At 41.0% G+C, this 121,896-nt stretch overlaps 5 protein-coding genes and 1 long non-coding RNA gene across 14 annotated transcripts in view; 4 read left to right on the top strand and 2 right to left on the bottom strand.

The window, feature by feature from the left end:
* The first annotated feature begins 3,781 nt into the window (after positions 1-3,781).
* DHX32 (DEAH-box helicase 32 (putative)) lies at positions 3,782-25,547 on the top strand. Its single transcript, XM_051801110.1, has 11 exons — positions 3,782-4,563; positions 7,127-7,320; positions 9,082-9,454; positions 9,670-9,915; positions 12,088-12,187; positions 12,303-12,461; positions 20,687-20,878; positions 21,836-21,985; positions 23,046-23,236; positions 24,079-24,260; positions 25,352-25,547. Exons 1-11 carry the CDS (start codon positions 4,294-4,296, stop codon positions 25,545-25,547), a joined length of 2,253 nt encoding a protein of 750 aa, XP_051657070.1. The 5' UTR covers positions 3,782-4,293.
* Positions 25,548-25,776: 229 nt separating this feature from the next.
* BCCIP (BRCA2 and CDKN1A interacting protein) lies at positions 25,777-34,627 on the bottom strand. Of its 2 annotated transcripts, none has more exons than XM_051801210.1 (7): positions 34,238-34,627; positions 32,275-32,349; positions 31,708-31,788; positions 30,553-30,651; positions 29,857-30,044; positions 28,612-28,789; positions 25,777-26,166 (listed from the first exon to the last, which is right to left on the bottom strand). In XM_051801210.1, the coding sequence occupies exons 1-7, from the start codon at positions 34,364-34,366 to the stop codon at positions 25,996-25,998; spliced, it is 921 nt and encodes a 306-aa protein (XP_051657170.1). In that variant the 5' UTR covers positions 34,367-34,627; the 3' UTR covers positions 25,777-25,995. The 2 variants fall into 2 exon arrangements, with proteins under 2 accessions (XP_051657170.1, XP_051657171.1); XM_051801211.1 differs by lacking the exon at positions 25,777-26,166 and adding an exon at positions 28,274-28,315.
* A 46-nt stretch (positions 34,628-34,673) lies between these two features.
* Positions 34,674-46,838, top strand: UROS (uroporphyrinogen III synthase). Of its 5 annotated transcripts, XM_051801221.1 has the most exons (11): positions 34,687-34,890; positions 35,251-35,364; positions 36,690-36,779; positions 37,565-37,648; positions 38,028-38,124; positions 39,869-39,943; positions 40,362-40,436; positions 42,852-42,935; positions 43,254-43,339; positions 44,514-44,612; positions 45,325-46,838. In XM_051801221.1, exons 3-11 carry the CDS (start codon positions 36,717-36,719, stop codon positions 45,469-45,471), a joined length of 810 nt encoding a protein of 269 aa, XP_051657181.1. In that variant the 5' UTR covers positions 34,687-34,890; positions 35,251-35,364; positions 36,690-36,716; the 3' UTR covers positions 45,472-46,838. The 5 variants fall into 5 exon arrangements, with proteins under 5 accessions (XP_051657182.1, XP_051657181.1, XP_051657179.1 ...); XM_051801219.1 differs by lacking the exon at positions 35,251-35,364; XM_051801220.1 differs by lacking the exon at positions 35,251-35,364 and having other exon boundaries at positions 34,687-34,946.
* On the bottom strand, positions 46,837-69,945 carry EDRF1 (erythroid differentiation regulatory factor 1). Of its 4 annotated transcripts, none has more exons than XM_051801061.1 (25): positions 69,785-69,945; positions 68,250-68,458; positions 66,769-66,835; positions 65,467-65,592; positions 64,864-64,988; positions 64,361-64,520; positions 63,031-63,132; positions 62,627-62,748; positions 61,855-61,966; positions 61,178-61,325; positions 60,995-61,103; positions 60,589-60,700; positions 59,421-59,681; positions 57,974-58,045; positions 57,723-57,873; positions 55,382-55,570; positions 54,173-54,373; positions 53,652-53,874; positions 52,320-52,539; positions 51,764-51,922; positions 51,183-51,332; positions 50,798-50,951; positions 50,417-50,532; positions 49,663-49,826; positions 46,837-47,658 (listed from the first exon to the last, which is right to left on the bottom strand). In XM_051801061.1, the coding sequence occupies exons 1-25, from the start codon at positions 69,848-69,850 to the stop codon at positions 47,487-47,489; spliced, it is 3,690 nt and encodes a 1,229-aa protein (XP_051657021.1). In that variant the 5' UTR covers positions 69,851-69,945; the 3' UTR covers positions 46,837-47,486. The 4 variants fall into 4 exon arrangements, with proteins under 4 accessions (XP_051657021.1, XP_051657024.1, XP_051657023.1 ...); XM_051801064.1 differs by having other exon boundaries at positions 68,250-68,383; XM_051801063.1 differs by lacking the exon at positions 69,785-69,945 and adding an exon at positions 68,583-68,612.
* A 1,442-nt stretch (positions 69,946-71,387) lies between these two features.
* TEX36 (testis expressed 36) lies at positions 71,388-76,414 on the top strand. Its single transcript, XM_051801234.1, has 4 exons — positions 71,388-71,534; positions 72,335-72,466; positions 74,680-74,760; positions 76,050-76,414. Exons 1-4 carry the CDS (start codon positions 71,484-71,486, stop codon positions 76,305-76,307), a joined length of 522 nt encoding a protein of 173 aa, XP_051657194.1. The 5' UTR covers positions 71,388-71,483; the 3' UTR covers positions 76,308-76,414.
* Positions 76,415-120,574: 44,160 nt separating this feature from the next.
* The window catches only part of LOC127477214 (uncharacterized), a 2,885-nt gene continuing 1,563 nt past the window's right edge, over positions 120,575-121,896 (top strand). Inside the window, exon 1 of the long non-coding RNA XR_007906889.1 lies at positions 120,575-120,696. This is a non-coding gene — a long non-coding RNA (uncharacterized LOC127477214). The remainder of the gene's footprint in view (positions 120,697-121,896) is intronic.

The raw sequence follows: 121,896 nt of genomic DNA, 5'->3' as shown, positions 1-121,896 counted from the left end.
TCCAGTCACGTTACATTTTCCATTAGGCCATTAGGCCACACTTCCTTTTCTTTAATAAATCTGTTTGGGATTTTTAAATATTATGTTTTTAAATTTCAATATTAGTGAATATGTTAAAAAACTATACTGTAATTTTAAGTTAATATTAATTTAAATCCACAATTAGCAAACAAGACAAAGAACCATGGAGTGTCTTACATACTTTTCCCTCGCTTTCACATAAATGTGAACATGAAGAATCTCAAACACAAGCAAGTTTGCTTCATATACATGCACAATTTCAGCTCAATTCCTGTAACATTCTCATCCAATGCTGGGCAACCAGTGAGTAAAAATTAGACATTTTTAATGTCCTGATTTGAAACACTTTGTTTTAAATCAATCTGTCATTGGCTGTCAGTACTTTAAAAAGCAGTAATGAAAAACTAGTATTTTATCAGAAAACAGATCCTTAAGTGGAAATTAAAACACAGTAGAAGTGTGAATGGCTTGTGCTGCTGCAGCCTCTTTCATGGAATGGAAATTCTCTGTTCTACCTTTACAGTTTGCTCAATAAACTATAATTAAATTACAGTATAAGTAAGGTTAAATGTTGCTGTCCATAGGCCAAGGGAGAAGTTTAACAGAGTCTTCAAATGAGATGGGTATTTTTCACATTTATTTGCTGACTCCTGGCCAGGCACCAAGCTTTCATATTCACAGCAGCATAAAAAGCAACGAAAACAACAACAAAAAAATCCTGCTGAGACTATGAAAGTGTCATTTTTAGCAGCAGGACTCCATAAATCATGGTGATGTTCTCACCTCCAGGTTCTACTGGCACTGGGCACTGCTCGCCCCTGCAGTGGGCTCCAGCTGGTGTGTGCATACAGCTCACAGGGTCAGCTTTGTTATACACAGTGCCCTGGTCTGCTTTTCCACAGAAAACATCTTCAGTGAGGGTTTAACATGCCAAAATTCAGCTATCCCCCAACCCACCCACTTGCACCCCTCTCCTTGGCTGCCCCTGGGGACCAGTGACTCCGCGGTGGATGGGGACAAGGAGCTGCATGTCCAGGAAAAACCTGGGCTCCTCCTTGTCCTGGACACCTTCAAGGCCCTTGAGTCCACCAGGCTCAGGCCATGGGAAAACAGAGGTGGCTCAGCAAGGTAACCCAGTCCTGAGGAATAAACTAAGTTTTCTAGCAGGTAAAACATGGCCCTTGTTTGGCTCATAAGGACAAACAGAGCTCAAAGTGGTGGCAGCTCCGGGGTTAAAGTGCAGGGCAGCCACCAGGTGTTGTACCAGGCACACAAACAAAAATATGAAAAACAGAAATACCCCAGAACACATATTTTTTACTATTATTATGTTAAAAGGGAAAATTAGCAAAGCCTTCAGGACTAACCTAATTCAAGGTTGGAAACAGCCTCTCCACTTCCAGCTGCAAAGATGCTGTTCCACATCCCAGTGCTGGAGGGATTTGGCATCAAAAGAGTTTGTGCTGGAAAACAGGATGGAAAGAGGAACTGCTCTTGACAGCATCTGCTGGTTCTCATCTAACAACAGTAAACTATAATTCTGCTTTTTAAAATACAATGTTTCACCTTCATATTTCACAAGTTTAATTGGTTTTGTTATAAAGTAAATGAAATCTGAAATCCTCTATTTAAACAACATTCTGGGGGAAAAAAAGAAGTGACACCCTTACATTCCCATTGCTGCTGCAAACTATTGCTGCCAAAACAGGGGAAGCAAAATGGAGCAAAGAAAGAAAGAACTCTGTACTACCACTGATATCACAAATCTAAATTATTTTAAACTACACACAGAACATCCTCATCCTCTGAAAGATTTAACAGCAAAGCTGCAAAGAGTGCCTATATATTAAGAAGTCTTTATTAAAAATCCAGAATATGTTATGTGGTATTTATTGCTTTCCTAGAGCACATTATCATAAGCACTTGCACAACAACATATAATTTAAATCAATAGCAAAGTTCTCATTGATATCTTTGAAAGCAGCTTATACTCTCATTTGCTAAAAGCACTCATCTGCAGCAAGTGTTTCTGTTATTTATTAGGATTAATAAAATCCTGCTGTATTATGTTAAAATTTACATCTTGCAAGTCCTTAAGGGCCTGCTGTAATAATGGCAATCAGAAGAGATGAGCATGGAGCCGCATCAGAAAAGGGTGAACCACCCTAAAAGGAAGAAGAGATCTGGCTAAATAGTAAAGGCAAAGCCAAGAATAACAAGAAGACATTCAATAGGGTGGTCAAAGGCAGGTGGAGTGACAGGACAGGACAGAAGGGACAGGCAGTAAAATTAAGGACTAACAGAGGCAGGAGCAGAAGCCAGTCCTCTGGAAGAGAATTCCAGAGCTGTAGCAATGAGGTTATCAATCATTTAACAACCTGGTCTGTTAAAACATTCAGTATCATAAAAGGAGTATTATTTTCATGATATTTCAAATAATAATAAACATTTTTCTTGATTTGGTAATATTTAAATTTGCTTTTTTTGTATCACAGGTATCAAAAATAAGGAAAAATAAAAAGATTGCTGTGACATGACTATTTAAATTTGTTCAGTGAACCAGAAAATATTCCTGTCCAGTTCTTAGTGTTTTGAAGGTAAACCTGCACTGCAATTGAGGAAATCAGGGAGCACACAGTGCTACTGCTGCTAAACATGTGAAAAAATAAGTAAAATAATAGCAATTCATGTGTTTGCTTCATGTAATTTTAAGCTGAATTTTACAAAAAAAAAATCCTCTGTAGGATTGCACTTCCAATCCTTTCATGACATTTTCCTTATTGAGTAATTTTGGGCACATTTGAGAGGCAGAGATCTCAACGGTAGGGAGCTTGCAGCAACAAACAGGGAAGGATGTAACACAAGATCAGATAACCCACAGGGTAGAGTTATGCATGAAGGTCATAGGAAAAGTGGTTTCCAAGTTCAGCTGAATGACCTAATGCAGTGTCATTTGCTGTAACACCAGAGAGGGGGCAGGTAAATCACCTTTTGCCCCTCAGAGATGTTCCCCCAGGAGATCACACTCGGTTTTGGTCCCCAGACTGGGCAGTCTGTCAGTCCCAGTGCCAATAATCAGCCTGTTCTGTGAGCAGCACAGACATATAATTAGACTTATCTCATTTGTACTGAGATATCCAGGCTGCTGAACAAAAGAGTTTCTCCTCCTTCTCTGGTTTCCTGTACTGTTACCATCAGAAGCTGCATTTAGGGCATCATAGCCAAGATGGTCCAAAGCTATGAAAGAAGAAAAATTCGTAAGAAGAGGCAATAACTTTCATTCTATTACTTAGTGCAGAAAAAGCCTGATATAGAAAAAGCATCCAAGCATTGTGCTCCCAGTCTGTTCATCAAGACATTATCAGCATCATTATTCAGCAGGACACTTGCCTCTGGAGCTAAAATAACAAATGTTATTTAATATTTGTCTTGCAGCACAGATCAGTCAAGATTAGGAAACACTATTTTGTTACTTTTGAGCCCCAAGAGTTGGAGTCACTTTACGTCAGTAAGTTTTTCTTCCACCATCTTTCAAGGCCACTCCTGGTGCCCTTGGAGGGTTAGAACTGGACTTGCTCTGCTTTGTTTTAACATATTAAGCATATTTTAACAGTGGCAAAAGCTGTCAAAGCCTTGCAAGATCTCTGAGCTAATACACAGAGTGTATAAAACGACTCTTTACTGCTCTGACTTGCTAAAACACTGCAGACAACACAAACCCAGAGCGCTGGCTGTTCCAGAGGGACTCTTTCCGTGCTGTTGCAGCACCCAGGGGTGAAGCCCATTGTGCCGGGATTAGCCTCCCACATGACATCCCTGCAATCACAATAAGTGCTCCAGAGCCTCCTATTCACGGCAGCAGGAGCGATAAAGGTCAGGCTCAGAGTGCTCTTTCCCAATTATTCTCCAGCCTGGCCCAGCCGGAGCAGACAAGAGCAAACACACCGGGACTTCACAGGCTACTGGGGTGCAAAAGCTACTCAGCTTCTCATTAACATCTTTGGGTTTCATCATCGTGGCTTTGAAGAGTTTGGATGATTTTTTAAATGTATTTTCTCAAGGTTATTAAACCACCTGGAGTGGGACAAGCAGACCACAAAGGCAGCTGGAACACAAGGCTGAACTTCTAAACCGAAGAGCTGCGAAATACTAATCCTGGGGCAAGGAAAAATGGATTTCCTCAGGTTTAGGGAGCCAGAATGATCCATCAGTACACAAAGGACTCCTTCCACTACTAATGTGTTTTTGCTGGGAATAATTTATGCAAGAAAAATGGAGTTTTTAGCCTTTTCTCCAGAAAATCACTGCTTTTCAGAGTTACTTGACAGCAGTGATGGTGATGAAGAGGAAATACTTGTATGTGGAGAAGATTTAGAGCTTAATCCTTTTGATGGCTTGCCTTACTCCTCCCGTTATTATAAACTTCTGAAAGAGAGAGAAGAGCTTCCAATATGGAAAGAGAAATATACTTTCATGGAAAGTTTGCTTCATAATCAAATTGTGATGGTGGCAGGAGATGCTAAGACTGGCAAGAGTTCCCAGGTCAGTACAACACACTTGGTTGGGGTTTTTAAAATTATTTTTAGAACATTTAATGTTGTCCACTTTTCTTTTGCTATAACTATTTCACTAATACTATATATTCTTAAAAAATAATTTTGCAATAATTCAGTATACACAGCTGTTGCCCTGTATTGGGCACATCAATATCCAAATTTACATTTTCCTTGTATGTGTTATGCTGAGAACTGTCTGGTATTGCAGAATAAAAGCACCCAGTTCTGAAGAGATGCACCACACACAGTTGTACTGAGTTTAGCAGTTCTCAGTGCAGAAACAGATGTGCAGCCAACTATTGTAATCTGAGGTATTAAGGCCAGAGAGGGAAAGTGAAATACAGGAGGTGAATAAACATCAGTGCAGTCAAACATGGATTTAAAATTTATGAAACATTTAAACAACTTTCTTTAAATGTTCACCAAAAATTGGTACTTTATGTTTGTCTGTTACAAGCAAGTTTTACTTGGTTGATGGTGTTTTTAGGGTTCAGGGTAAGATAAGTTCAAGAGTAACACTTCTCAGATTGTCTCAGATGCTCATAAACAACTAATAAAAATCTCAAACTACAACTTTTCTGTATTAAATACTAAATTTAAAAATATCAAGCCCTTTCTGAACACTGCAGACCACATGCATGAACTGCTACAGTATAAAATCCAGAACCAAATATACACACAGCCTTAAAAAATTCTGTATAAATTATTGTACCCACCAGTATGTTCACTGTTCATTTTTGTTTTGTTTTTATATCCCAATGTAACATCTCAACATGAAAACCTACCAAATGTACACTTCTAAATGTATTACAGAATGTATCTGCTGATATCTTTCCTTCCTGAAATTATAGGTGTATTTCCACCGTCTGCACATACACCAAGACTAAGTGTAAAATACTTTAGGACTTATCTCAGGTTTAGTATTTTAGCAGTAAATAATTCCTTCTACGTTTGGCTGGTCATTCTTTTGTTAATTTTGGGAATTTTGTTGCCTTCTCCTTCATCAAGACTAAACTTGCCTTTTTTTGCTTCTTTTTGTCCATCATCACACTGAACCCCAGTGGAAATGGCAAACTCTTCAATGCCTGTTTTGGATTCAATGCATATTCTTACTTGGGAAGCGTGTTCTCGTTCTGATTAGTGTTACATCAGGAAAGACATACAGTGGATTTGCTGTCAGGTCATAAATGAAGGTGATAAAAGTACTCAGGGAATGAAGGATTGAAACCAGTAGGGCTGTTTCTCAGGGAGAATTAATAGTTTCCCTCCCTTCAGCCAGGAGCCAACATTTTTTCCAAGAACACAAAATTACTTTGCAGAACTCATGCGAAGACATCACTGAAGCCAAGATGTCAGTTGATTCTAAGCACACAAGCATCAACCAGGACTATCAAATTCTGCTCTGACAATATATAATGATCTCAGTCTGTTGCCATAGTAAACAGAGAATTTTCAAGCAAGTGTTAGAAGCCACAATATTATTGTTTGTGATTGGGAACAGGAGAAAACTTTCCTGCAGGTAAAGCTGTGGGATAATTGCTGTTGAAGGGCATCTCATACCTGCCAGAGACTTTGATGCTGGACACTGCTGGAGATCACCTATTGAACTAGAGACATCACACTTCCCACTGAAAATTCCTATGTTCCTATAAAAGTGACACACACCCACCTGGTGCCTGGAATGACTTTTGGAGAGCAGTCTTTCTTGTTACTGACTGTAATTTATACACAGCAAACTTTGTATAATAATAAACTACTTGGTAAGAAATGTTAGCTTTTAAATTGTCCTTAAACAAATTGAATAAGATGTAACACGTTGCTGGTTGGTTTTTAAACATTTTTAGAAATACATATATAACTATACCGAATAAATTATTTGTGGCTGATGCACCTGATTTTATATGTTGATTAAGTAAAGGATTTGAAAACTAATACCTTCACTAAAATAATATTTATAATGCAGTTGCACTTTCTCATGACAATAACACATGAATATTTTCCAGCGTTGATTTTATGTAAATCTATAAATTAGAGCACTGCTGTGCAAGCTGCTGGAGCAGTTCAAGTTTCAGTGATCACTGTTTGCAGAGTAATTCATCTGAAATTACATATATTTACTGTGGCATTTGTCAGTTTGAAGTCCTGTTCGTTGTGGGACGTGTTTCTATGGATATGATATGACACGAGCAGGTTTATTCCTGTCAGCAGCCCCTGACAGCAACTGCTCTAACCACTCTGGATCCACCAGCAGGTCCTTATTACGACACTGCTGGTGCCACCTCCTCCCTGGAGGCCAAATCTGTCCCTTCTGCAATATATTCAAACTAATCTGAGTCCAGTTGAGAAATTCCCAGGTAAACCTTCTCATTCCTGTTGAGCACTTACGAGATTCCAAGCGCTGACATCTACCAGGGCAGACGATTTCCGAGCGAGCGCAGCGGGTGCTCACGTTGATTTAGTTGTTCTACGCCGTCAGCTGCTGAATTACAGCCTCTGTTAAACATGTTAAACACTACATCCTGGTGGGTTTTTTCCCTGTTTCCCTGCAGATCCCTCAGTGGTGTGCCGAGCACTGCCTGTCTGCCCGCTACCAGCACGGCGTGGTGGTGTGTGCGCAGGCGCACGGGCAGACGGCGGTGAGGCTGGCCCTGCGTGTGGCTGATGAGATGGATGTCAACCTTGGCCATGAAGTGGGGTATCTCATCCCTTTTGAAAGCTGCTGCACGCCAGAAACTATCCTGAGGTCGGTGCATTTGGGGTTTTAAGGCCTTCAGGCTCGCCTTGAATATTGTGTGCAGTTTTGGGCACCGCAATGTAAGGAAGATATGAAGCCATGAGAGAGAGAGTGTCCAAAGGAGGCAACAAAGATGGGCCTTGATTTGAAGCCATGTGAGGACACTGAGGGCACTTGGTGTGTTCAGCTGGAGAAAAGGAGACTCAGGGCAGACCTCACTGCAGTTACAACTTCCTCAGGAGGGGCAGGCACTGAGCTCTGCTCTGTGGGGACCAGGGACAGGACCCCAGGGAATGACCTGAAGTTGTTTCAGGGGAGATTTAGGTTGGATATCAGGAAAAAGTTCTTCCCCCAGAGGGTGGTTGGGCACTGAACAGGCTCCCCAGGGCGGTGGGCACAGCACCAAGGCTGCCAGAGCTCAAGGAGTGTTTGGATGATGCTCTCAGGCACACGGTGTGACTCCTGGGGATGGTCCTGATGCTAAGGGTTGGACTCGATGATCCTTGTGGGTCCCTTCCAACTCAGCACATTCTGTGATTTTGTGATTAATGTGTAGTTCACAGCTCCTTGCAAGTGCAAAAGTTTGCAGCTGAAGCTCTGCAGTTCTTAGCTCTTGAAAACAAAGAAACCCAACACTGCTTTATACAGCAATGTATAATACTTTAAAATGCAGATTTGTGATCAATCAAGAAGCAGTAATGGGTTTGAAGGTGCTAAAAATCATAGCAGAGATTTAAGTGGGCAAAACTTCATCAAGCACCTCAGTGACTTCCTTTTTTTTTCTCTACTTTTGTCTCCTCTATTTTCCAGGACAGGAATGTTCATTATCATAAGAGAACATGGGATAATCTGTCTCAAAGTAAAGCTGGAATTCAAAAGCCATCCAAAATCATGGCTAGATGAGGGTACATTCAGTAACAAGAGAAAAAAGTATTTGGGAGGATATTTAAGAGATAAAAAATGCACTTAATGTATTAACTATAGGCAGGTGACACCAGCAGCACAGGGATTCAGCTTTTGAGCCTCCCAGAAAGTTAGGAGAGTTATTTTCTCTGGTTCCTTAATATGGCAGGCACAAAACTAGATCACAAGCCTTTTTCCCAGCCAATGATTTCCAGTGGAGAAGAGGATACTCACCCCTTCTGAAAATCAATTTCAGCCACTCTGCCTTTTGCACATCCTTTCTCTTTTCATGGAGAACGCTGGAAACCTCATCCAGCAGCACAACTTCCTGCAGCTGCTCCAGCTGGGAAAGGGAGATGAATCCTGTCCTCTCACACATCGAAACCTGGTTCAAAATTTCCAAGTCCTGCTGAGCAACACAACAAATAAATAACATCCTTTAAAAAGAATTTCAGGAGCAGGAATAACAGGGACAAAAGTGAGGGTATGAATTAATCTCTCGTCTTGGTTCTGGCACTGCCTCACGTGCTCCTTGTTTTCCTCCTCTGAAAGTATTAGTTCCAAGCTCAGGAATTGTTTGTGGTGTGTAATATGCTTAGATAGTTTGGAAGATAAAAGGCAACACAAGTCATGATTTTAGGGCAGAAGTATTTCTTCTTTTACCTGGAGCATCCTTTCAACCACAGTGCCACTGAGTGCCATTGAATCTCACCGAGTGTGTAGCTACTTAAAGAAGGATTTAAGCACGGAGCTGAGACTGTGCCTTATGAAATCTTTCTTGTTAGAACAGAAAGAACCAAGCTGTCCCCAAGCCCCTGACTGAATATTCCAAGCCACTTTGCAGAGTTTTCTGTTTCTGTGTTGCAGGTACTGTACAGATGATATGCTGCAGAGGGAAATGATGTCCACGCCCCTCCTGAGCTATTACGGGGTTATTATCCTGGACGACGTGCATGAAAGGACTGTTGCAACAGATGCATTGCTTGGCCTTCTCAAAGATGTGCTGACAGCAAGGCCAGAGCTGAGGCTGGTGGTCCTCACTGCCCCCCACATGTGCAGCACTCTGCAGGATTACTGTGGCAGCATTCCCGTCATCCGGGTGGAGATGAAGCACCACGCTGAGGTCGTGTATTCCTGCTCCACCCACAGGGACCTCTTTGGGGCTGCCCTGAGGCTGCTCCTCGAGATCCACCACACCAAGGAGAAGGGGAACATTGTGATCTTCCTGGCGTGTGAACAGGTAAGGGATTGACCTACTCTATTATTTCTGGGTTTAGATGGCCTATAAATATCTTACTGCCAGTGCCTAAGACCTGTACAATACTTGTATCTTCTTAAATATAATAATTAAGGTAAAGTAGGGAGGTTTCTAAATACTTTGATCATTTTACATACTGTAATTGGAGTAAGAACACAATAGTTTCATGAGGAAAAATGCATTTCTCTTGATTACAGGAAATTGAAAAAGCTTATCAAATGATCAGACAGGAGCAGCCTAATTTAAACCCTGACCTTGGCGAACTCATCCCCATCCCCTTATACCCCACAAAGCAAGACCCAATTCCCAAACCAACGCCAGACAAACAGAAATGCTGCAAAAAATACAGGAGGAAAGTGCTGCTCACCACAAGCTTTGGACAATCTTTGATTTGGATTAAAAATGTGACCTTCGTCATCGATGTCGGTGTTGAAAGAAGAAAGGTCAGTAAAGCTAATCAGAGTCTGCCACAAAGGAACTGTGCAGAGGGGCCTTTTCAGGGTGGGGGAAAGGGAAATGTGCAGCTCAGATTGATGAAAATGGTTACAAAAGGACCATATATTTTTCTTTTCTGTCATAAATCAGGTTCTGTCGTATTTTTAAGACACAAATTAATAAAATCTACATAACTTTCATGGATAGCTCATGTGAAAACCAAGCAAGAAGTCACAATTACTTCCTAAATTCAGTCAGAAACCAAAAATTTCAAGTTTCTAAAGCCAGATTTACACATCCAGATGAAACTGCCACTCATTTGAGCACCAAACCAATGACAGGTCACGTATCTCACTTTGGTTTTGGTCCTAACTATCTCTTCAGTATCTTATAGTTAAAGCAAAATACAATCAGTTCTTGGGTACCTACTGGCAGATTTCCTGATTTGGTAGATCAACCTCATTCTTTGTTTAATGAGTTAATAATCCATGTAGTGCCATAACCATGTAACACCACGGGATGCTCACACAGGGAAACTCTCCTTTTTAAAGCTGCTTGTGCTCCTTCTGGATGTGTGTTACCATCCAAGTACCTCAAAATGCTGCAATTTATCTAATCAGCCTTTGAACTTTTACAGTTTATTCTAAATATGTCCTCAGTTCTTGTTTTCCACCCTGGGAAGGGCTAGTGCAGCTGCAAAAAAAATCTCATTTCTTTCATTCGTACAAAACTGATGAACTAAAGAATGAGTAACTATGTAGGAACATGTAACTATGTAGGAACATGAGTTCCTACAACAGGCTGCACTACTACAGACTTTGTAACCGTCCCACATGGCCTCCTAGTCAAAATAAATATTGCAGTAATAGGCAAAAGAAACAATATAATACAGTTGCTTTCTATAATACAAGGTGGAATAACCAAAACTGAAGTCAAGCGTTCCTAAAATCTTGGAGCAGGGTCAATAATCCTGATTAGCTCTGAAAACAGTTGAGGGAGAAGCCTGTGAACTACCAGGACCTTTCATTTTCATTGCAAAAACCTGTCATTTTTAAAGGTTCTCATATGGGGGTTATAAACTAAGTCATACTCCAGTCAAGCTAAAAAAAAGTCCTACTTTGGTGTGCAAGAAAGAAGAGCCTTAAAGCAGTTTTCAATTAGACCATGATAAGCCAACTTATTTCTAAAACTCCAGGTTTTTTGAGTGCCAAAAATGAATCTCATTTCCATAGTTAACCTGAAGCCCAAAGTAAAATTCAGTGCTTCCAGAGTTCTGTGAATCTAAAATACGAAGCAATGGGAACAAACCAGTTCCAGCAGTCCTGACAGCCATCAAAACACCTCTATTGGTTATGACATTTTTACCTTTAATTCAATTATTTTGCCCTAACAGCTGAAGTTTAGTCCTGTAACATTTGTCCCTCAGCAATTCAAACACATCCAACCCGTGTGGCTGAAAGCCAGATAAATATTGAGAGAACAGGGAAAGTTCAGTGCAAAACAAAATCCCACCTAAGTCTTACAGCTGGGATATTTACCTGGAGGAAAAAAATTTGTCCCCTGCACTGAAGGATAGTTCTTTTTTTTAAATAAGACTCTGCTTATAGGAGACAAAGATATTTCAGATGTCATGATTAAAAAGTTGCCTTATCCAAACAGCCCTTTTATGTCTTGCTGTACACTGTGGGGGTTATGGACGTCATTGGTGGCCAGAACAGAGAGTGAATCAGCTCCTCAGTTTAATCAAAATAAAGTATAACTAAGAAAAAAAATGAAACAGGGCATTGTACATCTTTAATACAGCTGTTGTCTCCTGTACTGAATTGTCAGATTTCAGTGTTAAGACAAAAATCTGGAGTTATGGAACAAAATGTTATTAGACTGTTATTGGAAGAAATAAATAACTTTTTGATGCTTTTCTAGATGACACCATTTTCTGCTTTAGTAAGGTGCATTTCTTCAGAAAAAAGACATTTATCTTAGAGCACATTTGGAGTTACTGCAAAACTCTCTTTTTGTCAGTGCTGACTACTCTCCTTTCCAAGCTGGTGACATAAAAAGAAATGAAACTGTTACGACACTTTCTGTAAAATGACCTAGAGAAGAATTCAATACAGACCATTAATATCTTTGTAGCCTTCTTGTACTTATCTGATGCTTAATATCTCTTTCATTTAAAGGTGTACAATCCTAGAATCAGAGCAGACTCTGTTCTAACCCAGCCTATCAGCAAAAGTCAAGCAGAGATGCATAAACAAATTCTGGGCATGTCTCCATCAGGTAGAATTATCAGCTCAACATTTACATCCATTAGCTCAAATTATTAATAGAATCAAACTGCAATGTGAGGAAAAAAAAATTAAAAAAAGGTAATTTTTCCTGAAATCTCTTCCAGGTAAACTCTTCTGTTTGTATCCTGAGGAATTTGCAGACAAAGAAATGAAACCACATGTCCCAGCCAAAGTGCAGGAATCCAACCTAACCAGCCTGGTGCTCTTCCTGAAGAGGATGGACATAGCTGGCTTTGCACACTGTGACTTCATAAGCAGCCCAGGTAAGGGAGATGCTCCAATTTTTCATCTTTTTATTATTATTTTTGAAGGTATTTAAACATTAGTTTTGCCCTGTTACTCACAGTATAGTTTTTTATTTAAGTACTTGTAATAATATTACTCTGCTTTTACCACTTACCTGCTACAACAGTTCCCAATTCAATAGCTGCACTTAAAAAAAATACCATAAAGTATCTGAATGGAATTGGAGTGAAAAAAAAAAAATCAATATTCCAAATATCTTCTCATCTAAGTTTCATATTATTTTCCCGGAACCCACAAAGAAAATGTGTGTCCCATTGTACAGATATCAAACAAAATAGATTCCTTTAATCAAAAGTTTACAACCCAAATAAAGCACTGTTGTTACCTGGGGGATATATGTGGAGGAAATGAGCTTCCTTCTTATCCTCCAGCATCTCCCACCTCAAATTTACAATGAGCTGTTACTTAAGGACAATATTCTTTATAAAATAAACCCAAATAAACTTGCAGTGCTAGACAGGGAATACACTGAATTTTGATGTAAGCGTGTGAAGGAAGTTGCTTTTTTTTCTCCTGACTTCATAATTTAGGACTTTTTCTATAGAAGAGTATTCTCTGTTCTGGCCTATCAAAACACCCAGCAAATCCTGTTGTTGATTTGAAACCCATTAAAGTGAAGGAAATAGCACTGGTTTCATTGGTCTGGGGTGGATAATGGCTTCATTCCAGATAATTTTCCAGTCCAAATAGGAATAATTCTTATATTATCCTGCCTTTCCTCTTGGACACACATGAATTTGAAACAGTCACTTTTCTTCTACATGTTGTGCACTGCAATTAATCAATGATAGAGAGTTTAATTCCCACTATTGGGTGTTGCAATAGATTAGAAGTGGAATTTTTAAGAAGAATGTATTTTACTTTTTTGCCTATTTAGCACAAACATGCCTAAAAGACATATGAGAAAACATTGCCAGTCTGTGCAAAAGCTGATGCGAATCAAAGTATTTTGTCCTTGTGAGTGTCACCTCCTGTGTTTAATCTAGGAAACCTGCATGGAAAATGCTTATGGAATACAACTGTCTTCCACCCAACTTTAAAATGTATTTTACTACAAAAAAATATACTAAAACATGTAAGTTTTTTTAGTGGATACGAAGAAAGTTGTTCTCGAACTGTAGAACGAATTAGCAAAATTATACCAGGAAAAGCATTCACATTTTGGGATTTAAAGACACAGTGGAGAAGGCATTCAGAGAAAATGAAATGCTAGAGGCGTTTAAGGATTTCACAGATGTAGGGATTGTAAGTTTTGGCTGTATTTTGGATAATGCAGCTGAAGAAAAGCATTGTGTTGATGAGTACAAATCAGGAAGGCATTTGGTGAATGCATCAGCTTTACTTGGATGGGCGTTAAATATGAAGAAGTTTGTGCTAACTAGTCTAAAAGTGGGAGGTCGAGTATTGAATAGTTTTAGGAATTACTGAAACAGTGTGAGGAATGTCAGACAAACTGTTTGAACAAAGGAAAAATCCCACAAACTCTGCAGGGGTCCCCAGACAGGAGATGAGAAAGTCTGCACCATTTCCTGGTCTCCTTCCCATCTTAGGCCACACACAATTAAACATTTGACACAGAACTTTCTTGGTCTAATACAGCTCTTCATTTATCCTAGGATAGGTCACACATTGGCTTTCTCTCCACTTTCAGAGCAGGCAATGAACTTTTCTCCTACTGGTACTTAAACTGATCCCCCCCCACAATCCCCCCTGTAAACCTGACATGATCAGAACACAGTCTGAAGGACCTGCTGTGAAACACATTTGTCTGAAAGGAACAGGAACACTGAAGGAAGGAATTTGTAAGGGGAGTCAGTTATTGTATTAGACCAACTTACAGAACTCAAAACACACATCAGGCTTTCAAGCACATAAACCCCAGAATGGTTTGAGTTGGAAGGGACCTTAAAGATCATCCAATTCCACCCCCTACCATGGGCAGGGACACCTTTCACTAGCCCAGGTTGCTCCAAGCCCTGTCCAACCTGGCCTTGGACACTTCCAGGGATGGAATTTGGGTCCTTCATCTTCACAAGAGCTTTGGGTCAATGATCCCAGCTTGTGAAAGCCCAAGTTTTCTCATTCTGTGCCAAGGTAGACCCAACCAGCCACAGATACTCAATGCTACACTGATCTCCAGTAGTTAAAATCCAGTACAATTATACAAATAGATATATATAAATATATAAAATAGACTGACTCTAAAATCACACCATGGAGCCCCTGCTGCCCAGCTCCAAATATCACTGGTACCCAGTTACAAGGGAGCTCTGAAGGTTTTTATTGCTACTTATAAGGTCAAATAGATGTTACACCTTCTCTGGGTTATGTGCTGCAGGACAGTGATGCAGAGAAGGCAAAGAGAAGAGCTCTCAGAGATGGGAAGTGTCCTCTCCTGAGCAGGAGATTTTACCTTCCCAAAAAGGCTTCATTATCTATCATAGAATCACAGAATGGTTTTGGGTTGGAAGGGACCTTAAACATCATCTAGTTTCAATTCCCTGGCATGAGTTAGACTATTCCATGTCTCTTCACCTTGGACTTGATTTCCCTTCAAGTAAAGGGACTAAAGGCACTGCAGCATCTCCCACGTGCCACAGGTTTTCCTCTGGACCCTTTCTGCCAAACTCACATTCTCACCTTTCCTTTGCAAAGGAACAGATGGAGGCTTGGGGTTTTTTTTAATCCATGCTGAACTTCTCCTAAACAAAATAATGTTTTCACTGAGATGAGTAAGGTATGGACAGGAACTGGTGAATAAACTAATCAGAAGGACACTGAAATTCATAGCAAGAATTCCAAGTACTTCACAGTCCATTTCCTGCACGTGAAGGAGAGAACATACAGCAGATAAGAAGTAAAAATTACATCAGTAAAACATTTTATTTCTGCTCAGCAACAATGTGCACGAAAGGTTTTTTTCCTCTGCTCTTTGAGGAAAAATAAAAGCTGGGATTAACTCTGACTCATTACTGCATTATGAAAGCAACAAACATGTCAGGCTTACAGCTGCTGCATTTAATTCATGCCATAATCGAGAGCAGCTAATGCAGCTTGTTACCCTTTTTAGGATTCATGAGCCATATGAAAATGTATCTGGCACTGCAGCTCTGAAGTGCATTACTGGAATTCCTGTGCCACTATAACAGGGATGTGTTTACATTTGCATCAGCTAATCAGATAGATTTTACTGTGTTTTATAATGGGACAAAAGAATTCCAGTCCCATGGATTGCAGCAGTGTTATGTGTTTTTGTAAATCACTGGAAAATCCTTGTTTAAACTATGCAAATCAGTATAAAGATGAAGCCGTGTAAAATTTCTGTAAGAAATCAAGGTGGAAGCAGTTTGCAGATTCTGCATTCACTCACAATTACCATAAACAACTTTCAGAATAAAGTATTTGTTGATGGTCATGGAGACCATGAAATATGACAGCTGTGCTATTACAACCCCACCAAGAATATATTTCTAGAAAATCCATCATAACAAAAGTTGCATAAATGTGTATAATTTCAAATTGTTCCAGGAAAGAAAACTGCTTATTTTTTCAGTAGAAACAGACTGTCAAAGACAGAAACTCAATGTACCATGTAAGGTCTGCTCAACAGAGACCACTTCATGGCAGATTTAGTATCTCAAGTTTACTTGTTAATTCTTTGATGGTTTGATTTCTGAATTTCATCAGTTTAGTGTTATTTCTCCTAATGAAAAGCTTTCTGATAGCATAGACATGGCCACATAGGTCATGGTCTGTGCTGTACAGATCAGTGGAAAAGGATAAAAGGAATTGGAGGAGGTAAGGACCAGACAGCAAACAAAGAAAGGAAGGACAACCTCTCCCTTGGCAGCAGGAACAAGGGTCAGGGCAGTAAATACAGTCTAATAACTGAGCCTACACCCCACTGAAAGTAGCCAATTCCTTAGAGCTTGTATCACAAAGGGCATCCCAAAATTGCCCAGAGAAGCTGCGGCTGCCCCTGGATCCCTGGAAGTGTCCAAGGCCAGGTTGGATGGGGCTTGGAGCAACCTGGGACAGTGGAAGGTGTCCCTGCCCATGGCAGGGGGTGGAATAAGATGGGCCTGAATGTCCCTCCCAATCCAAACCAATCTGGGAGTCTACGATGAAAAATGAGAAGAAGGGAGGGCAGTAATGATATATAATATTATTTAAATTATTCTCCTTGTGGATATACATGTTGCACAGTCATGTAGGTGCTCTGAGGGTGACACAGAGCAGACAGAAAACAAATGTTACTAAGCAGTCATTGCCATCCCTGGTGTGCAGATATTATTCAGTGTATGCTGTCAGGAAAGTGCAGGTCAGGCTCTGCCTTGCCTGTCCCTCCTGGCAGAAAACACAGCAGGGACCATGACCAGTCTCGCTGGAGTGATGAAGCAGCATAAGGGGGAATGGAAAGACTGCAAAGTATGAGTTTGGAAAAGCAATGTTTAATGATCAACTATAATTTCAAAATAATAGTTATAGAACTAGTGGCTTCAGAGCAAGACAGACTCATGAAAAATCCTCCCTCAGTTACAGGGGAAAAAAGAGAATCAGGATGGAACCTGCACACAGAAGCCTGTGCTTGGAGAAGAAAAGCCTTTGCATGATTTGAGGAAAACTTGGCACTAGATTTCTCCATATCTTCAGTTTGCTATCCAAGGAGCAATGCTAAAAAACAGTAGCAGCATTCCCCAGAACTGTTCTCCCTGCAGTAATTACTTTGGCAGTTCTTCCTGTTGCTCAGCCCAACAGGAGCTGGAAAACTTGCTGTTTGCCAGGCAGTGAATCAGCTCTTTAAAGACAACATCCCTTCACCTGACATTCATGTCAGCTCTAACTTTATAACAGTTATTTCCATGGAAAGAAAAGCTCTACCAAGAAAAAGGTATTTTACTTACTCAATGTTTGCACAGAGTAGAAGGAACACAGGAGCTGTGGATCCTAAGTGGACTATTAAAAACTATGAAATTTAAGTTTCCTATCTCTAATATTCACTTATTTGTGAACTTTGACCAAATCCCTAAATCACTTGTTCCTTATGCAACAATAATAATACTTTTGTATTTATCTGGTCACACCTTGAGCACTTAATTTCAGCCATGTGGGATGTGACACTGAAAAGACTACAGGTGCAGCTATCTTTAGAGACATAATTTACTGTTCATGTCAAAGTTACAAAAAACTGAAACAAAGAATATAATTTTAATTAGTTTGAGACTCTCAGATAAATGAGTTCAGTGCTAACAATGACAATTAATTATATATTTGCTTTACTAAGCCTAAAAATGATCAAGAGCAGGGTATGCATTTCTATAAAACTGGTCAGATTTCCTGAAACAAGCCCAGAGCAACCCAGTCTTGAGCAGCCAAAGAACACAGACAAGGGAAAGACGATATCAGATTAGGAAATACCTTTTCAAATTCCAGGGATGTGACAGTTTCTTGGTGAAAGCACAGGACACATCTTGAGAGCTTCTTTTTAACTCTGCTCCTGTGAAAGCAGCGGTGGAGCCACAAAGCTTTGTGGTTCAGCAGCGACTGGAGTTGGCATAAACCCCTAAAAATAATGACATTTGCTGGCTAGAAATAATTGTAAGACAATGCACAATTCTTCTTTAAAGAAGGGTTTTCCATATCTAAACATCTCCACTACTTTTGGTTTGTCACAGTTTTTATTTAAATAGGATCACACCATAAAAAACTCTCCAGTGAGCACTTGCTGTTCTTACACTGACTTTTTACTGATTTTGTGTCTCAAAATGCAGCCCCATATCTGAGAGCCCTACTCTGTATTTTTTATTTTTTACTGTTCCTTCACCTGCTCTAATCCTTTACTATCTTGTCCTTTCTAGAGTAATAAAACTCCAGGAGTCTTCTTTTTCTATTTTCAGAACACTCATAGCAAGACAGGGAAGTAATTTGTGCTTATAAATCTCAAGACAACTAACTCTAGGGCATAAAAATGCAAACTACTGATGCCATCAGGAGATCGAAATTGGCTGCCATATAACCATATATTTTGTAAGTTCTAGCACAAACTACTTTGTTGATTTCTGGAAATTAGCTTTCCATGATTCCCTAGTAATTACCATGTATCTGAATGACCATTTTACTCTCCCTGTATTTTCAGCCACTGATATTTATTTCCTGTCACTGACTCTTAGTCATCATCAGCTGTTACTTTTTGTTTCTTTAAAACCCCTAAGTATTTTCTTCTCAGATGCTTCAGCTTTTGTAAGGGCTCATCTTTTATCCCATTAAACCTCATACACCTGGCAATAAAAGTTCTCTCTAGACAGAAAGCCCTCATGTTGTAAAGGCAGAAGCAGGAATTCTGAGTGAAGCAGGTCCACAGTTTTAACAAGAATTTACAGACACCTGAGAGAATTTGTCTGAAAACTGGATGTTTTAAAGTGAAGCCACAACACTGGCAGATTTACACACTGGAGAAGTTGTATAAAAACTCACGTAAGGCGAAATAACAAATCGTTTTTTCCCCTTCAGACATTAGTAACAGAAAAAGGTTAAAAACAACAGGTGCTTGTTTGCCTCCCATCTTACTTTTTTTTCCTTACTTGATTATAAGTAGTTAATTACAGAGAGATGGCAACAAACTAAAAGTTCACTGCCAGTGAAGTAAAAAACTCCTCTTAAGATCTTCTTGCAGCTGTGGTGTTATGGAGAAATGGGACCCACCAGCTAATTACAGCCTTGCTTTGCTTTTAACCTCGGTGATCAGAAGTGGCCTGCCAAGAGACATTCCCATTCCCAACAAATGCAAGAAATTACTTCTAGTCACCTAATGAAGACACAAGTCCAAATAAACCCCCTGCCTGGGTGGGCAGCTGTGGCTGGGGCTTGGTTATTTTATTTTGAGGGTTTTTTCACATTAATATGCAAACTGCCAGCAGCCCATAGAGGGCTGACAAATTGCCAGAGCACTCAATAACTTCCAGGGCTGGGGATGAGGCCAAGTCCTGCTGCAGTGGAATTTTTGCCACCAGCTTCAAGGGGACTAGAATTGAACTTGTTATCCATAAAACTGAGGATACATCAAGCAGTTCCTAAAACTGGCATAAGGAGGGAGTTGCTGCAGTGACCAGAGGGCAGTTATGGATACAGATGAGCTGGCACTCATAAAACACATTGACCATTGCAGTAAGACCTGGGGTAGAAATCTACCTTTGAAAAGAGATGGGAAGAAAGAACCTTCACACTTCAAAAGCTCCCAAATTTCCCCCTATGTCTTTCATGCTCTAGCAACTCCTTTTTGGAGTGTAGGCTTGACAACTTCTACCCAGCCTTCAGGTTCCCTCTCTCCAGCCCCAGGACTGGAGTCAGTATGCACATGAAGCTCTTTGCTCGTTTGGCCACAGGGACCTACTTTCATCACCATCAGGTTCCTACAGACCTGCTCAAGTTCTAATTTTAAGGATTGATTTGCTCAATCCTGTCCTTTCAGGACATCTTCCTATATTTTCATTATGTTTTCACCTCACTGTTCTCACTTCTACCTATGGAGGTTGTAAGGAAGTTATAGCCTCCAATAAGAGAAAATTGAACAGTTAATTTTGTGGAGTGAGAAAGCCCAGCCAGTTGCTAGAGATACATTTTCTTTTATTACATTCCCATTTTTCTTCTGACACCATGAGAAACTACATAAAAAAATTAAAAATTAAACAAAAAGGCAACCAACTCCAAATACCTGTAAGAATGTTAGAATTTCTGTAACTGTCTTCTGTTTAAAAAGCTCTTTCCTAGAGCTGTTCTGTATCCCTCAGCACCCCTCAAATGAGACCACCCCTCTTTAAAAAGAACAAACATGCACCCAAAAAAACACCTGAAGGCTGCCAATAGTGGAAGGAGTTTTGACACAGTCTGGGGGCAATCAACTATTTAGCATTGTGTCTGGGCTTTTGACAAAAACTGTTCCAACATAAAAATTATCAACCAAGTTATCTACAGCTCTCTGAGTGTTACCTCTTATTTTCTTCCTCCAGACTATTCTCAGCCTTCCGTTCATCTATTACTTTTTCTTCTTACTTATTGTCAAATAAAAGAATTTGACTTTTATCATTTTTACACAGGAAATATAAAACTGAAATGCTATAATGAGCGTTCATTCATTTTTAAGTAGCCATTCTCAAGAACTGGAATTCTCTGTCCTCTTTCTCAGCTCCTGAAAGCCTGATGCAGGCTTTGGAAGATCTGGATTACCTGGCAGCCCTGGATAACGATGGAAACCTTTCTGAATTTGGAATTATTATGTCAGAATTTCCCCTGGACCCACAACTGTCCAAGTCACTCCTGGCCTCGTGTGAATTTGAGTGTGTGGATGAAATGCTCACCATCGCAGCCATGGTAACAGGTACCAGAAATCATGTCTTACTGATTGGCTTGTGCCACCTGCCAAATCCATGTACTTTCTTTCCAAAGTACTTCCTATCCACAAAAGCAAATTTTTGTTGTTCTCATCCTGCTTATTACAAATACATTAAAATCTTTGGCTGTTTTAAGTCTTGCCTTGGTGTGCAATGAAATATAAGTAATGACTCCATAAGAAGCATTCCATTTCCATGCTTCAGCTGCCTGACTGGGCTTCCAGTCTCTTGCCAGAAACATCCCTTCAAAATTAACTTTCTTATCCCATATTAATCTACATTTGTTACAGACAAAGGTAGGGGAATTTCTGATTATAAACAATATTGAACTGTTGACCTACAAAGAATTACTTTGTCTCTCTACTTCAAGTATGTTATAAAACCAACATAGCTTCAGACTCTCAGGTAGGAAGGACATAAACCCACAGGATATCAAGCTGCATTAATTGTCCTCCATATATTAATTGTTCTCCAACTTTATGCCCAAGCTGGGTTGATTTTTAACAGTGGCCCTAAACTTGTGATAAAATTTTTAAGTACATGTAAAAAAACGTAGAAGATTGAGCAAAGGCACAACTTAGTTTTTAAAAAGTTCAACCACCTCCAAAGACACAACAGAAGTGAAATGTACTGGAAGGCACAATTTTCAGTATATAGGGGCAAATTAAGGCATTACAGCTGTAAATTTAGTTTCTTTCTATAATAAATAAACCACATGGATTCTGGCTAAATCAGATCATGCCACAATGAGGCATTTTTGGCAGCATTCTGGGAGAAAGCTGCTCACCTTCCTTTCTGTCTACAGCACACATTAACTCAACAAGAGACTGAGAGGAACCCTATTAAATAAATCCTTAGTGGGTTCAGCTCTTCAGCAGCTGGACACCAAAGGAAACTGAGGAAGGAAAAAACCAACATAACCACTGTGTTGATTTTTTTCCAAGCTCCTAATTGCTTCTTACACGCTCCTCCTGGGACAGAGGAGATCGCCCTGACCTGCTGGAGAAGGTTCTCCCACCCTGCAGGAGATCACTTTACTCTTATCAACATCTTCAATGCCTTCAAGGAAGTCAGTGCTAGCTCTACAAACCAAGGTGAGTGTGCCCATACCAAAAAGAAGCACATTGGGACCAGCTTGGAAAAAACAAACCAAAAATCTGATCAGCTGTTGTCATAAACCCTTCCCGAATGATTCCTTCCAGAACTGCTGATTTGCAGGGAGAAACCTATGAGAGTAGCTATTGCTAATGAATATTAGTTTATTAACTAACTGAAAATAACCCAGGACAGCAGCCCCCATCCAACATGGATATGCAAGCACTGTTCCAGTAGTCATTTGAAGTGACACTGATGGTTCCCTCTGTAAAAGCCCAAATCCAGGTTTAAGATGTGAAAGGGCATAAATACAGCTCAGGAGGCCCTCGATTCCCTCAGCAGCCCAACAATTCTGATGGTTTTTTGATGGCTGTCAACTCAAAGGAAAGCTAAGGGAAAAATGGAAAGTAGTAAAGGTCACATTAGGAAACCAACTAAAAGCCAGGGGACTGCACAGCAGCAGCAGCTCTTCACAGCATTTTCCTGTGCTCAAACGTCTTGCTCCGGGTCATTAAACCCAAGTCCAGTGCTTAGACCATGGAGGGATAAATCTGAACATAAATCTAAGTAAAACCCTCAGACAGGAAAGTAGGATTATTTCCCATTCAGTCATGCTGGATGCTGAAGGGAAGTCCAGGAGAACCAGTCCTTTTCCAGAATGCAGGGCCATCCCCAGCACTACAGATGTGATTTCAGCTCCATATCCTGGCCTGAACCCAGGAGGCCTGAAAAACAGAGCTGCTACTCATTCTCTTGAAAGCTGTTACTTTTAACAGACCAAATGAGGGATTTTATTCAGAAAGAAATAGTTAAAGTTCTATAAAACTAAGTGAGGATATCAGGAACTGCCCACTGACTTCACAAGGAACATCAATGAGCCCAGGACATCTGTGTGGCTCATTACCAGAACTGCAGACAGTCCAGACACAGCTACTCCCTCCAAAATGGTTTTAATTTCTCGCTCTACTCAGAGAGCATTTCAGAGCAGGATCTCTGTGGATTGTACCTATCAACAAGACTTTGCTTTGAGCCAAAATACTGGGTTTTTTTCCTCCCCAGAGTCCAGCACTGAGAAGTGGTGTCGGGATTATTTCCTGAGCTGTCCTGCCCTGAGGATGGCAGGAATCATCAGAGCCGAGCTGGTGGAGATTATGAAGCGCATTGAACTCCCCATTTCACAACCAGACTTTGGATCAAAGGAAAATGCACTAAACATTAAGAAAGCTCTCTTATCTGGTTACTTCATGCACGTAAGGAAAAATACCATGGTTTGATCTTGCTGCATTGTTAAATCATATAGAATGCTTTCAGAGAATTTAAGTTAGTGAAACCTCTTGGTCACCAAAAAGAATAAAAGTCATTTTTTCCATGGTGTATCAAACACTTCCACCCATTCCAACCTTTTCTCTGGAGTTCAGCTATCACAGAATAAGAAAAAAGCAATAAGAAAACTGTCAATATGACTTTCACTTAAAGAACTCTTTTACTTCAAAAAACTCTTCTACCTTGTAACATTCTCTTAAACATTATTTCCTTTTTGAAGGTGAAAATACCCTGGAAATAGAGAAATGACTTGAATATATTTAGGTGCACATAATACACAGCTTACTTCATCTCAGCCTAGTAAGATACTCTGATTGTAATTGTAAACATAAACAAGATTAATTTATTCTCACTGGAACACGTTTTCCTTCACATCACTGTGCTTCATCTCAGCACAAGAATGACCCCTCCAAACTACACTGTTTCAAGTGTCCTGCCACACATTGTATTTCAAAGTCCATGAAGAGTATATATCTTAAAGAATATATGTTTGTGTTTTCACACAGACCCTTCAAAGCCAAGTTCAGACACTTATGTACTCACCTGCCCTCATCTGTTGCAGAGTTTCCTTTCAAATATACAGATGAACATTTTCTTTAAGCCTCATTTCATGGTAACCAGTCCCCAGCTTTCCCACACAAATTTGGGAAGAGGTTTAGCCTCTCCAGTTGAAAGTGTCTGAAGGCAAGTTTAATTTCTGATTTTAATATATTAGGCAAACACTGATCAATTGAGCAGTGGATGACTCCCTGCATTCTTTTTTTTTAAGATTGCTCGTGATGTGGATGGCTCAGGGAACTACCTGATGTTGACACACAGACAAGTGGCCCAGCTCCATCCTTTCTCATCCTATTACAACACCAGAAGGATTCCTGAGTGGGTTTTATTCCACGAGTTCAGTCTCTCAGAAGACAATTCCATCCGAGTTGTCTCTGAAATATCACCCGATCTGTAAGTTAACAATGATGAAATTGCTTCTTCCCTCCTGCCTCTACCACAACATCATCACTTTGTGGGGATAAAAACCAATAAATCAGTAAAAGAGGCATAAGAGAAAAGGATAATCTCCATACCTAGTCAAGCAAGAGGAGTTGGCATCACTGTAAGATGAAGAAATTGTTGCTTTTCACACTTTTTATATTCACTGGTGAATATATGTGGGATAAATTTTATTTCTTTGTTGCCAGAATTGTTCTGTCACTGTGTGTAGCTTTGCTTGATGGCTCCATTTTCCTTCAAAACACTCACTGCATTAAGGCTCAGAGCTACTAGAAAAGGGAAGATGTGTGATCTCAGCCCTTACCATTATTTTTGGGCAAAACAAAACACGATTTAAGTCAGCCTTCTGCATTTCCCAGCATGTGCTGATCTGTTCAGGTACTGAACTAAGTCTCAGTAACTGCCACTGTAACTGTCATCAATTGAAAAAAAATACCTTATAAGTTGCAAAAGCTTCTCACAAAGTAAAATATACAGAAATAAAATTCAAAGAGTTAACCAACCAGTGTACTCACAGAGTAATCCAGCTGGAAATGTCTTTGTTCCCTGAAAACCTATTTTCCAGCAAATCTTTTTTTCAACATGTTTTCTGTACCAGCTGAATCATCCTGTATCAACTCTCTACGGATTCAATAGGCTACAGTCTTCCTGCTGCAAAAATCTCTTTACACCAAGAATATACATTTCCCTGTCCCATCTTTTCTATTTCCCATTTTTATAGGAGAGCCTTTTTCATAATGTTATTGAACCAGTACATTCCAAACCAGGAAAATTACTATTTAATGCCATCTGCACCACTGAGAACTGAACAACAATCACCTCAACTGAGGACTGAATATATTAAATGCAAGTCTAATGAAAGCACAAAATACTACTACATCTTTCAGAGAATTTTGGTTTCTTACAGACAGGTTGGATTTGGGGTTGAAATAACAACTTTGCAGCTGTTATGCATCACCTTTTGTGTATGAGTGGAAATAGTTATTCAAATATTTCAGAATTCAATTTAAAAATAACCCTGTTTTGTCTCATTTCCTCCCCAGATTCGCTGAGCTGGTACCTCAGTATTATTTTAGCAATCTTCCTCCTAGTGAAAGCAAGGATATTCTGCAGGAAGTGATCAATCACTTGGCACCTGTTTCAACCACAAAGGAGGAACAGAAAACTACCAATGACAACAAAGAAAACGAGGAATTTCCCACCGAGGCTCCCACCGAACAGAGATGTGCCATTCAGTGATTTCAGACTGAACTATGACAGAGTGGACAACTACAAATAAAAGCAATATATGCAAAGTACATCCCCACCTTAACACATGTAATTATTTCAAACTTTTGACAGAAATGTATTTGACGGAAGAAACACAAAGAAAAAGCACTTTTCTCAACAAAAGGAGTTGCATCCATTATTTCATAACAAAAATACATGACTTAATTTTGGTTAAAAATACACTGAGCAGATCTTCAAGTTTTCTTTTGACACTGGGATTTTATTGACTCTTGATGATGATACCAAAGTAAAATCAGATTAAATATTTAAAAAATATTAATTTGATGGCTGTTTTTAGGAGCACAGAGGAGGCATTTGAGTGGAACAAAACCGTTACCACCAAGTCTTGTGTGAAAATATTGCCAAGTCAGAGTTCTGCAAGGGCTGCCTTACAAAAACCTGGTGCTTGCAGGGGAGTTCAGAGTGAGAGGTAGTCTTTGAGTTTCTCCATAATGGCATTCATTCCATCAGCTGGAACTATCATAACAGTCCTCAAAGGCTTCATTGGTACATCATCAAAGGACCATCTGCCACCCAAGCAGGTGTCGCTTTCCTCTTGCACAGAGTAGTTGAACTTCAGGAGGGCTTTCTGAACGACACAAATAAAAGCATTCAGGTTAAAATTCTTCATTAGCATGAAGACAATACATCCCCTAAACAAAGCAAAAATAATGAACCTATTATGCCATGCTTATTAAGAAGTTTTCTCCCATCTCAAAAGGTCCACCCAAAAAAATTCCGCTATTAAGCGTTTTAAACTATCTGCTTTTCACAGGATTTATATGATTCATATTAAATTCTAAAATGACTGCTATCATTACAGTTTAGGATCAGAAAAATTACCTAAGACAGAGGGGAAAAAAAAAAAATCAATGTCCCCTTTATACTCTTACTGTGCCTTATTTTAGGTCGTTTTAAGGCAGCACCTCACTCCACACAATCACATTAAGAAAGGCCAATCCTTAGAAGCTATTGTGCAACTAACAGGGATCTTGGACAGGAAAATCAGGCTCTTAATAGACCTTCAACCCTGGAACAAGAGCAAACCACTGTGTAATTCTGAGAATTAGCCAAAACCCAGATAAAAGGGACAGCAGGAGAATGCAGGTGGAACTGAGCCTGCACTAAAGATGATGGATTGGTGTGGACAACATCTGGAAGGCCTGAGGCTGTGAGAAGGCTCTGCTCCCTTCATAGCCTACTCTTAAAACTGCTCAGAGTGCTAAAAATTAACATATCTGCAAGGATATGAGGAACAGTAATTCCCCTCTTTCACACTGCCAGTAGAAATCAATATTAAGGGCACGGGCACCAATATGAATCCTGAAGAGAGATTCAAAAAGCTCTTGGAAAGGCTGGAGCCACTGGAAGACATATTTGTGCTTCTCCAAATAGGCAGGTGTTTATAATGTGTATTATTTCTTTTCAGGGATATATATACTGCATACAAAGTCCCTTTTTATTAGCTTTCCTAGACAAAATACCTGATGGATAAGGAATATGTATCTAAGAAATGTTTCTAGTTTTCCCACAAGTCAGATTAAGGAGTATGAGCTGAACCATTTAGTAGAAAAACTTCCCTAACCACTTCCCTTTGCAGAGGAAGTTAAAATCCAGTCTCCTTTTAGGTTTGCTTCCCACTAACAGTATCTCAAGGCTGTAAATTTAATTTTTGAAGAACCACCACGTTAAATGAGGGGCTTTGCTCAAGAACAATATGAGCAATGGAAGCCCTAAATCTTTAATCAATTCCAAGTCTGGTTATAATAGATTTCCTGGTTATAATTTTAAGGAACAGAATAAAGCCCAGGGAACTGACAAGTGGAAAAAGGCTTCTCTCTGTTTTATATGGCTGCAAGTGTCTGCCTCATCACATTTAATACTTTTATGGCAATCTAATTAACCTTCTGTGTGATCAGGGAGGATATATACTCCAACACTAATTTAACATACACACATTCTTAAATGCAGAGACCCTACTTCATCTAACACCCTCCATAATGTTTAAAATGAATTTTTTTTTTTTAAGTCTGTTAAAAAAAGAAAAAGCACTTTCAGTTTGAGTCCACCCACTTGAGCCGAAAATGACTGCAATTTACTTGAAAGCACACAATTAATTAGCCTTTAGAATGCCAGTCAAAATAACAAAGCAGAGAGGAACACAGCCCTTCTGGCAGGTGACACCCAGGGACACACGAGCATCACAGGCTGCTCCCTGTCAGCTTCTCAACAGCACAGAGAGCTCAGGTTCAGCTGCTGTGGCAGGAACACAGAAAGAAAATCCCCAAGTTGTTACTGCACTGAGGCAACAACATTTCCTGTGGCTAAGAATGAATTCCCCCACTTACATGTTCCTTCTTCCCAAGAAATAAAATTACAGCCCTACCTACCGCAGCCTCTCACTGAGAGTCATGAATGATCACACACAGCAACCCTGGCCATTAACTACACAGTGCATGTGCAAGGACTTCATCCTGTAGGTACTGCCAGAAATGAAAAATAATGGTCCCTTGACAAAGCAATAATATTGTAGAATAGGATTTTTTAAGCTTGGGAAAAAGAAACACCACACGACAAAAAATTCCTTGCATTTCAAAGCACGTTTTTAATTTAATTTCCTGCATCTTCCCCTCACCTGATCTGGCTTGGGACCAGAACTGTGTAGACAGATTGCCTTAGGAGATAGGAAGTAATATTTTCATCTCAGTATTTTAGCACTTTTTATTAATATACTTGCCCTGAGTAGAAGAGATAGAAAAGGGAAATGAGAGCTACTTGTTTGGATCTTCAGAAGTTTTTTATTCTGAGCATTTTTTGAAAGTAACAGAAGGTGACCAAAAGGAAACACAAATCAATACACAAAAATAGCTTGACTGCTCATCTCTCAACACTACTCTGAAAAACCCTGGATTTAATTTAAAAGGAGTTGTGATTGTATCTTGTTAAAAGCTGCTCTTAAATTTAAGGTAAAACACCTTTTTCGGTGATACATAAAGAAAAATTAACATCTTAAATTAAAAGTATCACGTGTTACCTCATGAAAGAATTCTTCCTCTGCATTTGCAAACATTAATTCCTCCTTTTGCTGGTTTCTCCCTTCCCTCCTCTTAGAATTACTCTTTGTGGCTTCTGTGAAGGTTTTGCTGATAAGAAGATAATAGTGACACTTCCCACAAGGTTTGTTTGTTCTCTGTGCCTCAGTCAGCTCTTTCCTAAAGATAAATAAATATTTACACATTTAAAAACATGTTTACATACACAATTTAAATCCTAAACAAGTATATAATAAACCTTATACTGCATTAGTATAGAAAGGATATTCATATTGCAGCCTATTATTTTATGAGTGCCTCAGAAAATAAATTTTGCATGTTTATTCCTAGTACATAAACACACTATTTGCACTTTAAAACAATAAAAGTACTGATGTCTTTCCACACCTCACAAGATAACTTTTTCTTCCCGGAATCTTGTTCATGGTAGACAGTCTGTGAAATGATTCTAAGTGCAACTCTCCTTAAAAATACATCACATTATCACTTCCATGAGGAATTATAACTGAAAACACCGAAAATAACTCTTGCCCAACCTTATGTTAAATATGTTGTCACTGAAACACTCCAAAACCTTTAGGAGAAAGAGGCTGAAATCTGAATTTCAGCTGTCACAAGTGCTGTATTTGTGGTGACTTCAAAGTTAAGCCTTCAAGCACCTCATTTTTTTCCTCTAAAAACCTTCCTGACCAATCCTATCTTACACACCCAAAATTCCTTAGAGGTCTCCTTAATTGCTTAAATGAGCCTGTCTCTCAATCCAAATGCTCCATTCCAGAGCCAGGCACTAACACATGAGAAGAAACATCCAAGTTGTTCCTAATCAGCACCCTATAAAAAGTTCTCATTTTTAAATCTTCCCAGATCAATATGAAAATAATCAAACAATACAAACTAAACACAGCTAAATATAAGCTACACACAGCTATTTCTGTAGTAGAAACGCACATATTCTTAAATTATACCCTCCTTTTTGTGTTTTGTTTATATTTTAAAAAATTTTTTATATTTTAAAGTACAAAGAGTTTCCCAAGCCTAAAGATGTAAAGAAAATTTAAAAATTAACTGAAGACCTTATACGAGATTAAAACAACTTTTTCTGTTCCTGCCTTACTTACATCTGTAGTACCACCTGTCTTAACATAGCTCCACATAAGTAAGATTTCTGAAAAAAATATGAAGTACTATTCAACATTGTGTCAGAAAAAAAAAACCAACAAACTTACTGGAGCTGCTGGTGCATGGGCAGAGCAATCTGGGGTGGAACATTGATGAATCTTTCACTGAGTATGAGGCCCACAGGCTTTGTACAGTCACTCAGGAGTTTACTCAGTTGTTCCACTACGTGTTGGTCACAGCTCTTCTCGCAGTGACTCAGAACCAGCTCTTTGATTTGCTCAGCACACTGTGTGCCCTGCAATCAAAAGGTGTATTTTCTTTACCTTGCAGAAGGACTATTTGCACAAGAAAACCTTGGATGTCACCTTCAAGGGGATTTCCTGCAGGCCTGGTGGCAATTTCCTCGAGCAGCCTCCGAAGCACTAAACAATTCCTCTGAAATCGTTCATAAACAATTCCTCTGAAATCCTTCAGCAGCCCTGAAGCTGAGGGCAAACAAAGGTTGGCAGCTGATGGGAACACAGAGCACTCCACAGCAAAACTCCAAACTGAGGAGGATCAAAGTGGAGAAACACAAGTGACTGACAGCTCAGTCACCCTGGAATTACTGGATTTAGTTTTCACTCTTTGACCTTCAGCAAGTTACTACAACCAAAAAAAAAAAAATCTAAGTCATGTGTGACTTTTATGACCCCACGCTGGAATTCAAAATCCTGATCCAGCTGTCCAGGCTTGTCACACAGGCCAGAAAGCAGGATGCAGCCTCATTTATCACTAACTAGATGTTAATGAGGAATACCAACCTTCCTTTCTGTTAAGTTCAGGCAGCTTATAAAACCAAAGACCTCATCATCGTCGTCATCATCATCATCATCACTACTGTCCTCCTGAACTTCTGCTTGCTGTTGAAAGAATGAAAAAGCAACAACTCAGACTGACATTCTATTTCCACTCTGCAGCAAAAGCTGTTTGTCTTCCCAGGAGATGCTCAGCAGATGACAACCATCCAGGTGATCTGTACAAACATAAACTGCAAATTCTGGGGCTGCTTCACTGAACATCTTGCTGTACTCAGAGCCAGCTTTATATAAAGCCAGGTCATGCATCTTCTGCAGCAGGGGCTTTTGAAAGGCACTAAAGTTTGATAGCTCACATTTAATAAGCAGCATCTCGGTCCGAGGCACGGCAATATCTTAAGGAAAAGCAATTTTCTGCAGTTTCTAAAGTAGGGGAAGTAAACCTGCAGTGTCTTAAAAAACACAGAGCAATAAAGCCTTGATAGGGAGTGGGACAAAGAGCTCAACAAAACTCCACAATAAAAAAAATCTGGGGAAAGAATTGGGGATTGTGCAGCTGGAACAGAAGGATCATATTAAACCTGGACAGAAAAACTGCTGGCACGGGACAAAAAGTGGATGTATAGCAATGGTTTAACAGCACAACTGTGCCATGGGGGCAGCTTGTTTGGGTTTGAAAGCAATGTGGTCATGATATCTCGAGCACCACACAATATTAAGCAGCTTCCTGAGCCAGCAGAACTTTTTCAGCAATCATCCCCGGATCCTTTTCTACGCCCAAAGAACTCTGCACAAAAAAAATCTGCACACAGGGTATTTCTGGTCTCTATCTTTGTACCTCCTGAGAATGCAGGAAAGACCCAAGCTCCTATTTCTTATGGAGATGAGAACAAACTTCTCCACAGCATTTTCGGCATTACTTCCCTACTACACCAAAATTCAGAAAGTGAAAAGACTTTCATATATAAAAAGAAACCAATAATAAATCAAATTTATTCTTTGGTTGAAAGCAGGCATAGAAAATTTCAGCTCCCATAAAACAATTACTCTCAAAGCCAAAAAGCAAGATACAAATTAAAGCATCCCCTTCTGAAATACAGAAATTATGTCATTTCAACAACAATTATTGTACTGAACTTACAAACATAAATTCTATCTTACCTTGATAATACTTCCAATATGGTTCTGTTGTATTAATATATCAGTCAGCTCAGCAGTGTTAACAGGAGCTTTTAGAAACAACTGGAAGACAGGAAATAAGTATTAAGTTTTAGGCACTGATAATATATCATGGGCCACTTAGTAGTAAATAGTCAGTAATGTCTCTAAGTTGCCATGGAATACTCTGTTGCATTTTTAATTTCTATTTAGTGAGGTTTTTTATTTAACTTCCTTCAATATAATACTGTAAAGACTAAAAATCAGCTTCTTGAAGTACTTTCTCGTGGACCTTCCACACACAAGGTTTCCTGGGGAGCAATTAACATTATGAAGACAGAAAGATGCAACGTGAAAGAATAATCCTACATTTCATTGGGTCAAGTTATGGAAACCACGGTTTAGGAGACACATGTTCACATGCAGCTGTAACTATTTAATCTCCATGAGCTGAAGAACAGTAAAACTATAAATCAATACAGAGAATGTGAACTGATATCTCTGCTTCACTCTTTAGATATTATTTATCACAGTGGACATACCAACCAAGCTAATAAGTAGCCAAAGTACCTGTTGCAGTAACTTCTTTATCCCGTTGTAGTCATTGTCTGATATGGAATGTGCTTCAAATTCAATATTCACTTCCTGTGAAGAAGTAAAACAGAGAATATCAAACACACTTGGCAAGAACCTGTATCAAACCAAATCTAAATTTGAAGACAAGTAATGGCAGATATCAGAAGTAAAACTTATTTCCATGTTTCAGCAACCCTGGTAATTGTTAGTTATCATTTCTTCCATGAAAGAAGCAGAGCAGCTGTGGCTGCCCCATCCCTGGAAATGTCCAAGGCCAGGTTGGATGGGACTTGGAGCAAGTTGGTCTAGTGGAAGGTGCCCCTGCCCAGGGCAGGGGGAACGAGATGAGCTTTAAGCTTCTAACCCAAACCATTCTGTGATTCTGACATTCTCCTATGGGCTTCATCTCCTCCCTCCATGTTTATGCCAAAGCCAGAGCCTGCAAAGCAAGCTGTTAGGAGTTGAAGGGAAAGGCTAATATGGCAAAAGTAAAAATGCCCTTAAAGTATTACTTTACAAAGTTCTGCATAGTTATAAATGCTCAGTACATTTCTTTAATATTACAGTGCACACCTTGATGTCTTATACGAGAACTGAGGGAAACTCAACATATCTTTATATCAAGACTTCCAAACTAAAATAGATGTAAGAGTGATATATCATCCTCAAAAGCCGGGCTACTAAATTAAAATAAGTGTTATTCTGCAAATTTTATCAGTTGAACTGAAAAGCAGTGCAGGACACAGAGAAACCATCCTCAAAATCCCTGCCACTGAAGACTCAAGAAACTTCATCCACAACTCAATAAAAACCACTGTCCTACCCACATTATGCAGGGGTGTTATGCACTTTTAAGAAAAAGGAGGAAAAAGAAAGGATTATTGTCATTAGCTTTAATTTTTTAGTGTTGAAACAGTAGTGAAGTATCTTTTACCAGTTTACAAACACTGAACAGGACACACAGTACCAGCAGTGCCAGTCCAGAACTTCAACACATGTTAGATTAAACCAGGGCAGTGCCCATTCAACGTGGCACACGTTTCTAGCAAATGGGAAATGTGCTTTTCCATCATGTTACTACAACTGATAACACAATTAAACCTACACTTCTTATCAGGACATGTTTTTTTTAAAAAGACAGGGTTTGTGGTTTTTTTATTTGCTAACTTAAGTAGGGCCTCATCTAAGAAAAAGGAAAATAATTAACTAAAAGTGAAATCCTAGTGAACACAATCACTGCAGTAAAATATTTAATTTAAAATGTACCAACTTAGAATCCACAGATACTTCTGTTCTTGGCCTTTTTAAGCCCTGTGAAAATAACAGGTTGCCTTATCTGAAGGTTTTAGTAAGAGTTCAAAGTCAGTGCACAGAAACACAGAATCATTTAGGTTGGTAAAGCCCTCTAAGACCATCGAGTCCAACCATTCCCCCAGCACTGCCAAGGCCACCCCTAATCCGCGTCCCCAAGTGCCACATCCTCACGGTTTTAAATCCCTCCAGGGATGGGGACTCCACCACTGCCCTGGGCAGCTGTGCCAGGGCTGGACAGCTGTTTTGATGGATAAGTTTTTCCTAATATGCAATCAAAACCTCCCCTGGCACAACTTGAGGCTGTTCCCCCTTGTCCTGTCATTTGTTACCTGGGAGAAGAAACCGAACCCTCCCAAACATCTCCGGAACATTTTCCCGAACATCCTCCTACACACCTTACCGAGCATCTTCCTAAACAAATACTCTCCCAAACAAACTCCCTCCCAAACAACCTCCAGAACACATCCCCAAACAAAAACCCTCCCGAACACCCTTAAGAACATCCCCCCAGATATCGCCCCAAACATCCCCCAAGTCCCCTCCCGACCCCGCTCCGGGCGCTCTCTCCCATCTCCCGCAGCTCCTCTGGACGCCGGGAGCGGCGGGGCCGGGCCGGCTCGGCGCGGGGCCCGCTCCCTCTCACCTCATCGATCGGCTCCTCCGAGTCCGAGCCCTCCGAGCCGTCCGATCCCGCGGATCCCGACTCCGACTCCGAGTCGCTGCCGGGCCGGTCCCGGCCCTGCGGAGCGCGGCGCTTGGCCGGCGTGGCCATGGCCGGCGGGGCGCAGGCGCGGCCGGAAGGGACGTGTGGCTGCGGGGCCGGCACCGCGACGGCGCTCCCGGGGTGCCACCGAGTGTCACCCAATGCCACCCAGTGTCATCCAATGTCACCCAATGTCACCCAATACCACCCAATGCCACCCAATGTCACCCAGTGTCGCCGTATGTCGCGACAGGGAGTCGCGGGGTAGCACGGCGGAGGGGGGGACGCGGCGGGCGGGCGGCTGGGGCGCGGTGCCGGGGGGGCGCTCCCCGGACCGCCCCTCTGCCCAAACCCCCGGATTTCCTCTCCGCGCTGCTGCTGTCACTTCCTCCCGGCAGGAATTCCTGCCTGGAAAGGGTTGTCAAGCGCTGGAAGGGGCTGCCCAGGGAGGCAGTGGAGTGCCCGTCCCTGGAGGTGTCCAAGGAGCCGCTGGACGTGGCACTCGGTGCTCCGGTGACAGCTTGGACCCGGTGATCCCGGAGGGCTTTTCCAGCCTCAGTGATTCCGGCGTTCTGCGCTTCGAAAGGAACAGGGTATCCCGAGCATCTCTGACATGATTAAAAATTAGTACTAGTAAAAATCAGTAAAGGTAGTAAAAATTGCGAATTGAAACAGCTTGCTGCTTGCCTAAAAAAAAAAAAAAAAAAAAGGATAATTCCCAGCTTCCCCAGAACTAGACTCCCTGGTTCCGGATAATTCCAGGCTAACAAACACAAAAGGGAGCGAGGTACAGCACAGTAAGCACAGTGTGAATGTTCTCTGTATGGAAAACACCAGTCAGGAAAATACGTGGAAAACTCCTAAGCACTGAAATTACCGAAGTGGTGACTAATGACTGAGCCTCAGTTATGTCGAACGTGCTCCATTTAAGTCTTTTTGTCTAATTAACGAAGAAAGGTGGATGTTAATGAGGTCACTGAAGAAGGGGACTGAATACTCCTACTGTCAGCCACAAGAGCAAGGCACAGGGCCTGGGATGCAATTCCAGCTTTATAAATACAAACCAAGTAGGTTAAAATTTTTGTTTCCTTTAAAGCATCAATCATGCCTCTGTTTATTTTTTCTTTTTTTTTTTTTTTTTTTTTTGAGAGCCAGATATGCTCTGGGAGTACTTAGTTCATTGCCAAAACGTGAATAATGATGCACAGGGAAAGAATTCAGTGTAGGAATGTGAATTGTCAGATTTTTCCTGCTGCACTAAAACTACCTTTTTGGGGATGCAGTCTGTATGTGTATAGTTTTCCATTTGATTTGTGAATTTGTGTTTGAAATTAATTACTAATGACTAACTGCTTTTGGTAAAAATGCACGATGTAGTAGAAGGGTCGGAGCCTTTTGCTGCTCCTCTGAACCAGTTTTGTTGTTGAGTTTTGGGACTTAGACACCCAGATAGCAGGAATTATTCTTAAATCTTTCACTGTTGTTGTTACTTGGTTATATATGTCTTAGATTATCTGGGAATTTGGTAGGTTTCTGGACCATACTCCATGGCACCCTTACAGGTGGGGTTTTATCTTCCCTGGTTATTAAACCCATCTACTTGTGGTAAAACATTTGGATCTCTATAATAATTTATTTTAAAGAAAATTTGCTAGTGTGTAATCAGGAAATTAGGATAAATGTGGATAATTAGGGTAAATGTGCAGTTAGAGAATGGATTTCTGTTTTTATGATTGGTACATTTGTAGCTGAATTCAACACCAAAGTGCAAGTTTTTGAGGAACTGAGAACTATCATCTTCCATTTTAATGGCAGAATGTGTGTTTTCAGTGTAGCATTGTTGACTAGAGATACATGAGAGAAAGCATGTGAATATTATGATTATATATATTATATTCAAGTAGCCACACATACGTTGTACTTAAAAAAAACATGTTGAAACCCTGTTTTCCCTTTAGAAAAGGGTGAGATCCCAAAATGCATCAAATCAAATCTTTGCCTAAATATTATGATGATCAGAGGGTGAAAACCAGCATGGACATTAATAGAATAAATAACTTTTCCACAGATAGGAGCTGATCACATTGCAGAATGTGATGGCATTGTCGGGGTTGTTACTGCTTTTACAAAATACTCTTTAAAATGTGTTCTCCTTGATGACTTTCATTGGAGCCCGTTCCTTGAGCAGTGTTATCTGAAGGCAGCATGTTATTTTTTGGCCTTATCAGGGTGGATATTCCTGCCCAGAGAATGCCCAGTAACTGCTTACTCATTGTGTAGGGAGCTGTACAACTGGTAGCAACCCAGTTCTTTGGAGCTGAGCTGTTGAAGTCGCTGTTCAAGTAGATCTGATTTAGATCTAATTTAGATAAATTCCATTCTTGCATTCTAGAGTTCTGCTGCACTTCCTTGGTGAACAATGAAGGTTCTGCTGCTGAAGGATCCCAAAGACAGAGATTCGGGACCAGATCCGTATATTAAAGTGAGTAAACTTTAAAAAAAGTAAACAAATGGGTCACTTCACTATTAAATAATAGTGTCAGATGGATGTAACTGTTTCAGGTGGAAAACATGCTTAATCAAAATTAGGAGTGGATGTTTGAAATTGTGATATTTTCCGAGGAAAATAATCAAAAATAGGAGTACATTTCTGAAATTATGCTAAGAGAAGAAGTGTCCTAGAAAATATGCTCTTACTGCAGAAAGTTATGTTAGTTATGGGGCATTTTTACTGAATTCACTTTTAAAGCTCTCAGCAACGTCCTAATATTAAACCAGTTTCATTTTAATTAACATTAATCATGTTCATATGAATAGAACTAAGATTACAAGAATTCTTACTATTCTTACTGGGAATGTAATGTGAAATAGGGGTTAGTTGTTGGTGAGGTCCTTTCTGCTGCTGCCTTTAGTCATGTGAGTGAGTCTTATTGTAAGAGCAGTTCTGTTGAAGAGTTTCTGTTTAACAGGAATTATTCCTTTAGAAGAATGCATTATTTAGAAGAATTTTATTTACAGAATTACAGAGATGTCCAGGACTTGGGATTTCAGAGTTATCCCGTAACTCAGGAGGCCTCTGTTCCACAGTTGTTTGTAATACTAAACAACTAACAAACCAAACTAGATTTACCAGTAAAAGGAAATCAAAGGCCTTTTAATTTTGCCTTAGTAAAAAGAAATACTTGTGCTGACTTAGTCAATTATTTGAAAAAGGGAAAAACTGCTTTTTGGAACCTATTTCAAGAGCTGCAAACTTTTTCTTGATAGGAATTAGGATTGTATGGCCTTGAAGCAACGTTGATCCCAGTTTTGTCATTTGAATTCCTGTCTCTTGAAAGCTTATTTGAAAAGGTAAGTTCTAAATTATTCTGGTTGTCTTATTTTCAACAAAATTTAGGCCATGGCTGCCAAGATCCCGGGTGTTCTCTTGGTTTAATTGTGCCCTTTGTGGTACCTTTTTTAGCTGTGTATAATAAAATTTTGTGTACAGCACAGTCCAGCGGTTGGACAACATCAGGGATCTTGTCCATACTTATTAAAGAATTAAGTTAGTCAGACAAAATTCACATTTCAGTTGATGGACCATAGACAGACGCAAGTATTGGGGCATTTCAGACATCTCTTGAAGCTGTTCTGTTCCTCTCAAGGTTGTAAAGAATTGATCAACTTAATTTTTAAATTAATTTACTAATTGTTTTTGTTCACTTCTTGATTTACTGTTTTTAAATAGCTTTCTCATCCAGAGTGCTATGGAGGCCTAGTTTTTACCAGTCCAAGGGCATTAGAAGCCATCAAAATATGCTTAAAAGAGAACAGTAAAAAAGAAGGTAAGTGTATATTTGTATTCCTTGGTCTTTCTCTTTCAGTATCTTGTGAAATCTGTATTGTACTGCATTTTATTTCACCCACCAGTAGATGTTTGGAGCATGACTTTTTAAAAACAGCTGTATCTCATAGTTCTTGTGACATCCCTAAAGGGCTAGTGGTGGATTGAGCTTTTAAGGGTTGGGTTTTCCACACTTAAAAATTAAAGGAAGGAGCCTTTGGTGCAAATTACTAATTAGTGAGAGCTTTTCCACTTGTGTTTGTCTTGTGCATAGGGAATATTTTACTGCAGTGCCTGGTTTACTCACTAACTACTTTCCTCCTTTAAAGAGAAGAGCATCTTATAAGAATTGGCCACTGCTACTGTGCCTACTGTTACAGAAACAGAGATTTCTCTGTCTTGAATAAAAAAAAACCCTCAAGTGAATTAATTATTAGCTAAAAAGTGGTGAAGAGCTGATGATACCTAAAAGCCAACAGATCAGCTGTGAGAATCCTACTAAATGGAAATTCCTGTCACAATGATCTGTCAAATCATATTGAACTCTTCAAAAACTCTTGTGATAAGTGATAGTTCTGCTATAGAGTTTCTACAAACACTTAAGTAGTTTTATTACTTCATCTGCTCCATATTTGGGCTGTGGACTTACTAATTAATATACTGGGAGTAAGGTTACACCCCTGATTAAGCACTGAAACCCTTGGCTTATTGTACCTTTTCAGCAGCAGAGGACAATATATTAGGATTTGGAGTCAAATGTCATCTCTTATGTCAAGTTCATCCCTAGTCTTGATTAGGACCTGCTGAAATACAAATTTTAATCAATAAAATGAGTCATTGGTTCCTATTTTTTTTAGTTCCTATTTGAGTTCCTTTCAAAGGCAATAAATCCTTATCTTCCTCCTTTTTAATAATAGTTTCCTCTGATTTGTTTTTTTTTTTCTCTGTTGTAGTACATATTTCTTTTTTCCCCCCTAAAAATATCAGAAGAAAACTCCCTGTCCTGTGCTGTGCTGGTTTAAGACAAGACAGTAAAAGACTTGGTGTATCTATTTTTGACCCATTAGGATTTTGGGCACAGGGATCAGGTTGCTGGAACCAAGAGCAGTAATTTATAACCTCCTCACTGCCTGAGGGAGGAAAACTGTCTCACAAAAATTTTACTTTGGTCTTGGGTACCTTTTATTTCAGAGTTGATAACTTAATTTTGGTGCATGTCTAAAATATAATCAGTTCTATATATTTCTTGTATAAGAGTTGCTTTATGCAGTTCTGTAGTGGATGCATACAGATTTTTACCCTTTTGTTTGTTGTCATGGAATATTATATATTTTTGCCTAAGTACTCAATTTAAATCACCAGTTTCTGTGTCTAAATCTCCCTTTGCACAATGTGCCTTTTTTCCCCTACGAGTTCTGGTAAGTTTTTAATGCCAAAAATGAACATTGCAAGTTCCATGGGATCTGGCACAGGGCAAAGTGTACATTAAAAGTGCTACTTAACCAAAGCAGCCAAGAACTAGTTACTTAAATTGACCTTTTAAAAACATGTTGAAGACTGCTGTTTACACAGTGAAAAAACACATTTAAAATTCATTTTGTACATCCAGTTCTGCAATATGTAGTGGGAATATTAGTTATTATTATTTTGCTGTATTTGTAGATTAAAAAGAAGTCCAAATAATCGTTTAGCATTCATATTTTGTTGCCATGTGCTTTAATGTAACTTAATTCAATGTTTTTCAGCCTGGTTGAAATCTCTTAAGCAAATGTGGAATATCAAACCAACGTATGTGGTAGGAAAAGCTACAGCTTCTTTAGGTAAGCTGGTTTTAAAAAAGAAATCTTAAGTAAATCTGGCTTCTAGTACAATTTTTGGAATATTATCTGTTGTTCAAGGGTGCTCAGAAAAAAAAAAGAGTAAGTTTTCTAACTGAATAATTTGAAAAACATATCCCAACTTTCTATGCTTCAGTCAGGATCTGCCTTCTGGATTCTGCTCCTTTTATTGCAAAGTGATGGTCACTAATTGAAAAAATTTGGTCAAAGCAGGAAAAACACCCCTTTGTTCTTAATTTGCATGTGGCTTTTTCATTCTGTTTGGAAATTAATTTGGATGAGAGGGATTATAACCTGATTGAGACTGTACACATAGTTTCCCTTTCAACCCATATTTCTGTGACAGTAAATCCGAATTGTTTTCTTTGTTTTCAATGCTTTTCTCTACTTTTGGTTATAGTGGAAGAAATTGGCCTCACCCCACAAGGAGAAAAGTGTGGAAATGCTGAAAAATTGGCTGAGTATATTTGCTCAAGTAAGTAGCTAAAATTTTCTAGTCAAATTAAGGTATCTTCCATTGTTTCAGAATTTCCTGAAGATAAAATTAAGTGCACAGTGAGACAGAGAAATACCTGCTGCAAATATCTCTTGTTTGTAGGACCTGTGAATTCAGCCTCTGGGAGATAACTCTGACAGACAATAAAAAATACTTCAAAATGTATATACAAGGTATTAATTTACATGAAATCTTAGACTCTCTAATTGTTTAATAATATTATATGTAATGCTGATCTTTGCTGCATTGAATTATCAGATTATTGGGTAATTTTTAAAGTCTTGTTAGTCCACTTCCTCTTTTGTTTTTATTGTAATTTGTTAAAATTTCCAATAGTAACAAGAAACATTTCTAGGCTTAGGGGCTGATTATTTTTTGAGTGGATGGGTCAGTACAACCTGTGAAAAAAGAGGCTGTGTTTTTGTACAGATGCCAGTGAATTGATCAGCAAAGTCTTCACAGTAGCAGAGATTTATAGGTAAAAGGAAAATACAATTGGAGCTGGCAAATATTGCTTTTCCTGGGCACAGTGTTCTCTAATTCACTGGAAAATAAAACATTTTAACTATGTGGAGTATGTAATGATAAAAGGCATAGTTGCCAACACAAGATTGAATAATAAATTGTGAAAATTAGAAATGATACTTGCAATACAAAAAAGGCCATAAGGGGAGAACAACCCATCTCTGCTCTTCAGCAGATACATTAAAGCAAAGAGAGGTTTTAGCTGATTTTTTTTAGTGCTAGAAAATCTACTTCTGGCAATGAATTCAATGTTTGCCAGTTGGCAGGTGCAGGGATTTTTTTTTTGAGAAGGAAGACAAGAGAAATACCTTTTTGTTCTGTTGTAGGAATGTGAAAAAACTCAACCAAACAGTGAATTTCAATCGTTGGAGTCTGCTTGTTGTTGATATATATAATTATCCTCAAGGTTTTATTGGATTGTGCATATTTGTGTGCTCTCAATTGGTTTATAACAACCTCAGAAGTACAGATTCAGTTATATCATGTTCCCTAGTATGTATATACTCATTTTTTAGGCATAAAAGAAGTAGATGAAAAGAACAGCTCTGAATTTTTTATATCACTAGAATTTATTGTCAGAATAAAAGGAAAATCTGAAATAGTGAGTTTTTTTTGTTGTTTACCTTTTGTGCTTTAAAAAAATATTTCAACCTAAAGGATTGAGAAATAAAGGAATTAACTCTGTAACTGGCCAGTTGGCTTTACTCTTTTTCAAGGCAAATATTTGGTTACAGAGGTAGGGGATACCAATACTTGTGTTGTTCGGGCTTAGTAAGGAATTTTTCTGTCCTTTGTAAACACAAGTCCAAAAGGATCTGTTTCTTTATAGGTGTCATATTGATATTTCAATTAACTGACAGGAGTTGCAGGAGAATTGATGCTGAAATATCTTATTTTAAAACCTTTTTTGCATTCTGACCCGAGTTTATTCTTCCTTCCTATAATTTATGATAAAGATATCTGTGTTTTCTAATAAAACTTCAGTGTGCAGGCAGGACAGGTGTATCTGTGGTGACTCCTATCAGGGTCTTTCCATGTGATGTTTCCTATGCTGCCCTTTATTTTTTATCCCTGAGAAATCTCTGCTGCTACATAAACCAAGAATCTCCTTCCAGCACTTAAAAGCATTTCTCTTACTAGTAATGGTGTCTTAAACATGTATTAACAAATCTAAATAAGTACTAAAATAATTTATTGAGGGACTCCCATTTCTTTTGAAAGCTGAGTGCAAAGCTGGAGCAGCTGTGCAGAATTTCAGCTTGAAATTTTCTCTGATTTTGTTATTTATAGAAAAGGCAAACTGGGCAAAAGTCTGCTGTTAAATTGCTAATTTGACAAAAGCCAGTGAGGATATTCCCTTCCATCCCAGCAGTGGAAGCAGAATCCCTTTTTCCTTGCAGAAGTAAGGTAGAATTGCAGATAGACTGAAACTTTTCAGCAGAAAAAAATGTTCTGTCCTCTTCTTTGTCTGCCTGAATATTCTTTTATAGAGAGAGATCTGTCATATATTGAGTGGGACTGAGATTTTAAATATAAAATTGAGGCAGATTGTGTTGAGGAGGAGGAGATAAATTCCTTTGTAGAAGGGCAGGGGGAATAGAAATGCATTTTATCTTTGGGGAGATCTTTTTAGGCAAAGTATTCATATTCCATCTATGGAATATTTTTAATGTACATGCTAAGTAGCCTCTGTCCTCTGAATTGGGGATGCAGCTGCACTGCAGATGTTTTGAGCTACCTTAGGGCTGTGTCTGTGGTGAAGCATTTGATAAATCAGCATTTGATACCTTTAAAATGTATCAAATGTATCATGTTTACTCTTTACTAAAGACCTGAGCTAATTAAAGTTCTTGTTTTGTGTGTTTACAGGAGAGAAACCGAATTCCTCAGCTCTTCTTTTTCCTTGTGGAGCCCTGAAAAGAGAAGTTCTTCCTACAGTGCTTAGAGAGAAAGGTTGAGCTTCCCCTGGGGACTCCTTTTAATTAGTCAGTGATGAGAAAAGTTGCCTCTAAAGCTTGTGTACCAAATTTGAATAAGTAAAAATGGAACTTGCTGTTAAGTTGGCTGCAGGTTGGAGGATGGGAGTAAACACTGGGAGGGTGGATGGCTGCCCACAGCTCTGGGACATACAAATCCTTCACAGAATTTCTATCTTATCTTTTTAGCCTAAAATAATACACTTAAGGGCAATTAGTATGTTGTGAGTGTTTAATTGAGAGAATAGAAATTAAAGACACCCTGTTTAATTATGACTGTGTGTCCTGATTCCAGGCATACCTCTGGAAAGCCTGACTGTTTATCAGACAACCCAGCACCCTGATCTGCAGAAATCCTTGAGCAGTTACTTCTCACAACAGGTACTGGATGCTGATGTAGTTTGAGTTTTTTGGGGGTATGTGACAATACTCTTTATTTAGTATAACTTAAATATCACTGGACACCTTTGCTCTATATCTCAAACCAGAATCCAGCAGTAACCTGCCCTACTTAGTGTTCCCTCTCTGATTATCCAGTCTGTGAATGCTTTACTGATCTCATTATAAGTGTTAGAATTCCATCTGACATGCTGTTGAAAAGTGTATTGAGATATGTTTGCTAGAATTATTAGTGTTTTTCTAAAAGCATCTAGTAAAGGTCATTCAGGAGCAGTGAGTGCATTGTAAAAATAGTAATGGCTTTAAATTGTTTCAGTATTGGATTTCTGAATTTTCCATTTGTAGGAGCCTCATAGAATTATAGAATCATGGAATGGTTTGGGTTGAATGGAGCCTTAGAGACCATCCTGTTCTACCCCCTGCCATGGGCAGGGACACCTTCCACTAGCCCAGGTTGCTCCAGGCCCCATCCAACCTGGCCTTGGACACTCCCAGGGATGGGGCAGCCACAGCTTCTCTGGGCAACCTGTGCCAGGGCCTCACCAGGGGAAGAATTCCTTCCCAATATCCCATCTAACCCTGTCCTCTGGCAGTGGGAAGCCATTCCCCCTTGTCCTGTTCCTCCAGGCCCTTGTCTTAAGTCCCTCTCCAGCTCTCTTGATGCCCTTTTAGGCACTGAAGGCGACTCTAAGGTCTCCCTGGAGCCTTCCAGGCTGAACACCCCCAGCTCTCCCAGCCTGTCAGCTGAGCTTGGGACTCACCTTCACTCCAGGCACAATTTGGCAGTTTTGTTTGGCTACAGCCTATTCCTGCTGCAATCCTAATTCAGTTTATTCTGGGAGTGACAGCCCTTCCATGTGTCTGCAGTTCTAAGGCATCACCTTGTCTTTGCCAGAGGATCTCAGGGCAGGGGGAACATGGGGAACTTGTGACAAAGTATTTGGTTACAGTCACTCCTGAACTTCAGCATTCCATGGCAGGATGGGGTTTGGCAAGGCTGGCTGTGCCCCAGGAATCCCTTTCTGCTGCCTTCACTGCAGTTTCTCATCCATAAAGACCCTTCCCATCCATATGGAGACAGCTGAAGGGATTTCTGTGACAAGGCACTGCTGGAACAGGGAGGGATCTGTGCCAACCTCTGCTTCCTCTCACTCAGGGAATCCCTGCAAGCGTCGTGTTCTTCAGCCCATCTGGTGTCAAATTCTGCCTCCAGCACATTCAGCAGCTTTCAGGGGATGTGATCAACCATGTCAAGGTATCTTCTGTTAAAAACAGTGAAACACAAGAGGGAATAAGTTTGGGGTGGGCAAGTGAGAGATAGGAAAGTTGTTACAGCCATTACAAACCTTGATTTTTCTCTTTTGTTTATTTCTCTGAAAAAACCCCCAGATCATGGCAAATACAAATGTTATTATGTAGAGTCATGGAATCACAGAATGGTTTGGGTTGGAAAGGTCCTTAAACACCATCCAGATCCACCCCCAGCCATGGGCAGGGACACCTTCCACTAGACCAGGTTGCTCCAAACCCTATCCCACCTGGCCTTGGTTGGAGTCAGCTGAAAGCCTGGTTTTGTTTTTTTTTAAAAGGAGTAATTGTTTTCATCTAGAATGTTTTCCCCAACCAGCTTATCCCACCTCCTCTAGGATACACTTAATTTTCTCTTACTGAAGGTGTGAGGAGCTCTTGCTTGAACTGGGCTGAAGCTGATTAAAATTCCTCTCACTTTTGCTGTTCTGAGGGACTAAGAGCTTTAAATGTTTGTAATGATGGGATAAATATTAATCTTTCCTAAATAATTTCTGAGTAGCTCAGTGGATGGGTGCTTTTTAATATTGAAAATCCTCCACCTGAAATGGTCAGTGGTGTTGAGGAAGCTCAGCTGTGTGAGGGGGTAACTGGGAGGGCACACACCTGAAATGTGATGCTTTGCCTGACCATTTCAACTGGAAATTTTGTCATTCCAGTTTGCTGCCATCGGGCCAACAACTGCAGAGGCCCTGGAAGCTGCAGGGATCCCTGTGAGCTGCACTGCAGGGAGCCCCACTCCCCAGGATCTCGCTGCTGGGATCCACAAAGCCCTCCACACCCAGAACTGCTCCTTGCCCAAGTGAGAGCCCAGGGTGCCTGGGAAGGTGAACATGGTGCTCTAGGACGGGTTTCCACTTTCAGGTCTGTTGTCGTGCAAGAAAAGTGTTTTTTGGGAATATACAACACTCTTGTCAGGGACTGGTGTGAGAAGGTTGCACCTAGATGTCTAAGAAATGTGGAATCTCTCCAGCATCTCTTAAAACATCCAACTCTTCCCCTTTCCTCATGTGAATGTGAGTATTTTATCCTTGAAAACTAGCTGTGAACACCTGTACCCTGAAATCAGTTCCTCTCATCACCTCAGGTGTCTCCCAGCACACAAGTCAGGTTTTAATTTCTCTGTATAGTCAGTTTTACAGACACGTCTTTTGTACAAAAAAACCCACGTTTCAATGAAGTTCTTTTGTAAACTTGTTTATTGTTCTGCTTTTCAGATATTTGTGTGAAAATGATGATCGTAGATTCTCAGTGGAATGGGAGAGTTCTTGCAGTGAAGTTGCACTGTGTGGGGCTAATTCAGGTCTGCTCTTGCCCCTCAATGTCCTTACAGTACAGGGTCTGAAAAATTAGGTTTGGGTTTCTGTTCATGTAAAGAAGGAGGGTTTATTAACAGGGAAATAAACTGGCTTATCAGAGTTCATAATGGTGTTAGAGTTGTGTTTTGGATGTAGTTTATGCTTTAATTATTTATCTGTGAAAGGGGAAAAATAATCCGATTTAGCACTAATGCCCAGGGATTCATAGAAGATTTAAATCATAATATACTCAATTATAATCCTCCTGAAAAAAAAATGATCATTTGTGTTGCTAGCAAAGTGCTGAGGTTCCTGGAATAACAGAGAAGCCCTTATTTGCTGTACAGTCCTGTTATCTTAATTCTGAGGATGCAACCAGAATTTCCAGCCAGGTGAGATGCTCTGGACTTGGAACAAGAGTTAATCTGAGCCCAGTTATGCTCCTGCAACCTGAACTCATTTCAGATTGTGGGTGTGGGTTCATCAAACTGAGCCAAGTATTTGGCTGTATAAAGCAGTTCCATTTCTTGAGATGAAATGGAATCTCAGAAGGAGAATCACAGAATAGTTTGGGTTGGAAGGGACCTTAAAGAAAGCTCTTCTAGTTCCATGTGCATACATGTAAAAACTGTTTCTACTTTTAAATAAAGTGTTTTATACTGCTGTTTTTCAATAGTGAACCACATTTATTTGTAGAACATCAGATGCTGTATTTTTAAAAACTTTGTATTTCAGTAATGTGTATTTCAGAAAACCCAAAGTCCTCACATGCTGATATAAGCCCCCCCCCCCCGATTTTTTCTGCCTTTCAGGTAGTTTTCATTCTCTTTTAATTTGCTGCTCTGATGAGGGTCATAACCAAGAAAAGACAGACTTGTGAGTTTATATTTAATAAATAAATTTTTATTGAAAAATATCCTCTCATTTATTCACAGTTTCAAGTCTGAAAAAGATAATACTATTCTTGATCAACTCCAACACAGCTGAAACCATTCACTTTCCAAAACAAAATCCCCGAGATGGCGGATAAATTTGCAAGAGTCACATCAAAGCTTCAAAGGCACAACATTTTTGTGCAGGATCCTCACTGGAATAAAGTAGTGCATCCACATATCCCACAGAAATTTCCCTGGGCTGACATCAGCAGTTAAACTGTTCCAATGCAGCCTTGCTTACAAAATATATTTCATTAAATACCAAACCAGAGCAGCTGTGAGGTTACATTTTTATGCAAAACATGGATATCACTGCAAAGCCCATTCCTGTAAGAGAAAAATCATTAATTTCTCCATGGTGAAGAACAGTTACATTTATATCCACAACTCCAACCTGGCATTTCAAACAAAGAAACGCTGGGAGCTGAACGAGTTTTGTTGGGATAAAAAGGAATCTGTGCTTTCCCAGGTGTCCAATGTAACAACGTGGTGATAACATCACCTCAATAAATACAGATATCCCATGGGAACACAGCCCAGTGATCCCATGCAGCAAGGCACTGGTTCTGCTGCTCTGCAGGGTTGCAGTCACTGGATCCCCCTGTTGCTGCCCTCAGAATTTGGAGCCAGCTGCTCCAGTAAATTCAGGATGAGATCCGTGCGTTCCAGCAGGGTCAGGCCCTTGTTGGCAGTCGCCCGCAGGAGCAGGGAATAAACCTGCTTGTTTGTCTTCAGAACCACTTCTTCTTCATTAATGCCCCTACAAAGAAAAGAAATCATACAAATTATTACCCAGCCACAGTATTTTATTCTGCAAATTATCAAGACTGTTATTAAATAACAACATTGATGAGTATCCCTGTGGAACCACGTGGCTGGGGTTGTGGAATCTCCTATTTCCTCAGCCCTCCTATATCCTGCTGTTTCACAGAACTGCAGTCAGAGCCCGCTCTTTATACTGCAGGAAAGAGCATAAAATATAAATAAATATTATAAATAAAATGTCCAGGCAGCAGTCAGGTTAATTGCAAGAACTTCAGGAATGACCGAGAAACGTTGAAGCAAATTAAATTCCTCACCCACTTGGCAGAAATCAGACAGGTTCATTTATTATACAGAGCAGGTAGTCAATAAAAAGCCACTGAAATGCAAAGTATTTCTGGGATAAGTTACAAGAATTCCCAGAACAAAGTATTACTTTCAATTACTTTTCCCCTCCGATTTGCACAGCCAAGTTCTGTTCTGCTCCTGCATTTCACTTTGAGAGGATAAACTGGTTTCATTCAGTTTTACTGCCAGTCTGCAAGTTTTGCTATCAAATATTAATTTTCCCACATGTTCTCCTGTCCTCTGCACTTGAGACCCTGAAGCAGCATCTGTGAGCTCCAATTTGCTCCCTTTTCAGCCCATTATTAAGGCATAAAACAGACCTTACCTTCTGCAAAGCAGAAGGGAAGGAATGCACACAGGATGTACAGAAGGCACTCGAAAGGTTAAATGAAAGGTAGCTTTAAGCTTGGCCTCAAAGGTTCAAGAAGTTGAACACATTTTAACAGTCCCATTTCACAGCATTCAAACATGTTCCCTGTGTGGAACCTTCACTACAAAACCCCACTCAAGAGACAATGACAACCAAGTCAATATGGGGGGAAAAAACCCCACAAACCAAAGAATGAGGTTTCTGCTTTACCACACTTGCCCATGTTATGAGACCAGAGAACTAAACCACTGTACTCAGTGAGCTGGGACATCTGCTCAGTGACACTCTGTGTTTCACATATTCAGATTGCCACCTTGTGGGAGCTTTTTTAGGAGGTGAAAGCACCTGACACCGCCTAAACCCAGCTAAGAACACACACAGGCTGTGTTCCCCTCATGTTTTCTGTTCACCACTCTCCCACTAGCAAGCAGAATTAATTAATTTCACAGTTTAGTTTTAGCAAAACACCTCTTGCATCAGCAGCACTTCAATTCCAAAAACTACAAACTTCCAAGCCTAAAAGAATCCCCTAAAACTAATGCCCCCTTTTCATAACTTAACTTTTATATAACACTAGAAACAGATCCTGCTCCCTCTCTATTTCCAGCATGACTGATGTGCCCACATTTTTTCTCAAGTATTCTGCTTGCAAAACTACACTGACATTTTATCAAGATATATCCAGAGATCAGCAGCACACAGCAGGTGCTCTGTCCCACATGAAGCCCAGTCTCAGGATGAAGGACACCACATAATGCACCTCATTCTCTGGACAAAGTTTGATTAAAACAAAAGACGAGAAGTGTGCCAGCAAAAACACATCAGTTAAACTGCTTTGTCTGTGAATTTATACCTAGGAGAGGATTTATATCCTCTAAAGGATAAGTTAGATATGAATCACTGATGCTTTACCACATTCTGTGATACCTGTTTTGTGCATTTCAGACCACATTTACAAGTTAGTGTTGTCCTATTTAAATACAGCCATTCAAGTCTGACTTTTTTGTCCTCACTCCTGGACTGATATGAGGAAAGAGGAGAGAAAAAGCTTCCTAGACACACTCAGCAAAGATATTTCTTGGCCATTCCCTCAGTTACACACAAACCCACAGAAAACATTCAATATTTAGATAATCAAGGCATATCTCATCTCCTTCTCCATGCAGAAGGGCCATCTCCATAAAAGAATATATATTACACTTCCTTAAACTTTAAGAGTACACAGTTTGTAGGGATTTGTGGATGACAATCACACTGACACACATGTGCCAAGGTTCAACTTACCCAATCTTCTTTTTGGTTGAAGTTAACAATTTGATGGACTGGAGGAGCAGGAAGGACATTCTGGACTCAAAGATACTGAGCAGTTTCAAGACTTCTTCTTTGTTCAGGCCCACAGAGGAATCACTTGGTGACACACCCTCAGCAGGACTTTTGTCCTTGCTGATCTACAGGGAGAGAAACAACCAAAAACCATTTCACTGAACTCCACCATTTAGACACAGGTAATGAGTCAGAAAACCCCACCTGCAGGTGAGTCAAGTGGTAAAATGTGGAAAATAGGGACTTAAATACTCCATGTTTTGCCCAAAATTGCCAGGAAGGGATAAACACACATCAGCAATTACTGCAAGTAATTATTGATTGAGGCATCAGGAACCTATTCACACTGGCCACAGACAGTCCTCCACATTTTAATAATTAAATATTAAATACACCACAGAGAAAGAACTCCCTTTTTTTTTGGACATACATTCAGAAGTTCTTAGGTAAGGCTTTTAAGGGATAACATGGGCCCTTTAAGGGATAATAAGAGTTGCATGTTTTAATCCATCTCTGGATCATGTTGTAGAAGAATGTTGTTATCCACTTCCAGGCTAGGAGAGAACTGCAATAGATTCTAACTCTGTCCACACTATTTGAGCAACCAGCTCTATGAAAAAGTAACCCAGGAATATTTTAACTGCCAAGTGACCAGTTTTTTGTGAATGCAAGAGCCAGAAGGGAGCAGGTATCACACCACTTGAGGTTCCTTTACCTGTTCACTTTCTGCCACAAGCTCCTTCCTGATGAGCTGGAAAGCACCCTTGGTTTTGGTCATTATATCCAGGGCCCCAAACAAAGTCTTTAATTTCCCAGCACTGCTGTTCTGACCTAAAAAAAGTAAAAATGAAGGACAAATAGCTTATGTTACAGACTGTACTTTTTCTTCCATCTTCAAGAGTTCAGGAGAAAAGCACACACTGTCCTAGTCAGCTGAAAACCAGCAAGATAAAAATGCCTTGTTTCCTCTCTTGAGGAAAATTCTATTCTGAGCAGCAGATTACCCCTGCACTCATACACAATGTAGGTATTTAAAAATGAAACCAAGTAGGCAGTGGGAGTTTGGAAAGCTGTTGTAAGGCAGAGCTACACTTACTGGCCATCTGGAATTCTGCAAAGGCCACTCTTTCCAGCTGCACACGCAGGAACTCACAGGGTGCATCCTTCAGGAGCTGGAAGAGCCGCACTGCTTTGCTGTAGTGAAGATCAGCAAGGACACGGTGCTGCTTCCTCAGGTGTTCATCTCCAACCTGCACTCAGAGCAGGGCACAGAGTGAATCCCAGACAGTGAATGCCAGTGAATGCAGCCACTAAAAAGCTGTATTTGCAAACTGTTGTGAAATACCACACATTTCTTTGGTTAAATAATTCAGATAAATATATCCCAGCTAGAGGTAGAAGGATAAATATCAACCTCCACACACACTGGATGTGTTAAGGATGGAACTGATGCAGAAAACCAACCCAGTGTGTACCAATACCTGGTTCCTCAGGCAGCTGTGGTACATGGAAGCCAGCCTGTGGTGGATGGTGGCAGCCCTGTACTGGCACAGGGGCTGTCGTTCAGACACTGTATCAACATCACAGTACTTCAAGGACTTCATCATGGCTTCACTCACTTCCTTCTCTATCTACAAAGTAAATAAATAGAAAAGCCCAAATTTAAAAACAAACCCGGGAGAGGGACTTTTCATCAGGCCATGTAGTGATAGGACAAGGGGGAAAAGACTTAAGCTGAAAAAGGATAGATTTAGATGAGATATTGGGAAGAAATCCTTCCCTGTGAGGGTGGGGAGGCCCTGACACAGGTTGCCCAGAGAAACTGTGGCTGCCCCATCCCTGGAAGTGTCCAAGGCCAGGTTGGACAGGGCTTGGAGCAACCTGGGATAGTGGAAGGTGTCCCTGCCTATGGCAGGAAACTGGAACAAGATGAGCTTCAAGATCCCTTCCAACCCAAACCATTCTATAATTCCACAATTCCACTACCAATTTTGCTCCCTATACAGTTTTTCAGGAAGACAATTATACATTTTTCCCAGATGTGATGAATGCTCTCTGTTACCTGTTCCTGAGCCTTCCTAGATAATGGAGCATAGTCCTGCTGCAGAGTTGCCATAGTGAAGTAGGTGGTGGAGAGCTCCCAGTTCACAGAATCCCAAACAGCTGGATGCACATCTCTCTTACCCAGCGACCTTAATGCCTTCAGATAGTAGTCAATAGCCTACAGATGACAAAATCATGCACATACAGAGTTACTGCCTGTATTTCTAACAATGAGAAATTAATTTCCCTTTACTCATCATCAAAGGATTCTCAAAATACCTATCTGGGTCTTCTTCAGTATTTTCTTTACACCCATTTGGTAGTAACTTTAATCCTGATCATGCAATTCTCTCTCTCTTGTGTGTGGCACTACAGTACATTAAACATCTGAATGTCACAGCCCCAGAGCAGTGAAATCAAACCTCAGCAACAATATTGAAGCCTGCACAGCAAGGACTGGCATAGTATGAAAGCAGGATAGGTATTTCATCCAAACTTACACATGTTTACCAAGGTATTACAAGTAAAAGGCATATTAGAGAGTCTGGGCCATGCTAAAACCAGGGTGATGTTACCTTATTGTAATAAAGGGCCTCTTCTGGGGAGAACTCCCTTTTGAAGTCCCCTTCAGCTGCACAGTGGGCCTGGGCACAGATCCTCATCAGCCTTCCTGTGTTGCACAGCAGCAGAGCAGCATTGGTGGCATCATCAATGGACTCAAAATTCTGAATTCCTTCTTCAAAGCAAGAGAAGCTTTTCTTCCAGAGCTGCTGCTCCGTCGTCGAGACGTTTTTACTCACTGGGGTGAAGGCACAAGGCTTAGAGACTCGTTCTTGAAAGGTAACTGAACAAACATTTCCATCATGTTCCCTTTCTCATAAATGACCTTTTAGAATTTAAGGGTGGGAAACGATTCTGAAGACCCAATTCATGGAAAATACTCCTAAGATTACCATATGCTTGAGGGTTTAATACCTGAAATGCACTACTACACATACTGTACTTCCAAAAGAATTCCAATAACATTACACACAAAACACCAGGAAATCTACAGATAAAGCAGATTTTGTTTCTGCAGTAACACTCAGGGTATTGGAGTTACTACTAAAAACTTAAAGCATGGAACAAATAAAATGTGACTTCTACACACAAGTAAAATTCAGTATTTTAAGCTTTGACTTTTGCTACATAACAGTTCTGCAAAGACCCAGAGATGATGACAAATTACAAGATTGAAAGTCCAACCCCAAATCCTTCAAATATTACTTGGACAAAGGTCAGAGGAAACAGCTGGTATTTGGGAAACCACCTGTTTACACTGAACCACCAGCACCTAATTTGTTCTAGTTTATACAACTCTGACTTGTGGACAAGATATTGCTGGGTTTGCATTCAAAAACAAAACCCCACTGAACACCTGACCCTACAAAGCAGCTTATGCAACTGCATTTCCTCAAAAAAGCCCACCGAAAAATAAACCAGAAGGAAAGATTCCAAGGATTAACTTACCAAAAAGTTCACAGGCTGACTTTACTAAAGTTATTCTTATGTTTAATTTAAACTTCTGCTTGTTCATGCTGGGCTAAACCAAACATATCAAGAAGGCAACATGCCCTCCCTTCCACAACAGAGTTTAAAGTTTCCCTCATGCATTTTTGAGGGCATTCTAGGAATTTTTTTTTCAAGGAATTTTCTCCAAAGCTGTCTATTCCCTTACTCAGTTTAGGCTCAATTAAGTACAGTGTACAAGTAATCTATTGTAGACAATTAAAATGGATATTAAAGAACTACTAAGTTATTTAAATGTCATCTTTACAATCAGAAATAGATGAGCTTTTTCATATTATTTGTGAACCTGATCACTGCTGTAGCTCCATGAAATAGTCAGAAATGGAAAAAAAGGACACTTGCCCACTCTCTCTGTCTGCACTGCAGCAGCCTGGTTCATGTAGAACACTCCAATCTCATTCCTGATATTGCCCATCCTCTTTAGCACCTGGATGTGCTGCTCTGGGTTTTCCTTTTTTAAATTACTGAACAGTAAGATTTCATAAGCTGCTTCATAGCATTTGCAGCTGACAGAAAGCTGGTATTCCAAGTCTGTGGACAAATCCGTAGCCCAGGCAAACACTGGAAAACAAAATGCAAAGCCTGCATGTCAAACAGTATTTCCCAACATACTGAAATCTGGTAAATTTTACTTATTACTTAAAATAATTACTGTCTCTAGTAATTTTACAGCTTCAGGCTTGTCATCCAATATCTAGACAAGTACGACAGGCTTGAAAAGCTTTCTTTGAAGAAAACAGAAGTGAAGTGCAATAAACCCTCTGCCAGAAATGTTCCTAGTGCATGGTTTTGACAAACACAACAAAATTACTGATGTTTGTCACATATCCAAATTCTGGCACTTGTGTCAGGTTCATACCTTGGCACCTGGATTCTCTGTGAAGACTGTGCAAGATCTCCTGATCTTCTTTAGTCTGGTAATTATATTCTTCAAGATAAGCTGCTCTGTTGTTTGCATTCTGAGCCAGCATTAGCTGGATGTCTCCACAAAGGGTTAAACACTGGCACAGGAACATCAACACCTCTGGAAGCATGCTGCCACAGAGACAGCAGTAGGTATCTGTTGGGAAAAAAATCCAGGGATGAGGAAAAAAATTACATATCCCAAGGCTTGACACAGACTGACAGTATAACTGGGTTTTATGTGACCTGTCTGCACACAGAGACTGTGACAACACAGGCTCTTCTCAGAACTAACTTATTTTAAATTCATAGTTGCTGATGGTTTAACAAGAGCACTCTGGTAATTACAAATGCTAATGTCAGATTTGACTAAAGGAAAACTGACTTTCTACAGATTAACTCAAATGAGATACAGCTTGCAAAGTTACTATCCAAAAGGTAGAGCTAAAAGTTGATTCTCAAGTCTTTAAGAGACTGAAAGCTGGAGAGTGCTCTGAGTTATTGATAAGCATGTTGATGCTTTGTGCTAAGATCAAGTGGCTTTGCTTTATAAGTCTCCTCCTGCCCCAAGCCCTACGAAAATGGAAGCCAAATAGCAGCACTATAGCACTACTGGCATTTCCTAATTGTTACTCTCATTATGGCACTATTAGCCTGAACAGTCTGATTTAACTGCTTTCCTTTTCCTCAAAATTCAAGTAATACTTGAAGATTTATCTCATTTTAGAGGAGCATCCAATTCTGCTGATGAACAAGTCTGGTATTTCTCAGAGTCAAGAATGTATTTAAATGACATGGGAACCACCAGGCATTTCCAGGGAAAACACACCAGCTTGCAGGGATAGCCCTTAGAGCACAGAATACTGTCTTGGCCTTGGCACCAGGGCTGAATTCCCCAAACTCAAACGCTCTGAAGCTCCAAATCCACACTCAAGTTTCCCAGCCTGTCAAAATGGAAGCATCTTTCTATCAATCAGTGACTAAAGTTATCCTCACTACAGACTTCTGTCCTGAATAATGAGCCAGACACTTAGTTTAACTAAACACAAGGTTGTCAGACCTGTCACTGCACACCAGTGGGATAAATCATGCACAGCAATATATGACATTCTGAGAGGTGTCTACAGGCAGTGGCACAGGAGACAAATCCCTTCTAACAACTTACCATGGCACTGCAAAGCCAGCTTGATGTACCGGAGTGCTCTCCCATATTTCTGCAGAATCATGGCAGCATCAGACAGGACATAATAAGCTTTTGATGATTTCAGAATGAGCTGGAGTTTCATTTTGTACTGCCACGATCCAGGAATCATTCCTGACTGACTGGAATGCTTACCCTTCTGAAACGAGCCCACTGCAACAGGAACAGAAGCTGATCAGTAAATCTCTCTGTAACACATGCCAGACACTGGACACAACTTCATCAGCTCAGACAGAATGGAAATTGCCTTATTACAGCCCTGCACGAGCAGAGTTATGGCAGCCTGTCTGCCACTACATTTATCATCTGCAAAATGGACCCAATGCTTGGCACTCTTCCACGTACTCCTCCTGCTATCAGGATGCTGGAACACAGTGAGACAGTGACAGGGCAGCTCACCTCTGCCCTCAAACAGCTTGTGAAACACGGGTTCAGAGGCCAAGACTATTCCCTTAGGTAGCAGAAGAACAGAACAAGAAAGCCACAGGCAGAATTTGTCATGTTATCCAGCAAACCCTTAAGATAAATGTTCTGTTTCAGTTTTGGTGACAAAGCCTCCATTTGTGGGTTTAGCCTCCAGCACAGAAGGAACTGGATAACCTGGTCTTTCCCACAAGGAAAACCAATGACTTTCTCATACTCATTTCAAGATATCCTCTGTGCAAGATTATGATGTATTTCTTTGATGCTGCAGCAGTTATGGAACCAGAAAGAATAGGCCACTGATTTAAGGCCTGTACCTACCAAAGGACAGAATTTTGCCCTGACAATATTTGCACACAGAAATGAGTCTCTTGCTTGCAGGTGGACCTGCAAGGCCTGACTTGTAAGCCCACTATCTTATAAAAATATATAAGAAGTAAATACAGTAAGTAAAATTTTAAGCACTATTAGGACCAAAATAAATTTAACACAGTGACACCTCACACACACACACTGCACATACTCTATATACATACACTATTCTGAAATAGTTCAAATCAGAAATTCCAGAATTGAGAGCCCTTATCCTTTCTGTATGTATGTAAATATATACATGTGGCACAGAAACTGCATAACTGGCCTCACAGAAAACAAACCCATGTACTGGAAAAGCAAAAGTCAACAAGTAGCAGCGCTGCTACTTCAGGGATGAACTCGAGCACAGATCCAGGAATCAAATCAAGTATTTTTTTGTGCAATATTTGCCTCCCACATCCCCCAGGAAGCACTTGTTTCTAAACTGAACAAGTGAATATGTGGGCACTCTCCCTGCCAGCTGGCAGGGAGCTGCAGTGTGTCATCAGTTCCAAGCTGTGAAGGCAGAAGACAGAGCCTGGCTGCAGGAGAGCTGCCATCAGCACACTGCTCTTGCTGAGCTGACCTTGGTAAAGCTTCTTAGGAAATCTTAGTACAAAAACACAACTTTCTGATAGAGGCCTTAAATTCTGTGGTCATGCATCTGATAATAACTAAGAAAAGTGTCTATATCTCCAGGTCATTGTCATCCCAGAGACAATCAAAAAATTGGAAGAGAAACACGAAGACACTGAAAGTCATATCTCAAAACTGAACTGGTTTATTATTTAGAGCTTTTCAAAGGGAGAAAGGGGGGAGAAAGGTAAGAATAAAGAATTGTAAAAATAGGCAAGACAAATTTCTTTCTGAGCTATGCTTACAGGGCTCCTTGGCCTGCAGAGAACTCTGCTACTTTCAGAAGAAAAGTCTTTCCTAGAACCTTTTATGTCACTCCAGAGAAAAATAAAATAGACTGTAGTCTGAAACTTCTGGAGTTTGGGTATTTAAGATAACAAAACATCTTTTATTTGCTGCTTCCTTTCACAACCGTAGAGGTAAAAGAAAGAAAACAAAATCCTACTTAACATTTTATATGCAATTCAGCAGCAAGCATAATGTAGGAGCAAATCCTGCCAGAAGGCAGAAGTTCTTCCAGGAAACATCCAAGTCAGACACACAAAGAAATTAAGACTATTTTAAAAACAACCCACAGAACTTAAGGTTCTCCACATACCAAAGCCCAAAATATCAAGCCCTTATGGAAGTCATCTGAAAGCCACATCTTAATAGGGTCCAGTAAAATTATGTGTTTACTCATAAAAGACTCTTTGATATGCAAAATATCCCAAATGAGCTTCTCTCTTCATATTTAAAAAGGAACAGACTGTTCTCCAATTTTAGGTGTTTGCTTTTCCTTAGGCAGTCGTGTAATTAGTGACTTAAGCACACTGCTTTGACAATCAAAATAAAGCAGCAGCAGTTCGTGTTGGCACTGGAAAGGTCTTATTTGCACAACAATACAACTTACTTTTGTCTAAAAATAAGGCCATCTGCTTTTCCAGACACTCGGGACCACCACTGGTGGATTCATCTTCATATTTCAAGGGGATTGGAGTGCTGGGGTCGGCTGCTGGAAGGTCACCCTCCTTTTTAACACTGCTGTCGACAGACTTCAAGCCCTGCAAAAGGAAGTTTTGAGAGCAATATTTAGCAAACATGGAGTAGATCAAGAGTTGGGTGGTGGGTGAGGGAGCACTGGGAAGCTGACAGTGAACTCACCTCCAGGACGTGGTTGAGCACGAGCCGGCAGCGCTCCTCGGTGCCGTGGCAGACTGGGAATGCACAGCTGGGCTTCATGGGAGCAACAGGGAAGGAAGAGAATGAGTGTTCACCATGGGAAATATGAAAATGACTGGCCAGAAGATGCAAATGAGAGGCAGCAGCAAGGAAAAGCATTAATGGGACACCTGAACTCTGTGCTAAGAGGCGTCACAGTATTTCTCTCCTTTGCTCGGTGAGCAGTTCATGTACCCAGGCCCCTTGGTCCCTCCTGGTAATTCCAAAGACAGTGGAAAGCAGGGATGACTCTATTCCATAACATCATTACAAAAGCATCCAGAGAGGGTCTGCATTGCAGACCCTGGAAGATAAGCAGATTCAATACCACACAGAAATCATTTATTCAGCCTACACGAAGTTGCACTTTTGTCACCTTTGAACAACTCAATGCCCTGGAGTTTTTTGGGGAAGTTTGTATTTTTGTTTTCTTCTGGGGTAAAGTAGAAAGGGAAATTCAAATGTTTCTGCACCTGCACAAATTGTCATGTTTTCAACTGATGGACCTTGGAGTGTTCATAATTAAGACAGCAATAGCAGTTACAAATATTTTTAGGAAATCATCATCTTTGCTCCTCAGTACAGATGTTGGAAAAAAGGTTTCACTTTTGACCATTTAGAGCAATTTCATAATCACATCCCTACCTAGGGAAGGCAAGTAAAATATCAGAAGTAAAATGTTATGAACAGTTTCTTCACTGATCTTCCCAGATCCTTGTGTTCCTCTATTTTGTTACAATAATGTCCAGGAAGTGCAATGAAGGCAGCGCTGTTACAATTCTGATTATTGGTTTATGAAGCACATATACCCCAAGGAACTTTCAGGAATACTTTGGATATGCATCCAGCTGTTTCCTTAGACACCATATGTATACATGTGCAGAGTAAAGTGTCATCTCTATTTTAAAATTAACTATAACCAAAATTTCAAGGAAATCAAAATTGCTGTCTTCTGACCAGTTACTTGGAAAGACAAATAAAAGTGGGAATTCAAGGACTAACTCTTTGAAAATGAAGTAGCTGATGCTCCTGGAGAAAAGATCAAACATTAAATGTGGGTCCAGAAAAAATTACTAAGATACCCAAGGTATCCACACGAACTCATGGTCATCTCAAAATGGCCAAGGGTGACAATTCTTTCTCTACTGCCAAGACAGGAATATGCAAAATTTTGCCCTAAAGAACATATGGAAGATGGTAGGGAAAAATCTGCATTAAACTGTAAAATTCAAACACCTCAAATTTTATGAGCAGCTCATAAAAAGTTTCTTTTCCCCCCTTCAGTTACCCTGAAGACAAAACTAACAGGTAACTGAATTTCACTGCCCAAGTTTGTCACAGGAACTGAATCTTCCCAGAAAACCCCTAAAACCCCCCCAGTGTCACTCACACGTATCCGATGCACAGACTTGTACTTTTCTGGCACTGACAACTCTCCAACAGATTTGATTATTGCCACTGCTTTATTGTCATCTGGGGGGTCAGAACTGTTACTGTAGGAACCATTTTCATCACTGTCTGGCATTTCTTCCTCTTCCTCGCTGTAACTCTCATCAGAATTTCCATTTATAGGGAAGTCTGTACTGTCTTCTTTCTTAGGTTCATCCAACTGAAAAAGCTCTGATAACATGTAGTTTGCTGAAGCAATAATCTTTTTAAAGAAGAAAAAAAAAAAAAAAGTCATTTTCAAGGTATACTTTTCTTCTGAGAGACAAGAAGAATATAAGTTATCTTAGAATAAGGAGGACAGAGCACATGCAAACAGGTGCTTAATAACCTGTAAACAGAGCCTGATCAAGTTCCCTGAGAGGGAGAAAGATCCAAGCCTAATCAAGTTTAGAAGAGAATAAAAAAATCAACTGGTAAAGAATGAGTATTGCCTGTTCTAAGAGCTTGTAGATAACAGGAGACAGCACAAGGATCTGATGCAAGAAAAAAAATTGAAGATTCCACTGGGATTTTGAGGACTTTTCACAGCTTTAGAAGGAATCTACGAAATTCTTAATAGTTTACAAGAGAAGGTGTAGCACATATTAACTAATCAACTTTAAATACAATTCAGGTTTTTCACATCACATTTTTGGGATTAATTTTCAGCTGAAAACAGCTTAAATCTAAATCATTTATAGGCTGTCTAACCAAACCCACTTGCTGCAAGCAGGTTGTCCAGTTGGGATGGAGATTATAACCTCTCTGGTTGACCTGTCTCAATTTTCAGCCACCTTCAGAGCAAAAATGTTCTTATATTCAAATTTTACACTGTCTATCCAAGATCTGCTCCCAAAAGGCTCCTTGGGAACAAGAGTAAAAGAGCAAATGTAATGACAAGTTCCTTTTTAGAGAAGGACAGGAGACTCGTGCAGCAATGAGGGTCACCAAAGGCAACTAATTAAAAAAAATAGCGTGGGAATTCTTTAAACACAAAATCAACTTTTAAGGATTATAAATAAATTTAAATTCTCTCCCTTGAAAGGAGGAAGAAGCACACACCAGGTGCATTACAGTGACAGTATTTCTATTTATTTACACAAAAGTACAAGAAAACACAGAATTCTTACTTGAGGGTGTCTGCCATTGTCCAATAACTTCAGACAATTCAGGAGCAATGTTCTGATAGTGCCATAGTGTTTCTTGTTCTGGTTTTTCTTCAGCATCATATTGCAAGCAACTCTGAAAGAAAGTTGAACAAAACAGTAAAATCCCTGGTTAATTTCTTTGTGCTTAGAAGAAAAAGAAGCTTCAAACAATTCTACTGTCAATGTAGATCTGCCAAACTTTAGGATGGGTCTACAACTTTCTTACATGGAGGAATGGTGAAAAGGAGAAAGTCTGTTTTGATTTAGTAGGACCAAAGTTTACCAGGTTGATGTGTGTGACTGTCATTTGATCATGATTTTTGGTCTGTATTCTTAACACAACTGCACCAAGAACTAAGTATTAGGACAAAAATTATGAAAAACTCACTTGTACAGAAGAATTGCCACTGGCATTGTAAAAGGGTTTTGGTATTTGTCTTCTGTCTCTTCACAAAGTGTGGTGAGGTCATAGAGCTTTACTATATCACTCCCACTTGCTGCAAAATAAAATCTTTCATTAATCAACGTGACTTTACCATAAATCTTTTCAAATTAATCTAAACCCCCTTACCTTTAAACAACCAATAAGTATGTCCTTCTTTGGTGCAATTTGATTTCAGAAAAGACAAGATATTTTGAGCAATATCTTTTATCACTTTGGTTGAAAAATTTGAGTTTTCCAAATTGGGAATATCTTCAGTCTTGATCATTTCATATTTCTGCAAAGAATGTATGTTAAAACTCAAGATTAGGAGGGTTTTCTGCCACCTACGCCCCCAAAATTCATGTATCAGTGTCTCTATCAACAGCTAAAAGAAACAAAGGCTACAATTATGGTAAATTGAGTTAATTTCTATGATTTTAAGCAAAAACATCTTGACTAAACTACTCAATAAAAGCTTTCAGAAGGATCCACTTTGTGACAAACATGGTAAATGGAGAAAAAAAAAGATGTCTTGGCAAGATTTTAAGATGTAAGATGATTTCTGCTGTTGCATTTTTTATTTTTGCCTTCACTCATATATCAGGGGAAGAAGTAATCTTGCATGCATGAAAGGGAGGGGAAAAAAGAACACTATTTTTAGATGACTGCTGCAAGCTGTCTACAGGCCTCTCATTCTGCAGCACAGGATTTTTGTAATCTTTTTTTGTCAGAACAGTAGAGAGAGATCTGCTACAACTGAAGCCATTTCAAAAACTAGAGAACAGATTATTCTATTGTCCCCTAATGCAAAGGGCCAGACTTACCTGAACAATTCCATTCACATGAAAGCACATCACGAGCTCTGGGACGTTGCATATTAAGTTGTCCAACCAATAGTCAATTCCTGTTAGCACATTTATTGGCTTGTTGTTATCCCTGAAACCAAATATTTCTAGTGTTATTTAAGTATTTATTTACTGCTGAGAGTACATTAGGGATGTTTACTAATGGGATTTAGACTTAAGTCACCTGAGAGGGGATGGATACTAAAACAATTATTTGTGAATTGTTATAACAATGAGCTGTATCAAAACAGATTCACTGATCTCTCCAATGGAATATGCTCACATTCCATCAGCAGTTTGCAATTTTTGCCCACACTGAAACTTGAACAAGTTTCAGATGCCACATTATTACCAACATATGTACTTAACAAGGTCTAAAGGAATAGCAGTATTAGCTGCAACTAATCATAGCACAAATCATCTCCCAGACCTTCCTCACAGAGCAAGGTGCTATTAATTCCTAGATGTGTCTTAAAAAGATGACAAATACACCAAGTGAGTTTCAAGTTTTTGCTCATTCTTTGCCTGTGTAGAGGCAGGAACAGAAAGACTAGTAATCAAGTGATCAACATCAAAGTGTGACTGGAATACCTCTGTTTTACTGTTTAATAATATTTTAAGTACTTTTGCCCAACTTGCTTATTAAAATTCAGAGTTCCAGTAGGAGAAATTACTGCAAAAAACACAGATAGATAAATAGGAAGCAAAGCAACAAATCAGTCAAGGCTATTTCCTGAAGTTCCAAGCTCACCTGAGACGCAGGCTCACAGCAGGGTATCTCCCACCTCCAAATATTGGCATGTTTGATCCCACCAACATGTGGATATCTTCAAAGGTCCACAAGATATTACGGACAAAGTCGTTTTTAAGTCCCTTCATTAAGAGAAAAAAGATTGGGTCTATAAATCACTGGCATCAGACTTGGTCTCTGTGACATTCTGTGGAATTATGAGACAGCAAGAAGCCAAAGCAGCAACTAAAAGACAGCACGTGATGAACTAGGCTACGCATTCACGGGAACTGAAAAGACTCGGGGTGCAGATGCCACGAAAGCTACTTCTACAGGGGACTGAGGTTCTCTCTGGGTTCCAATTTAGACCAGATTTGAAGTGTGTGATGTTCAGACTGGGGGTTCAGATCTCACAGATATCATACCTGACTGTTTTCCCCGTCATTGAACAAAGGAGTCAGGTTTTGTTCTTTGGGGGCTGAGGCCACGTGCCCCACTATATATGAGGGTTCAAGAGGCACATTTCCCTGTGGAAAGCACAAGGATAAGGAGTGATTCTGCTGCTGAGGTCAAGTTAGGCCATTCAAAGAACAACAAAAGCACATAAGGGAAAAACCTTTACCTCTAACATCTTTAAATAAGTATGTATTAAACTACCACAAGCCTCTAGTCAGTGACTAGAATGCTTCTTTTCTATAGATAGCACCAAAGTTTTCTGTACTTGATTTATACACTCAGAGGCTCTGGAAAGAAATCAGAAAGTGTTCCTAGGAACTCCTGATTAACTCAGGGGCAGCACCAGATTATCAGTCTCCAGAAGCAAAACCTCTTTCCTGCTGTTTTATTTATAAATTAAAGAAAATCACAGTGTGCTCCTCCACAGCTTCTTTATGATAAACAGTCTGCTGACTGGGCAATAGCTGCTCAAGAGGGTGGGAGAGAGAAGTAGTCCTTTTTCTAGCAGTTTTTAAGTACTGAAATATTTCTCCACTCTGGAATATTGCTACAGCACAGCACATGCAGTTACATTTTTATGGATAATGAAGGTTAGAAATTCCCTAAGCTGGCTGACCAGGACACTGAGTTGGTAATACTGTGCAAGCACAACTAGAGCATCATTATTCTATTAATGCAGAATGAATACAACAGATATTTCAACCTTTCCAAAACTGAATCAATTCCTGGTTTATATTACTCAAAACCCCACAGGAATCAACAGTTTTCATAAATAAGTTTAGCCACAGATGGAAACCCTGACTCAGGGCCTGATAATAATCAGTTTGTTGCATAATTACTATAAACATATCCCTTTTCATTTGTGTAATCTCATAGTAAGTATCTGTAAATGTTGCTTAACTGTTTTGCAAATGCTTTCATAGATGTTCATTTTCCTCTTCCCCTAGTAAATTAAAGGCCACAAAAGACTGATTTTAATGGCAGATTTAAAAAGAAAGGCCAGAACCTTAAGCTTCCACACACAGTTTTTGAACATCATTTTAGATAAGGTCATTGATGACTCCTCCTAGCCAAATGCTTTATTTCTGAGCAATGCTGGAATAAATAACAATTTAACATTACAGCCACAGTACAAAGTAATTTCTGAAATTTGGAGCTCTGAAACACTGGCATAAGCTAAGCTGCACTTCTTGCCAAGTTCTCCTCATGCCTTAGTTCAGCTCTTTCAGTATTTCAACATTTCAACATCTGTGTCTCTACAAACACTGAGGTGCCACATAAGACATTCCACACACCAACCTGGTTGGAGGCACCTGGATCTTCAGATAACGAGGAAGGCATTTCAAAAGGAGCTGGCCAGGAGGCCCTTCCTGCTTCATCACTCTCACCTGCAACAGGACCCTCCTGGTGCTGTTTGGAAGTGGAAGGAACAGGCTGAGCAGCTCCATCACCATTAATGCTGACAAAGAAACATTGGAAAGTTCAGTTGACAATATGCAAACAGATCCATTTTAGAGTTATGTTTGATGCACTGTTCTCAACAAATGACTTGGCTAATATGCAGTTAATTAAGTCAGGTTGTTTATTTTATGCTTTAATACTTCAATTTTAAAGTAAAATACTTCAATTTCTGGTAAAACATTCACATGTTATTTCCTGATCTTGTCCCTCAATTTCTTCTGTGTAAGGCTAAGTCAGTAAATAAGACAGGCCATAATGGAGTTTGAACATTTACTTCAGGACCAGACATGAGGCAAAAGTAAGTGGTGCAGAATTCAAGATTCATGCAGACAGAAGGTTACCTGTAATACAAAAATTTAGAAAGTATAGCCTTCTGGTACCAGTGTTCTTTACTCTTCTTTTTTCTTTGCCACTTCTGATCAATCAGCCTTTGATAAAATTCTTTCAGCCACGTCCAGTCCCCTGTCTAAGCAGTATTAAAGATAAGATCAAAATTAAGATCAAAAAGTAAACAAAGTGTCTTATAAACTTGCAAATATTCATCCAAAACAAGAAAAGAAATCCAGAAAATAACTTCATAGCTGAAGTCCTGAATTGAAAATTTATCTTCTTAAAAAGTTCTTAGTGAAAATTTGACTTCATTAGAAACGTCAGAAACATAAGAGGTGACACAGTAACAAATATTTATTTAAAATGAAATTAATCAAATAGTTTAGCAATAGTGAAGTAATTACAGGAAAGTGGGACGTGGAATTTTAGTCCTACAATACCCTAAATACAGGACATCAGATGTGGTCCATGGCTAAACTGATTGCTGCAGAACAAAGCACCTCTGGCACTCACATATGATCCTCAGGAACTTCCATACATATTTCCTTGCTGGCTACTCTGTTCCTGAACTAATGCATTTTGATGCCACACTTAACAAAAGCCAACTGGTTCACCTGAGAGGATCTCATGAAGAGCTCCTGAATATCCAGCTCATCCAAGAGAAGCGTCCTCCCGATGCGATGCACGGCCATGCTCACGTGGGACTTGCTGTAAGGGATCTTCAGGAGCTTTTTAATGTTCTGGCAGGAGAAAAGTGAAAAGAGACAATATTCAATGTAATTATACTGCACTGTAAGACAATTCTAAGGCTCCATCGATGCTGACTTGGGAAGACAAACACCATCACTCCAAACATCCTCCCTTTATTGTTCTTTCCCCCAGCCCCCTTTGGTCATCTGGGGTCACCTGTCCTGGCCGTGATTCCTCCCAATTTTCTAGGCACCCCCATCCCCTCACTAGTGTGGCAGTAGAAGCAGGAAAGGCCTTGGCTCTGTGTAAGCCCTGCTCAGCAGTAACAAAAATATCTCTGTATTATCAGCCCTGTGTTCAGCACAAATCCAAAGCAATCCCAGACCAGCCACCAGGAAGAAAATTCCCCCAGCCAAAACCAGCACACACGCTCAGGAAAGTAAAACCTTATAGTGCCAGTGATTCTAAACCATTCCTCAAGAAAATACATTTGTTGAGGTCAGAGAACACAAATGACAGTGAGAGAGAGACCAAGCAGTCAGTAAACACTACACACACGATTTAAACGTGTTCTGTCTTTTGATAATCATGACCAGCTATCAACAAAACATTACAAAACAAATGCAAGTGGATGGTTTGGATTTTAAAGCTTTATCTTCACCACAGGAATAGCAACACTTTGTCGGGTGTCCAGAGGAATCTGGAGAGAGATATAAGTCTGAATACAAATCTGCCAAATCTTAACACAGTAAATGAGTGTGTATGTTCCTTCTGAACAGCCTCATCTGAATTCTACAGGTATTTCCACCACCAAAAAGCTGACACAAATCAGAGGAAAGAAGCAGCAAGTTGGAGGGCAGCTCTCTCTTCTAGATATGAATAGAAACAGAAATCATCTTCAGAGTAATAATTTACATCAGAATAACTAATTTCAAACACTCAAGACAACTGCCTTGCAAGAGTGATGTGCTACATTCACTAAACTGCATATTTTAGCTGGAGATTATTTGTAGAAACCCACAGAAAATATGATTTTCTCTCTGCATCTCTTAGTGATCACAACTCCCTTACATGGCAGGGCAGAAGTTTGGGAATCTGTGTTTCACTGGGGGATCTTTGCTTTTCCTCAAAGGACACAAAGATGCCAGAAAGCCCTGACAGTATCTTAAAATAAAGTTTATGCAATACAAGAGTTTGCATGACAGAACTTAAAAAGTTGTACATACCTCTGAATCAGACACCACATCTACATCATTTCCAACTGAGTCAATGAAGTCATAAGCCATCCCAAAGCTATTTAAAAAATTATGACAAGTTAACACAGGTGCAGCATGACATTAGAGACCTGGTTATAAGTCTTATTAAATCTTTGAAAGGTTTTTTCATTAAAAAGAAATAGTCCAGCTAAACACCACCAAGTGTAATGAGACTTAAAATTAATGACCAAAACAATTTGATTTTCATACTCTACAAGTTTTTCAAAGATACCTTTAGATGCTTAGATCTGATTTCAAGACATTCTAAAGTACCTGAAGTTTTGTTGAATTCAAGAAAAAATTGAAGCTATGGGAAATCAGCGAAATTGAGTTATTTCTTCAACACCAAAAACAAGAACAGTTTTTCAAAAAGAGTTTCTCTCTAAGGCATTAAGCCTGTTAAATACTTTAATTTTAGTAACTGTCATCTAATTTCACCTCTTATTTTTCAAAACTGCCCTGCATGTTGTAACAGACACATCCCTGTATATTCCTCCACCCTCATTAAGGCCTCTCTAAATTACAAGCTACTTAAGTTAGAATATTTCAATGTACAGATCATTCTTTAAAATTAAACCAGATATTACTATAACCCCAAAAATACACAATGTGCAAGTGTCCAAAGTTATACTTGTGCTATCAGCTTTTTAATACTGACACTAGAGAGAGATTCAACTGCCAGCCTCTATTTGATAAATAAACATAATATCGAAAATAAACAGCAAAAAATCATAAAGCCCTGAAATACATGTTAACCTGCTCAAAAAAGGACAGCTCCTAAAAGAGATTATGAGGATTTAAACACAGACCTTCCACAAACTGTTTAATTTCACTGACTGGTTGACTTGGTGTGAATTTGCTTGTTCAGCACAGGATTTGAGCCTCCTGTTTATAAACACTCTGAACTCAAGTCATTCAACTGTTTAACAAACATTCACAGTGAAAGGTAACACTGCTTTTTGAGTTTGCCCCTTATTTCACCTCCTGTGTTCACTCCGGATATAACCAGGAAATTCCATTTGCCATTAGTTTGTCAGATCCAGTTTGTAAAGATCCAGAAGAGCTACAAATTGGCTCTTGGCTTCCAAGGGGAAGCATATTTGTTCCATTTTCACCTGTTATCACAGGCAGGCTAGCTGACTGAACCAATGCAGTTTAATTTTGGCCAACCAGTGAAGAATATAAAATCAGCCTGACTGTCTCAGGCAAGGTGTCAACATGCACTTGAACAAAACAATCATCCACAGCATTACCAGCATCATTAATCATTTACAAAGGAGACAAGATTATAGCATAAAGGTAAGAACTCAAGATGAAAAAGTAGAGGGAGAATGGTTAAGACAAAGCCATAGCTTGTTGCTACGGTAAAGTCTGTTCTTTACCCTTTAGATGACACAGATTCCAAGTTCACTATTAGAATTCTTCATAAAGGCCTGGAAGAAAATAATTACCTTGAGAAGGGTTTACTTTTTTTGCTGTTGCCCAGAATGGTTGTCCCTGCTGGCCCCAGCTTGGCACTCTCACGTAACCAGTTGGCCGGGGGGAGCTTCAAGTCTGTTTTCTCCTGGAGCCGAGCAAAGGCTGCCTGTGGTGGGGCAGAGGAGTATTTCACCACTGCACTGCTCTTCACTTCATTGCCTCCAAGGAACAGCACCGACCCCTGCTTTGCAAAGAGAAATTAGCCTTTTATTTTTAAAATGTTGGCAATTAAAACTATCAGGTTTGCTCTCTAATCAGGTATTTTTAATGGTAAGTGACCAAACCCCAGTCCTGTATTCACTTACCTCTTTCTCCTGCATGTGCTCACGAGTATTTCAGTTATCCTGAAATGTGTCAAACACAAGCTCCACTTCATGAGTTATCACAGAATCATTAAGGTTGGAAAAGACTTCCGAGGTCATCAAGTCCAACTTATGCCCAATTCCCACCTTGTTCCCCAGCCCAAAGCACTGAGTGCCATGGCCAGTCCTTCCTTGGACATCTCCAGGGATGGGCACTCCACCACCTCCCTGGGCAGCCCTTTCCAATGCCTGAACACCCTTTCCAGGAAGAAATTCCTCCTGATGTCCAACCTGACCCTCCCCTGGCCCAGCTTGAGGCCATTTCCTCTCCTCTTGTCCCTTGTTCCCTGGGAGCAGAGCCTGAATTCCCCCCTCCTGTCAGGGAGTTGCAGAGCCAGAAGGTCCCCCCTGAGCCTCCTTTTCTCCAGGCTGAGCCCCCCCAGCTCCCTCAGCTGCTCCTGGTGCTCCAGCCCCTTCCCCAGCTCCGTTCCCTTCCCTGCACACACTCCAGCCCCTCAATGTCCTACTTGACATGAGGGGCCCAAAACCTCCCCCAGGATGTGAGGTTTGACCTCAGCAGTGCCCAGCACAGGGGGAATATTCACTGTCCTGGTCCTGCTGGACACACCATGGCTGATCCAAGCCAGGTGCCACTGGCCTTCTGGGCCACCTGGGCACAGTCATGGGGCTGAAGTGCCATTAAGGTCAGTTCCCCATGGAACATGAAATCACTCAGAAAGGCCAAAATTAAAACATTACTCCCACTAAAGTCTGAGAAAGTAAGTGTTGGCTAACACCAAGTGTTTACTAACACCGACATTAGAGCTAAACACTCCAAGTAATAACAAATAAATAACTCTCACGGCTGCCTGTTTCTTGCTAAATACAGCAAGACCCGCGGCTGTCACACGCGTGTGAGAGGCTCTGGAGTGTCACACGTTAAGGGAAAAGCAGCTCCACAGGACACTATTTATGTAAATGCGATGCACCCGGGAACAACAACAGCAACACCGCTCGCAATTAGCGCTTAATCATAATTAGCGAGCTGCCTACCGCACTCCGGCCCTGACAGCGGCATTCCAGACTGGAAAGAGGATCAAAGCCACCACTTAAATTAGAGCACCACTAGGGGATGTGTTCGCAACCACGGCTCGTAACCCCCCCTCAGCGCCGCTCCCTCACGGCCCCCCCTCTACCGCCCGTACCTGCTTGGGCTCCTCGGCGTCCCCCCTAAGCGGGGCAGCGGCGCCCGCGCCGCAGGGCTCCTCCATCGCCCGGGGCTGGAGCGGGAACAGAGCCGGGAACGGGGAACAGGGAGCGGGAGCTGAGGCGCTTCCCGGAGGCGGCCGGCCGGGAACAGCCGCCTCTCGCGAGACTCCGCGAGAAGGCGCGGGGAAGGCGGGCTCGGGGGCGGCGCCGTGAGGGGCGGGGGCGGTGCCGTGAGGGGCGGGGGCGGTGCCGTGAGGGGCGGGGGCGGCGCCGTGAGGGGCGGGGGCGGCACCGTGAGGGGCGGCGGTCACAGCGCGGTTACACAGTCACAGAACCAGTTCGGGTGGAAAAGACCTCCGAGAACATCCAGTCCAACCTGTGACCGATCACCACCTTGTCAACCAGAGCAAAGCCCTGAGTGACACGTCCAGTTGTTCCTTTAACACCACCGTGATCGTGACTGCACCACCTCCCTGGGCAGCCCCTTCCAACGCCTGACAGCCCTTTCCATGAAGAAATTCCTCCTGATATCCAACCTGGACCTCCCCTGGCGCATCTTGAGGCCGCTGTCAAGAGGAAATGGCCTCAAGTTGTGCCTGGGGAAGTTTAGGTTTCATATGAGGAAAAAATTCTTCACAGAAAGGATGATTTGACATTGGAAGGGGCTGCTCAGGGAGGTGGTGGAGTCACCGTCCTTGGAGGTGTTTAAGGATTAAAGGAACGTAATCCTGGACGTGGCAGTCGGTGCTCTGGTCTGGTTGACAAGGTGGTGGTGGGGCATAGGTTGAACTCGATGATCTCCGAGGTCTTTTCCAACTGAATTGATTCTGGGATTCTGTGCTAGGACAGTGTGCTGCCTCTCAGCATCGTCTGCGTGTCCCTAGTGCTCCCAGCTCACCTGGGCTGTCCCAGCCCTGTCCTGGGAAAGGACTGGTATATATATATATGTATATATGTATATATGTGTGTGTGTAAAAAAAAAAATAGAATCCTAGAATGGTTTGGGTTGGAAGAGACCTTAAAGCTCATCTCATTCCACCCCCTGCCACGGGCAGGGACACCTTCCACTAGCCCAGGTTGCTCCAAGCACCGTCCAACCTGGCCTGGGACACTTCCAGGGATGGGGCAGCCACAGCTTCTCTGGGCAACCTGTGCCAGGGCCTCCCCACCCTCACAGGGAAGGATTCCTTCCCAATATCCCATCTAACCCTGCCCTCTGGCAGTTTGGATCCAGAAAGGATGAAGTGTCATATTCTTTACAGTCTGTCAAGACCAAGGAGGCAAAGTCTTAGTTTGTGTTACGTTAGCCAAGTGTGCTGACAGTTAAATAGTCAGGATGTTTCCAAGACAGCACTCAAATTCAAAAACAAAACAAAAAAAAAAAACCCTTAAGGTATTGCCATTCAGGTTGTAAAGTGTCCTGGAAGTGCTTGTGCGAAACTGATTTGTTTTTAAACAGAACTCCACTTCTCTCGCATTTTAAGACAACATTCAATCCTTTTACCAACTTTAATTTCCTCTCCCTGCAGCCGATGGGCAAGAGCAGCGTTGCTTTTGCTTGCCTGGATCTCACTGGAACAGCAGGGAGGGTCTGAGGTCACAAGTGGGAGGTTCCCCCCGTGTCCCCCGCTGTGAGCGGGACCAGGAGCCGCGGTGATCCGGGAAGGATATCCAGGGTGGAGGCGGCGCGGAGCCATGTCCCAGGACAGGTGGACCAATCCCAGGGAGCGGCGCCCTGGCGACTGGGTGAGGGCTGGGCAGGAGCCACCCGTGCCCCCCACGGGGCTTCTTTATCCTTTCGCTGTCAAAACCCCACCACGCTAAGGGTGACTTTATCTTTTAGCCAGACACTAGTTTTCCCATTTCTGATGTTTATGAGGAAAAAGTGCTCTAGGTATTCAGAGGAAGTGTGCTGGAGCAAACTCCGGCTGGATTTCTTTTCCGGTTTTTCAGCAATGCGGGAGGTCGATTAATTGACATTTTTAGCCCTAGCTGATTTTCTTTCACTTGTGGAGAACTCCAGCCAGCGTTTCCCTCGGTTCTCACCCTCAGGAGAACACTGTCTCCCCTTTGGAAGCGCTGGGTTGGGACATCTTGGCACCCCAGGTCACTGTGACACCCACCTGGCACAAGCTGTTCCTCAGGCTCTGAGCCCACTGCTCTGACGATTGGTTGAGCTGTTCCCAAAAGTTTTGTCCTTTCAAACCTGTGGCCGTGCAGCAGCAAGAGCAGCAGTGGGCGGGAGGGGAAAGGTTGTTAAGTGGATTTCCTGCGTGGTTATTGCTGTATAGTCTTCAGAAAGTTTCTGGATATTCTTCTCTTGAAAGTTCCTAATATTCTTGTCTCCATGGGAGGTGTTGTGTTGTATGTGAGGCTCCTGATTTTTCCAGCGGCCACTAGGTGATGCTGCAATCCAAATAATAAAAAATAAATGGCAAAATACTCCTTCGGCCACATTTCTGATCAGATTTATTTTTGGCAGGGTTTTTTGTTGTTGTTTGTTTGTTTGTTTGTTTTAATGGGTCATAATATTCGTTATTTTCTAGTTTGCTCATATTGGAGACTGCCAGGATGAGTTTGAGACAACGACAAGCGCCGCACAAAGACATGTCCTGGACTCCACAGCAGCTCAGGGCATTGATCACAGATTGCCTCTGGAATACAAAGCTCGGGACCCGGTGAGTTCCTGTGGCAATACAGTCGACTTCCAGAGCTCTTTTGCAAGTTGTCACTTGCTAAGTTGTAAGTAAGAACAGCTCTTGGGGTCGTTAGCAGAGCAGTCACAGCGGGCTTGGCAGACTTTGTGCCTCGGGGGATAAAGTGATTGCTGGCTGGGCTGAGGGAGAAACATATTTCCCTGTTACTCACTTGTAATTTTGGATACTCTAAGGCCTGCTGTATTATTGCTGATTTCAAGCATCAGTCACTTTTCCTTTCTATTCTTGAGACACAGAATACATTATGATCAATCTCAGTCCAAAAGCTGTGTGTAAAGCCCTGTAAGAACGTTTAATTGAAATCTGAAGATCTGTTTTGTATTGAATGTCAGCAGTTCTGTATGTTCAGGCAAAGGATTATTCTTTTGATCATTAAAAAGGTAGAAGCTTCCCATTTGAAATGTTTTTAAGGCTTGCTTAAAAATGAGGAGATCTGGGACGATTTTAGGCTCAAACAAAATACAGTATTTTAAAATCACAAGAATTCAAAATGTTGCAGTTTCAAAAGCACGTTTTTATGTCCTTATTCCATTACCACACTGAGCTTTGCTTTACCCACCCACTTTGTGCAGAGAACATTTTCTATTTTCATTTTCTATAAGCATAGCAATTACATTGAGTTCATTTCACAGATTTTGCTATAATGAAGAGCAGAAATGGGCTTGGAAGGAATATTTAAAAGGGAAGCTTGGGGCTAGTGAAAAAGAGATTAGGCTGTAACCTGAGTGTTCACTGTGTTGATATTACACTGGCCTTTCTGTGGAACATCTGGCTTTAGCCACTGTCTGAAAAGGAGAACCAGCTTAGAGGGACCTTTTATCAGCACCAGTGTAACTGTTCACCTGGTGTTTCATGTCTTGTCTTTACCAGCCCTTCACTGTTAAACAGAATTAGGGGAACTCCTGTCTGCCATAAATCAAGAATTAAAATGAGATCAGTGGTGAGAGCACAAAGGGGCACGAAAGGCTAAAATGTGATGTCACAGGGGCAAACTGAGGAAGTTTGTTTATGTGCCATTTAAAAAGTTGGAAGCTCACTGCATGTTTAGCTGGATGGCTCTGATCTCTTTGCATGAGGGAACTCCCTGGCTGTGAGGTTAATGAATTTTCTCAGAAATACTGTTTAAGCCTTGTTTCTTACTTCATGATAGTTCTATAATTATTCTAAAATAGATTTTTTTTAACCTTTAGTTAATATGGGGAATCCTTCCAAGAGATGATATTCAGTATTTACCATCCTGGTTTTCAGTTCTCCTGCAGCACACAGGCATTAGTAATAAACACTATTGCTGAAGTGTTGAGCTTGACAAGTAATTGCAGTAGGATATTTTAGTAAGTCTTACATTTTACTGACTTAGAAGGTGCATATTTTTAAACACATATATTAGAAAATCTACCTAGTAGACCAAATATCCTGGCATATGACCATGCAGGAAGATTTTCTACTTGGGGACCTTTCTTCTAGATCAGGCCTCCAGTTACATTTCTTTTTAGAACTGATTCAGATTCCCCTACTCTCAAAACACCTCTTTTAGACTGTGTTACATTAAAACTTGTTCTTCTGTTTGGAGGGGAATATCATAGCTGGAATATTGCAATGATATATAACAAACATTAAAAAATTTAAATATGTTCAGTTCTTTTTAAAATAGATCTTTTGCAGTTGGCCTTTTTTTCTTCTGAAGAGACTGGATGAACATCATGTTAAAGAATGAGATTATAAATTAGTTAAGCAATTAATACCTCCTCCACTTCCCCTGCAACAAGCAGTGTCGATGACATTCAGTTCATAAATCACAGACTAATTCAGTTTTGAGGTCCCTTTTGTAGTTTATTTTAATTAGCTTTAGGCCTGCTGCTAAATCAAACAAGGCAATCCTGACATATCCAGCATTTTGCTGCCTGCAGACAGAGCGTAGCATTTCTTATTTGAAAAGTCACACTTTTATATTAATCATGTATATAAACATAAGCAAATCCTCCTGATTATTTAAAAAAACAAAAAAAGGTCCACATTGCCCCTATAAAAATCATGTGCAGTTGAATATTGAACATATGAATATGACTTGTGCTAGAACACAGCTGTAATTTCAGAATATAAGGACTAAGATTGGGAGACTGCAAACAGGGTATATGAAAATTCATATTTTTTTGCTATAATTTCTTTTCTTTCAGAAAGCAGGGAACAAGAATTTCCCATTTTCTTCTCATGACAACAAACACAGTCTATGTAATGCAGCAGAGTATTTTGATCTTGTAAGTACCAAGCACTGAGACAAGTCAATCAAACTCATATCTGTCAGTCTGCCAGAGATTGAACACAGTATCTTTTCTATCCCCTGCAAAAAAAAAGTAAGAGATGCTAAAACTTCTGAGAAGAGAAAGATGTTAAAAAAAAAAGAAAAATACATTTTTTATTAGTGTAGGGGTGGGACTTCTCTGGCACTGTCACAGATGTACAGCAGCACACATTGAGAGTGGTAGAATTCAACAGGAACAAAAAAAACATTATTTGGGTGTTTTCTTGTATTCCTCTTTTGGTTTTCTACCCAGTTGTAGACCCTGTTAGTCTGCTAAAGGTGATTGGCCTTGCAATGAATTTTTGTAGGGCTCTCAGGCACTCCTAACCCACAGCCCCAAACATTTGGTTCAGACTCATCTTTATCAGAAGTTGAACCAAAATCCATAGGATACCCACAGTCCATCTGCAGGGTGTAATCTTTTCCAATGCAGATCTCTATAACACACCTGTTTAAATGTATGCTGCAGAAGCCAGAGCTTTGAATAGGATTGAAATTGTTTAGGGCTTCTCTGTATGTACAACAGTTTCATGTTCTTCCACTTTTCTTAGATTGTTGGTATCAGTCCAGGCAGCAAAAGAAATGGTGCAGTTCACAGGATTATAAGTAGAGGAGGAAGCAGAGAATTGTAATATAGAAAGTTTGTCTGATTTTTGTCTCTCTCAGATGTTTTGGAATTCATATTTCACTGAGTAACCTCCATTTCTGTGCACTTTGTGCAGTGTCTCATAGTTTTAGAGATACTGATCAACCATAATTCCAAATAAATTTCCTTCAAGCTACGGAGTGTGGAAATCAGGCTCTGTCTCTCTGTATTTGGACACACAAGGGATGGCTTTGAAGAGTCAGATTTCATGGTCTGTCTCTGTCTCTTCATTGCAGCCTGAACCTAAAATTATTAACCTATTTCTTTGGGTTACTCTGAAGATTAATTTAGCTGAGTGTAGATAAATAGTCTTGAGTACATGGTATGCTACAGAAATGCAAAGTAAAAGTGGTTTATTAGCACTAAGAGGTGGAAGGTCAGCAGATTTCCCATTATATATGCAACCAGAAACGTTCATCCAGGCAAGTCTGACAATATTATTTTTAACTTGCTAAAGATCAGCCCTGAGTTCTTGAAATCACTGTGGTAACAGCTTCGTTCACTTCCCAGTGGGGTAGTGACTGTTACAAGATTCATCTGTGAAGCTGTGACTGGAAGTCATATGTTTGCATGAATTTTTCTCTCCATTTTTTTCCCAGGGCATGGGCCTGAAGAAGTTGGATCCAGACAAACAGCAAGGGAGCTCCACTAACTTCTTTGAGTGGGCTCATGAATCTATCCCTAGCAGTGAGGATGGCTTAACCATTTACCAGACATCCTTTGTGACAGATGAAAACAATGAAAACGCTGAGGGCCCCTGGTTTAGGCGGTTCCCAAAACACCACGGCACAAACTGGTCCATTGAGCAACCTGTTCTTGAGAATGCAAGAAACCTGCAGCCAGACAAGTCATCTTAAGTGTAAAAACACCCCTGGAGCACTGACTTCCCAAATCTGAACTGTTCATTACTCAAATCAATGGTGAAGGAATAAACATTTTGTCAAAGTTCATGTGGCAGTAGAGTTGAGGTCATTGGAGTCAATCTTATGTTACTCTGAAGACATACATTGCTATAAAGATTTTCATGAAGAGGAGCATTATAAAGATTGTACATATTTTTCGAAATACCTCTCTATTAGGAGAACAGAGGTGGGGATTGTGCTTGTGTTATTTGATACTGGTTGACCCTCATCTTGCTACAAAAGCTCCTTCAGGTTCCAGATCAGTGGCATGGCTGTACCTCAGGCATCTGACAGCACCTCTGTTGACACAGGAGCATAATGGAATTGGATCCTCGAGGGTTTACCACGACAGGGAGCCAAAACTCTGTGTGTTCAGTAAGAGAGAAACCTTTCATAAAGGTTTAGTGCCTGTGAAGGCAGGTCACCAGCCACTGGAGAAAGGAGATAAAAAAGAAGCTGTGCATTAAATTGCTGTGCAAAGCAGCTGTCATGTTGGGTTATAGCACAGCACTGTAGAAGTGGAAAAAGAGAGTGTTGTGGACACTGTTTGCACACTGTGAGTGCACATACAAAACCTGATTCCTGGCAGTAAGGGGGAAAAATCTCGAGCTGAAGTGAAAGGCTGCATGAAGATTTGAGTTTGAGGTGACTGGATCTGAAAAGAACTGAGGATTTTATAGTTACATGTCCCTAAGGAAATGAGTTCAGAACCAATCCTCCAAGCACTCTACTCCTAGAATATTCACTGACGTTAGGATGTGGCAGGCTGTAGAGTCAGACCTCCAAATGATGTGTTTTCCTCTTCTGGATCATTTCCATTAATATCAATAAAATAATAAGCCAAACTGCGGGTCTTAAAATATCCTACAAATAAGGTTGTTGCTATGCAAAATAATGTTGACTAAAAAAAAAAATTAAGCACAAGTTTATGGGCCAATTTCCTTGATTTACAGGATAAATGGTAAAATAAACCCTCAACCCTTAGAATTCCCTGCACTGTAAGAGCTGCCTTAAACATGAGCTAAGTTAAGAAATGACATTTCTGCCTTTCAGGGCACAGATATATCTTTTGTTATCAGCATGCAATGGCTGATGGCCTTTTTGTGTGCCATCAAAATAGGTGGGATTAGAGTGTTTCCCCAAACATGATTTTATTATCACATGTTGAAATAATAAACTCATATTTTTTTTACGAGTTCCCCCTACCAGAGATCTTGGGGTGCTGCACAATACATTAAAATCCAAAACATTAATGAACAAAGTAAAACCACATAAAAAGCCAAGTAACATGTGAAAAACAATTATTTTTTTCTCAGAGTAAAGACAGCCTGCCTGACAGCTCTAGAGTCAGAATTTCCAGAGCTTTAGCCAACAATTTCATCTCCAAACTGATTCAGAACTGGAGTGTGTGCCAATCACACGGGTGAATGAGGTGCCCCATGCTGTTTGGCAAACTCCAGAGGGCAATCTTGGACCTCCATCACAAGGAAGCAGCACATTCTTGCTCCATTAGTAATGTTTATCTGTGGTTTAGCATTACAACTGGATGTGGTGAAATAAATTGCTGTGGTTAGTTATGCCTTAAAACACCAATAGAAACATTCCAGATTTCTTTTTTTCCCCTCTTCCTTTTTTCTTCTTCACATTTGATTAAAACATGGATTTTTTTAAACAAAAAGTAACTGTGAATTAATACATTGTTTCAACTATATTGTAATAAATATTTCAGAGGAGAAGCAGAAGAGATCATAAAGTCTCTATAAACTGAAATACACTGTGCTGAGTTGAACAAAACAGGTGATTCCCACACATCTCATGCCCTGGCAGTGTTTGTTGGGTAAATAAAAGGAGACATGATACACTGAATTTGGAAAGGAATGATAAATTCCCCAGATAAATTCCAAAAGTCATAGCTTTGTGTGCTTTGGATAAAAACCATCAATTTGTTTAATCTTGGGATGATAATGTCTCTGAGAAGAGGGTCCTGTTGAGTTAAAACATTTTTGAAAGTGGATTTTTTTTTTTTTTTCTTCTTGGGGGATGGAAGAGAGGGGAGGAGGTTTGGCAACTCCCCTGAAGGTTTCCTAGAAGTGCAGGAAAGGGCTCCTGGCTGGGAGTTAATTGGGATCAGATGGGTGTAGGTAGGCTCAGCAGAATGAGTGTATTGTGGCTTAACCCGGCCAAATATTGTGCTGGAGAGGGAGGGGTTGTGCTCTGGGTGCTGCTGGTAAAGAGGGATGTTTTCGTCACTATTTTATTTTTAAAAAACCCCACCCTCTTTTCAGAAACAACAGACTTCATCCTAGAATCCTTTCCAATGAGTATCATTGCCCTCTGTTTTTAATTCTGAGCCTTCATCAACTTAGGGACTCTCTGCACAGCATTTGTAAGAATTCTCCTCTGGGTTAATTTAAAAGCATTTTCAGTGTATTAGTTATACAGAACTCAAACAAAATTGATTGCAAAATTGATTTAAAAAGTTAAAGCAGGGGATGGGCTGCAAGTTCCTTTGGTTTAATGAGTTGCTGCTCATCAGCTTAACCCCACAACATGTCCTGAAGTTGTGTCAGGGGATGTTTAGGTTGGATCTCAGGAAAAAAGGTTCCTCCCCCAGAGGGTGGTTGGGCACTGCCCAGGCTCCCCAGGGCAGTGGGCACAGCCCCAAGGCTGCCAGAGCTCCAGGAATGTTTGGACAACGCTCTCAGGGACAGGGTGGGATTGTTGGGGTGTCTGTGCAGGGCCAGGAGCTGGACTCGATGATCCCTGTGGGTCCCTTCCAACTCAGGATATCCTGCAATTCCGTGATGAATCCAGCTGAGCTGAAGAGCAGCGACTTTGTCACTGAAGTTTCCACCCCCTGGCTGCAGACACCTCCATTCTCAGGCTGTCATGGCTGCTGCACTGGGCTACAGCCTTGGGCTTGTGTCTGCATGGTTAGCTCTTGTTTATCTCATGGTTATCTCCACTTGTTTACAGTGTGTTGGGTTTCTTTTGCTTTTTCAGCCCTGGTTGCTGGTAACCAGATCTGAGGACATGATGTCCCTCAGAGCTGCTGTGGCTTGGACTGTGGGGCTTCCTGGTGAGCTCAATGTCAGCCTCTGTAGCTGTGTCATTATGGAATGCTGGGACCTATGAAATGTTGTTCATAGTCATTTTGGCCCTGATAGACAAACTGTTGATGTTGTGCCATAGCAGGTGGGGTTTGGTACAACAGGAGGCAAGATGTAAATTTTGTCTTTTGCTTACTTGGTGTCTTAGGAAGCTTAAAGAGATCCTTGGAGCTGGAACTGGCTGGCCTGTGGGGAACATTGGGAAGGGGGAGTGCTGCTGCTCGTGGAGCTGGGAATTCAATGGGGATGCAGCAATTTGACTTCCAAGTCATCTGCTGCTCATCTAATCACAGTGTTCGTGATGGAAGCACTCCATGTGGCTGAAATGTTGTTCCTTAGAATGACCTCTCGAGGTTAGTCAGAGTGAAGGAACATGATGCAAATGTGGCACTGGACATGAGCCCTTTTCTTTCCCTTTCCTTTCCCTTTTCCCACTGTCACAGTCACACAGTGGCAATTCTGTTGGAGCTCTGTCTAAACCCAAAGTTGGTGCTCAGTTATTTACTGTGATATAGTTCATGTGTGGATAATATTAAGCTTCTATAAATGTTCTCATACTGGTTTAGCTTCTCCCTAGATGAACAAAATATTGGTGTAACTGTGATGGTGCTGATGTTGAACCAAAAGTGCAGGCCTGTATCTAATGGAAATGTTTGTGTTGGACCCTGGCCATGCTGGTTGGCAAGAAATAAACTTTCTGAAACTAGGTAGAAACTTTGGATTGGGCATCTCTATCTTTAAACCACAGTTTGCAAACTCTTTTTTTTTTTTAAATTATTATTCCTTAGCACTCCCCTGCTGTTGCTACATTATCCAATGAGCACTAGATGGCAAGGACAGAGGCCCATTCCACTCTGCAGTGGGAAAGGACTGTATAGAGCTGCCTCATCCCAAATTTCTTGTCCCAACAAAGTAATAAAACATAATTTCTGGAATATCTAATTAAAGGGAAGTCTGTTCAACAGGGAAACAATCCTAACTGACCTTAATTTGGATGTTTAGCAACAGTGGGTGTGAGTGAACAAGTAAAGCACTCATTTTATGATTTGGGCAGGCAGCTGCTTTTATGGAAAGCATGTTATCAGCTTGCTCTCTTGTGGAATCATGTTTGTTATCCTTTGGTATATTCACCTGGAAGCGAAATATTTCAAATTATGATTTCTTAAATGTGGTGTACAGAGAAAAATGTAGTTTGACATAGGTAAGTGTCAGTCAAACAGAAGCCAAGAGGTGCTGCTCAGAGGGGACTGGTGGGACATATCTTGCAGCAAGGACTGGGACTCAGGAATGCCTGCTCCCAGGTGAGTGCCCAGCCCACTGAACCAGGGAAAACCCTGGGCTTTCTCCCAGGACCAGTGTTTAACTATTGCTTACAAAATGCAGCAGCTCTGGCAGAGGGGGGAGGGAGTGGTGGTTTCTCCAGGTTACCGGAACCGGTTCAGAAAATCAGAAGAATCTTGAGAATACCCTTCTTTTTTTTTTTTTTTTTTTTTTTTTTTTTTAATTCCTTGCTGTGGGATGCCTGGAAATAGCGATATGATGATCATAAAGCACTACCTAATAGCAATGAATTACTCTTTACAGCAGCCCTGTGAAGTATTTAAGTGGTAGTACTCATTTGGCAGATGAATTAATTGTGGCTTGCTGCACTGAGGGTGATGGCTCTGTTGGCAGCAAAGCCATGACTGTAAGATGGAGAAGTCCTGACTCTTGGACTTCTGCTGTCACCAGCACTCCTTTCCCTGGATATGGATTTGCTATGGAGCACTTAGGAACTTCTTTAGAGACTTAGTTGCCTGCTGGTATATTATTTTAAGAAACTAATTGCTGTATATATATATTTTTTTATGATACTTTACAATACTCCACGGAGAGACAATTTTTGTAATACGAACCATGCTATTTCTGAATTTAAAATGAATTTAAAATGAAGATCTGCTCTCGCTCTCCCACCTTCCCACCCTCAAAAATGTAGATTGTGTTTAGGTTGACCAGTATATTCCAATGCCTACAAATGGCAGTGCCAAGCCAATGATGCAAACAGACCAACACAAGGATCAAGTCCTGTGCTCAGATGTAAATCCTGTGGGCTCAGGCTCTATAATACTAACCTGACACTTCAAATGGCATTTTAGACAAGCATTAATGACCCTAAATGACAGACCTCCTCATCTTATTGCTTAATTAATCAATGGCCCAGTGGCACATGGGCAGTGCTGTTTTTCAAGCTGTGCCTCCCCTCACATGGTAATCAGATGGGATATGGCTCTGTCTACTTATGGGAAAGTCAAACCCCAATAAATAAAGTTTAATTTCCTGATTCCCCTGGGATGTAGTCATTCTTTTTAACAATGCTTCTTCAGTTGAGTTGAAATTAAAAACCAGCATGATCAACATATTGTGTAATATTTCATGGACAGAGTTAAGCACCAGGTTTAAAGACTTTAAAAAAAAAAAAAAGGAGGACTGGAGGGGGAAGATTGTTGATACAGAAGCACAATATTTTCCTTCAAAAATGCCTAATCCTATTTTTGTTACTGGTGTTAAACTCCACACTGTCATTTTTTAAGCATTGCTGGGAAGGTTTTCAGTGCATGTGGGCTGTTCATTTTCATTCTAAATTAAACGTGCTATCATTTGGACTAGAATTAACGTTTAGTCTTCAAAATATTTTGTGACATGCAATACATTTTGGTACCATAGGAGGGCAGATGTGTTGAATGGCTTGATTTGATACATAATGTAAGATCTACAATTGTGAGTTGAATTATCATATTTATACAAGTATCAGTGAGCTCTCAAATTGTGCCAGAGAAATGCAACAACTCGATTCAGACAGTAATGGAAATATGCCACTCTCTTGGGTTTTGATGCTTACAAAATTCACAGGTTTTTCAATCCACACATATTTAATTTTGTCTTTGAGATCCTATAATCTGACTGCAGGTACTTATTTAATCAGTGACAGTATCCAGCAAATTAACAAGTTTAGTTCTTTGGTTTACTACTTGGATTTAAATCAACTTTTTGTTTCTCAAGCATCACCTTTTCAGTATGTGCTAATTTATGCTACAGTTTTCTTTATGCTTCAAGCTGAATTCAGGCTTAACTATGAAAGAGCTTTACCCTCTGGGTTAAATAATTCCTTACAAAATTTGAAATTTCAGTCCATATTTGCCTTTTCAAGTGAGTGAAAAAATGAATGAACTGGTTTTGTTGGAGGCAGAAATGTATGTGTGATTTCATGGCTTAGATGATCCAGTTTTGGAGAGGAATTGGGAGGGACTCCCCTACACTGAGTGCCCCTCTGACAGTGTTGGATTCAGGAATTAGTTGTGATGTCCTCAGTGTGTCTGTTTGGCTCTGTTGTTCCTGACCCCTCAGTGCCACCACAGGGACATCCCTGCGGAGCTGGGAAGCAGAGGCCTCCCTGCAGCCCAGGAGTGCTGCTTTCCTGGGATGGGCTTTCAGTGGGCAGTGGAATTTCTTCTGAAAGTGGAGAAAATTTCCCAGCAGCTTGGGCTGAAAGAGCAAGAGAGCATTTCATCTATTTCATATAACGAAGTCCCTGAAGTAGGAGAGGGCTTATTAAGCAGTGAAAGCATTAAGAGGCCCAATTTCCAAGACAAATCCGGGCCTTCAGCTGCAGGAATGTCTGTGGCAGCCTGACCCTTCCTTGCAGTTCAGCTGACCCCTCCTCTTCCCTCTGAGCCTGGCAGAGTGTCTCTTGGAATACACAGGAGCACCTGGACTAGGAACCAACCAGATTTCCTGCAGCATGAGGCAGCTCTAAACTGCTGTGGAAGCAAATATTCTGAGGTCATGGGAGGACAATGGAAGGAGCAGTGTCCTGTTGGGGTCCTGTTGGAGTCCTGTTGTCTCCAGCCCCAACAGCCACAGAAGGCAAACCCTACTGTCCTTTAAAAAGAAATTGTCACATGGTCTGTTAGCTTTTGCTTGCAGAAGTGGACATTTCTTTTCCATATCCTTCTTCTAGAACACAGCTTTGGACATCCCAAAAAAATGTTTGGGGATTGTAACTTAAGGAGGATCTTCTTCACCTCCACTCCCTCAGTTGTTCTCAGGTTGCTCTCATGTTTAAACTCTAGATTCTGATCTTGCTGCCAAAGTGCATCCGAAGGCAATATGGCAGCTGTCATACAAACAAAGATCCTGCTGAGATCTGGGAGATAATTCATGTGTCAGAGCACAGGCCATCTGATAATTTTATTTCTCTTGATGTGCAGGTGCCTGGTTGGATACATTCAGAATCCTTTCAACCCAATGTGTGGTCTAAATGCTGGTAACTAAGACAGCAACAGAATTTGTCACAACTCTTGATGTCCTTAGGACATTGGAAGTCTGTCCTCACGTTTTCCTGGCACTCTGATAATAAGTATCTAGAGCTGCTCTGTCTGATGAAAACCTCTCTCCCACTTTCCAGAGTGGAACAACTGGAGGCAAACATGCCAGCATCACTGTTACAGAGATGCAAAAACTTTTCTAGGCAGCACTGGTTTGCTTTTTCCTCCTTACTTCTCCCCATTCCCCTTGAACTCCCCCAGTAGGATTTTTGCAATCCATTTCTAGAAGTGCTGTGTTCACCCTGACACACAACAGTATCTTCAGCAGTGATAATAAATTAGGTGCAGTGGGAATTGAGGCTTGTTCTTTTGTCCAAGGTGATATAATGGGAGTCATTCATAATGAAGAAAAAAGTAATTGTTATGCAGCATTTTTGTATTAAACATGCCTCCCCAAATTATCCAGAGCATAAAAGAGAATGTTTTGAGTGCTTTGTTACAACCACGCTTGAGCAAAATGCATGTGAATGTCCCCTTATTTGCATAAATAGGATTTCTTAAAACACAAAGCATTTGTATTGTGCTGAGCTCCCTCAAGCCTCTCTACCTTACAAGATGGATCATAGTTTTATCATTAATCAAAACAAAGCCAAAATCAATAAACATGCATAATCAGGAGTCTCTGATTCCAGTATGCAAATACACTACATATTGATGCAATGTTTCTGAATCTAAAATAGTTTTACTCTTTTTTTTTTCATCTCAGAAGTCCCTGAGCCTTTTAATTTTAATATTTTATGCATCACAGTGCAAACAGTATATGTGTATCAGAGATAACAAGTTAAAAGATAAATGTTGGATGGATCTCCTAATCGTTTTTGTTTGCTCTGCTGACTTTAAAGGCAGTTTATGCTTCCGAAAAGCTGGTAATTACTTGACCTTTAAAGTCCCAGTCCTGCCAAAGCAGTGGCTGTGCCGAGCACTTTCCAGCCGGTACCAGAGCACGGACAGCCGGGGCCTGGGCCCTGTGCCAGGGCTGTTTGTTAATTAGTGAAAATCATTTATTCCTTATGTTTGGGGTGATCCAAGGGTTACGTTGCAGGGGGACAGAAATGATGTGCAGTTGGGATGAGTCCGTGTCCTTGGTGTGTGGCTGAGGTGGGGATCAGCAGCACCTGCAGCTCCAACACTGGATGGTCGGAGCTCAGCTCCTCTCACACCCCACAGGTCATACAAATAATTCCTAAAACATACCTAGTGCTGCCCTCTGTACTTATAAATTCCTTATAAAACATACCTACATGATGATACAAGGCACATTATCATCTGAAAATGCAACCAAAGGTAAACATTCCACCCAGATTCTCAGTCATTTCTTAGGATTTCAGGGGTGTTGCACCACTACAGTTAAGAACCTCTATCACTGCATGGCTGAAATTAATGCTGCAAATTCCTTTAATCTGAATCACAGATTTCTAACAAGTGAGCTGTGATGGACTGAATCTTATCAGCAGCCACGCTTAACTCGTTCTGAAGCCGTGCATATCCATAGCAGGTACAAAATGGGCTCAGGAAATGGGCACATCAGCGACCAAAGGATTAAAATAAAACAAAATTCTACGAAGGCCATAGTTAAAGGAAAAGAAGGATGAAAAAGATCAGTGGTAGAAAAGCCAGGCTGCAATTAAGTTGAAAAAGTTCCTTGTTTGCTACTCAAATAATAAGCCGTGCCAGAGCTCCAGAATTGGCTATTCCTGCATAATTGCATCTCTTGTGTATCTGTGGGACTCTGCAAACCACAGGCATGGTCCTCTCGTGAGAGTCATCCCCTCCGAGCTGATTCATCAGCCCTGTGAGAAGTTTAAAGGTGTGATGTTTATTTTATGTCATCATAAACTAAATGTGGCAGCGATCATAGATTAGGAAGCCCAGTTTCAAACTGTGAGAGTCTTTGAGGCTGATTAATTTGCCATGGGCAGGTTTCACAATGGATATGTCAGTTTGCCAAGTAATGTTTATTTACATTTCCCCAGCGCTTGTCTCCACAACCACAGAGAGTCTAAATAATTAAATAAATTTCCTATGGGTGGGAATAGGTGCTCACCTGAAGAGAAATGGTGGATCCTGCGTGTAACTGCACTGTTTAGTTATGGAGACAGCCCCAGCAAGTCAATAGTGTCATGTATGTGTATATAGCATAGATATAGATAAATATATAAGGTGAGGGGTGCAGTGAACTCCTCAAAGTCACTTACTTCTTGATTTCCATTTGCTACGTGGATGGTTTATGGGAGACTTTGTACTTTTGCTTTTTTCAATTGATTCTTCGGTGAAACTTTTCTTTTAAAAATAAGATAGAGCTTTAATTTTCCTGGCAAATACCTGCACCACAGCGTTTGGCAAAGGAAAGAGGAAAGGCTGCTGCTGCAATGGGTTGATGATAAGAGGAGCTGATATTCCTCAGCATCCTCCTCACTGCTCAGTTTTCCAAACCAGCCAAAGGAGTGAGAACTGTTTATCTTTATTTCAACCTGTGCTTACATAGTCTGAGGCAGAATTTAGCCTTTACCTTCCTTTCCAGATTTTGGTAATTGTAGTGCATTTCTACTGGACTATCACAATGTTACAGTGTCTGGGATTGCTTTGTCCCCTGTTGCTGCGCTGCATCCATGAGTTGTAATGTTGAGTCTTCTACCTATGCTGTTTGTTTATTTTAGCTGTAACTTGTCATTTTGGCAGGTCTAAGGCTAACAATTGTTATGACCTGGTGTATCAATACAAATTCTACATTAAATCTATTTTTACTCAGTTGTTTTCAAAAAGGAGAAAGAGAAAAATCCATCAGCCAAATCAGGAGAAACAAACTCCAAAGTCTGTTTTTGGCAAGAGTGGTAGAGGAAAATACAACTGTGGCCATTTCCTTAGTGCTTGTGGAAGGTATTCAAATAAATGAGAAACTACACAGAATGAGAGTAGTGATGTGAGGGATTAATATTTTTAAAACTCTTGGGTTTCTTTGGCTCAAACTTCCTGCAGAAGGGTGGAGTGTTAAATTAACCACCTTCAGGTTCCAGGGCTGTTAGCCTGGCACCTCCTGCCATTGTTGCATTTAAAAAAGAGGGGGAAAAAAATGACCTGGTGATCCTGCAGGAACACTGCTGGGAGTAAAGGGAAGCCTCATCTTCTCCTCCAGGTTTGAGGGCTGGGAGTTTTAACATCACTGTGTGCTGCAAATCACAGGCATGACTCCCACTGGGTTATTAATCTCTAATTCTGTGCACTACCACTTACACTTAGAGTCATACAACGTTTTGTGTTTTGAAAGTGTTTTTCACTTGAGACTTCTGAAGAAGTCAAATTGAAGAAGACAAATGGACCTCTCTCCACCCACGAAGTATAATTGTCTGCTTGGCACAGATAGGATTGGAACGAAAGAAACCCCCTCGCCTTGATCTCCTTACCCTGCTCTAAACATTTTCATGACCTTTTTTGGAGAAGCCTTGCAAAAGTGATATCAAACAGAGGACTTTTTTCCCGTGTCCTCCTCTGTTTTATTGCACAGTGTGGTCTGTTTTAAATAAGCTCTACAGCGCAGTCATTTAAGGAAATGAAGATATTTCATAGCAAGCTTAACATTTGCATTTGAATGTAGGCCACCCTGCTGTTTGATTAAACTGGAGTTTAAGAAAACTATAAGAATCGAGGTTCATGTGCAGTGCAGTACTTCACACTCAGATTGCAAAGGTTGTTGAAGGAAAAAAAAATGATAATATCCTTGGAAGTACATGACTAATGAGAATATATATAGCACTTCTGAGACAGCTCAAATATATAATTATTGTGAGGATTTCACAGACACATAAATATAATGATCTTCAGCTAAGTAAATTGCTACCTACCAATGAAATAAATATGGTCCCTTCAGAATTTGAAATAATTCAGTACTGTAGGTGGTGGGAAATGATTCACCTTAGCTGTTATCTCTGGAACAGTAATATAGAAATATATCTGCCAGTACTGTTACATTTACATTGTTCTTCATATCCTGTGGAGTTTGTCAGAAGATCTGTGGTCCCCGCTGGTTTCCACCCCCTTATTTTGATAAGGCTCCTCACAGCACGACTCAGCCATGGGCTGGAGCAGCTAATATTGTTTACCACAGTAGGCATCCCAGCCATAATATTTTTCCAAGAAACACTGATGTGTTTAAAGGTCAGGTTGATACTGATTTGACTGCTAAACATGAATTCATTTCTCTGGGAGTAGAAGGGTGTACATGCCTTGGGATAAAGGTTAAACTGTTGTTTATGCACTCGAGAGGTGGAAAACACAAGGCTTTAATACACAAATCATAATGGCCCATTCTGGCCAGTCAGGGAGATGTGGTGCTTTACATGGAAGTGGAAGCTTTGAATCCACAGGCTTTTCTGACTGTTGCTGTAGGAAAAAAAACTCGCTGAAAACTTCAGTGCTTGCCTGGAATTTGCAGCCAATTAAATTTTTTCTGGGCACAGCAGGCCAGAACTCACCTGGGACCTTTGGCAGCACTGATAAAATTGATTTTTTGCTACCCCTGATGAGGTGCCAGGGACCGGCTCCTCCTTCCATGGCAAGGGGAGTGAAAGGAAAGAGGAAGGGAGAGATGGACAGCCCTACACGTTTGGATTTGCTGTTCTTGCCATCTTTGATGGAATGGGAGTGATGTGTGTGCCAAAGGGCAGGTTCATCTTCCTCTTCTCCTGTAGCTGCCCCTCTCCTTCATGTGCCTCTTCCCACTGCAGTGAAATCATGGTTGGGAGGGCTGGCTGAGCCTTGGGCATGTCTAGAAGGCAGCTGATGAAAACATCTGGATTTAAAGGAAGACATGACATGTTCTGAGAGCTTCAGCTGGGCTGGCTGGGCTCCCCAGGAAGGCAAAGCTCAGCCAGGACATGCTCAGTTCCTAATTTCTTAGAGGTGACATCAGATGGAAGTGTGAGCACTCAGCGCTGAGCTGTGCTCTGCCTGCAGCACTCTCTGTGATGTTCTCCAGGCCAGGTCAGGAGGGTGACACATCCTATAGCTCAGAAGGAGCTTGGAGACCGAGGATATCTCAGCATTCTTATGTGATTTCTGTTTTCCAGGTACTTGTTCTCATTTAAGTACCATTCCTTCCAGTCTCTAAAATATTATGCAGCTCTCAAGTGAGATTTTAACCAAACCCTGTGGTCAGTTTTGTGGGAAGTGGTTTTGTTTCCATCAAAGGGTGTTCTTTGACAACACTCTCCCTGCTTCCTTGCATTGTGTCCACGTCAGTCACACCCTCTTTTCCCATTGTCTCTTTTTCTCTTCTTCCAGCCTCTCAAGGCCTGGCTCACCTCATTTCCCAGTCATGGATATACCTTTCCCTCCAGCTTTCTTCTTTCTTTCTTTCTGTGATGAGGAAAGGTTTAATGTCAGGTTACAAAGAGCTGGCTGGAGCCATGTGGGATCACATTATGCATTTCCTTAACCACACATTTTGGTGTTTTGGGGCAGGGCTTTTGGGGTCCTCAAAGCCCATCCAGGATTGTTCCTACTGACTTATCTTACAAGTGTTGTGTAGATTCACAGTGGTATTTGATTTCTACAGATTTTGTCTCTGCAGAGACTCCAGCTCAGGTCATTTCTTTGATGTGGTTTTCAGTGGGATGTTCAGACACCTTGACCATCTTGGCATTTGCTTTGAGAACAGATGGAGGAAGCAGTCCAGAATACGCCTGTTGGCCTAAAGGCATTGCCTCTGGTGGTGCCGTGAGCGGCTGGCTGACATCAATAGCACAAGATGTGTGTTTGATTAGCTTTGCTCTCGCAAGAAAGACCCACTGTATTGTTTTGAAGAATGTGTTCAGTTGTTTTAGCAAACTTAAAAATCCCCCGTGGCTACAGAAATAGAACATTCGAGTGAAATGGCTGCCATGTCGGGGATAAAAAGCCTCGCAAAATGTTTTGTCTACAGATCACCCTTAATCCTGAAGCTGTATCAGCTCAGAAAAACTTCTGGATGTCTTTTTTTTTTTTCCCCACCTCCTGAAGACAGATAACTCTAGAAACCCTGCAGGAGGGTTTTTGACTTAGCAAATGGCGCTTGACTGCATTTTGGGTTGGTATTTTAGTTCCGCGTTACAAATACTTGTGTCAAAGATCTTGGCTGGAATCCTGGAATTATTTCAGATGCAATGGTGTGATAACAAGAAAAAAATCCTCCCTAGGCTTTCATGCCTGCCTCTTATTTCTGCCAGGTTGCTCTCGCTGAAGAGGAGAAGTTGTAAAGATAATGTTGTATTCCTGGGGTTTCTTACAGTAGGATGATTCCTGTGGATGTTGTGTAAAGAAGCTTCTTTACTGTTTTTTAAAAAGAAAACATGGCTCAGAATAAAAAAAAAGGTCCACTTGAGGACAAACAGCGCTGGGCTGGAAAGGAAAACTCTCATTTTCTCTCATGTTTTTCTTTTTCCACCCCTGTTCCTCACGCCCAGAGTCTCATACCCCATTTCTCATCCTCATTATTAATCATTCCCCTGCACTTCTAATTGCTTTTGTAGAAAACCACCTCTGAATTCCTGATATATGGCACCTTATCCCACAAATGTTGAGCAGGAGAGACAGCCACTTGTTAGATTAATTCCAGATACATATTTTTACAGAGGTTAGGCCATATTTCTTAAACATTTTAGTAAGTAATTAAAAATACTATAAAGAAAAGCTATTGTATCTATTATCTACACTTGTTTGTGTAAGGAATTTAAAGGAGTGTTTACATTTGGCTGGTATTTGAGAAATATAAACCTCCAACTTTTTCTAGAAATCAGAAAATTGAAAAATATGGGATAAATATCATTCCATGTTAACAGTTGTTTCAAACCAGAAAGAAGAAGAAAATAAAGCTTCATCTGTTTGAGAGTTTCTTTTCCTGTTCAACAGTAACACATTCACCACAAAGTGTTAGTTTGAAATATTAATCGTACAAGACAGAAGATACAATTTGATTTTTCGTTTAGTGGTGAGTTTTATTTCATCCTCATTACCACAGCGTTGAGCATTTTGAATCACCCTTTAAGTGACAGAACTGACATCTGTCACAGTTTTCATGTCTCTTCTTAGGGAGTTGTGTTTATGCTCTTCATAGATTTGGATTGGTACAATCTTGCTTAGGTATTTCCCCTCCCCAAAATGTGCTGACCAGACAAATAAACCACATGCCCTTTACTGGAAGGAGAACACGAAGTGCCTGATGAATTTTTGGATCCTGAATTGCCCATCAGAATAGTAGGTTGAGTAATACCCCAAGACTGAACACTTCCTAGCTTTGCATCTGCTTTTCACCAGAGCATTTATCTTTGCTTGAGAACCTCTGTTTTTCCTGGAAACATGGAAAGCACACGGGGTAAGGAAGACGTAAAAATACAGTATAATTCCTGGTTGTACAGATTGAGACATAGTATTGCACCACCACATTGGACTGCCTCAAAAGGAGCCAAAAACCCCAGTGCTTTCTCAGTAATAGCACAAACCAAACCTGTAACTATGAGGTGTTGCCTGAGCAAGTTTAAGGCCTATTTAATAGTAAAAGAAAAACAAACGTCTCAGAATTTTAAGAAAAATCCCCAAACAATATGGTTATGTTAATAGTAGAAGGCAAGGGTTGTAGACACCTTCAGATTAAAAAAAGGCAATTAATATTTATTTCATATCAAAGGAGATTGCTAATTAGAGCTGTGCTCTTCCCATCCCCCAGGGAAATAATCAGGCAAGTGAATCTCATCTGGAAAGTTCATGTCTGGCAATGAGAAGCTCATCATGGAGATAAAACCAGCAAAAACCTGGAGACCTGATGAAATGCTCAGGCTGTCTCAGACACTTTGCTCTCTAATGGGGTTTAAAAGACCTGGTATTAGTGAATTTATTTTACTGGTGTTCTAAAAGGCCATGATTACATATATAGCTCAGTTGTCAGAGTCCTTTCATTAATGTGCCTAAAGAATCTTAATTGCTCAATCAGAATCACAGATTTTGGGTCTGCTGGTACAGCTTAAGAGGTTACTTAAGCCAAACAGAGAAAATGAAAATCCCTGCCCAAATGGATCCAACAGAAAGAACAAACCATTACAGGAAAAAGTCAAGCAAGACTAAGAAGAGAATTTGAAGAGCAAACAACAGAAGATGGAAAGATAAACAAGAAGTTATTTCAAATATAGCAAATGTAAGACTAAGGGAGTGAGGGCCAAAGGCAGGGCTGGGTATTGATATGTCAAAAGATGACAGGGCTGAAATGAATGAAAAAATTGAAAAACAACAAGCTAAACTAGATAGAATTCAACATTTAAACCTTTGAACTACTAAATAACACTTCTTTTTTTGACAAAATCTTGTGTGTATTTGTTTTCCATTGGAAAATGTCTGCTCTTGCCAGCCTTTCCAGTAGCATCATCAAGGTCCTCTCTGTTAAAAATTAAATGCTTGGGCTTTGGATGAGGAGTCCATATTCTGTCTTAAAAAAAATTAAAGAAGTTCTTGGGGAAAATTCCCATTTCCAACCCAATCGAACCATAACTACACTGTAAGATATTTGGGTAAAATAGCTACTCTGAAAATCACGCCTTTCTGGTCTAGTAGAATTTTTTTTGTTGGGGTTCTCAAGGTGATAAATTTGGATTTCCAAATGTCTCTTGTAAACTTGTAGAACAAGTAAACTGTCAAGAGAGAGCTAATTTTTCTTCAGTTTCATAACTACTTTTTAATCTGGAAAAAAAACCTGGAAACATCAGAACATTCAACTTCAAGTGTGACAAAAAATTACAGAGATGTATCCCAATGTATCCCATGTCCTTCAATCTTTTATCAGTGAGGATACAGTGTGAATTAAAAGATGCTAAAATTTACAGATGAAACAAATTAAATGCTGGAGAGAGGCAGATGAAACTTTGGTTTGGACATTGGTGTTTGGACATTGTGAAAGAAATGAAATTAGGTGTTAAAGTTGCATCAAAGCATATTTGAAAGAATCTTTATAACTACTCACATGGATATAACACAGATAGTTTCTAAATTCATTCCAGACCCTCAGGAAAAAAAATCCAGAAGTCCCTCTAAGAAGGTAATGGATAATGCTTCAGATGTGTAATGTTCAGGAGTTAAATATAAGACTGTTTTCAGAAATGCATAGAACTGAACTAATTAATGCCTTATGTTGATTCTGTGTGAAGCAGCACCTGAATTGCTTTCCTTGAGTCTGATCAACCTGTATTAGAAAAGGTTTAGTGGAAAATGGAAGAGCTAATCTGTTATTGCAGTGACCAGGAAACACTTCCCCAAAGAATTTAAACAATGAATAATAAGCTCGAGGAAGCAAAAGGCCTTCAAAATAATTAAAATAAAACCTAGCAAACTGAGTAAAAGATCCATGCGATTTTTCTGATGTTTTCCTGTGTGGATATATGTTTAAACTCCTTCAAATCAATTCTTTGACGTTTTGTAGGTTGCATGATGTGCTTTGAGGTATTTGTGTGACGAAAGGTGAGTAGCTGGATGGTTTTTCTGTCCCTTCTTTAAATGCTGTTTGCTATTCCAGATTTAACTGAAAAGGAGAGGTTGTCTGTTCGAAGTTTAATGTTATTAAATCAGCAGCAAGATGTCTGACATGGTTTGCCACTGTTCCTAAAAAAATAATTAGGCATTGTAGTGGAATCAACCCCCATGGAATACAGGTATATCTGCTTTGTAACCTTTAAGACACGAGCCTTAATTACACCGTGGCAGAGTCACTTTAGCACTTGAGTCCATTTTGCTGGATGTTGACATTACTAAATTATCTCATGTTCAAAATGCAAAGGAGCTGATTTTTCCTAAATGCATTTCTTGGCAACCAAGAGATAAATTGGTCTGGTTCCATTTTTAAGAAGGGCTTTGTCCTTTAATGGTCCTTAAATTAATCCTGGTAATTCCACCTGAGAGGATGGCACTTCTAGCAAGCACAGAACAAAATCGTGCCCTGTATTGCCTGCACACATTTACAAATATTCTGTAGTCTGTTCACACTTGAAAGAGATTTCTACAGTTATTTAAGAAGTGAGATATAAATAGATGAATGTCATTAAAGATCAGCCTTCCTGCCTTTGAATTTAATGGCAGGGCTTTAGAGGACGTGAAGGACAGTTCGTCCTACAAGATTGCAAGTTCTTTTTCAGCAGAACTGGAGCCCTTAAATTAGGGGATGGGCACACATTTAGAGGCATATATACAGCATAAGAATTTTTAATACACCTCCAACCCACATTCCTTGGTCCATCTTAATTCTTACCCTGAATAAGAGGCTGTTAGTGACTGTTTTATATAGTAAAGCTCTAAGGATCAGTGTTTAGCATCCTTACATCCTACTGCCTTTGCTCCTTTGCATAAGACATTATTTTAGGCACAGAATTTGTATTTGTTCTGATAGTTTAAAAAAAAAGGAAAGAGTGTCTAGGGGAGAGAGAGCAGAATCCAAGCCTGTCACACGTTTCCAAGGTCTCTCCAGAGTTTTGTTTTGTTTTAACTCTGTGATCCTGTAGCGCTTTACAAGAATTATTTTGGAGAAAAGTGGATCCTGTGTTTACCTAAAGGGAAGCCTTGGCACAAGAACACCTGAAGAACCAAACCTGCAAGGTACTAATGCCAAGAGCTGGGCTGGGTGTTCCCACATCCTCTGATGCAATCATGCTTTCTCCTTTCCTCCTGTGGACGCACAGATCCCACTCCTACCTCCACCACATCAGGCTGGAGTTAAAGCCAGAGTTGTGTGTCCCACCCTGGGAGAGGAGACCGTGTTACCTGTCTCATCCTTTCCAGTCCTTCTCCCTGAAGGACAAGGAGAGCCAGTGATGTTCAATAGCCTAAGAGGAGAGATCTCTGTCCCACTGACTTCCCGAGGGCCCCTCTGTGGCTGCGGACGGTGTCGAAACTGTTGTCACCGCTTTTCCTTCCCTTTTTGAATCCGTGGAAGGAGCGCACGGTGTGGCAGGAGCGAGGGGCTCTCCGGTAGATGGTGCTGCTGCAAACCTTTGAGGAACCGCACTCACCTCATCCCTCATCCCTCACCCCTCGGGGGGCACAAGGAGGGCACCCTGTGCATGTACACGCTGCCTTAGGGCATGGGTGTTCATCACAAATGCCCCCAAAAAGGCCTTTCCAGCCGAAAAAAAATATCTGCCTTTACTTAACACAGCAAAATATGTTTTAAACACCCTAATTGTAGCTACATGTGTCAGTTAATAAATAAAGCAATGCAAAAAGTTATTCTGCAAGGTATCAGCCCCATTATTTAAAATCACAGACTTCAAATTATGTCACTAAGGTTGGTGGCTTCAAAGAAAGAATCCCTTTACTGACCAAAAAGACCCCTAAATCAATATAAGCAATTAATAGTAGTAATAGTGTATCAGAAAAAAGATAGGACTCTGCATGCTCCCTTTGGCTTGGTAGGGTGTTGGAAAACCTTTCTAGCGTGGGGTACAAAAAAAAAGTAGAAGACTTGAAGGGTTTCTGTACTTACAATCATTTTCTGTAAAGGGAATTATTAACAGTTCTGGATTTCAGGTTAAGACAGACAGGTAAAGTTAATAACAATAGTTCAAGTTCTCTTCCAAATGCTTTTTCTCTGAAAATTCAAATAGTAAATTTGAATTACCTGTCTTGGCAGCACAGGTACTGAGGAAGGAAAAAAGCCCTTAAGAAAGTTAAATTTTCAATTCTCTCAAAATCCAGGCCAGGCACTGGAGGTGTTAACACTGTCTTTAGTCAGCAGGATCCTGTTCCTTCCAGAGTCCTTGGAGAATTTGGATTTGAAACAGGGAAGTATTTCTTGGTTCAAAGATTAGTAGTAGATTAAGTGTTGCCTGCATCAGACTTTTGCAGTTATTGCAGATAAAGTTTACAAGGTGTGCTGCTTTTAAATGGACACAGCCAAAGTCCCACCATCCCTCACTTTGAACAAACCTCCTGTCAGAAATGGAGCTGGGCTTTCCCTTCTCTGCTCATCTGCCCTTTGCAGGGTGAAGTGAAAAGCAAAAGGCACAATTCTGTTTTCACCTCTGTCTTCCTGATTTAGAGTCCTGAATTTGTTCCTTTGGGATGGGGAAAGTTTGTATGGAATGGCATGGAGACCTGGGACCAGAGATCTGCCCACCTGGAATAACACAAAGATAGGCAGAGCTGATGCTCCACAGAGACTTTTTTGTGTCTTCCTGCTTACCTTTGTTGGGATCAGGGCAATATCCTAAAGTAGTTAAGAATGTGTTTTGAAACTGAATTAAAATGGTTTAAGTCTGTGATGCTGCCAAAAGGAGGGGCTGGGCTCTCTCCTGGTTCTCAGGTCCTGGTCTATCCCAGCAGTGGTGCAGAGGAATTTTGCAAGCACTCAGATCAGCAAGGTGATACTGCTGAAAGCACACTCGTCTGAGAAAGGAGAAGTAAACTTAGTTTCTTGCATAGACCACTGAAAGTGAATCCAGAGAAGCACTGGAGAAGCACTCAGGGTGGAAAGAGGATCAACCCTTTCAGAACTAACAGTCTTAAGTACACTTCAGCTGGCTGTCAGGCTGTACCCACAGGAACATAAATATTAAGTAACATTTACTGGCTAACTCCAAAACAGAGTTCCCATGAAGTTTAACTTCCTGGCTCTGTACACCTAAAGATGCCCAAGTCCTTAAATTCCCCTGTTCCTTTCCCGTGTTTGGTAGCTGCCTCAGGATCCTCCTTGGTGTGAGTATCACCTTGTCCCCAAAACATTCAGAGCTGTCTCTGGGGAGGGATGCAAGGACAGCAGAAGGAGGGAAGTGATCTGAACACCAAAATGTCCTGTGAATAGCTGTGATCAGAGTACTTACACAAATAAATGTAGTGTGTTTGTAAACAGATGTATGTTCCATTTCCTTCTTTGAACAGTGAAATTCAAATCTCAGCTCTCAGGTCAATTATTTGAGTTAAAAATGGATGGGGCAAGAGCCTTACCAATTTTTCCCATTAGTCCAGTGAACACTGGTAGGAACAGGAGTCCACAACCCAGTACATAAGGCACAGTTTGAAAGGTGAAGGGCTGAATGGGATCTCTCCTGGCCCTAATGACTGTTTGGCCTGACATTCAGGGCAGACATGCTCTAAAGGAAGTCTAAAACCTATTACATATTGACTTGTGGTGTCCCTGGGAAGTTATCAAATCCTGTTAATCCTAAAGCCAGACCTTAACGTGGTTTATTGAGGGAGCACAACTTGTGCATTTATCTGCTTGTCAACCAGCCTGACCCTCTGTGGTGGTATCGTCTGACTAAGAGTGTAGGGAGCCCCTGGACAAAATGAATGCTCTTGGTTAAACCTCTGCTCTTATGTGTGAGTGTTTGTGCTGCAGCTGAATCACCCACTCACCAGGACAGTGGGCTGCTGGAAGTCTCAAGTTTTAGGTGATCCATGTGAAAAGAGAGTGCAAATGGATTTGGTTGATTCTGCTGAAAGATTATTTGGTCGTGACTCTTTTTAAGACCAAATGCTTTGGAAGCATTGCCTCAGAGATTGGTGAGTTTATTTGTGTGGGGTAGAGATATGAGAGATTTTAGAAGGAAGGCAGTAATGACATTGATTTTTGTAAAAACTGGACTCTGCATCTGCTCCCGGAAGATATCAAAAAATGGGACTTTTTTTCCATAATTATGGTTAAATGTCTGCCCCGTGGCTGCATTTCTGGTATCAAAATTAACTAAATATATTTTGCATGGCTTTTATTGCAACTGGCAAGTGAGCAAGTCACTAATAGTAACAGAGCTGTTGTGTAATCGAGGCTAATCCTTACTCATGGTAAGAATCAGAGTCAAAAGCCCATAATCCTACTGTAGGCCACATTCCTCAGCAGGTTTCCTCTTAATATCTCTTGCTTTTTGCTCCTTGTGAACTATTTTCTGTACTTTTAGATGAAATTCTTGACCTAAAATTTGTGTTACTTCTTTTGAGTTGGTTTTTTTTTCCCCCCATTGGTAATGTGCTCTTTGAGTTGCCTCCGTGCCCTCTCCACTGCATTGCAGCCTGCCTTGATGTCTCCAAAGACAGTCACAGCACTGCCAGGGCTCACACACTGCTGCATTGCTCACATTCCGGATTTTTAGAGTCCTGCTTGATTTCTGAGTCTCAGCTTTTATGTGACAAAGTAAGAGGAAATAAAATCTTCGTGGCTGTGGAGAAAGGTCTGCCAGAAAGGCTCATGAAAGAGAGGAAAATAAAAGGCCTTCGAATTAAATCCTGTGTTTTTGCAGACCTGGTTCAGAAGTTTTGAATGATTCCAGCTTAATATCTTAATGTTTACCTTTTACTGGGTTGTGGTTAAAAGGGACACTGTGCACAGGCACATGTAGGTGTTTGCAAAGGCTTTTTTGCCATTACTGAACAAGTGCACTGGAGTCTTTGCTCTGAACGAGTTCTGATGGCAGCACTGGAGATGAGTTATAGCTCTTTACTGTGTCCTCTGATTTTCTGATGTACTATGTTTATCGTAATTAATAACTAACAGCTGTTTTTGTGACTCTTCACAATTTTTTCTTTTGGAATAACTTCTATCAGTGTGATCCCCAACTTTCATGTATGAAAAGTGCCTGTCCTGGAATGTACCGTGGGTCCATCCGGTTTGCCAGCCATCCCTACCAGCAGCTCATCTCCCAAACTGCAAAAAACAGACTGCACAGCACTCACAGAGTATCCACCAGCTCTGTGCCTGGCTCTGTGGGAAAATTCTTCTCTGAGACCTGTCAGAGATCATCTTACAGCATGAGAGGGAATACTTCTTATTATCTGGATTTGAATGGGCCCAAGCTCCATCAAAGCTAGAGGAGTCCCTGCCCTCCCTTGCCTGTGTGCTTGGCCACCAGAGCCTGTGGTACTAAAAGAGAGAATTGACCAGAAAAAACGTTGCCTGAATTAAAGCTGAGCATTTTCCACACAATTTTTTTCTTCTTCCTTTCTCTGTCTGTGCATCTCTGACTGATTCAGGTAACAGGAGAAATCCAATCCCAGAGTGGCAGCACATTAAGAGCAGAAGGGTCACATAGCAGCCAAAGAATTGGCTGTCACAGGAGTGACTTTTGTGCTCTGGTGGATATGATCCGACTCAGCCATTAGATCCCTTCTCCCTGCCCCTGGGAGCAGCTCTCAGAGGTTACACTCCAAAGCACGCACTGAGCCTCTTCCAGCTCCTCCCAGCTGGGAAGGAGATCCCTGGAGAAGACCCTTTGTGTAGGGGCCACAGTTCCTGCCTCTGGAGGCATTGGCTGGTATTGATCCATTTGGGCTTGGTGCACCTTGCACCGTGGGAAACCCCACAGGGTTATAGGCAGGGTCAGCCCATCCCAGGGAAAGTTCCCAGGTGAGCTTTGAACAAGGACAGATGGATCATGGCTCTAAGCAACAACTTCAGCCCTAGATCAAGCCTTCTAAAGTCACCAAAAATCAGTTTATTGTTTTTCTCTCCTTCCTTTCTCCCTTCTCATTTTTCCCCATAAACCGCTAAGAATTGCTCATTTTCAGGTATTTTCCCGCTCCAAAACTTCATATAATTCTTTAAAATATAATCCTGGGTATTGAAGGAGAGTAAAAGGAGTCACAAATCCATTTCTAGCCAAAGAAAAACCAGCATGGGAAACAAAGCTGCCTTAAAATCTATTTTTCTGCCCACGATAAAAAAATGGTTAAAACTGCAGGGAGATTATGGTGTTATCAATTATGAATTGAATGAGGAATTTTGTAGCTGGACATGCATTGGCGATTAATTCAATCAGAAAACAAGATTTATGACCAGTCTGCAATGTACTCCTGCTGCTTTAAACTGTATTGAAATGATGTAATTTTGTATATTAAATTTATGTAATACTGGTAGGACTGCGATCAATATTTCTTTCAAGTTTGTTGGTTTTTCTTTTGGTTGCTTTAGTGGAAATGAAGAATAGAAAAGTGTTTGTTTATGAAGTTTTGGGCTCGTTAGAGTTTCAGGCACAAAACTCCCACTGGATACAGTGCCGTACTCATTCCTCCACCTGCAACAATCAACACTTCATTAGCACTTGCCTTATAATCTGGAAACCTAATTACTACCATTAATTACTACCACTGAGCAACAATTTCTCACCACTTATCCTTCCCTAACAAAATACATGTTCTAAACTTGATTCTCGATGTAGAAATTGGGTAGAAACTTTCCAAGGAGTTTCACGCAGGTATTTGGGATTGGTCTGATCACTGGAAGTATCCTGGAGTGCTGTGTAGTGTTATATCATCACTTCTGTTTCCAAATAAGCTGTGGTAGTGAAGTGTGAAACCAAAACCACTTGATCCACTGTGGCTTGAAGTCACAGGGAATTAAAATGAAAAGCTTTATTGTCTAGCGAAGAATTTTTGTTGCTTGTCATCAGCAACAATGGATTTCTTCCTTGTTCTTGGAGTTTGGAAATGTCTGCCAGTGAAAAGCCACGAATGAAGAGTTTTTACACAGACTAGATTATTTTTTCCTTTTTTATTTTTTTTAATAATGAATAGGAGTTTTGTCTAAGTTGGAATGCAGGTCTTGAAGCTTTATTTTAGGTCATTTTAAATCTAGAGGGGCTTTACAGGACAAGAGATAGACAAGGCATTGGAATAGCTCTTGTAGACAGGTTGTGGCGTCTCCCTCTGAGGAATTAGGTTGGCCTCAGAAGTCATTAGGTATCATGATCCTGTTTGTGCCTTGGGATGAAACAAATTACCTTCAAAAGTCCCTCAAAATCCTACTATTTCATGATGAAGCAGTAACTTTCCAAACTTTACTGTCCTATGTATCTTGTATAAACCCAGGCTCACACCACTCCAGTGAGATTTATACGAGGATGTTTCAGAGGCAGATTAGGAAGCCCTGGAAAAATCCAATGGCAGTTGTCTCTTCTGGCACCACATTTGTTTTTTTGACTCAACAGTCCTAAGAGGCAATGAAAAAAAATAGAAGACACAGAACTATAAATATAAAGACATCAGAGGAAAGACTGGGTGGATGAGTAAAATGAATGGCAAAAGATGATTCACAGGGAGGAAATGTCAGCATATATTATACATAGGAGACAAACAGCTCTCTAAAATCAACAGTTTATTTTGCTGAACTCTCTTCATTGCAAACATCCAAGCTAAAGGATCAAAAGGAATTAGGATGCACTTCATCTCTGGTAGTGCCTGCTAATAAAAATTGAATTGGTGAATATTAGGGACAGTCTCCACCAGTTCTACTCATTGCCCCTCCTTTCATACACATACATTTTCTAAACCATAGCAATTAACCCTTGTGATTCTGAGCAACCCCCTTCTCATGAATAGATGTAGGTGTTTTTAAATACTAACCAGAGTTGCATATAATACATCTCTTGTGCATGGGGAGGGGCTTTGGGTAGCAAAAAACATCCTCTTCATGCTACCATGGCTCTGTGATCTGTCTTTGACTTGTAGCTGCCTTTGCCCTTGCGTGGTTGTTGGTGGGAAATAGAATTTACTGATTCCAGAGGCACAGGGAAACACCAAGACCCAACAGGAAACTACAGAACTCCACAGAGGCTCTGCAGCATTTTGCACACATCTGATGGTGCAGGAGGGTGTTTTTCCCAGCTTTCAAGAACTGCCTGAAGAGTAATTTCGTATTTAAACTCAACAGACATTTTAAACTGGCTAAACCACTTTATCTGTCAACATTTGTGCCTCCTGTCAAACCTTGCCCTCCAATGGATTTGCAATTTCCTTTTAACTATCACACATTTGCAGCAAGTGGATGGTCCATATGCTATGGCCACCAAATCTGTTGCTTCATTTAGCCAGAAAAGATCATTTGATCAGTTTAGTCCTCAGGTAACATCTACACCAGGATGTCACCTGGCCATCTTATTTTTGAGTGCAATCCTTTTTTATTGAGAAGGAAGAATCTGAGTTTCATTTATTAAAAGAGCCTTTGTTCTCATGTAGGAGGAGAGTGTAGTCAGAGATAATCTTTACCTCTCAGTCTCTTGATAGTACAGAAAAGCAGCTATCTTGAGAGCTGGCTTTCAAGTAAAATGGAAAGTCAGGGGTTTTTTTTCTCATGAAATTTCATTTTTAATTTTTAAGTGATTGAAAAACAGGAACAAAAAATAGTTGTAGGAGTCCCTGCATTTGTGATTACGGCAAATACATTTTAAGTAAATTACAGATGGCTTTTTACTAAAAAAATGTTCAAAATGCCTCAGTTGACAAATATACTTAGCCTGGGTGTGTGATAAAGTGGTAAGCAAGCTGACAAAACAAGCCAAAACTAAGTGATTATTCTCTTTTCCGAGGAAGCCACAAATGGTGACTGTTGAGAGAGGAGCCCAGTCATCAGAACCAGGGGATTAATCTGCACAGAATGAGCTCTGGGCTCAGAGCAGGAGGAAAAGTTTCAATAACAACAATGGGATCATTGTTGGGAAAAAAATGCAGCAAACCCATCTGCTGGAGCCATGTGACTGAGTCCCAGAAACAAGGGTGAGCTGTGCATCCCAGGGAGCAATCTGGAGATCAGCTGAGAGGAGATCCTGGACAGAGCCTGGACCTGCCTTTGGAACACCTTTCTAAAGGAAAGGGGAAAAAAAATAAAAGGATACTGAAGAGAAATTTCAAATAAAAAGTTCCCACTTGCCCAATTAATGGACTGACCTTTCCAGAAACTCTTACAGATTTCCAGCCTCTGAGTTTTAGGTTTGAAATATGAATTTAAAAGGGGGGGTGGGAGAGGGAAGAGGTGGAAGGGGAGTGTGTAATTTCTTTTGGTATTTTGTTTCCAGCTCTATCCTTTGATCTCTGCAGCAGTGTAGTTCAGACAATCTGTAGAAATATTGCTAAACCAAGTTACTTTGTTATATTTTACTTCAGCCATTTGTCAGCATATGCCATAAAAATTTTAGTTTTCTCTCTTGATCTTTATCAGAGATTGCTGTTTCTCTTTGATGTCTCCCTCCTTATTTGACATTTGGGTCTGGTTTCCCATTTAATTATCTAACTCTCTATTGCTATTTTAGTTTAAAAGTTCACTGCAATATTTTACTCCTCCTGTTTCTCAGTCCCTTCCTCTGTGCTCCAGCTGAGACACAGGAAAATGATGAGGGTGATCACCATGTCAGGGGGGTTTGTGCCCAAGCCCTCCTGTGAACAGAGGGGAGCACAGACCCCTTGGTCGTTGAGCATGGGCAGAAAACATGAGCTCCAAGGCTGGCTCTCCTAAATCAAAATTTTCAGGGGCCATTCTTTGATTGAGTGGTAAATTAAGACCGTTTCATGGAGGTTTGAAAGTCTGAAATGTAAACAGCAACACAGTCAAAATATCTGTAAAAGATTTAATACGGTCCCAGTTCCTACAACCCATCTCATGAAAACACCATCCTCACTGCTGTGTTGGAAACCAGAAGGAATTCTTCACACTTGGTAGCCTAGAGAAGGAGATTTGCTCTCAAGAGAAACAAGCTGAAGCAGGGTGGACATTTTACCTCCTTATTCTGGAAAGATGTCTCGGAATAGCTGGAAGCCCTTCAGGACAGCTGATTCCTGGGGTTGTTGGGGCTGTTTCAGGCCATCGACTGAGGTGGGGATGACCAAAGCACCAACAAGGACTTGGTCTGGTCAGTTTGTTGCTGCAGAGTGTGGCCATGTGAGTGTGAGACATGAAGGACTCTGTCTTCTGGCACTGCTGAAGAAGTGCATGTAAACCAGAGGGGTAACTGTGCCACCCCAGTGATGGGGTGGGATGAAGTCCTGGTGAACTCCTACAGGAACAGAGAGATTTCAGCTTCCTGCAGAACACGAGAGGCCAGAGGAAGAGACATCTGGGCACTGTTTCTTGCTCTGGAGTACAGGGCAGGTTAGAAGAACCTCTCGATGGGTGCTCTGAGATAAAGGATCAAAGATTTATTATTAAGGGCAGAACTGGAGCCACGTGCAGCGATGGGTGAGTCCTGGCATATGGGCTGGGGATCCTTGTGGACGGTGTGGAGAGTGTGTAGCTCCATCTGGCAGCCCCAAAGGAGAGGATCCACTGGAAGCCCACAACAGACTGAACATATTGTGCTTCTGACTGGGTGACCCCCCCAGCCCAAATTTGGCAACCAGACTAAAACTGTGGAGGGAAACACAAGACTTGATCAACCTTTTTTTTTTTTTTCTTTTTACCCCCTTCTCAAATGAAATCTTTGAAAGCAAAGATAAACCAGGGAAATTATGCTCTCAACCTGCTTATGTTCAGGAGTCAGAGTGCTTGTCTAGCATGAAGCAGACCTAAGTTTGGCCCCCTCTTCTGCCTGAGAAGTCTGGAGTTTGCCTTTTCCACCACTAAGGAAAATAACCCAACTGCTGGGATATTTGTAGATGTATCCAGATAGATGGAGTTATTTTCATGTATTTGCCATATGGCTTTTCTGTTAAGCGAGTTCCTCTTTGTGAGAAGTGCTCAAATATTGATGGAAGAAGAAGAAGGACTGTGAGAGGGACTCCCTGGCATAACATTTCTAGCCAAAAATATGGAGGTGATTTGTTTCACTTTCTGCTCTTTGCACAGCAATAGCTTATTTTTGTCTGCCAGATAAGGCACTTCCCACAAGACAGTGCTTGGAAATACACTCCTTTGAAGGCAGGTAGAAAATATTCTCTCACCTCTGGATTCCCTGGATATGCCCAAGGCTGGAAAACCTCATGTTCCACATCTGAGGAGGGTTGTGAGTCGGTTTGCTTCCTGTGTGGGGATGAGGCTCTGAATTTGTCTGCCTTGCCCTGGTCTCCCAGTGGGAACTGGGATTTAACAGTGAAACAAAGCAAATGTTTGAAACTCAGGATAGATGTTTGGTAGCAAAACATAAATAAAATAAGGAATTATATGGTCCTGCTCTGTAATTGAGAGGCAGCTGTTCCCTAGGTCTTCCCTCCTTCTGATCTAGATTGTGGTTTTGGGGATATTTTGGGTGAGTCAATCTCCTTGGGTAGTACAAGGAGCTTGATCTCAAGCTTTTGGGTGTGAAGGAGAGTCCTCTTACCTTCCCATCAAATTTTATTCTAGCTGAAGTAATTCAAGATTTCTTGGGCAGTTTCCAGGTTATTCTTCAGTTCAGTGTTCTGGGACTGGGGAACAGAATTGCCCCTGTTGAATAGGAAGTGCTCAGGATTTTATGAAGCATTTTTTTTTTAATACAGGTTGGAATTTGAATTCTGGGACAGATGATTTTCAGTAATATTTTCTTTTCCTTGGTTTAATTCTGTTCAAGTCAACTTTCAGCATGTATAAAACAACTTGTCTCTGCTGAGCACTGACAGTAAAACAACAAGGACATTGGAAAACACCTTTCTCCTTTAGCATCTCAAAATGCAGGGTATGTAAGTCTTGGGATCTCAAACTACTGAGCTGTCTCTGTTTTCCCACTTAGGATCAGTGACAGCAGTGATCTGCACGTGGCAGATCCCTAAGTGTGCTCCAACAGCTGGCTTTACATCCTTTGCACAGAAAGGATGGAATCATAGAATCCCAGAATGGTTTGGGTTAGAAGGGACCTTAAAGATCATCTGGTTTCACCCCTGCCATGGGCAGGGACACTTCCACTAGCCCAGGTTGCTCCAAGCCCTCTCCAGCGTGGCCATGAACACTTCCAGGGATGGGGCAGCCACGGCTTCTCTGGGCAACCTGTGCTGTGGCCTCACCACCCTCACAGGGAGGAATTTCTTCCCAATATCCCATCTAACCCTGCCCTGTGTCAGACAGTTCACCCTCAGGTGACTGCAGGGTTTTATTTACTTCCATGGCATCTTGTGTGTCCCTATGGAGAAGGGAGTTTCATTTGTAGCCATGCATTGCTTGAAAAAGACCACTAATACCTCTCTAAGTTTCCTTTTAAAGTTTTACAGGGTAAAAAAAGAGAGCCAAGGCGTTAAGGACTTTACATGCTCAGAAGGACAACAGCAGAAAAACAAAGAAACTTAATCTGGGATACACAAAGAAGAAAGGGGGGGGAGCCTGATGTGGCTCTAATGAGAGAGGGCAAGATTGACATGGAAAAGATGGGACAGGCAGCAGAGTATAAATAGTAGCTGCAGTTTATTTGTAACTCTCGTTTTTAGGTGGGGATGATTGACACATGGATGGGCTGGATGAAGGTAACCTCCCTGATCTTTAACTTGCAGGTCACATGGAGAAAACTTTGAGAAAATACTCCAACATGTAGATGTCAAATTGAGTGACAGCCGCGTGTGAGGTGAATTGCATTTCCTGGCTTTTTTACATGCATCACTTCACAGAAATGATGGCTGCCAGCGGAACAAAGAGACGTCCCTCCCGACCGGGGTCAACACACTGACAGTGCCCACCCATTAATAGAAAACACTGTCATTTAAAGTAAAATGCTGTGGAGAAAACTTCAAAAATCTATTAGCCAACACAGCGGATAGTATCAGTTTGTGCCGTGAATTACTGTATACCATTCCAGTGTTAATGTACAGCGCAGTGTGTGGCACCATTTTCATCTGTAACAATATATATAGAATGCCATATGGCTGACAGCATGTACTACACATGTCAGGCTCTTCTGTTTTCTAGCCCTGTACATCTTATTTGCTTCTGCCTAATTATCTTGTTCTGTTGAGGGGAGGGGAAAAAAAAAAACAAGAAAAGCCAATGGGGATTCAAAAATCAAGGGCAGCAAATAGTGCCAGTTACTTAATTCCAGTGTTAATGCGTTTCTGTGATGTTTCTTAAAAGATGCAATTGGACATCCGTTGCTCGAGGTGGAATGTGGGGCTGTAGTAAAGGCTCTATCTGTGGCATTTCAAAATAAACAAACAAAAACAAATGAGAAAGAACAGCCCTGCTTTATGCCGTCCACTTATATTGCTTAATTCTAGGCATAATTTTTACAGCTGTTAGAATGTGCCTATATTGCCTCCAATTCTCAACTTCTGTCTAAAAGTAGTGCCTGGTTTGTTGTTTTTTTTTTCCCCAGCAAAAACAAAATAGGGCTGAAAAGATTTGCCCTAAAATTGGACCCCTGCATCTAAAGAGCTCCTCAGAAGTTTAAGCCCTGAATTTAATTTTTTTCTTTTTTTTTTTTTTTTTCGGAGGGATTTTGTATTGTTTAAAGGTCAAAGCCCCAAGATTTGTCTTCAGAGATTTAGTCCTGGCTCGTCTGTCAGTCACTCTCACCCTCATAAAGGCCAGAGGCGATTGCCAGCACCCCCCTTGCTGCGCTCCCCCCTTACTGAGCACTTGCTCCACAGGGAAATATCTTGTCCTAGACTGGAAGGAAGAAGTTCCCATCACTCCTGTAATGAAAACTCAAGAGAGAGAGGGGAAAATCAGGACTGACACCTACTTGCAATGATCCTGAACAGGGCAGAACTACTACGACCACCGCAGCCTTCAGGCTTTGCGTTCTCTGTGGGCAGAAAGAACTGGTTGGCCCACCAGGAGCTTAAAATAGTAACATTTTTGGATCATTAACTTTTACTGGCTGCTGCTTTCGAAATGAAGCTCAGTTCCATGCTGAAAAGTCAATATGGTTAGAAATGAGTTGTAAAATTGGTGGGGAAAAGCAAATGCCACAAACGGGGGGCTTGGTGTGGAAATGGGCTGGCAGGTGCTAAACAGGACTGGTTAGCACTGATCTACCTATAGAACACTTTGTGAGTGAGGGCAGAAAGTGAACACCATTTTTAACCTGCACAGCAAGGTCTTCCAAGCAGGAAAAAAAGACTTAACCCATGAATGGGGTGTTAAGAGCTGCCTTGATGCAGTACCTACAGTCTCTGGGGTTGGGACGTTCCAAAAGGGGGCATTCTTTGATCAGGAAGGCAATTTTTCCTTAATGTTTTCAGTGGCAAAATGGTTTTTATAGTAGATATTTCATTGAAAATTCAGGAAGCAGCCAAAGTTAACAGCACTCTGCTCTGTTGTGTGAGGATCCCTTGCCATATTTTCTCTTAAACCTAATTAAACATGACTATCCATTTAGGAAAAGAAGCCCTAGAACCATTTTCCAAAAATTTTCTTAGTTCAATAAATTATTACTTTATACCATGACATTTTGCTCGGTTGATGGGGCCATTTCTGCTGAACTTACTGCACGATTGCAGCTGGAGTTTCCTACTCCCAGGAATGTTCTTCCTCTGAGCTGTTGTGATCTTTGTATCAATTCCAAGTACATGATATTTCATTAACTCACATTTCTTCTTGTTCGTATTTTTGTTGATTGTGTCAGATTCCTTCTGCACAAATTCCATGGCAATTATGAGGAAGAAGCATGTTCCATGCTCCCACTTGGGTGTGAAACCTGTTCCAGCAAATGGCACACGATTCCTCTCTCCCAGTTTTAAAGTGGAGTTTTCATTTTCACACCAGAGGTGCCTGAAGTTCCAAAACAGGGATGTAGTGCAGCAAGGCAGAAATAGGAAACTTTTAACAGAGAAAGTATGAATTTAATACGATGAAAACCAAAAAATTGAAACTCTTAAAATGCAACTCTGAACAGTGTTTGAGTAGTTTTTGCAAAGTTGAGAAAAAGATCACAAAGTGCTGAAATACTTTGGAGGGGAAAGGAGCAAAAAAGGGAGGACAGAAAAGAGAAGTGTACTGTGCTCTCCCATGTGTGTGCTCACTCCAGGACACAAACAGGATTGGCTTTGCTCTACCCTTCTATTTTTTTTTCCCCCCTAAAAAAAGATCATTTAGAAAAATAAAAATACCAATGTGTTTGAGTTTGAGCATCTTACTGGACAGCCACATTGTTACATACATAACTTTTATAAATGTTATATACCGTGAGTTAAATTCGGCTCTTTCACCCATAGTCATGGAGATTCAACCTTTCCAAAATGGATGGTTGACAAAGATGTGGTGTGAATGGAAAAAAATAGCTCATTTATCCATGGTAAATTACAGGATCGAGTTGTCCTATGTTTCCTTAGTGCAATCTGTAGTATTTCAGTTACTTGAGCATTATTTTTCTGGCTTTCTACCAGGGCAGCTGAATCCAGGGAGCACCTGATGTCTGTCAGCCTGATCAGACTGAGGAGTGTTTTGGTATTGAATAAAGTGATTTTGTGACATCTTGGAAATAACACAGGGCCAGAGTTCCCTCCAGGCTCAGGTAAATGAGGCAGTTGCCTGGAGCAGGAGACTGTACAGGAAGCAAAATGGCCATGGCTCTTATCCACTGCTACAGCAAACCCCTGCATGGCCAGAGCAGCTCCTGCTGCTGAGCAAACTATCATCCTGGATGGAAAACTCAACAGGGATGGCCACCAGGAGTAGGGGACAGGGAGTCTGCCCCAACAGCAGCAGTAAATCTCTTCCTTTTCCATCCATGGTCAGCAGAGCCAGCCAGACTCTCCAGAGTCCCTGCTCCCCGTCCTGTATCCCAGTTCTCTGTTTCCAATATGCTCTCTGCCCTTTTCCTTCTCTCTTGCTCCTCTCAGCCATGGCCCAGCTGAGCTCTGGCCAAACCCTGTGCTCCTGTCTCAAGGATATAAAATTCCAACACTGGCAGTGCTGCTGGGAAACCTGTGACACACCCCTGTGATGGTTCAGGTCCCTACTCCATGGTCATAGATGGCATTTTGGATAGTAATAATAAACCAACCTGCAAGAATATCTCCAGTGCCTCTCCTGGAGCTTATACACATTCCTCCTGTAGTGAAAACTAAATGTCACCTAGCTACATATTCCCTCCTTGTTACCTGATCACTGGGGGTTTCTCCTTCCCTCCAGTTTATTGCTGTGAAGAGGCATCACAGAGCATTGCTGCTTCTGCCTGAGAAAATGACTGTATGTTTGGTCTAGGGCTGGCTTCTGGATAGGATTAATCATTAATTCTAATGAAGTTAGTGGTTTGGATCCCATTTCTGTGCTGCAGTTTTGCAAAGAACACTTATAATCTTAGGATGAAAGGTTCGGAATAAATGTGAGGTACAATCTGTCCTGAGTATGAATAGCTCACTTATTGAAGCCACTGTGTGTGATCAGCTTTGCCTATTTGCTCATTAATTTTGGTCACAGGCACTTATAAGAAAGCAGAAAGCCTGTGGAGAAATCACACCAGGTCTTTGCATCTGCTCTTTCCTCCAGAAAAGACATTCCTGTTTCTTCTTCTTTGTGACTATGGGAGTTATTCCATACATGGAATGATGTTCCATATGGATAGATTCTAGCTATGTGACCCTATACAATTGTTTTTCATGCATGTGTGTATAAAGCATATAGATCTCAGTGGGTTCTCCCTCTGCTGCCAAATAACCCAGTACTGACATGGATGGGGAATTGGGGAGCCCATGGGACTGCAGCTGTGAGGGGGCAAGTGGAGACACAGGTCTCCATGGTGTCCATATCTCCTGCTTGTTGGGAGAAGAAGCTCCTCAACCCTATGGGCAGTGCAGCCTGGCCAAGTTATTTCCCATAAAATCTCTGGGGTTGTGACCAGGGAGAGGCCACTGCAGAGGGGAGAATTTGCCTGTCTCAGGGCAGCAGGATCTGCAAAGTGTGGGAGCCTTGATAAGCTCAGTCTGAGACAGGGTCAGAAAGGAGTCTGAAATGGGGGAAAACACTGGGGCCATCCAGTCTGGAGTCTGTGGCCCTTCTCTGAAGGGACATCCAGAACCTGGATCCTTTGCACTTTGAGGAGGTGCTGTGGGAGCACCACACAGAGCTTGTCCCTGTTGCTTCAGGAGGCTACCTGCTGTAGGGTACACATCTCTGTCATGTGTTTCTGCCACACTGAGGCCCCTCACACCCAGCTCATTTTGGGGAACAAACTGTTGCTGCAGGGCAGCAACAGCGTGTCTGGCCTCACTTGTGCCAAAGTGTCCCTGTTTTCCCCCGAGCTGAGCTCCCAGAAGAGCAGTGTGTCCGTGCTGAGGCCTCTGTCTGTGTTGTCTCCTCTGGGCTTTGGTTGCATGTGAAGATTCGGTTCTTTCTGTTACACTCCCTGAAGGACTTAGGTCTGTTCTGGGACAGGAGGTGTGTTTGCATTTCTAACTCTCTTTACCCCAATAGCTCTGTGTTTCTTCTCTTTTTGTTATCTTTTAATCTGCTGTTGGATCTGCCTGCCCTGTGGTAATGTTTCAGCCTTGTGTATCTGGCTACTCAGTGGGAAAGACAGTTCCCAGAGCAACGGCTGCAGTAAATGCTTTTTGGCATCCAGATGTGTATTCTGTCATTTCCCATGCTGTGCATGTGCTGTCTCTCGTATCCATGGATCAACAAGTGTAGACAGGTACAGAGGCATATGGTGCTGCTATTTCATTGCTGACACTGAAAGAAGGGCTTTCTCATAAGAAACAAACCAACTCCTGTGTGACACCTGTGCTCTTACAAAGGGACCTCTGCAAACTCAGCTGCAAATCTGGTTTTCCCTTCAATATTGACTGACTTGCAAGTGGGCAATTTGCTCTCCATTCCAGCTCCAGGCATGGCTGGAAGCATGCTGCCAAGAGATTGTGTGGATGTACTGTGCTGTTTGTTAAGCAGATGATTCCCAGACAGGTACACGGGGATGGGAAGCTGATCCTGACATCATCCAAGCTCCCACAACTGTGCTGTCATTAATCCTGCTCTGTGTTGGATCCCTCTTCCAGAGTGACCCTGGGTGGCAGAAAGTGAATGAAGAGAAGATCTGGGGTTCTTGGTAGTGCTTTATGCCTCGTCCCTCTAACTGCAGAAAACATTTAATCCATTTTATTCCAGTAAAATGAAATTTAGATACACAATTAAGAAAAATGCTTCCCGTGGGATTTCCTGCAGCCCCAACAGCTGTACAAAGGATCTACAAATTCAGAAACTATAATGGGTGACTTTTAGCTCTTCAAATTACTTTATTATCCTTCCTCTATCTGTAACATATGCTAAATAATGCTGTTATATTTGGCTTTGATTTTCATTGTTTTACAGTATTGAAACATTCATAATCTTGGCTAATCCTAAGAGTGTTTGCTTAGGAGCCTTATTCATTATTTAGACCAAAATATTAAAAAATGTCTGTCAGCTTTGGGGCCTTGCTTTTTTTCTGAGTTTTATTTGAGTTTTCTGGTTTTGTTTTTTGTAGCACTGATCCTTGGCATTAATTATATAGACTTTCACACAGCACATGTGCTTGCAGAGAAAGGACATCTCCTACAAAACTTGTTGTACACAGCCAAGCCTTCCCACGCTGGTGATGAATATTTATGCCATGAATGTAGGGTGGAAGGTGGCATCTTCCTTGATGAATTGGGGGCTAGATGCTATGACTACATTATTTAGACCACTTTATTATAAGGGGTTACAGTTTTTATTGCCTGTTGCAAAGCAGAGAGATACAGTAGATCTTCCCAAAGATCAAAGTGTGTCTCTAGGGCAGCCAGTAAATTAGTGGAGATTATAAATGAGTGCATAGTCATTGATGTCTTGAGAGCTCGGCTCAAGAGATCAGAGAGTATTCTTTCCCCCTTTCTGTTCATAAGTGTCTTTCTAGAATAGATTACTTTTTTTACACTTAAAAGCAATATTCATGGACTTCATAAGAACAAGTGTTTCAGTAGGACATGCTCTGATGGCATCACTCCCTGTTGTATATGGACTTATTATGGACTGATGCTTCCCTGAGATACAGGCTCGTGGAGACTGATGTTGGTGATGTGTGCTCGGAGAATCGTCTCACTTAACTGATTCCATCATACTTTATAGCAAGCACAGCCTCCACAGGAACTTTTTCAGCAGAATGAGAGCTCTTCAGAGCTCTGTTATGAGGTGCAAAGAGTGTATGAAGCAAAATAAAAGCCAATTAGAGAACGCTTCACTATCCTGAAAGAGGAGATTATAGCTATGGTGGGGAAAAGTAAGTATAAACCAAATCACACTATGCCAAAAACTGCACATAAAAACCCCCAGAATAAACATCCATTTCATGAAGGGATTTGAAGTTAACTTTTAATATCCAAGCTGGGAGAGAAGTCAGAATTGTGTCTTTGTGCAGAAGATGGAACCGAGCTCTCTCTTACAACAACAAATCCGGAGTCTGTATATTGTGAGAACAACCTCAATCTGATAGACTTAAATTTTATTTTAAAGTTTCTGTATATTTTGTAAAATAGGAATAAAAAAAAAGTAATCCCAAGTCAGAGTTTTCTGGACCTCTCAGCTTTAGAGAAATGCTTTGTGTGGAAATAGCACTGCAGAAATAACTGAGTAGGATTACACTTTCAAGTTTATCTGGTGGTGGCAGTGGAGACGCCAGCCTTAGGTTTTCAGGGAAGGCTTTGATTAACTCTTTTATCCCAGTTCCCCTTTACAGGAAGTTTCTGCTGCCATCCCAGTGGATGCTCGGGCTGGTCGGTCTGAGAGGTTCAACCCAGGTGAGAGGCTCCTGGTGAAAGGAAAGACTCATAGTGCAATATAGAAAAGCAATGAGAAGATCAGTCGATGCTTTTCCACCCATCCATCTGCTCCTGTAGTAAACTGAATGTCTCAGACAACATAGCAATTGTTCATTTGCCTGCCCTCAGGCAGCTGAGTCAGTTTTTGTTAGTGCTACCTTTTCCTTCAGGTGTGTTCTGAACCTTGAGCCAAGTTCAATAACAGACTTTTTTGCCTTTGCAATGGCAAGGTCAGTGCCATTAGTTTTATTTCTTGTTTAAATGAGGATTGGCCATCATGGAAATACTACACAGCTGTCAGGTAGAGTAAACACAATTTTGTTAAATTGGGCAGTTGGAGTAGTATGAATATCTGGTTAAGTGCAGAGATTGGTCCTGATCTTTTAGTCTAGATTTTGCTTGGTGGGGCCAGGTTCTGTGCAAACAGTGGGATGATGTTTTGCATGAACTGCAGCATTTCATGACCAGCCACTGAAGCCCATGTGGTCACAGGGTAAGATGTTACCAGCCCTCAGCTCCATTTCCAAGTGAACTGTAGATTCTTTTTTCAAGCTTAATCCATTCCAACGACTCAAAGGGAGCCAAAGATGTTACAAAGATGCCATAAAACCCAATCTGATTGAAAAGTACTAAATGAAATGTCATGCCAGAAGTAGCCTCTTGCCAGGAACAGGTTGCCGAGATGAGATGTGTCTTTGTGATGCAGGGTTGAAATGCTTCACTCCTGGAGAGATTTTGCATGTGCCTTTGCCCTTAAGTGTCCTCTTACTACAACTGGTAGGACTGACCAGGACTGGCAGTGAGCACCAGCAGAGCTATGGATTTTGTTTTGTAGATCAGCATGTTTTGAACTGGTTCAAGCTCACAAATTCCTTAAACTGACACAGAAGCAATCCTACAAGTTGTAGATATCCATTGGCCTCTCTATCTGCCACGGGAAAACTGGACAAGGAAATTTTGGAAAACAACACTCTATGTTTGAAGATGGTACCATTTTGATGAGGAAATCCAGTCTGTCAGAGATCCCCGATGAAACCTCTCACTGTGGTAAATGGCATGAAATAAATCACCAGCTGTAAACAGAAGTGTGTGGGCTGTGTTTGTTTGCTGTGTTTGCACCAGTCCCAACCTGGATGAGTGACATCCCACAGAGTGACACGGGCCGTGCTGTCCACGCTGCATCGCTGGTGCTACAAGCTCCTGAGGGCTTAGCACTGAAGGCTTCGTTTTGGTGAGCAGCTTAAGCTGTAACATCTGCTCAGAACTGTACAAAAATGACAGTATTGGTTTCTACAGAAGGAAATTCCTACTCCCTAGGCGAATTCCTCTGGAATTTATTTTCACTCTCGGGATACAGAGGATTCGATGAGTGACAAAATGCCATGTCGAGAACAGGTCTGATTATTGATGCTTTTTCGTGTGCAGAGGAATGGGTTATTTGGGGAATTTCTTTGCTTGAAATGTGGATCCTATTTTCTAAGGTGATCTCAGAGGGATTAAATTTTTGTCATCATGCTGTTGTGCTTTTTCATCTACCCTTACAACATATTTATACCATTTTTTGAGACTTGACGTGACGCTTCCTTAAATGTTGGTTTGCACCAACTTTGATGACATCTTTTGCTGCTTTCACAGAAACTCCAAACCCTTTAATTCCCCCTCTGTTCAGAGGCCTTGATTACCCACTTTGGTTGTTACACAGTGGAGCTGTTTGCTGTATTGTTAAGACCCATCTGAGGACAAGCGGGGTTGAATGGCCAATGCAATGTAAACATGTGTGACTAATCCGTCTGATATGGTGCTGTTTGGGCTTTAATATTCCAGGCTGGAAGATCATGTCTGAATGCTCCTGTCAGAAGGGGTGGGAAAGGGGCAAAAAGCTGCTTTCTTTGAATCTGAAGCATAATCTTGCGAGACTATCAGGTGGTAAACTGAGATTTGGACTAGTCATTAAAATATGTTTAACTGTTGGGTTTTTTGGGGGGTATGATTTTCTGAGTCAACCTTTCATTCAGGTTTGAGTGCTCTGAATATACGTAAATAGCTAAAATGACACCTTTCATGCTTCTGCACAGGAGGAAAAATACACTTATGATATTTTAGTTTTTAAAATATGTGGAAAAAAAATCTGTCCCTGTGTGCTGTGCTGGAAGCGCGTGGGAATCCAACCTGAATTATTTGGCATGATATGTTTTGTCCCTGTCACTGAATTGCTACTCTGGTTTTTAGTTCTTTCTGGATGAGGAAACTTTTACATGAATCACAGATTGCACACGAATATTTGTCTTCTGAAAACAGGTGACTCGACTCAGTAGAAAAGCCTTTGGCCTCAGAAATGTAGACACTGCTCTAGTGTAGTAACATGTTGCTAAAAGTGATGGGATATTCAGAGATTACAGACCCACAGAAGATGCTGAGTTGGAAGGGCCCCACAAGGATCATGAAGTCCAACCCTTAGCCCTGCATAGGACCATCCCCAGAGTCACACCATGTGCCTGAGAGCATCATCCAAACGTTCTTTGAGCTCTGGCAGCCTTGGTGCTGTGCCCACTGCCCTGGGGAGCCTGTTCAGTGCCCAACCACCCTCTGGGGAAAGAACCTTTTTCTAATATTCAACCTAAACCTGTCCTGACACAACTCCAGGCCATTCCCTGGGGTCCTCTCCCTGGTCCTCACAGAGCAGAGACCAGTGCCTGCCCCTTCTCTGACCCTCCTGAGGAAATTGTAGACTGTGATGATGTCTGAGTCAACTGTGGAAGGATCCTTTTCCCCTGGGAACATAGTACTGACCAAGTCTGGACAACACTCTCGGGCTACAAGGTGGGATTCTTGGGGTGTCCTGTGTATAGCCAGGAGTTGGACACAATGATCCTTTTGGTCCCTTCCGACTCAGCATGTTCTATGATTCTGAGTTTCTCCCAGGACCTGAGGGAAGCGACTGAGTTCAGAGGATGTGAAACACTCAGCAAAGTAATAGGAGGACAGACAGACAGAACGATAAGCAAGGCGTTTATCTCGGTGCAGAGCGTTGGCCCTTGGACAGGGCCCACGTCCTGAGCCCAGCCTGGCCGTCAGGGCAGAGCTGTTCTCCCACCTCTGCGCTCCGGTGTGTCCGTGTGGCAGGACTGGGCTCCGGCATGTCCGTGTGGCAGGACTGGGCTCCGGCGTGTCCGTGTGGCAGGACTGGGCTCCGGTGTGTCTGTGTGGCAGGACTGGGCTCCGGCATGTCCGTGTGGCAGGACTGGGCTCCGGTGTGTCCGTGTGGCAGGACTGGGCTCCGGTGTGTCCGTGTGGCAGGACTGGGCTCCGGTGCGTCTGCGGGGCCGGTGGGCCGTGAGCTGATCCCTATTGATCGGGATGCTGCCCACACCCGCTCCCAGCGCCCGCTCCCATCACCATGGCAACCCGGAGCCCGAATCCTTGTCCACGGACTTTAGGAACCTCATTAAATCAGGCAGCAGGACAGCAGCTGTGGGCTCAATGTGTTCTGCTGACAGCCAGGGACTCGCTTTATGGTGCTCAGGTGATTTTTGGCCCTCTCTAGGCCAAACTGTTGAGAACGTGGAGCTGGTGGGACAGATGGCAGAATAAATAAATATTGCCAATATGTTTAATGTGCACACATCTTCTGAGAGGTGCAAAGCAACCCCGCTCAGTCTTATCAACTCTGATAATTTTAAACAAAGCATAAATAAAGGATAAAAGAGTAGAGCTGAGCTGAGGGTTTTCTTAAAAATTTATTTAAGAAGGTGATTTTAAGAGCAAAGGGATTGAACTGCGGGGTTGTAGAAGATCTCATAAAATTTTGCACAGATATAAGCAATTAAAGTTCTCTATCTCAATGTATAATCATGAAAATTCAGCAATGCAAGGCCCAGATCTTGAGAGGTCGATTCCTTTTTTACCACTTGTCTTCTATGAGGCTCTGCCAGAGGTAACATCAACAGAATAATATCCTCTGTTTCTTAGGCAGAATAGTTTCTCATGCACCGTAGGAATTAAATACTCCAACCACCCCCCCAAATCTGGCTTTCATCAAGCTCTGCTGCACTCCCCTGATCTGGGGTTTGGAATTATTAGCATAGATGGGACTTTATACCATGGGGCTAAGCTAAAGATAGATTTAGCCCAAAACCACTCTAAATTCATGTACATTCACATTTTATGTGATAATGATTGCAATTATTTCATCTTCTTCATAGTTCACCTATTTTGACTTAGGGTGTTGGGAAGCAGTAAAGTCAGAATGTAATTAGATGCTTCGTGTCCTGGTATTTTGCATAATTCTGAGTTGGTCTGGGCTTTTACATTATTGCACAAATAAAGTGGAAAAATGGTGGTGTAGAGTTCTGATGCTCCTTTTTAATGTAGGCAAAGTTGGTTGTATTGCTGATGGATGATTCCCCTGGTGAAAGGTGGTCATCCAGAGGATATCCGTGGTTCCAGTCATTTTCAAAGGACCAAATTAAACAAGGAAAACACTGAACTACATAAAATCAGCATGTTACAAACCCCAAGATCCCAAAACTGGTATGTCTCAACAGGAGCCGAAAAATAGCAATACTGTCATCCAGGTGCTTTAATTTTTTGTGGAAGGGAATGACAGATGCCTCAGACCCTAAATTATAATTTGTAGATCCTAAACAAAGAACCTCAATTAACCACTAGTAAAGCAATTATTAATATTGGCTTGAATCCATTCTGCCCAGGGTCTCAGATTACAAACCAGTCCAGTCAGCTGCCCAGGACTGCCTGACCTGGTAGGCACCTAAATTCACTTGATAATTCCTTACATCCTTTGAAATTGCTCTGGACCCTTAGCCAGAGAGCCAGGACTGGGATCCTTTGTTTTGCATTGGGATTTTTTTTGGTAGCCATTGGTGGTGTCATATAAAACCGGCACAAACTGTAGGGCACAGGCACCAAAATGTGAGGGTTTCCCCCTGCCCAGCTGGTGCCAGGCTTGTGGTGGGAGGGAGGTCTCTGAGCTCAGGAGCTGTGGATGCCCACCTGCAGTGCAGGGAGGAAAGGCAGAGTCCTCTCAAGCTGAGTATCTCCTGGAGAGAACATTTCCTTGTGAGGTCGATTCCATTGCCCTCAGTGCCTGGAACACAGGGCCACCTCCTTTGTCCCTAGACTTGTATGCAAATGAGAGACCTGCTGCTGCCAATCTGATTAATGAGTAGTCTTGGAGATGAAGAAACCTGGAGGACCTGGAAGAGGAAAAGGTGGAGTCACCATTCCTGGAATTGTTCAAAAAACGTGTAGATATGGCTCTAAAGGACATAGTTTAGTGGTGACCATGGTGGTAGTGCTGGGTTGACAGTTGGACTTGGTGGTCCTAAAGGTCTTTTTCAGCTTTAAAACCTGGATTCAACGTGGAGAATGACACCAGAATGTTCCTATTGCTTCCTGTAGCCTCAAAGAGGCAGAAATGCATCTTCTCATCTAAAGGAAGCCCAGTGAGGGATTAATAAACCCATAAAAGTCTCCTCTTGCTAAAAAAAAAATCCTCAATTTGCAAATAATGAGTGGAGCAGTGGTCAGGCCACTCTAAAAGAGAGGACTCTGCCTGAGATGAACCTCTGGTCTCAAATATGACCATCCTCATGTTTAACTTCATGTTTTGGATTGCTGTTTGGAGGTTAAATTTTATATATGGCTGTTGGGAAGAGGGGAATGCAGACATTAGACTGGATGCTCTCTGTGTCTCTGCGGGGTTTCCATTACAGATTAAGCAGTTACATGAAATGAACCCTCCTGCCCCTGCTCACTGCCTGCCATGCAGGTACCTAAAACCTCAGTCAGTCAACAATTAAGATACATCTGTCAGAGGGACTCAGGATATGTCCCTTGGAAAAATATTTTCAGACTGCTCCAGCCATTTTAGGCATATGATGTGTACTACGCCTGGAAAATCGGATGCTTCCTTTTTTAGCAGGTTTATTTTTCACTCGCCATCTTATTCCTTTTGTGTATTTGGAACTCCAAATAAATGCATTGGTTTATATAGTTCATGATCAAGGATGCTTTGTTATGCAGCTGATTTCGTTCCATCCGTTGAAAAGAAAAATGATACAAATACCTTTTTTGGCTGTGTAAATAAGATGAGCAGAAAGAATCTAAATTTAATGACCAAATCTGGGTTGCCTTTCTCCTGCAGTAAACTCCAGGGAATCTGCTGAAGTAACTAATGTGCACAGAATCAGGGTTTAAATGTGGCTGTTTCACCTGAGAGAGCTGAAGGACCAGCTTAACAGCATCCTCCAGGAGTCCTGCACAGAACAGGGATAATACCACATATGCTGATAATATGTGATCATCAGCTGCAAGCAACTGCATGATAAAAACTACTTTTGTTCTCCAACACCACCATAAGAGCTCAAGGAAAGCTACTGGGGCATTCCAATAGCTGATTCCCAAGTGCTGATGAACAGGCTCTCTTAGGCCATGATGGGCTTTTCCAAGTGGAGCACAAAATGTTTGTGACACGTGCCTGCAGCACTGCTCACCTCCACTTTACTGGGCATTTGTAACTGTGTAGGTGTTGACCCTGGAGAAATACATTGGAGGCTTGACTTGGGTGGAGTAGAATTACTCTCTCGGTCATAAATAAAGTATTTTAGTTGTTAGTCTGCGTAACAAATAACCAAAATAATATCATATAAAAGAAGGGAAAATCTTATTTATAATGGCCAATTATTAGTAACTGACACAGAAGCTGTCCATTCCATCACTTTTAGTAACGTTTAATAACTGAAAATACCTTTATTGCTTTCCCCTATTAATTTTGTGGGTGCTTGCTTAACAGATAGATATTTGTATTGTACAATTAAAATTAATTAATTCCCCCCCAAATTTACTAATTTAAAATTACTCTTAGTAAAACCAATTAAACAGCAAGTATTTGTTTTGCTCTGTATCAGTAGTTTAAAAATGGCTTTTTAAGTTGAGCAGCAAAATACAGCCCGGTGAATGCACCTGTGTTTCTAATTAAGCAATCCACATTGGAAATAAATAACAGGAACACTTTCAAATGATAACAAGTGAAAGCCAATTCAGCTTCCATTTTAGTATTTGTGGTCCCAAAGATAATGCCCAAATCTCATCAACTCCACTGAGACTTCAGCAGAGTTATAAAATTTTCATATGTACTCCCAGACTTTGCTGAAGAGTTGACTTAAATTAAGGTCGATGACAGGCAGGAGTCCCGTGGGAGCCACCAGAGTCATATTAGCACAGAAGGAAATAAGCTGTCCTAGTAATCTCTAATTTCTTTTCCCAAATCCTGTAAGAAATTCCATTTCATTATGCACTATTAAAGCAGTTCTTCACATGATGTGACTGATAGTTTTCCATCTCTGTGTTTCAGTGGAGACATAACAGAGTCCACAGCCCACTTGTTTGAGAGGAATTACCTTAAATTTCTTGGTCTTTTGGTGTCAGAAGCGTCCAATTTACACTGTAGGGGAAACCTGTCATCAGATAAAGGGCATCCAGGTGGGAAGAACCATCTTCTGAAGTTCTTCTTGAAGCACATGAATGTGTACATGCTGAAGACTTAAACCTTACTTGTTCTCATGTAGAAATATCTATTTTTCAGTGGAAATTGTTCATTAAAAAAAAAAATGCTCAGTTTCTGTAAAACCTACCCAAACTTTACCTAAAAATGATGTTTCATTCTGTATTTACAAAGCAGCTGTGGGCCATTTTCCTTGTCCCATGCTGACTCCACAACAATGGTAGTGAGCAATAGCTGGTTCCTGCCTGGTGTGACTAATTCAGACACCCAGAACACTCCAACAACACCCTGGAAAGTATTTCAAGGTGAAACTCCGTAACTCCTTTGGAAATAGTGGTGGATAGGGTCTGAGAAAGGAGTGTGCTGTGAAGGAGTCTCCACCATGGGGAATGTGCTGGATTGAGCCTCTGCTCCCCTGAGATCAGGGTCAAACCACCAGGACTTTGTCTTGGAGGTGCTGCCTGTGAGGGACGTGTCCTCGTCTGTGGGAAGGGATTAAAAGCAGACTCAGGTTAAATTTATTCTTCCCCGTGTTTCTATGACTAGGAAGATGATGTGTGTTCTACTACCCAAGGCTGGTTTGCACATCCTATGGGAAAGGGGTCGGGCACTTGGCAAAGTCCCTTTGTGAGCCAGTGAGCCAGTAGACTATCAGACAGACTCTCCAAACCTCCTTAGTAGCAGCACGTGGACTTAAATACTGGTGAATTAGGAGGTGGAGGTATTTCTTCAGCAGCTGTATAATTTTACAGATTCATTTTCAAGCGCTGGCATACTTTAAAAATTAATCTCTTTTAAATGAAATGTTCATTTAAAAATGATGTTTAACGAGGTCTAATGCATCCTGAGATGCTGGCAGAAGGTTTGTTCTGCAGCTGATCCTGACAAAGGAGGGTGGGGAGCTAATTAGGAAAGACAATCAAACTTTCATTAGTATTAATAAAGCCTGTACATTAAAATATTTTGATGCAAACAACTGCTATTTATGTTTCCAAACCCCATCCTTTTCTATCAGTGCTTCTTTTAAAGATGCTTTATTGCGTGGGTTTCTGGATGACACCACATGTAATAGATTTCTTGGAAATAGAGTTTAACTATTAAACATGAGGATGTGTGTCATTATTTTCTTCAGCTAAATGCCTGAAGGTGAAGCTGAGTGAATTTAATGCATTAAGAAA

This window comes from Manacus candei, unplaced genomic scaffold (genome assembly GCF_025592945.1).
Source record: "Manacus candei isolate 608988 ecotype Guabito, Panama unplaced genomic scaffold, ASM2559294v1 h1tg000050l, whole genome shotgun sequence".
Classification (NCBI taxonomy): Eukaryota; Metazoa; Chordata; class Aves; order Passeriformes; family Pipridae; genus Manacus; species Manacus candei.
The sequence above is the reverse complement of the archived record's forward strand: the minus strand, read 5'-3'. Positions and strand labels throughout refer to the sequence as shown.

Coding starts and splice junctions, on each gene's coding strand:
- UROS (XM_051801219.1), top strand. CDS start 36,717: ATGAAGGTTCTGCTGCTGAAGGATCCCAAAGACAGAGATTCGGGACCA. Junction 36,780..37,564: donor GACCAGATCCGTATATTAAA/GTGAGTAAACTT, acceptor TTTTCTTGATAG/GAATTAGGATTGTATGGCCT. Junction 43,340..44,513: donor GCAGTTACTTCTCACAACAG/GTACTGGATGCT, acceptor CCTCTCACTCAG/GGAATCCCTGCAAGCGTCGT.
- BCCIP (XM_051801210.1), bottom strand. CDS start 34,366: ATGGCCACGCCGGCCAAGCGCCGCGCTCCGCAGGGCCGGGACCGGCCC. Junction 32,350..34,237: donor CGGAGGAGCCGATCGATGAG/GTGAGAGGGAGC, acceptor ACTTCTTCACAG/GAAGTGAATATTGAATTTGA. Junction 26,167..28,611: donor AGGAAGAATTCTTTCATGAG/GTAACACGTGAT, acceptor TGTGTCGTTCAG/AAAGCCCTCCTGAAGTTCAA.
- TEX36 (XM_051801234.1), top strand. CDS start 71,484: ATGTCCCAGGACAGGTGGACCAATCCCAGGGAGCGGCGCCCTGGCGAC. Junction 71,535..72,334: donor AGCGGCGCCCTGGCGACTGG/GTGAGGGCTGGG, acceptor GTTATTTTCTAG/TTTGCTCATATTGGAGACTG. Junction 72,467..74,679: donor AATACAAAGCTCGGGACCCG/GTGAGTTCCTGT, acceptor CTTTTCTTTCAG/AAAGCAGGGAACAAGAATTT.
- EDRF1 (XM_051801061.1), bottom strand. CDS start 69,850: ATGGAGGAGCCCTGCGGCGCGGGCGCCGCTGCCCCGCTTAGGGGGGAC. Junction 65,593..66,768: donor ATGTGGTGTCTGATTCAGAG/GTATGTACAACT, acceptor TTCTCCTGCCAG/AACATTAAAAAGCTCCTGAA. Junction 55,571..57,722: donor GGCCTTATTTTTAGACAAAA/GTAAGTTGTATT, acceptor TTCCTGTTGCAG/TGGGCTCGTTTCAGAAGGGT.
- DHX32 (XM_051801110.1), top strand. CDS start 4,294: ATGGAGTTTTTAGCCTTTTCTCCAGAAAATCACTGCTTTTCAGAGTTA. Junction 4,564..7,126: donor AGACTGGCAAGAGTTCCCAG/GTCAGTACAACA, acceptor GTTTCCCTGCAG/ATCCCTCAGTGGTGTGCCGA. Junction 21,986..23,045: donor TGCTAGCTCTACAAACCAAG/GTGAGTGTGCCC, acceptor TTTCCTCCCCAG/AGTCCAGCACTGAGAAGTGG.